General features: G+C 36.0%; 2 protein-coding genes across 2 annotated transcripts; both read right to left on the reverse strand.

The window, feature by feature from the left end:
- Window positions 1–4,923: 4,923 nt before the first annotated feature.
- On the reverse strand, window positions 4,924–10,011 carry LOC137241505 (uncharacterized). Its single transcript, XM_067769107.1, has 9 exons — window positions 9,913–10,011; window positions 9,722–9,845; window positions 9,543–9,644; window positions 9,356–9,483; window positions 9,210–9,299; window positions 8,479–8,688; window positions 8,254–8,413; window positions 7,724–7,785; window positions 4,924–4,983 (listed from the first exon to the last, which is right to left on the reverse strand). Exons 3-9 carry the CDS (start codon window positions 9,607–9,609, stop codon window positions 4,924–4,926), a joined length of 777 nt encoding a protein of 258 aa, XP_067625208.1. The 5' UTR covers window positions 9,610–9,644; window positions 9,722–9,845; window positions 9,913–10,011.
- An 11,049-nt stretch (window positions 10,012–21,060) lies between these two features.
- LOC137239693 (uncharacterized) lies at window positions 21,061–113,392 on the reverse strand. The gene is made up of 5 exons (XM_067765278.1): window positions 112,658–113,392; window positions 24,614–25,108; window positions 24,349–24,549; window positions 23,529–24,273; window positions 21,061–23,468 (listed from the first exon to the last, which is right to left on the reverse strand). Exons 1-5 carry the CDS (start codon window positions 112,694–112,696, stop codon window positions 22,945–22,947), a joined length of 2,004 nt encoding a protein of 667 aa, XP_067621379.1. The 5' UTR covers window positions 112,697–113,392; the 3' UTR covers window positions 21,061–22,944.
- Window positions 113,393–116,541: the final 3,149 nt, after the last annotated feature.

Here is a 116,541-nt window from a genome sequence, read left to right on the forward strand (position 1 = left end):
TTGCCGCGACCGATCACAAATTGTCATCAATATCCTCTAACGGGAGTCCAAGAAAACGTGCCGTTTCAACAGGGGTGGACCATAAGGAAAGGGGTGTTAGAGGCGTTGGTTCCACATTACAATTGAAGAGATGGTTGGTGTCATGTGGGGACACGTTGCAAGCGGGGCATACATTTTGTATGTCGGGGTTGATTCTGGATAGGTAAGAGTTTAACCTGTTACAGTATCCAGAACGAAGTTGAGCAAGAGTGACACGCGTTTCCCTGGGGAGTATGCGTTCCTCTTCCGCAAGTTTTGGATAATTTTCGTTAAGCACTGGATTCACCGGGCAATTCCCGGCATAAAAGTCCGACGCCTGTTTATGGAGTTCACCAAGGACCTGCTTGTGTTTTTTCACTTCATACGGCTGGGTTCTCAGGTGCCGTATTTCCTCAAAATGCTTACGGAGATGACTCCTTAAGCCCCTAGGCGGTGCTGGTTCTTCAATCAGATGTCTGTTGGGATGCCCAGGTTTCTGGGTATTCAACAGGAACTGTTTGGTCAGCATCTCATTTCTCTCCCTGATAGGGAGTATTCTCGCCTCATTATGCAGATGGTGTTCTGTGGACATAAGAAGACAGTCCGTGGCGATTCTAAGAGCAGTATTTTGGCAGGCCTGTAGTTTCTTCCAGTGGGTGATTTTTAGGCTTGGCGACCATATGGGTGACGCGTAGCTCGTAATCGGCTGGCTAATTGCTTTGTATGTAGTCATGAGCGTTTCTTTATCTTTTCCCCAAGTACTGCCAGCGAGGGATTTGAGGATTTTGTTACGGCTCTGAATTCTCGGAACAATTGCGGCTGCGTGCTCACCAAAATTTAGACCCTGATCAAACGTCACGCCCAAGATTTTGGGGTGTAGGACAGTCGGTAGCGTAGTGCCATCGACGTGGATGTTCAAAATGGTCGACATTTGGGGCGTCCATGTTGTAAATAAGGTCGCGGAAGATTTAGTCGGTGATAATGCCAGGTTTCGCGAGGCGAAAAAACTGGAGAGATCAGAGAGGTAGCCGTTTATTTTATTGCACAACGCATCGATCTTTGGGCCTGGGCCTGTGGCCATTATTGTGCAGTCATCGGCGTAGGAAACGATTGTGACTCCTTCCGGTGGTGAAGGTAGCTTAGATATGTAGAAATTAAACAAAAGTGGGGATAGGACACCACCCTGTGGCACCCCTTGTTTAATGGCGTTTTTCGTGACGGATTGTATCTGCTGAGCTCTCATTAGTTCAGAAATCCTGCGCGCTAGTCATTTGAAGATTCGTGGAATTAGAGTTTTGCATTTACGTACGCTGTACAGAAAGCGTATTTGTTTTTTCCTCCTTCAAACAGATATAAGTATATACATACATATTTAATCACCATTTATATAATAACTAAATGCCATAAAAAAAAATTAAAGGTTTTTTCGAAAAAAAAAATAAAATTTTTGTTATAACTTTTTAACAAAAGGTGGACAAACGAAAATTTTCCCTGGACAAACGATTTGGGTGTTTTCGAAAAAAAATGTTTTTGTTATAACTTTTTAACAAAAGGTGGACAAACGAAAATTTTTCCTGGACAAACGTGGACAAACAATGGACAAACGAATGGCATTTGGCTTTTTTAAATATCCGCAAATGGAGGTGCCAACTTCACACAGGATTTTTTTTTTTTGAAATAACTTCTTAACAAAAGGTGAACAAACAAAAATTTTTCCTGAACAAACGCGGACAAACGATGGACAAACGAATGGCATTTAGTTTTTTTAAATACTCGCAAATGGAGGTGCCAACCTCACACACGATTTTTGTTTTTTTGGAATAACTTTTTAAAAAATGGTGGATAAACGAAAATTTTTCCTGGACAAACATGGACAAACGATGGGCAAACGACGGACATTCGATTTAGCACAATAAAGCGAAACAAAAAATTGTTTGGGTGTTTTCGAAAAACAAAATGTTTTTGTTATAACTTTTTAACAAAAGGTGGACAAAGGAAAAATTTTCCTGCAAAAACGTGGACAAACGATGGACAAACGAATGGCATTTATTTTTTTTTAAATACTCGCAAATGGAGGTGCCAACTTCACACACCCTTTTTTTTTTTGAAATAACTTTTTAACAAAAGGTGGACAAACGAAATTTTTCCTGGACAAACATGGACAAACGAATGAGATATGGCTTTTTTAATTATTCGTCCAAGTAGGTGCCAACTTCACAGAGCTTAAAAAAAGAATCTGTCCGATAGTACCCGTTCAGGCATAAACAGATGCAATTGGTGTCTCTATAGGACATACTCAAACAAAAGCGATTACTCTAACCCAACGAACCTCATGGCAGAAATATTTGCCAAACACTGCCGAGGGGCGACCTCCCTTAGAAAAATTTTCTTCTAATTGAAAAAAAAATTGTTTCTAAAATTTTGATGTTGCTTTGACCGGGACGTGAGCCTAGGATCTTCGGTATGGTAGGCGGAGCGCGCAACCATCACATCACGGCGACCGCCACTCCTACACTCAAAAAAAAATTTCCTAAATCTGAGGAAAATAGCTATCAAACTGAGAAAAAACAGGTATGATTTTGCGCCATTGAAAAGTTCTCCTCAATCAAGGTAAGTAATTTTCTTAAAAATGAAGATATTTTTTTTCCACGGTTTTAGGAAAATTATCTAAGAAAAGAAAAAATGTGTTAATAAAATAAGGAAATAACTGTATAGAATTTATGAAAGTATTTTCCTTAAAATTAATAATAAATTGGTTGAAAATAGGAAAGAATTATTTGTTTTATTGAAAAGCATTTCTTCAAAAGGAATAGGGATTATCGTAAGAAAGAGAAGAGGCTTTCTTATAATATGAAAATATTTGTATTGAATTTTTAGAAGATTTTTCTTTAAAATGACTAATATTTTACTCAAGAATACTAAAAATTGCTCAGTTTCGAGAAAAAAAAATCCTAAGGATGAGTTCTATTTCTCCGGTATTTGGAGAAAATATTTTTCAAAATGAGTAATACTCTACTTTAAAGTAGTAAAAATTTCTTACTTTCGAGAAAAAAAATCCTTAAAATTGATTAAATTTTTCCAGCCTTTGGAGAAAATATATCTTTAAATCTGGGGTAGATTAAAAAACAAAATATTTCTTCGGGTTTTCTTTAATTAGTTTTATTATTTTTATTTCAGGAATTAAACAAGACAGTAAAAAATTACATAGCTATGACCATATGGTTTATTTCAATTTTATTCATGAACTAATCATATGTGTGTATATAAGCATGTCCGTTATATAAACACCAAGTTCATTTTTTTTAACGCCTTTTTACATTTAAACCGGAACTGTTTAATATCTTTTGCACTTAATGCTTTTTTAATATAATACTAGGGTGCAATTTACAAAAAAACGGGTTTCCAGGTGAAATCATTATTTAAATTGCCTTGGATATAACGGACAGCCCAAACAATCCATTTACAACCATAATTAATATTATACATAATAATATACATAGTAATAATAACAGAAGTAAAAATTAATTTGTCAATATATGTATATCGATATTAAAAGAACTGCTTTGGCCTCAAAAACATTCGATTTTGAACTGTATAAAGATGAATTGATGGATTTTTAAGTTATCTGCGTTAAAAAGCTTAAATTCTGACGATTTCCCACCAACCTCGTACGATAAAAAATGTGCATTATATGTTAGAATACTAATTTTTTCACAAAACATGAAAGTTTTATTATCCTTTGTGAAAATCTCAAGTATTTGATAAGCGGAAAAATTGGGATCATAAAAAAATATAATAAAATTCCGTTTATACAATGTATTATACCTTTTGAAACTTAAATAACATACACACCCTTCCAGTGTTTCATTATTAAACATACTCTGTAAATGCGTCCAATACAAAGAACATTGTAGCAAACCTATTTTTTTTACAAAGTAAAATTTCAATATTTTCGAAATCAGTTACATTTTCCAAAAATACTATTGCAAACTTAATGGCTAAAGAGAATGTTAAATTTTTTCTTGATGTAATATTTTTAGCATATTCTTTCAACTGTATGCTTTGATTCAAAAGGTAGTGTCCAGAGCAATTTCAAGGGACCCGAATGTTCAAGCACTCTACAGTAGTGGATGAGAAGATGGTGCTTTGGTTTCAAAGTATCATAAAAAATGATTGGGTAATCCCTGTTATGAGTTTGTATATGAGATTTTAAATTTATCATATCTAAGCTCGTGTACTCAGACAATAACAAGTCCAATAGCTCTATAAGATTCAAAACAAATTTCCATACGATATCATCTCTTTCTACTACGACTCCAATAATCAAAGTAAAAAAATGAGCAAATGTTAGCATTTCTCGACCAGAAAGCTTCAAGTTAAATGATTTTATATGATGCAACTGCAGAGAAGGTGATTTGTTCACATTTTCAGTTTCGCCATAGTAAACATTTTGTTTCGGAAGATTAAGAAATTCCAAATCAAAAGTTTTCTGATTGATATAATGAAGGATAATATTACAAAAACCATATTTCAATACGCCCTCTAGGATATCATGTAATATATCAACATAATAGTTTTCAGTAACATGAAAGTTATGTATTTTATTAAAAATAGAATTTTCAGTAATCCCTGTGTTTCCAAAATCATTTTGTACAATATCCTGCTCATAATTAAGTTTATTTCGCAACTTGTCAAATTCTTCTATAAATGCTGACTTAGTTTCTATTTTATTAGCTTTACAAAATCTGCAAAAATAGTTTGAGGAAAATGATCTAGAAAAACCGAGAATATTATTTAATGCTAAGTTGTCTCCTGCTACTAAACCCAAGCAAGGAAAAATTGTCTTAGTCCCATTTGAAGTTTTTATATCTATACCATTTTCTTCCAAGTCATTAAGGACTTCTATTAATTTAAAAAATGTTTTGGCATTACCAAAGCTTTTAACATCTTGCGATTTGAATAGAGCTGCAATAAATATAGAGGCAAGTTTATGCCTAATAATTATTGGGGCTGTGGGGAATGAGTAATAAGTTGCCAAAAGTGATGAGCTATGAGAGCCCAACGGGTTATTAACTTCAAAATCGTCGAAATAGAGCAAATAGGGAATAAGAAATTTTTCTGGATACCTATTTATCTTATTTCGCCATGTTTTTCCGTTAATAAAGTTGTTTAAAGAAGTGTTATCTATTGCTAGGATTTTCATATTTTCCTCAAAACTTTCATATACACCTGGTATTTCAAAGAATTTCTTAATTTGGAATTTTATTGGGAACAATACGCCTTTTGCTACAGTAGCATCAAGCTTGGCGACATGTTTAATTTGCAAAGATCTTACTGAATTATCAATCTGAATAATTTTGGGAGCAGCATAAAGATCCAGCTCTTTTAGAGTTTTAATAAGTTTATACTCAGAATTTATGTCTTTGAAAGGATCGTTACAACAGGAAGCCAAATCCTGTAGGCTAGCTTTTAAATCTGGTAGATTTTTTGAGTCAAAATGATTTATAATATTTATTATTTTAGGTCTTATTTGATTTATACTTAAGCTTGTGACTTCTCTTTGCAATTGTATTGTTTCTCTTCTTGGAATTTTCTTTTTGCAAAAATGGTGTAATGAAAACTTTAAATAACCTTCCTCAATGCTGATATCTGGCACAGAGAAAGTATTATTGTAATCACTTCTAAAGATTTCACAATTTTTTTGAGGGGGAACAATAGCTGCACAAGTATTCGACGATGTTTCATTTGAGTTGCTTATACTAACTGAGTTGTTTTTGGTACAATATCTTTTACTCTCATTTCGCATGTGTTTCTTAAAAGCTTTGAAAGTTGGAAAATTTTGATTACAATTTGAAAATCCGCATTGAAATAAGTCATTTGTTGCTAAAGTATGCACATTTTTTACGTGATAAAACAAGATTTTACATTGTGTAAATATTCTTGAACAAACATAACATTTTAAATTCATTTTGTCTTTTTTTACCAACAGTACTTATTTTTATAAAAAAAGTATACAGACTTGTATATCTTCTTGTATTCTTCATATATGTAACACTTCTACATTGCTTCTTACCTATATTTTCAATGTAAAAAATTCCGAAAACATATCCAAGCAATTTCGATACTAGAGTATGCATGTATTGTATACGTGTAAAATTGATTCAAATTGTTCATGTAAAAAAATATATATGTATATGTGATTACTGTGTGTACTGTTTTCGTACGGTACTAGGCTTTACTGCCTATATAGAAGTATTACATATATGGTTTTCTTATTTAAACAGGAGTTTCCACTGAAATATTTTCTAAGTCGTTTAAAATTCCGCAAAGTGAAGCACACTTATCATTACATTTTAAGTTAATACTATAAAAATATTTCTGTATAAGCAGCCACACTAAATTACACTCAAATGGATACTTTAAATTTAAGACATGAAATATTTTGAAACAACCATCAACACATTTTACAAAGTTCTGGAACTTGTAATATATATCTGCGAAATAAATATAATATTCTCTAAGTTCAAAAACGTCGAGTCCCACAGCACATATAATCGGCTGTACAGTATTTTTGTCTTTGAATTTCTCATCCACCATTAATTTTACTTTTGCTTGCAACTCACTTTGTGTACACGCAAAAAGTAAGAAACTGTTTCGGGAATCGCTGATTGTTGGTTCTATTATAACCTTTTTCCGGCTTTGCGGGCAAATTTTATACTGTCTGCCAGTTGGCACCAAAACGGAATGAAGGAGATGTAATACCACGCAATCTTTTACATCTGGGTATTGCAACTTTGTTAACATTTTAAATTATATTGCAAATAAAAGTAAGTCCGCTTTGCATTATAAAATCCATGAATTCAATACTGCTGCGTCAGATGCAAAGGAAGTGTATGTACTGGGGAAGAGTAAGACTGCGTCCGGACAGTCAAGATGTTTTAATTTTGTCTTGTTATCTCTCCCTCTCTCAATCTCTTTCCTTACAAGAATGTATGACGGTTTTTATTTTCTTTTGGTTTTGTTAATTTTCCGACAGGGTGGATAATCGATGTATGTTGGAACGATTTTCCGTCATCCCTTGTCAAATTTCGTTTGGAGACAAACCGGTTTTGACGTTGTGCCATCATCAGTGTCGAACGAAAATCGATACCGATGATGGCACAACGCCGAAACCGGTTTGTCTCCAAACCAAATTTGACAAAGGATGACGGAAAATTGTTCCAATATACATCAGTTTTTATTTTACATTTGTTGTAACAAACATTTACAAAAGTAAACACTTACAGAAAAGCCAAAAGGCAACATACGCAGAATTTAACTCAAGAATTATATAATGTAAAAGTGGACTAAATCACACCAACCGCTTGCGAAAATTCCTTCTTTGAGTCGCTTCCATATATGTAAACTGTTTGCATCCTTGATATGAGTGTCAAACAAAAATGGTATTGATTGATGAAACCGGCTCCATTTATCAAACAACAAATTAGTCCGTTCTGGATAGAGCTTTTGAAAATCAAGTTCAATCTTCACATAAAAACGTTGTGAGTGTTAATACGTGGTGATATAAATAGATACAGTAATAATATACCAGTGAATATCCAAAGCTTTGTTTATAGAGTGACCACCCTTCTAGAATTGAATTAAAGTTTTCAACGTTCTTCATAAAGCTGTGTCTGACTGCGAATGTTGTCTTCCATTTTTGTACCACTTCGTCGTAAGGTTCAATATTATACTTCAGCCAAACTTGATCGTTACTTTCCTTACCATCTAAAGAATTCAATACATTGTCATTAGAAAAAACAGAGTGGGGGTAGTGAATTAATGCGCAGCTTGTAATAATAGTTGAGTGGTGAGTAAAAAAAATAGCAGCTTCATTCAGTAATAGCTGTAGTGAAGTTAAACAATTTGTCACCCAAATTTAAAAATCTCTTTCCTTTCTCTATCATTCTCCATTTTCTTTCTTTTCCCAATTTCTTCTCTACGCAATCCTTCCCATTCTCTCTATTTCTTTATTTTCCTTTCTCTATATCTCTCTCATTTCCCCTTCTTATTGACCCTGACCACCCCCCTCCCCCTTCATTTGCCCTTCCTTTTCTCAGTACCATTTCCTTTCTATGCATATTTCACTACATTTTTTCCTTGCCTTTCCCCATTTATTTACACTCCTCTTTCTCTTTGTATCCTCTTTCTTTGTCTTTTACCTTCCCCTTTATTTTTAATTTTTCCATAACTTACCCGGCAAAGCATAATTTGGTTTATTCGTTTCAAGGGATTCCTCTAATGCTCTCTTCTTTAAGATGATCCCGTCTGCTCTCAATTTTGATAAGCTACTGTGATATTTTGCATACAAACAGCCACCTGGTTTCTTTCCTTTAACAGCATGATAATAAGTTTCCTGTACCAAATCGTAATCCATTATAAGAGTAAAGACATTTAGAGGAGGTAGTAGCATTATTATACCTGAGTTTCCTTTGTAAAATATTTAACGATTTTACATGATAATAGATCAAAAGTATATGGACGAGCACAGATTTTAGCATCAATCAGATAACTGGTCACAGTTGCAGATAATAATTTACGGTATTTCGGTGTAAGATTTTGTTTGTTTTCGTAAAACTTTAGGATTTGTTTTCCACTAGCTGTTTCATTGAGAATATCTTCTATAGATTTCTGTAACAAGTTTTGAAAATGCTATACAAAACAGTTGTAAATACTGTATAAAAATTAAGTGCGCTGTTTTGGTGATCACCACTGGTGCAGTGAAATAACGCCCGGAGGTTTTATTTTTTTTTATACAATAAAATTAATAGAAAGCAAATGCATTTTGTGATTTCATTTAATTAAAATAATAAATTAATACTGATACTCCCAGCCCTACCACCGACTTCCATTCCTAGTCCTACTCCCAATCCTAGTCCTACTCCAATTCCATTCCCATTCATACTAACACTCCCATCTTGTTCTTACTCTCACTTCCACTTCCATTCCTGCGCCTTCACCTGCTCCCATCCCTTTCTTACTACTAATACTCCAATCCCATTCCTACTCCCACTTCCACTCCCATTCCTCCCCACACTTCCACTCCCATTCCGCCTCACACTTCCACTCCCATTCCGCCTCACACTCCCCCTCCCGCAAAGTCAAGACGAACTAGGCACCGATTTTCATTTCTTAGCAGCCAGTACACTTACATCGTAGAAACTTCTGACACCACTGTTGAAACTTGAGGCTGGTGGCGTGAGTTCCGATAAGCAATATGTCTCTGTAGTACCTCCTTCATCCTGTGAACAAAAATTATTTTAAATATGTTATGATTAAAAATGTTATGTTTTATTACTACTTCCGCTTGCCATTTTAAAAGATTTCTCTCAAATATTACGCGCTGTCCAAACAGAGATTTGTCAATCAGGATATCCAAATGATTTGGTTTCAAATGACGTAAGCTTTCAATTGTAAAGCCATTATCTTTATTTTTGAAGTATTAAATAAGCATAACAACTATAAAATATAAAGCAATAACTTACCTTTAAGAAGTTCAAAAAATACTCCTCCTTGCAGTTTCTCCATTAAATTTTTTAATTCTTCTGCCATTGCGCACACAATCGGATAAATGTTTTGTAAACACCCTAATGAAGAAATTAAACGATGCATCAATATGTAAAAATTTAGCAAAGAACTTATTTATTATGCTTTATTTACTTACAAATGCTTTATTTGCGACGATTTGTACGTGGATTGCAATTTTCACGCTATTTTATCGGCAAAGAAACAGAACATACATTCATACATAAGTATGTATGCACATACAAAGAAGTTCGAAAGTCCGACTAAAAAAATTTAGATGAACGAATATGTAAAAATGTAGCAATAATTAATATATGCATTTATACTTACAAACGATTTATTTATGACAAATTTTACGAGAATTGCAATCTTGAAGGCTTATATATTTTGCCAAAAAAGTGAGGAATATTACAATTTCATTTAATTTCGACACGCCAGGAAATAATGGTGCAGAACTAGTCATGGAAATATCGATAGTACGGGCAGTTTTTTATTACTGTAACAATCGGCTTTCATTCAAAAGCTATCGATGCTATGATTAGAATGAAAATATTTTTTTGACACAATAATAATAATAGTTTGTAGAAGGAATTAAAAGAAGCGTACCAAAACTTGGAGCAGATGCTCTATGTCAATCTCCGCGGAAGTAAATCGTTTCAAATGATTTTTATTTTTAATACATTCAAGCTATTTGCATACAAAAATTGATGACTATTAATATCTGGGCTCGATATGTACATACCTATGTATCGAATCGAAAATAAGGTATGCACATATCGATACTTTGCCGACACTAAAAATCAAAGCCTATTTAGTTGAGGGCACAAGTGTTGTTGAGAACAAGTCGATGTTTGTATATCTGCTTGGCGTTGCGTTATTGCGCTCATACTGAGAGTGATACATAAATTCGGCACATGTCGCAATGGCGCCAGTGATGTCAGTAACACTTTTTACTTGTATTTTTTATTCACAGCTGTACTTGTACACAGGGTATTATAACTTTGATTGGATAACCAATGGTTTTTACAGGTATAAAGAAATCGAGATAGATATAGACTTCCATATATAAAAATCAATGTGTCAAATTTCAGTGTAGTCTCATAAAACGTCAGTACAAAAAATTGAATCAGGAAGTATTCTATGCAAAGACACTATTAAAAAATTCTTTCATGCAATGTTGGCCTCACGATATCAGCGCATGAAGATTGACGCCAATACTTACCCCTACAAGTTTGCAGCAGATGCCACATTGTTATCAATTTAAATTAAGATATATTTTTTTATTATTTTTGGTTATTTACCTACGACCGGAAAATGGCTCATTCGTACTGCATGCATTGCTCCAGCTCTACTACGTCGCAGTATGCACGTGACAACAAGCAATAACATTGCGTTCCTGGTACTTGCACCTGCTATCATACAAGTTTTCATGCCTTTTGCTCAAAAGAGCTTAAGTTGTTCATTTGCAACAAAATAATTTTTTGGTTTTGTTACCTATAATGACCTATCTGAATCAAACATTTTGGAAAAAATAGCCAAACTGGAAAACGCTTCAAAAATGCATTTGGCTCTTATTGCTTGTTGCATCAGATGTACTGCTAAAGGGCTTGTTAATGGTGACTTTACCTTAATCATATAAAACAGCTGATCGAACCAACTTTATGAAACACAAATCACATACCCAGTTTGAGCATTCACGAGTTCAAAATTGCTTCGTTCTGCGCATCTACGTCACAGTTGACTGTTTGAGCGAATAAAAGAAAGAGAGAAAAAAACAAGAGCTAAGGGAAAACAACGTAAGAATTGCCCATAAAAATTAGCTGATCCAATGTTTACGTGCGCAATGCGCAATCTTCTTGTGTGATTTGTGTTTATGAAAATCAATGAAATCGATTAATGGTGACATACCATAACGCTAACGCCTAAACCATACCCTAGCCAACGAATTGGTTTTTGGTTTTCTGCCATATCCATAAACACCTGATTGCCATTTTTGTGTTATTGGAAATTTTTGTGTTATTGAAAATTTTTATGTTTGCTTGTATTTAGTTTTCGAAATTAAAATTATATTTTTCGTGAAAAAGCGGAAAATAAAATATTTATGTCTCTCAAGAGATATTTTCAAAAAACGCGAAATGAGGCGTCGTTTAAGGCGATGTCTAATAAAACTTTTTGTGGCGCGTTGCGTGACATTTAATTTTGGCAGCTATGATAAATGCTGGTAATTAAACGCAACATAAGTGGGCGAAATGCGGTCGTGCTTTTATTACGCGCATATGCGTTTGCGCCTAAATTTTGTATGAAGATATAAGCGCTCGAATCTCTCCATGCGAAATTTAAGCGCAAACGCATATGCGTAAAAAACACGACCAGAGCAGGGATGCACCTTAACGTTAAGCTAATCGTTTATCAAAAAATTTCCACGTTAACAAAAACGTAATACTTTATGTTTGAATTGTGCTGGCAATGCTATAGCCATGGTGAAGCCGTAAGGTGGTAATAGCGAGCGGACATACAAACAAACTCCATGTAATTTGTTTGTGCAATTCGTTGGTGGTAATGTCAAAAATACTCTGAGAAATATTCGTACTGTCAAAATTCATGAGAAAAGTTGCAATCAGCTTGGATAATGCTTTCACCTTTAATGACTCCGCCATCAATCAGCTTTGCCAGCATAGTTTGAAATTAATAATCAACATAAACGATTTGATTTCGTTTTGATATGGCAGAAAACGAAACAAAATCATTTCGTTAATTTGACGTTCTTAACGTTAATAAACGAAACGAAATGACTTTGTTTCGTTTACTAACGTTAATTATCGTAACGAAATGATATCGGTTCGTTGATTAAGCATGCCTGGACCAAAGTTCATTAACATATTTAGAAAGGGTGGCAGCATTATATTCCGGTTTTCAGAAACAAAGATAAATCTCTCCTCAAATTAATGACACTTTTTATACAGAAATAGAAAAATGTTACTCAATTCATAGAATATTTCTTCAATCTATGGAAATTTTTTTTAGGAAGTGATTTCCTCATTTTAGGTAAGTGCTTTTTTCTGAGTGTACCCATATAAAGAGAAGAAAACTGGCTATAGTCGCATATTTCTTAGCGACTTATCTCAGATTCATCCTAGTCTAATCGCTACGAAACAAATAATAATGTCAGTATTTACATATTTATTATGCCACCATGAACGATTTAAATTTTTATGGTATGTATTTGATATATCCTCATAAAAAGATTTCATGCTAAGCTGATATATAAGCAGCAGCAGAGGCAGTGCACGGACTTTACCACTTTATTGGTAGATCTACCAACTTTTTAGCCCATTTTCATTTTCTACAACTTCTACCACAAAGCCCGAAAATCGACCAACATTTCAATATATTCGCATTGAAACTAAATACTGCGATCATTAGGTAAACGTATTTAGTTGCCGAGCACACCCAATTAACATTAAGAGGTGAGACTAGCCAAACTAACCATTTTTGAAAAATTTGTTCACAAATTCAACCAAAAAATAAATTTGTTTATGAAATAAATGTAGTAAATGAGCACGCAAATATTTTCCTGCGCTATTTTCATCAGTTCTTTGTAAATAATTTTGAACGAAAATAAAAAACGTTTTAAGTAAACGATAACATGCCGAAGTCGGTTATTTTGTGGCAGTATTTTTGGTACATTGGAAAATTGTTGTTGTAATTAAACGTTTCGGTAAATTTTCGTCAGTATTTCAAGCTCGAAATGCAGGAAAAAAGCAAATATCATATAGGCATAAGCTATGTATGTATAACTATACAAATTTATATCTATTTTTTATGTTTTGTTTACATGTTTTTTTAAAAGTGTTATTTCCGTGAAATGTGCTAAAATATAGGTATTGTTTTCTTGGAAAAAAATCTACCAACTTCTACCACTATTTTAATTTTTCGTCTACCAACATTCTCTTTTTAAAAGTCCGTGCACTGAGCAGAGGCATAAACGTACGTATACATACATACTGAAATACACACGCCCGCATTATGCTTTCACATTAATACCATTAAGCGGGAGTCATTGGTGCCGTTTGTTCTATCGCTGTAGTCGTATCCCTAACGTAATCAGCTGTTTATCGTTACGACGGTAAACCAAAAACCAATTGGTTGGCCACGATACGGTTACGACCTTAGCGGCACCAATAATCGATTTGCATTGATTCCCATAAGGTTGGTCGAATCAGCTGTTATAAGGTTACCGATACGGTTACCGATAAAGCACCAATGTCTGCAGCTTATGCTTGACTTTTATTTCATTTAATTGGGAACCTCAACGTGAGAATGAAGTTTAAAGTGCGTTATTGTTGTATATGGCCTGTAGGTTAATGTATAGAGTTATAGTTATTGGCTTTACTATGAAAGAAATTTCCCAGCGGGTTAGGGGCTTTGAATATACTGCGGTAGGTATGCCTGTCGTAAGATGCGACTAAAATACCCTATTGGTAAAAGGGGCTGTGTAGCCCCTTTAGAGGGTTGCCAGCGCAATCCATAGCTTGTCCAACCCAATTGACAACCTCACCTACCCGTGGTGAATCCCGTTTCCTTAGCAGCCGAGGATGGCCTAGAAGGTTTCATGTGGTAATATTAAATCGTCCCCGAGATGGTTGCTGCCTGCTACCGAACGTATTTTAAATCTTTATTCCACAAACCATTAACAATTATCGATTTAACAGGGGGCTGGCCACCCTGTGTTGGTGAAAAGAAAAATGTCAAATTAACCTATATATTGCTCTCATCCAGAGAAATGCAACAGTTTCGTACTAACCTGATTTTCTTTAGGGATGCCAACTGGCCCTCCTAAGGTTATTTACTCCAAGTGCATTGATGTATTCAACGCCTCAGTTCAAGTTGTTGTTTAACGTGAAAGCGGGGGTAGATTTCGGTAATCGAAATACAAACTATATTTTCCAAATAAAAAGTACAATTTAAAAGTGTTACATTTAATTTTGCATAAATTCTTTATTAAATCGACGTTTAAAATTGTCATAAATTTTGCATTTAACATTACTTAAGTTTATAGGTTTTATTCTCAATTTTTTTGTTTGTTTATTTGTTAATAATAATACGAATTTACCGTTTTCACACGGGACGTACATACATACAATTATTAAAAGTTATTTTTCAAACTAATATTAATTGTGTGAATTCAAACTTCGTTTTTATTTTAGTTTATTTTGTTTTTCTGTACTTACAATTAATTTTTGCGCTTTTTGTTTAAAATTTGCTTAGTTTAATTAATTTTATGTGTATTCTAATTATTTTTTTATATTTTCAATATCGTTTTGATTGGTTTATTTAACTTAATAATTTCGCTTTGTATTTAAACTTATTTAGTTTATCAAATAATTTCCAAATTTTATGTTGCAAATAAATACTATGTGTTTTTGTGTTTGTGTTTTTTTTATTTATTTAATTCATTCATATAAGTTTTATTTTTACAATACACATTTATGTAATTTTTTTTTGTTCTTAAATTTTTTTATATTTTTTTTTATTGCTTAGCCTAATACACTGTTGGTCTAAGTGTAAAATGTAATAGAATTAGCTTTTAAACAATTTAACAGTAACATTATAAGCATTATTTAATAAAAATAAAAACAGTTGCTATTGAGAATCTTTCTGGAGCTTACAAGTAATAAGAAAAAAAAAAAAAACAAATGCAAAAATTTTAAGGATAAAAATAAGCTTTGTCAAATAATTTTTTTTATGCGAAAAAAACTAAATTATTTCACAAATAAAAACTTAAAAAACGGTTAGAAAATATAGAAACATACATAATAATAATAATAATAACAGCAGCTGTTGACAGAGTACTACGTAGGGTAGTAGCAGCGAAAACTATGCTCTGCTACTGCCGCGGCTCTAAACATGGACAGAGCATAGAGCAGAGCTGTAGCTTACAAAATTAATGGCATCCCTTATGCTCTACTACGAGCTATGTCGTGTTTTAGAGAGGAGCAAATAACAGAACAAAACGAAATGCTATATGTATGTAGTGAAGAGAGAGCCAAAAAACATGTTTTTGCTATTTGCTCTGCTCGGTGTCGTTATGCGGAACATAGCATTTTCTCATATTTGTGTTATTGAAACTGATGCAGCATTGTTGTTCTTAAGGTTTTATTTACCACGTTGCATTCCCAGTTGTTGTAGATGAAAAAAGATAAAGTTCTGCATAAAAATGCGCAAGAGAGCATTTAGAAATATATTTTTTTGTTCTTGCTCCACTTCAGATAGTATTTCGTTTGCAGCTTTTATATTGTTATTTGCTTCGCTCTATGCTATGGCTCTGCTCTATGCTCTGTTTATGTTCAGATACGGATCAATAGCAAAATAAAAAACTACAGAGTAAAATAGCACATTGGTTTGTAGTAACAGTAAAAAAGAGTAAATCGCGACACAATAACATGTCTTTTCTTGTACAAGTGTAACAAGCTTATTTCGTGGGGTAAATAGCAGTGGCAATGTTAATAAAATTTTTTAAATTCAGTTATTCTTTTTTTATTTCCCATATTTTGGAAAAAACTTGTATGATTTTTGTAACTTAAACTTCCATCTAAAACGTTTTTGGAAAAAAATTCGAATATGCGAAAAAATTTTATAAAAGAAAACATTTTTTTATTTGGAATTCTTTGAACGTTTTTGAGTATGCAGTTTTGTGGCCCAAACAATTTTAGTCTAGCAAAGTAAAAAGCAATTTTTTTCCGAAGGGTGCTTCATAATTTCATCCATATAAAAAAAAAAAAACTGTTTCACACTTAGTATAAAGAAAATTCTAAAACAGTCTTCGCAAAAGGATGCTCTAAAATTAATACGAATTTTGAGTGACTCCTTGTACTTTCTTTTTTTAATTGATTAGGTTACAGAACTGCATACTAGAATTAAAAATGTTTTTTTTAAATCGTTTTTGATATTGGTTTGCATACTTTCAGTTACAAAATTCATGTAAGCTTTTTTTATCGAGAAGAAAAAAAAAGAGTTTAACGGACGAAATTTTAAAGGTTAGGTTAGGTTGAAGTGGATGGTCCGTGAGGCCCTCACACAGACTGAATGAGTTTATTGTATTACCAGAAGTTTGACCAACGTCCAAACCGGAAACAACCTCTTAGAAACCAGGACCTATGTTGTATAATGACTCCATCCTCTTGGCAAATACTAGAAGTTGTAGATCGGATAGCTGTGCCACTCCTTATAGCTGGAGATTTAGCCTTGACAGTGCAGGGCAGGAGCCAAAACCGTGATTGATCGTTTTAGCCCTCACGCTAAAATTCCTAAAAAGCACTACAGTAATCTGGAGGTTAGTAGGATTGCTTTATTCCCGGATCTGCACAGTATACTGCAGACTCTATTCATTCCATTATTTTGGAACCATCGTTGTAAACGTTTAACGCCTCGTCTGCCATTAAAGCGTCTTGCGCCAACCTCCCACCTCTATTGTGCGTCTAAAATACCCATCGCTGCGCAAGGTAGTCTGTTCGTCCAATATTTCAGGACGCTGTACTACAATAGCTTTATGGTCTGCGCCCAAACTGCCTGGAAACTGGTATTGTTTCTCGTTGCAATTGTATGTTTTTTGTCACCAGGTCTACAGGTGAAATTTCCAGAATGGCATTCAACGCAGCCGTCGGGGTTGTTTTCAGAGCTCCTATTATGTAAGCATTGATAGCCTGCATAGCCCCTCTAATTTTTTGAGGTACGTTCTTAGGTTGGGTTGAACTGGCCGGTCCATGAGGACCTCACATAGACTGAATGAGCCCGTATTGTTACCAGAAGTTTATTTTAACGACCCAAGTGAAAAAACCCTATCAAAAACTAGGACCTATGTTATAAAATAACTCCGTCCTCTTGGAAAATACTAGAAGATTTCTAGGACTTAAGCCACTTGCTGCTTCTAGACAGTATCACTCTTAATAGCTGAAGTCTTAGCTTGGCAAGCACAGGGCATGAGCACAAAACGTGCTCTATCGTTTCCTCCTCCAACCCGCACTTCCTACATCTGCTATCACTGACCAAGCCTAAACGCCTTTAAAGACATGTGACGACAGAAGGCAGTGCCCAGTCAGATTACCCGTCATGAGTCTACAGTCCTCTCTTTTTAATGATAGAAGCAACTTTGTTAGACTAAGGTTGTAAGACCTACACATAATCTTCGACACTTTACAGCCCAGCGCTTAAACCCACGCCTTTCCCGCTTGGTCGACCATATGCACCTCTCGCCTTCTCTTAATCTCGCCCAATCTAATTGGGACGTCTACGGAGCAAGCTTCAAGGGATGCGTCCTTTTTGGCTAGTTCATCTGATTTTTCATTCCCATCTATTCACATATGCCCTGGGACCCAATATAGATGTATTCTCCCTGTCCCGATTCTTTCCAGAATCTTAAGTATGCATAGGTGAAAACAGTAATTAAGTTTTTTGAAGTAAATACTTCTCTACTTATTACCTAAAAAATTTTTTAATACTAAAACAAAGAAATACAAACTTGAGTCAACATACTTTTCCAAATTTAAAATTTGTCATAAAAGCACAAAAATATCAAAACATATTTAAGTATCAATAAATTAATAATAATACTGACAGTAAAACAAAATTACTTAAATTTTTTTGCTATTAATAACTACTTTTTAAAACCTAATAAAATCTCATTTTTATGTGAGATTTAAGTTTTAATTTTTTGTCTAATATTTTGTTTTAGTATCACCCTGTATATACTTTTGTTTAAATCTCATTTAGCAGTGTTGGCATTTTGTAAAATATTTTTTTTAACTCTTAACTACATAAGAAATAAAATAATGCGGAAATAGATTTAATAAATAATGCAAGTTTATAAAAAGGGGACAATTTTTTTGTATAAGATTTTTAAAAGCTAAAGGAATTTCTTATAAGCTGCTCATTAACTTTTTTGCTTACTCCCTTTAACACATTTTTATTTTTATTTTTATTTACTATAAAAAGTTATGTCAGAGCAACGAGAAATGAAAAAAAAAAAATATAAACTTTTACTTAATTTTTTACTTGATTTTGTGATTAACTATTTTTGGGAGTATCTTCGTATGACTATTGCTATTTTGTTTTGTTTCAAGGGTGAGACTTAAAAACATGAATTATTTATTTTCTATTTAAATGTATATATTATACCTGATCTATGTGAATAAATTAGAGATGGAAAATTGGAAAATGAGGTGAAGATTTAGTTTAACTAGAAAAGATATACTAAGTATTGGAGACAACAAAGACAAACGGGCGAGAAAATTTTCGTCATAGAGTTTGCGCCATCGATGCATTCAACTTGAAGCATAGATGAATGGATTTGCGACCCTTTGTTTCGAGAAAACGCTGTCAAAATGCACATTTTTTAAAACATTTGTCAATGATGCCACTCCAAACAAAAATTAATAGATCTGAATATGGGGATTTTTGACATACAATTCAGCAATTTTATGGTTTCAATCATTTAATAAAATGATTGTCGAAAAATATTAATTTTTTTTTAAGTATAAACAAATCTAAGTAAAATTTACATTTTGATTAAATTAATTAGTCAAATATTGTAACGCATTTAACTCACAGTGAAAACCAATTCTTCATTTGAATTTTGAGTAAATCGAACCTAGGATATAATAGTTAACATTATTTAGTGGATAAGGCTTATCTTACATGTCTGACTGTTCCAGGTTCTGTTATCAAAATGGACTGGTTGCATCGGGACTTCATATTTACAAAACCTGTTTTTAGTGATAACTTTTGAATGGGAAAAAATATTTACTCTCCGCTTTCGAACTAAATATACTTACACTAAAACAAGTATTCTTATATTTTTCCCCATAATTTTTGAACGTATTTCTACAGTTTTAGGTCAAACTAAAGTGTACAGAAATTTTTGGCCCGTTTTTCGTTTTAGCTGGCACATTTTTTGTTCTGGCACCCGCTTCAGCTGGCGCGAGGGATTTATCTGTGATTGTTGCCAGCACAAATTTGAGATAAATCCCTCGTGAGAGCACAAAAAATGAGAGCGTAAACAAATGTTTCGTATCAAGTTATTTTTGACTTGAAGCACAAGCGAAAACTGATTCACTGCTTGCTTTTCTGAAACGCAGTTGCTGCGCTCACACGACATGTAGGTGAATGCCGAACAGTTTTCAGTTGCTTTACGGCGCTCTCAAGTGCACCTATCATAGATTAGATTGATACGAATCTTTTGTTTACGCTCTCATATTTTCGCTCTCACGAAGGATTTATCTTCTAGTTGTTGCTGGCAACAATCACACATAAATCCCTCGCGCCAGCTGAAGCGGGTGCCAGAATAAAAAATGTGCCAGCCAAAACGAAAAACGGGCCAACAATTTCGGTAAACTTTAGTTTGACCTACAACTGTAGAGTAGCGTTCAAAAATTATGGGAAAAAGGATAAAAATACTTTTTTTAGTGTAAATATTATTAGTTCGAAGGCGGAGGGTAAATATTATTTCGCATTTAAAAGTTATCACCAAAAACAGGTTTTGTAAATATGAACTACCAATGCAACCAGTCCATTTTGATCACAGAACCTGGAACGTCAACATGTAGGATAAACCCTATCTATTAAATGATGTTAACTATTATATCATAGGTCCGATTTACTGAAATTTCAAAACAATATATGGTTTTCACTGCGAGTTAAATGCGATACAATATTTGACTAATTAATTTAATCGAAATGCAAATTTTACTTAGATTTGTTTATATTTAACTCTAACTAGTCGTATTTTTGTAAAATAAGTTTAAAGAAATAAATATTTTACGACTATCATTTTATTAAATGATTGAAACTATAATCGCCGAAATGTATGTCAAAAATCCCCATTTTCAGATACATTCATTTTTCTTTGGAGTGGCATCATTGATAAATGTTATAAAAAATGTGCATTTTGACAGCGCTCTCTCGAAACAAAGAGTTGCAAATCTATTCATCTATGGCACCTATGTTCCAAACACAAAATTTGTAGTGAGGCTATCAGCACAAAAAATGGATAGCACTAAACTAAAAAAAATTTGGTATACTGAATTTGCTAGGCTTGCAGATACCCAAAGGTAAGCAACTCCATTTTATTTTGAATGGTCTTAACGAGAGAAAGTAACGAACATACATTAAATGTCTGAAAATCAATGAAAGCCTCTAGCGAGAGGGGTTGCCAGGCAAGGAAAGAGTAGTCGAAATAATCAGGACTACACATAGACTGAATGAGTCCAATGTGTTATCAAAGGAATGCTCAAAGACTAAACTGAAGAAACCTATCAAAAAACACAAAAAAAAAAAAACGTATTAAAATAACTCTGTCCGCTTGCCAAATACTAGCAGCTTTCTAGAACCTATGCCACTTGCTGCCTCCAGATCTGATAGCAGTATCACTCGCAGTTCTATGTAGTCTGACGAGCGCAATAACTAGCACAGTATATGCTCGAATGTTTCCTTTTCCGGGGCCTAATTTAAAGGCGTGTGACACATGTCACGAGTAGCATATAATCCTCCCTCTTTAGTGATAAGAATAAATTTTTTTAGTCTAAAGTCGTAAGACCTGTACACGGTCTTCGAAACTTTGCAGCCCCACGCCTAGTTCCACGTCATTCCTGATTGGCATGTGTACTGCTTGAGGGATGCGCCCTTTTTAGCTACTCAACCACTTTTTCATTTGCATCTAACTTTATATGTTCGCGGAACCAATTCAGATGTATATTTCCACTTATACCTATTCTTTCTAGGGATTTCTTACACTCCAACACTCTTAAAGATGTTGTGTTTTGAGAGAGTATTGCCTTAATTTATGCTTAGCTGTCATCGTAAAAACTGACGCGGCTGCAGTTTAAACTATTTTCATCCAGTGTTTCTACTGCTTCGGTTACGGCTTCTGGCATCATGTAAATTGTATCGCCTAGTCCGCCATTTGAGTCCCCTTGCGCTAGCCTTCCATGTCTTTTGTGGCTTTAAGAGCCCCATCAAAGCGCAGGTGGGGAACCATGATGACGCTATGTCCGAGGCATTGAGTCGCGTTGTAGTTGTTGAAACTATGTTATTCACCACCATATCTATAGGTGGAATGCGCAGAATGGTATACAGAGCTACTTTCATCGTTGTTTTCAAGGCCCCCGTTATGCTTAGCATTGACAGCCTGCATACCCTCGCTCAATTTTTTGAGGTAGCTTCTTTTTTGTGTATAATGTCTACTAAACAGCGACTTCATAGCTCATACCTCCATCAGCTCTGCTCAGTCAGAATTTTCTTAAAATTCGCTGTAAATACCCAATGAGTGAAAGAGGTTGACAGACTCCATTCACACCTTAGCATTATTTTACTCTCTCTTCCTGATTGAGCTTCCACGACAACTTACGAATAGCGGCTCTCGCAAATAAAATACATGAAAATAAATGTCAAATTCGGATTCGGATTGGGATATAAAATTTTCTAACAAAATTAGGTAGGCTCGAAATTCATTTCAGACCTATGGTCCCATGGAAAATATTACTCAGTATGACCCATAGATTCAGAAACTGGATGTGCACCTGGAGTTTTTTTTGCCCATACAATATGACCCACCCCAACATACATACACCAAAAAAACAAATCGGAAAAACGAATCGTTGCAGACGAAAAGTCACAGTGTACTTGGGTAGAAAAACTCAATAAACAATTAAAGATTTCGACTGAAACAAAATTAACTAAATTCTTTAGAAAATTCCGAGGAAGGCCGTAGTCTTGCCTTCTTTGGTGTGGTCCGTTGTCCCCTTTACAATTGCTAGATAAAGTCAGAAAAAGGCGCTTTTGCATTTGCATAACTCAGATTGTTATTCACACAAATCAGGCTTATTCTATTTGTTTTTGTTGCTATTGTATGTAGTTCAAGAAAAAGAATATTGTTAAGTAGAACATTTATTGTATTTAATACATTTGCTTTTAAACATTTGGCTTTGGCTATTTACTTTATGACATACTTAATTGTTATATTGACTTGACTATTGTTTTTTGTTTGTTGTAGTGGTTAATACTATTTATGTTTCTTTTTTATAATATTATTTTCATTTTGAATGTATTCTATGAAGTAAAATAGGAACAACCCGCTAGTCTTAAAACGGATCTATGGTGAGATTATGTTGCTAAAGAAAACAATGCTTCACTGCTTTAAACTGTTTCCTAAAATTTATAAATTATTGAAAAAAAAACTTTTCTCCCGCCAATACAAAAAAAAAAACAACATTACAAATCCTATAATTTTAACTCCTTACACCTCAAACAGACATTCGACATTACACAACAAAATCACCACAACAAGCGCGCAATTAACAAACAGTTGATTTACTGTTGCTGTAAGATCAGCTGCTCCACTTGATCGGCGGTACGTAAAAGAAAAGCTGCGCTCTCCCGATACGCCGAGATTACCTGACGCGCTGCCGTTATTTCGTTTTGAGTGAGCTTATGCGCCAATATTGGTGGACGCAAGGCAGCAGCAGCGGCCACATTGGGATCGCTTAAACCGGCGCCGATCATAGGACCCGAATTTAGGCTTGTTGTCATAATCGTTTGTTGTTGTTGCTGCTGTTGTTGTTGCTGCTGCTGTTGTTGCTGCTGCTGTTGTTGTTGTTGCTGTTGCTGCTGTTGTTGTTGCTGTTGTAGCTGTTGTAGTTGCTGTGTGGCAGTAACGAGCGCATTATTGTTATTGATGGAGAGACCGCCAGTGCCGACAAGACTGTTAAGATTCTGCCCACCAACACCCATCACGCTCATATTATTATTATTAGTATTGACGGTAGTGGCGGCGGTGGTGAGTGTGACTGATGTGCTGTTAGCCGATGGCTTCATAGAGAGATCTGTGGGAGTGACTATGAGAAAGATGTACTTATAAGATTTTTAGCTGCAATATACTTAAACTACTAACTTACCATTACCGATTCCGGCCACACCTGGAAAGTAACCGGGATAAGTTGGCGTACGTCCAGCGGCTACTGCTGCTGCAGCAGCAGCTACAAATGGCGATGCAGCTGAAGGTGAAGCAAAATCTGATGGTCGATATAAAGGACTCGTAGCAGGTAATCCTGCTAGTCCACCGCTCATTGTGCCATTTGTCGGCGTATTGCCATTTGAAAGTGCGGCAATTGAGGGTTTTATGTCCAGTCCACTAGTGCTGCCACTGACGCTTGTGTTCGAGCTTAACGCCAACGGTGAACTACGCGCCGAATTAATACCACAACTGCCGCCGCCACCAGCACCAGCCACAGCAGCAGCAGCAGCTGCGGCCACAGCAGCGGCTGGTGTCAACGAAAGTGGTTCGGTTCCATCGGAATTGGGTGTTGAGCGTGCAAAGCTACCACCACCAGCGCCAACAAATGGCAGCGTAGATGTTGTAACAGTTAATAGCGCATCACCTGCAGAAACCGATGTGAGTGTAGAATTACCAGTAACGCCACCTACAGAAGTGGCCGAACTGGTGGCAGCCACTGCGGCAGCGGCAGCGGCGGCCGCTGCTGCGGCAGCTGCAGCAACAGCTGAACCAGGCGCCGGTATAGCATGTGTGATTGGCTCCAGACCGATGCGCATACGTTTGGCATTCATGGATTCATTCTCGCAAGCAATCGCAAGTATTTGCTCTGCCTGCACGGATGTCAAGTGAGCGGGTGTGGGACGGGTCTGTTGAGAAAATGATTATACGTATATAATTAGGACACAAATACTGTCAATAACTCATTGTGTTGCTTGACTTACAGTATTATCCCAACCGTCGCGTGTTTTCTTATTACGTCGGCACGACTTCAGATACGTTCGTATGCGTTTGCGTGAGCGATCGCTAAATTCGGGAAATTGTCTTGCGCACGAATCAATGATTGCTTGTATCTTCTCTTTTGGTTGCTTCGAGATTGGCACAATACGATCGAGATTTTCATCAACAAACAAGCGCACGAACATCTAAAAAATAACAAAAATAGCTACACAACTTCCAATTTAATTTTTCACAGCACTTGCTACTCACATTGAACGCCTTCAATCGCTCTGGATCATGTGTGGCCAATTTCTCATCCAACTTATCATCTGAATCATCCTCCGAACCCTCATCTTCTTCCTTCTGTCCCGATGAGTTTGTCTCATCCTGCGCTTCCATTGGTGAGGGTGCATCTGCGCGCGGCACTGGTGACAAAGATGTATCCATTTTATTGTTAGCTGCTGCACTTTGTGCCAATGCATTTTGGTATTGTGCCCACAAACCACCAACTACACCCAAATCGGGTCCCTCCGTACCGTTGCGTACCGCATTCGAATTCTGATAATTCCATGCTAGCAACATGAGTTTCAACTTGTCTGCATCCTTCATGAGGCCGGCATAAGGATCCGATTCGGAATTATTATCGCCGCCGATATTGCCACCCAAAATGCCAGGTGTGCCACCAAGACCCACGATACCACCGCCGCCGCTGCCATTGCCAGTTACGTCCGTTGTGGTTGTGGTTGCTGCAGCTGGAATGGTCTCCTGGAAAATAAAGAAACAAAGGAATGAAAAAAAGTAGTTAGTTGGATTGTGAGGAAATGGTAAACAAAAAAGAAACTTCAAAAAGTTTGTATGGTTGTTCTTAAAAAATGCCAAGTGTAATTCCACAGAAATGACACTTAAACGTGAAGCGCTGGAAAAAATCGAAAACTATTCGAGATATTTTTATTTATTTATTCGAGATATTGGATAAAACTTACTACAAGGAATATTATTGAAGTGGAATGAATGTGCACCGAATATTATGTTATGCTATGTAATTTTTGTAATGCTATATTATGTTTTATTATATTAAGCTATTCATATTCCTCAAACAATTTTATTATTAATTTGTTATGCTAAGATTTTTCAAAATTTGCTCATGCTTATCGAGTTGTGTTATTTTGAGTTATGCTTTGCTGTGCTATGCTATGTTAGGTTTTATTATGGTATGTTTTATTATAAAACTTTATTTAAAGTTCTGCGATATCATGCTATTTTTACTCATTATAAACAACAATATGTTATGTTACGTTATGCCTTTGTGTTATGTTAAGCAAATTTTTGGGACCTAAAGTGGCGATGTGTCAACAAAGGCAGATAACGCTAAGACTCCGGCTTTCTCGGAGCTGCTAAATGGAGGCCACGCTAAGACTCCGCATTTGCACGAGAAGATGAGTGATGTGACAAAGCAGTCACTGACTGTTGCGCTGATTGATCGCAGAAATCCTTTTGAATAAAAGACTACTGAAACTTGGAGATCTGTATAAAGAGAGGTTATTAGCTTTATGCTTAAGATGATACGGAAAGACCAAGTAAGTCCCTTCCAAGCTTTGATTTGGGGGAGGTGAAACAATAGTGTGAAGATGATTGCGTGCAACAACATTGTGGGCTTGCGGTGGCTGGATGAATTTGTCCAACAGCTCCAAAGGCATCATACGAACGCGCTGCTTGAGGAGATGGATAAAGCGCAGATCCCCACGGCACCAAAAGTTAAAGTATGGATACCATTCGTAATGAAGTTGAAGGATACGCCGCGACTTCTGCAGAGTCCGAACCCGAATATACCGACACAGGATTGGAAGGTACTTACTGCATCTCGCCCTACGGAGAAGCGTCAGTAGTACATTTTCCAAATAAACAAGCACGCGGGGGATATATTGTGCACGCAGCTTGGCAAAAAGTATAAAAATCCTAGCACGCTAGAAGTGGGCGAAGTCGTAAAGGACCTCGAAAGCCTTAAAGCAAGGGGCAGGTGGAGGACGCAGACGTGACGACGAAGGTCTTAGTGGAAGACAAACAGCCAAATGGTGCTGCAAGTCGCGCAGAGGAAGATCCAATACAGCATTTACGCCTCGAGAAAAGAAGTTCCGCGGATAACAATCATAATATGCAAGTACCGGAGAATGCTGAATAGGACTTCGAAAGCCTTCAACAAAAAGGGCAAGATGAGGACGTAAACGTGACGACGAATGTTTTGTAGGGGGAATAAAACTGACCAATGTGCTTCAGTTACCCGTGGAATGCCACAAACAAAGTTTTTGCCAAGAAATTGTTGGCATGGCTGCGCAGATGTTTTTGTTTTAGCAAGTTGGCGTTCAAGTACACAGCAACAACACACTTTCTTTGGCAATGCCACTCCAGCACAGATTTCTGTCCAGATTTTGTTGAGTAAAATATGCCTGCTTCCCATTTGCTTTCAGTCTTCTTATTCCTTTTGACCATCACTTCGCTTTAATTCAAAACGCTTTTTATGTCTGAAGCATTTCTTTGAAGCGAAGAAAAGGCCTAAAAATTTTACTTTGATTTTCAAACTCAAACTATTTTTACACACAAAAATTTCTTCGCCGCGCCTTTTTGGTAGGAGATTTGGAGGGCAAGCGTGTTGCATTGGGCACTGACCGCTTGCTTTTGAGTGACAACCAATCACACAATTGGAGACTTGACCCATTTCATGCCGTCACGACTCATCTATTGCTGTTACAGAAATCTTCGTTAGTCGCAAGTTTTTATTCTAACCCTTGGCTGAACTTTTCTACAAACTTTTATTATAAAGAAAGATTGTAACTGCAAGTTTACAACAAACCTCCTGAACTCATATATACATACGCAAAACTATTGTGCTGATTTTATATTTATCGTAGATGGATTCTACAAACGCAAACATATTTTTTTAATTCATGCAAGGAATTTGCGGCATCTAAGACTTGGCTCGAAGAACCACATAAACTTTTTGTGCATTTTCTATATCGAGAAAAGGGCTTAAGGCGTTGTGGAGACCATACAAACGTACATACATATGTATGTATCGTACTCCATACTCTTCACTTAATGTGTAAATGGGAGCAACTTGTTAACATACATTTCTTCTATATAAGAATATGTATGTATGTATGAATATGTCAATTTGTATATGCCCTTTGGGCAACAATTGATATAGTAAAATTTATTAGAAAGCTGGTAGATCAGCTCTGTAGCAAAGTTTCTTATATCTCTTACGGTTTACTGATTTCAAATGACCAAAATTTGAATTGTATGTGTATGTGTGTGTGTAAGTGGAAACTTCACTCGACTTTTGTATTGTGAAAGTCACTTAACCCCTACCCAACACTTGCTAACTTATCGATGACTTCTTACATATCGCATACATTGTCAAAGGAAGACACGATATGAAGACAAGCAGTTGATTTAATAGAAAGCTTTTGGTCAATATATTTAGATTTTTTCTATAATTGTGGTTTTGCTAACCTTATACTGCTGGATCTAATTTGATGTAATCAATTTTACTCTATTTTAAAACGTATGTAATGAAATCAAGCTACATAAGTAGAAAAAGACTGATGTTTATTGGAACGATTTTCCGTTATACCTTGTCAATTTCATTTCAGTGACACTGAAGATGGCACAACGGTTTGTCTCCAAACTAAATTTGACAAAGCATGACGGAAAATCATTCCAATATACATACTGTATCTGCCAAAAATATAATCTAATTTCATTATTAAAAAAAAAAGCGGATGAAACCATAAATCACTTCATTTGAGCTTATTTAAGATATCAGATTATAGTAATTTCCGGAAATCAATGGAATGCAATTAGTATTGAGTATTCAGTATTTAAATTCCATTAATAAATAGTCAGCAATTGAAAATCATTAATCAGTAAAGTGTGATTAATGATTAATGTGTGCTTGGTAATCATAAAAAGCATATAATCATCAGAAAAACCTCAAAATTCATTAGTTACCAACATTAAAAATAGACTATCTATTAAGAAGACTCTTATAATAGTCTGATAATCACTGAACAGCAAATAAGGAAACAAGCCACAAATAAGCAAACACCGATCATACAGTCAATATTATTACACTGAAAAATGTCATCAACAATAAATGCGCAGCAAGCAGTAATCACTAATGTATGATTAGGTTAACTGGCCTTTTAATAAAGACCTCCATAGACTAAATGAGTCTGTATTGTTAATAAATGTGATTAGTCGTCATACAATCTCAGCAGTCGATAATAACTAATAGTTAGTGAGCATAATACTATAAAAGTAACTATGAGAAGGTATTCAGTGATGCTCACGCTAATTCAGTATTTATGTAACAATCAGTAATCTGTAGTCACTAATCAGCAATCAATCATTAGCGACTAGTCACTGGTAGTCAATAAAATCATTAAGTAACAAGTAACAATAGCCAGTGGAAATCAAAAAAAAAATAATAATAAAAAAAATTATTTATTGAAATATATGTTTTTAATAACAATTATTGCTGTAAAGTCAGTTTATTTGTTGGTAATCAATAGAAAATGCATAGATTGCAAATATATAAAAACCATCTATCAATTATTGATAAAAATTAAAACTGTGCGATTAATTAAAACAAACAGCTCAGTAAATCGAAGAGTCAGTTTTTTTTAATCTCGAAGGAACTTTACGCAAATAAATACTTTATGTTGAACCGTGAGGCCATAAAGGATTGCGTGAATAATTAGAATTAAGTTTAATCACATTTCATTAACTCAATTACCCATTTAGTTATGGTGCTTTGTTAATCGCAAAGCAACTATACTCGGAAAATCGGTTTTCAAAATAATCATATGGCAAATGGGGCTCGATGACTAACTAGAATTTTGAATAATAACATTTCAAATAACTCAATTCATTGATTAATTATAATTAACTAATATTTTGTTTAATCACATTTCATATAGTTAAATAAGATGATTAATTCTTTTTTTTTTTTGTTTATCAAAAAACAAAATCCACTCCAATAATCTCTTAAAGAGTAATAATAAGCAAAAAGGGCCTGTTCAATTAATTAAATTTTTTGCAATTATATTTCAGATAACTGAATTAAATGATTAATTATAATTTTTTTACTAGCAAAAATAAATTTTACTCGAATAATCTTTATAATTAATCGTAACGCAAATAAGGGATGTATGATTCACTAAAATGTTGACTAATCATATTTCAAATAATGCAACTAATTGACTAATAATAGTTTTGAGTAACTAAGCAAGAAATTTAGATGAATAACTGGCTTAATGCATAATGATTAAGCGAATTGGGGCAGTGTGATGAATTTAAATTTTTTTTAATCACATTTCAAATAACTCATTTATCGATTAAATTGGGGCTGAGAGATAAAATACAGCTTTGTTTAATAACATTTAAACTAATTTAATTAACCGACTAATTATAATTTTTTGTTAATCGAAAACGAACGCTACTTTAGTAATCAGGTTTTTTTTTATTAATAATAAGGTAAATGAGGGCTGTGTGTTTAAAGTTCTATTTAATTACATTTAAAATAATAAATATATTGTTCTGTTAATCAAAGAGGAATTTTTCTCTAATAATCAGTTTTGTACGGTACACTAGGGCTGTGTGACTAGTCAAAATTTTCATTAATCACATTGCAAATAATACAACTAATCGAATAATTATAATTTTTTTTTTAATTAAAAATGTGTTTTACTGGAATTATCAGGTTAATGATTAACATAGGCAAAATAATTGATTAGTCGTCGCTTTGAATAATCATGGTTTGAATAAAGTGATTAACCGCCTTTATTGCACCTTCCCATATTTCATATTTTTCCCAATTGCCGTCGCCGATTAGTGTTAAAAATATATATAATTATTATGTTTTAAATTTGCTCAAGTAAAGTTCGATGCTGATTAATAAAAATTTGTTTAATCAAATAATCAGGCGTTTGTTAATATAGCCTACTTTTTTAATTGAAAAAAAAGCACAGCTCAGACCTAAATAAAGTTTGTGCGAAAAAACCCCAAAAGTTTTAGTTTACTGAAAGAGCAAGCGAAAACTAGCATACAAAATCCAATAAACTAATTTATATCCTTTGGCTAAACTTGATTTATAATAACTATTGCGGAAAAGTTTTTTTTTTACATACATACATGCATACTAGAGGTTTACGCCGATCACTTTATCGGCGGCGTGGGCGGCGCGCCGGTTTACGCCGGTGTTCTTACTTTAAAAAGCTTCATTTTTCTATTTAAATAATAATACTTAGGAAAGGTTTTATTTTTATGTATTTAAGGAAATTAACGTTTCGGCCATTTCGGAAAGATCCGGGATTTTTGCTTCAAAAAACCCCCAGTTCGTTCAATAATTTTCAGGAGTGGCTCTTTGCGGAGGGATTGTCCCTCGTTCACTTACTCCAGGGAGGCTTTGAACTTAACCCCGGAAGGTACTGCTACGTCTCTGCTGAAAAGAAATAGAGATACGCAAAATGGTCACACTTTTGTCTGTATATCTCGTGCAAAGCGTAGTTTCACCTGGGATTAACTCCTAATAATCGTGGCGAACACAATTTCTTTAAATCATTTGTGGCTCCTTGTAGGTCACGCACAAAGGCGACTGACGGTTGCTACTAATGGTCTATTAATACGCATGACCCTCGTGGCACAGACCGCATCCAGTTTTTTCGAGCTACAATTCCCGAACAGTAGCAATCCCAACCACCAGTCGCTACCACGCCTCCTGACCCCCACACCATATGCCAGCAAAGAAGCTATAGGACTGCGACTTCTAACTCATATGTACGTCGTCGACGCCACTTTCCTAGAAGCTCTAGGTGTAGTTCCGAAGACTTTCTAACTGATGTTTTTGTCGCGCTATGCTGCCGAGCTACACCAGAGAAACACCTTGAAACGTTAGGGAGTGACTATTCGGCTAAGGATGCCGCCCTCGAAATCATAAGCAGTCTAAGTGAATGTCATTGCGTAACTCATGGGTGAAAATCGTATAATCCTCGGCGCATCTACATAATTAAAATTTTACAAGGACCATGGATACAATTTTTAAAATGTAGACCAAAGTATGCAGACGTTTGTGTTCACAACATTGATTTCAATAGTCTTCGTTAAATCAAAACCATATTTTAGAAAGGATGACCGCGTAGCTTCAGTTTTAAGACTAGTTCGACTGTCCACTACGTTAGGGTAGTAGCACACACGGTCATTAGCTCGACTGTCTTGGAAAAGCTTTTGCTTCACCACTTTGGGTGTTTTTGCGAAGGACAAAGCATCACCTGGTAAATATATGTACCTATATATTCACATTTGTAAAAGGAGCCGTAACGCGTAGGTTATATTTAAACTTGGTTGGTATGCTATAAACAATGTGATTCACTCCAAGGGACTAGTTTGGATAGGGCCGCCAACCGTAGGAAATGTCAAATCGGGAGACTTGGGTGTTGAAGGATGAAGTGTGAAAATCAAAATTAACATTTCAGACGCTTTGTATAGTTTCGCAAATAAACCACAAGTGTTTAAGTGTAAGCCCGAGTGATTTTTCAAACCCTTCTCATACGTAAGTATGAGGTAAGAATCATTTCAAAGGAGTGTTTATGGCCCTAGAAGCTACTAAAGGATTTTGCATCACTGATTTCGCTTATTCGTTCAGCCAATCGCAGTGTAAATGTTTTTTTTTAAATCGGCACCTTTTTTGGGTAATTTGCTTTTTTTAACAACTTTATTATAAAACTTTTCTTTTAGTGTTTTGTTTTAATAACTTGGTGAATTGGGTGATGCAAAGTCCGTGTTAAGCTGACATCGAAGTAGCAGTGAAGCGCATCCGTTGATACCACTTTCGACCATATCCGACCAATTTTCGACATGGACAATAAATGGCCTAAACAGTCTTAAACGAGTAGAAAATATAGTAACGATCCGGACGCCGCCGCCGCCGCCGCCGCGCCGATATTTTTGACATTCGGCGGTGGCGTGCGAAAAACGACTAAAATCGGCGGCGTCGGCGGCGTATATCTCTAATGCATACATATGTGAAAAAAATTTTTACTTCTTTTGAAGTTCTATGCACATATATGTATATGTTTATATAGAGTGGGTAAACATGCGTGAATTACAAATTGGAGATACAGAAAATTAAGACATAAGGAAGGTCTGTCTTAAGCAAAATTTTTTGGCCACAAAACATCCCCAAAATTTTAATTTCTTTTCAAAAGTTTAAGTCCTTTTATGTTCTTAAAAGCATACAAAAAAGCGCTGTGCATGTCTGTGGTTAGTTGACTCTTTTACTACCACTTGCATGAATGCTTCACACGTTTACGTATGCACACAATTTACATATATACAAGGGTACAATGCGTTTCTAAACTTTCTTAGAAATCAGCGTCTTCGCCAATCTAAAAACTACCACCCACCCAACTCACAGCACAAACATTTTTGTAAATTAGTTAACCCTTATACATATGCTCTTAATATATATTTCAAAACATTTTCAACTTCACAACAAACAGACCGCAAATAGTTTCTACTAACAGTTTGCTGGTAATTGCGCCCGAAAGTAGACTTTACTTATTTTACTATACACAGCGAAAGGGTTGCTGCAAAGTAATGTGCGCCAAGTTCTACAGTAAAGAAGCTGTAGCAATAAAATTAAAAAAAATATATTCTTGATTTCTTCTGCGTTCTCTTCTCCACATCTTCGTCTTCTGCAAATTCTTGAAAGCTATTTTAATGAATTGCTTGAGTGTAGGTGTGTGTAATAGTGGGAAGTGAATATGTACTATTTCAAGATTGTAAGTAGATAATATTATTGCTCTTACTAATTCGTAATCGTAATACTATGCGTTAGTGTTCATCAGTATTATATGTAGTATTCTTGAGTATTTGAACTTGCCATCCCGTTTAGCGTTCAGACGCAGACAGAAAAAAAACCATGTGAAGTGTAAAGGAGCGACACTTAAAAACACGCGGTTACGAAACTATAAAAAGCGAAAGGGTACTAAAGCGTTTCAAATATTAAGAGAAAGCATAAAAAAAACATTATATTGGAAAATATCAAATAAAATTATGTATTCAGTAAAATATAGTGAAAACAGGTTTTAAGAAGACTTCGAATAACTGCCTTTGCGTTATGTAATATTCCCTTCAAAGAAAATTACATTGTTGCAAAATTCAGTATTTTCAAAATGAACGAAACTCTTTGAAACTGTGGGAAACTTTTTGGAAACATAACGAACTTGTTTGTAAACCTAACAAAACGTTTTGAAAACTTAACGAAACCTTTTAAAAAGCGAACGAATCCTTTTGAAAAAGTAACAAAACTTTACTTTTTATGAAAACTTAACGAAACTATTTGGAAGCCCAACAACCTTTTTTGAAAACTTAACGCAACTTTTTTAAAGGAAATTAACAATTTTTTTCGACTACGTGATCCATGCGGATTAAAAGAATTAATCCCAATAAAGTTTATGCAAAGTGAACTACTAATCGACATACATCATTTGAAAGCGTGACCATTTCCAGTACAAACTTCGTTTAATTTATCCCATTTTCTTTTGACATTTAATAAATACGTTATTGACTGCTGTAAACAAAGGCTGTACTTGTAGCATACTTTCAGGCAGATTTGCAGATATTATATAACGAAAGTGCCTAAAAATACACTTCAAGTTTGTAGAAAAAATTAGAATGAAATATCACTTTAAATAGGTATGTCTAAAGTCTTAAAGGAGGCCTGAAAAAAGTAAACAGTGATTTGTAGGGAAAAGGTTGCACTTTTAAAAAGTAAATGTTGTTTATTTAAAGACATGTACGTGCCTGAAGTTTGATTGGTGCAATTTTTACAGCAAAATATATAATCGGCTCAGCCAGGAAATGGGTTCGCTCTTATTTAAATTTGAATTTCTCATCAAGCTAAATGTAACAAATATATTTACACTTTTTTTAGAAACCGCACGCTTTGCTGCGCCTAAATGTAGACAACAGTTGAAACGAATTGAAGCACCCATACCTAGTAAGCTACAATACATATGCATGCGCATGTATGCGTGTGTGTTTTTTTCGAAGTACATATTACGCTGTCCACTCTTATTCAACTTTACTGACAGGTTTTTATTTGAAATTAATTTTATTTTGTATAAAATAAAATATCTATGTATCAATGGTATGCAATGCAGCGCGGTAATGCTATAAAATATGCAAAATAATATAAAGCGGCGTATGTGTGTGTGTACGAGTGTGCGCATGCATGTGTATGTGTGCTTGAGTGCACGGTTGCGTGTCGAAAGCGAAGCAAACTAAAATTTAGTTCCATGGCTGAATGAAACAATAACAAAACAAAGCACATACACACAGCAAAAAATTGATAACAGTAACAGCAAACCACTTGATATGCGCCTAAATGCATGCCAGCAAATTTAATGTAGAAAAAATTGTTAAATGCAACTATGTATCAGTATCCTGTTTCATGCAACAGTGCTGGTTGCATGCTTCCCCTTGAATATGTAGGTAGGTGAAATGGCTGCGACCCTGGTCGCCCAAGTAGCTATTTAAAGCCGTTTTGATGCCATATAACTCGTCAAAAACGTACGGAATGTTACGGTCAATGTATTACAACCAGCCAGAGTTGTTGATAACATAAAGAATATTCGGGATTGCTATCACAGATAGACCTCTGAGGTCTTCTAGAAACGGGTTTCCAAGGAACCTTAGTTGGGCTCTAGCTAGAGCCGGACATTTACACATAAAGTGTTCTACTGTCTCCCTGGCATTTGGATCTTTGCAGCTTCTGCAGTAGTCGTTATACGGAATGCCCATTTTTTCCGCATGCGTACCTACTGCCCAATGACCGGTGCAGACTGCTATCAGTTTGCGTGTGTTGGCCCTGGATTTGTTCAGAAGACTTCTCGTCCTCCTTCCATCATAGTTTGGACAAATGGATTTTGATATTGCACTGGTGGTGACGTTATTCCACTTTGTTTGTACTTTCTTCAAGTAGAAGCTTTGGATATTCCCCTTGGCTACTGCTAAGGGTATGTCTGCTTCGACACTCCCGATTCCATCTTGGAGCCGTCAGTGTAGATTTGGATGTCGTCGATCCTTATGCCCGGGTTTCTCTTCCACTCTTTCCTGCTTGGAAAGGCGGTATTACAACCGTACTCAAACTTCCGTTTTGCGAGGGTAGTAATCTGTCGCGGTACTACATGTACCATCCGGAAGTTTATTTACGATACTACTATGCCCTTGCTGAGTATCCTTCCAACACTCAGACTCCCTGAGTCTCAGTGCGGTTTGTGACGATGTACAAAGTATATGCAAGTCGATAGGAAGCAGTTGCAAATATGTATGTGTGTGCAATTTTTTTAGGCTTAGCATTTCATTTATTTACTAAAAACGTAAAATTTTTTTTGTTTTATTTTATTTTAATAAAAACAAAACACGTTTCAAACTCATACGAACAACAACACAGCGTTAGATGAACTCTAAAAAGCAAAAAAATAAAAACAAAATATTTTAAAAATGAAACAAAATTAATTCAATTAAAATGAATTGAATGTCTAGGCAATGAAATAAAATAAATTACATTTAAAATACAAACATTTAGCGTTCAGCGAAAAATGTTGCAAACTACAAACAAAGATGCTGAATACAGCAAAGCATAGAAAAAGCGTAGTGAAGTAGTGCAATACACAAAAAATAAATGCAATAAATTTGCTAACAACAAAACCTTGCAAAAAAAGTTGCACGCATGTACACATTTTTGTACAGAGAAACCCCTTCTAACGAACACCCCTACTAGGTGGATACCACCCTTGGTCGGAAAGTTTTTATGCAGCAAGTTTTATGTAAATTTTTTTGAACAAATTTCCCTCCGTTGGCCGTACTTCCCGTTGTTGTTGTAGTAAAAAAGCTTCGCTTCATTCAATGGGTGTGACCACTCACAAATTGTCAACACAGTCCTCTAAGTGGAGTCCAAAGAAACTAGCAGTTTCAACACTGTTAAACTATCAGGATGTTGCTGTAACAGTCGCAGGTTCAACAATACAAATGAAAAGTTGATTGGTGTATACATACTGATAACGGGATTCACCGATTCTGTGAGGATTATGCCAAGGACCTCCTTATGCTTTTCTGGATCAAATGACTGTGTAGGCTGGTGCCGAATCTTATCATAGTGCTAACGGAGATATTTAATTATCCATCTCGGCGGCATGGCAAGATCAAGCAGTTGTTTGCTAGAGTGTACAGGTTTGTGACAATTTAGAAAAACTGTCTTTCGTTATGTTCTTCAATGATGAGCCCTTTTCTCGCACTCTTTTGGGGCACGCGGCAGTTTTTTTGCTATAAAATGAGAAAACTCTAAGAACCGGAAACTAACCTCTTTTCGGCGGACACTGAGACCATACAGATTGCCTGCAGTTAGATTAGGTTGAACTGGTTGGTCTTTAAGAACTTCACATAAACTGACTGTGTTCATAGAGTAACCAGAGGCTTATGCGACGACCAAACTGAAAAACCCGCTCAAGAATCATAGCTTATTTAATAAATAGCTACGCCCTCTTTGAAAATGCTAAAAGTTATCTAAGGTCTTCACTGAAAGATATGGTGCTAGTAAAATCAACAAATCGGTTCTGTTGTTTTTGACTTAACGGAGATTCGGTGAAATTGATCGAATTATAATTAATTCGACCGAGTTCTTTGCCAAACGAACAAATTAGTTTAGTCATTTCAACAGAAGAGAAATTTTCGCTCTTAAGTTAACAAAATTATGTAAAATTTACAGATTCCTGGTCAATCTAACTGATTTTTCTGTTAACACAACTGATCTTAGAGGGCATTTCAACGGCGATCAACTGTCAATACATGAGCAAATTTCAAAGAGAATTTTACGCTCACTGCGCTCTCTACTTTGTACTTATGACGATGGTGCCACTTGTTAAAAAAAAACACCAAAATAAGAAAACCATCAAATCGAAAAAACACACAAAATGGGAAAACGACAAAAAACTAGTTTTTCAGTTATCAATACAAAACAAAAAAACGCTTTTTTGAATTTACTGTGCAAAAATTATGAGATACCGGGACACCTATCTATCGGGTACAATTTTGCAACTGCTCGTCCAAGCGAAATGCAAAATTGCGCGCTCTTGTTGCAAAAGTTTCGTTTGAACGAACAGGATTTTTCCAAAATTAGTAACATTTTGTTCAAGTTTTTACGAATTTTCACCCACGCGAACGAATTTAACAAGATAATAAAAAACATCCTTTTTTTTCAACTTAAAGAGTTTCGAAAATTAAACTTGCCGAATTACATGTAAAGTTACTCCAGTGGTGAATTACCTTCCTGCGATTTTATTCTTTACTTTTCTATAACTTACAAGTTCTATTTTTAAAATGTTACGTCAAACATTTATACTACAAGTTTTGTTCGAAACAATCAAGTGTGGCAACTACATGCGAGAGAAGAAATTGAGAATGAACTGAGCTGCAACTGAAAGAATTGAGAATCAGTTTTGTGACTACTATTTTCATTTCTATTTGCAAAGCGAAGTTCAAAACTATAAATTAAATAAATTATAAAATATAAAATTTGGTGAAAGTGCGTTTAATAAAACAAAATAATAAACTGTATAATGTTTAATATGTGCCAGCATATTTGATGTAGCTCAATTGACGTTTGGTTAGTAAATGCCACTGTGGTATGATGGTAGCTTGCTCCGCCTGCCACACCGTATGCCCTGGGTTCGCACCCCAGGCAAAGCAACATCAAAATTTTTTAAATAAGGTTTTTCAATTAGAAGAAAATTTTTTAAGCGGAATCGCCCCTCGGAAGTGTTTGGCATGCGCTACGAGTGTACTTCTGCCATGAAAAGATATCAGTGAAGACTCAACTCATCTGCCTTGCAGATGCCGTTCGGAGTCGGCCTAAAATCTTTCCGGAGGTTATCGCGCCTTACATTTATATATAACTTTTTTTGTTCATTTGACTACTAAAACGGTCAATTACGAATTAACGATTTGTGCGCAGTTGATTCAACATCTTGTTGCGATGGATAAAAATTGACAGAAATTTCGGTTGAATTGACCCGTATTTCGGTTGATTTGACCAGTCTTTTTCTTTCAGTTTACCATATTAACGCTCTAGACCTGAAAATTTGATTAGATGCGACCTTTGACAACAGCGCTACGCCTGGTTTCACAAATTTCCTACTTGGTTGATTATGTGCAGCTACTGTCTCCTTTCCCAGTCTACTCCCTTTTTTGATGTTTCGCTATGCGGGATTATCGGCTTAATGATCGCCTGGTTGTCAATATAAAAATCAATGCGACTGTAGTTTGTCCAATTATTTTACCATATCACTGCTGCTTTGACCACGGCAGCCGCTTCCACCTGAATGTTGTGTGATCTCTCAGCTTGTATGATCTACTTATCGCTGGATCGACATAGTAAACCATACATCCTCCCTTGAGCGAACACCTCCATTGGGCGGACAAAAGTTGACTGACGGTTAGTGTGCATCCAAGGGATGTTTCACTGTAAATAGTTGCTCGCTCATGTGTGTGTGTATCGCATGCACCTACACACGTATGTATGCACTCTTTGCCTTTGCTCATTCGCGCACATTATTTGTTTGCACTTTGTTTTTTAGCCTTAACTTAGTTTATTTAAATTCTATTGTTGGCATGTAAAAGTGCGCCAAAAACTAATTTGATGTGACCACTTCATAAGTGCACTTTCCATATATACAATTGCATACATATACACATACGTATATAAGGCTGTATCAATCGGCATGTTCATATATATGTACATATAAAGTTAGTAACTAGAAATGGTAAGCAGTTTGTATGTCAAATACTAAAATTGTATTTACTGTGACTCTCTACCAATCTCGCGCCTTCTACGAGTATTAACTCAAAATTGTGTAGTTGTGCTTAATCAAAGTATGTATGTGAGCTGATCTGTGAAATGTTTGCACAGTGTTTTGCAGATACCTTAAAACGGGTTAAAATTTGAATGCGATAGTATTTTTAATACTAAGTAGATCCTAAAGGCTGCCAGATCACTGCCGGCTCTTTCTGGGGGAAATTGTGGTTGTGAAGGAAGCAGCAGAGAGTCTGAAGGAAGCGTGCTTAAGCTGCAGTCGCGTCAATATATATATTGATAGTCAGGTGGTGATCAAGGCAATAGACTCAAACAGTACTTCATCAGGAAGTGTCCTGGAATGCGAATAAGCATTGGAGACACTTCGCGCAGGCCGGACCATGCATCTATAGTGGGTTCCCATTCATAAAGGGAAAGAAGATAACGAAAAGGCCGATGAGGCAAAAGAGGATGCAGCAATCGATGAATCGATCCCAATCCGTTTGGTAGAAATCAAAGGAGCCAGTAGTTGGAAATGATCCATCAATCAGGAAAGACGTGAACAGAAACGCTGGGCTGCAAAATTTCTAAGATGATGGGAAAGTCGTACGATGTTAGACTCACAAAGTTTCTCCTTTGCCTTAAGCGGTAAGACTTCAAGCTCACGATGAAACAATAAGTATGAGAAGTAGTAACTTAAGACAACCTTCACGTGCTAGGCCAACACAGATCGGTAAAATTTAGAAAAATTGTAGACCCAGAAATGAGCTAATACTTTTCGAAAGATCTTTGGTTCGCTGAATCTGAATTCCGTACAAGATTTTAAATTTCGGTTTTTGTTTTCGGGATACTCTAATCAGAGATTCTTAATCACGAAACTAACATTTTCGGCTGCATTTAATACGTCATCATACCGTTTGAAAACGCAATCATTTCTCAGTTTTTAGATTTTTCCAGAAATTTACTTGTGATATATTGATACATACACGGTTTTGTACTTTACGTCCTTGATCGCTGCGAACAAAAGCAAAATATGTAGCATACTTTCAGGCAGACTTTCTTAAATTGGCTTTAGGGTTTTGTAACAGATGGAGTTGGCGTATATACTAGTTCCTTTTGTTTTAAATGTTTTACTTTATTAGTTGAATATAATTTCTTTTCGAAATTACATAATTTACATACTACTATATGTAGTTATTGAGTAACGAATGCGCCTAAAAGTAGACTACAAATTTATGAAAAAATTTTGTATGCAGAAAATATTGCAAGCCTTATCCACTTGAAAGCACAATAGCGCAAATCGCACAAGGAGCTTTTTAAAATGCAGTTGAGTGACAAATGTGCCTAAAAGTAGACTGCAAATTTTTGAAGTAATTTTATTTTTGGTCTTTTTTGACTAAAAATATCTAAATATTTCACACTGTGCGCTGAATAAATTCACAACAGTGGGAAGTAACGCTGACCATTGTTTTGGTTGTATTTTTGGGCTGAACGCATCGGCAATTGACTTTATTTGCCTGTGGCATGGGACATATGCAAACAAAGCCAGCAGTGAAACATGAAACTGGTCAGAATTGCAAAGTAGTGCAAAACTAGAATTTTATGGCTGATACCAAAATAGGTCGATAATAAAAACAACAGTCTTGTGGATTAGAATACGGCGGCTACGCTCGTTAGCCTTGTTATGCGAATGAAAGATGGTTTAGAAAGTATTTTTATTGGAACCCGCCTACGGAAGCAAAGTAAGAGGGCGTCCTCCACTCCGCTGGAAGGACCAGATGGAAAACGATTTAAATTCTCTTGGTGTTACTAATTGGCACTAGCTAACTCAACGAAGAAGCGACTGGCTCCACTCTATGTTGTATAATGAAGAAACCACTTGAGATTGTCTAGCTGGGTTTGAGGTTCATACTAGTATAAACAAGCACATATGTACATGCCTATATATCAACGGATCTGTATGCATATTTCTACGCAATTATGCCTTTGTGCATTGGTAATTTGACAAGCTCATACGGGTAGCCAAATCTGCTGTAAGTGTATTTGTTTGAGCGTTTGCATGCAAGTGGATGCAACAAATCATCAAACATTCAAAGTTTGAGTTACATAACGCCACAATAAGCGACAGTTGATGGGTGTAAAAAAAAGTATAGAAATATATCTGGCATATGCAGGACAGACAAAAAAATCTACAAAATTAAATAGAAATACTAAAATGCAAAGCAACAACAATGTTGTTATCAAATCAGCCAACAAATAAGCATAGAAAAAAGCGAAATCATCAAAACCAATAGCAATTTTGTGCTTTTGTGTGCATGTAAGTGTGTATTATGTGTATATATGTATGAATGGGGTATTCCGTCCCATTTCGACCAATTTTGAACCCGAGAATTGGCTGAAAGTTTTTCTTCTTTTTCTAGCTTACGAAAGACGTTTTTCAGAAATTTTTCAAATTTTTTCATCCAACTCAAAAAAAGTTATGAATTTTTAAAAAACGCCGTTTTTGTTTTCAAAATGCTAGAACTTTTTCAAAATTTGACCGTTATACTTTTCGGAAAAAATTCAAAAAAATTTTAAAGTTTTTGTTTTTGTAATTTTTCAGTTTTGCGACATTTTTCGAATTTCGCCGTTTTTTTTTTCTCATAAAAAACTTCAATCAATTCTGCAATCATCCCCACTAATCCCGGAGTGGGCCGAAAATTTTTTTTATTTAATTGAAAAAAAAACTTAAAATTTTTTTTTGTATTTTTTCCGAAAAGTACATTTAAAAACATATTAAAAAAAAAAAAAATGATCCCAAACGGTCAATTTTTGAAAAAGTTATAGCATTTAAAAAAAAACACCGTTTTTTTCAAAATATTTAAAACTTATTTTGAGTTGGAAAACGGTGTTTTTTCAAAATGGAATAACTTTTTCAAAAATTGGCCGTTCTTTGGGATCATTTTTTTTTTGTAAATATGTTTTTAAATGTACTTTTCGAAAAAATACAAAAAAAAATTTTAAGTTTTTTTTTTTTCAATTAAATAAAAAAAATTCTCAGCCCACTCCGGGATTAGTGGGGATGATTGCAGAATTGATTGAAGTTTTTATGAGAAAAAAAAAACGGCGAAATTCGAAAAATCTCGAAAAACTGAAAAATTACAAAAACAAAAACTTTAAAATTTTTTTGAATTTTTTCCGAAAAGTACATTTAAAAAAAATTTTAAAAAAAGACCCCAAACGGTCAATTTTTGAAAAAGTTATAGCATTTTGAAAACAAAAAAGGGTGTTTTTTTTTTAAATTCATAACTTTTTTTGAGTTGCATGAAAAAATTTGAAACACTTCTGAAAAACGTCTTTCGTAAGCTAGAAAAAGAAGAAAAACTTTCAGCCAATTCTAAAGGGGTCGGGTTCAAAATTGGTCGAAATGGGATGGAATGCCCCTATATAAATTTATATATTGGTCAATTTATTTTTTTAACTAACAACGTAAACTATGTGCTGCAGTTTTTTTTAGAGCCTAAGCAAATATGTATGTGTGTACGACGACACACGACTCTCTGCTTTCCCCGCTAACACAATGCAGCTATGTAATTACATATACTGGCTAGATCTAGGCTTATTTACTGTATATCAGGCTTTTCGCATATCAAATATATTTTCTGTATTAGTGTGTGAGTGTCTGAGAGATGGGCAAGCTTTAGCGGTGCACCTATGTGCGGTCCTATGTGCATACGTATGTACATATCTAATTAAAAATGGCCCTTGAAAAAAAGATGTGATAATGCAAAAAAATATATTTAATACATACAAAGTATATATACATATATATGTACATACCTTAAGCATATAAATTAGTATGCTAGGTTCGTTCAAATCGCTACTATCACGTATAGTTGTGCGAAAGATTTTTTGAAAAAGATATTAGAGAAAATAAACAAAAATTTGCACACGGCGAATGTTACTAGGACATGTTTCTGATTTTCACTTCTTCAGGAGCTAGCTTTTCGAGGTTTTGAACTCCAAACCACCTGCATTTATACTAGTGTTATATCAGATGCCGTTTTAACCGCAAATTGTGTGGAATATTTTTAGGTACGTTCAACAGAACTGGATCAGTGACATTGGGCTTTATAGCACTGCATTATTAGCAATGCTTACGCTGTTCAGCATTATATCAATATTATTTATTCATATTTGTTTAGCCAGACAGGCTGATATTCCTATGCACAATTTTTATTTTTCTTATTGATATTAGAGATAAATAATAAAATTTGCACACGGGGAAGGTTGCAGGGACATTTTTCTGAATTTCGCTTCTTCACCACCTACGTTTCAAGTGCTGAGTTTTGAACTCAAAATCACCTGCATTCATACTGGTGTTATGGCAGAAGTCTCTATCCACTCAGCCATACGAATTCCCTGATTTTGTTTAACCCATTTATACGCAATCAGAAACATATATACTCTACGTTTTTTTAAATAAAAATTGCGTGGAATATTTTTAGGTTCGTTCAGCGGAACTATCGATGACACTAGTTCCGTTGAACGCGCCTAAAATTACTCCACACAATTTTGACTAAGCCCGCGAATGTATGTACCTAATTGAGAATTAAAGGAAAAGCAAGATACGAATTACAAGGCGTGCAGCGGGGCATTCAAATGGTTGAGGGGATAGTGTGCAACATTTTATAACTTTTCTCTAATATCAAAATTAAAATCTTTATTTGAAATCACAGATTTGATAAGAACTCGAAATTCTCACACCCAACTTGCTCTCTGAATACCTCTAGATGGAAAATAATATAAAGCAGAAAACATTTTGAAAAACAAGATATGTGTACGACTCTGTGAGGAATGCCCAGACACATTTATTGAAAGCTCAATAACTTTCCGAATTCCTCCTTTGCATCATATATAAACATCTTTGCTCACGGAGTTGGGAAATAGCAAACGTAAGCGTAGTGTGGGATTGGTATGCTATATGGGGAAATACAGAATGTAAGCGCAAGTGTAGTGACCACACTGTAACGTAATAGGGGAACAGTGTACCGTGGTAGAGTTGAAAGAAATAGAGGTACATGTAAAGAAGATGAAACAAAAGGGGGCTAAAAGTAAATAATAGTATAACAACAATGATGCTTATGGCTATTTTATTCTTATCGTCACGCTTGCGACGAAAAAGAGAGGAAGGGAAAATTAAAAGGAGCGGTAGGGGAGAGGAAAGGAAAGTCATAACCGAAATCGAAACCGGACGGCGTGTTATCAATTTATTATGGAAGTGTTAACGGTTTAATTTCGTAGAGTTATCGGTTTGTTATGTGTGTTTTATCGATAGGGTATAGACGAGTTATGAATATATTATCGAAGTATCATAAATTTGGTATCGTTTATCGGGTTGTTATCGAAATTTAATTGATTATATAATGTTTTTGAAAAGTTAACGAATTGTTATCAAAAATTTATCGATTTGTCATGGGTTTGTTATCAATTATTTATCGAAAAAGTTACCGGTAAATTATAAAAAAAGTCATCGATTTTAATCGAAGAGTTATCGATTGGCTGTGGTAGTGTTTTAACAAAAGTATTTGATTTGCAGATACCGATTAAACTTCATTATAACATCGATGACGCATCTGCAACTTGGCTATAACAAACAAACAAGAAACCAATATGAAGCCTTTGAATCAGCGATAACAAGCCGATAACAAACCAATTATCCGACAAAAATCAGTCACTTATCGGCTTATTATTGTCGGTATCTGTTGGTACATATAAAAAGCCGTCGAAACTCTTCTCAAAAAGTTTGAAATTATTTGTCTCTGATAAAGTTGCCCATGTTTTGGTCAAACCGCCAGCCCTGTGCGAGTTCTATATGTTTACACATCAACCTTTATGAGTACTTGGTACTCACGTGTTTTTTTACTTAAAATTTGTTTATCATCCTGAACCAGTAGCTCCTTCCAGAAGGGCTGTATGGAATTTTCTTTAATAGTTCAAAGAAATTGAGGTTTTAGCTTTCAGGCAAAGTCTATGTACAGAATATTCCGAAGGACACAGGGACTTAAAGAGAACAATTTAATGCGTAGATGCAAAAAAACTCTTACGCGTCGACTCTATCGTGTAGCAGTACTCTTCCTTACTTAGTCAGGATATCCTCTGATGGATGTGTTGTGGGGGATTGAATAGCCTTTGGTCCGGAAAATCCGTTTGAGAAAACTAGCAGTGGTGAGATACAGTAAATATATGTCCACTCAGGCACGAGTTTGAGTTGTAATTAAGTTAGTAAAAGAGCGAAACTCTAGTAAACCACCGAAAAACCAGAGCTTAAGGTAAGCTGAGGTATCTCAGTATAGGTATGGGAGCCTAACAGGGCGTTGATGTTGCAACATAGTTGCTAGTGCTGTCCACGACATTAATTGGAAGCTGACATAATTCCATCAAAATGAATAGTTTCCGGGCTACCCTTCAGAACTTTCGAAGCTCCCCTCAAACAAGAGCGTACTTGTATTAAAGCGTGTTCAAGAAAAACTGCGTCACACAAATAGTTATAAAATGCTGCTTCCATTAAGCGAAGCAAAGAACGCTACTTAAACCGCAAGACATTTATTGAGAATGTTTGAATCAAGCTAAGCTTGATAAGAGCTTTAAGTTTCGAAATATTGACAGTTCAGTTATGGCATGCGGAGAAACGTTGAAGATATGGCATTTCATAGCAAGGATAAAAGCCCGCCTCAGTAAACGAATTTCTTTCTCTCCTCTCAAGGTCAAGTATTAGGTGCAGCAATCTAGGAGTTCACGGGAACTATATCGCGAACGACCTAAGATTTGTAAAGTGAACGCTAAAAGATTTTGTCTCGATTAATACCACAATCATTCACTGTAAATGACGTTGGCTGCTTTAGATTTTTTGTTTGAATTTTCTGGAAGGAGTAAATTTTCTATGTCCTGACCAGGATATTGTAAGCCTCACTGTGAGGCTCTCCCAGAAAAAGGCTCACTTCATCACATCTATCTATGCTACAAATCGCCATTATGTCCTCAACTCAATTTGTTTTATCATACTTAATTTTCGTCCCGGACAAAGTATTCGAGGAGATATGCATAAAAATGGAAATCATTTAATATAGAAAATATTTTACACAAATGCGTATGCCAATTTAATTGCACAAGTGTGCTTGTGTCTGTGTAAGTGTGCGCTTGGCAATATGGAAATGCAATTTTTTTGTAAACTGACATCCCTTAGACTTTTTTTCAATGCATTTGGATCAAACGGCTTAATGAAAGGATATAAATATATGATCGTATATAATTATATGTAAATATGTTTATATGTACATAAATACTTACAATTTAATATATAAGCAATACTACACACCATCCACTCCACCCTTGCAAATGTACAGCTTGAATAGTGAACGCTTCACTCTTATGCTAGACAACGCCTATAAGTAGGCAATGTATTACACATAGCCGTGGTAATAAAAGTGCGCGCACGTTACGAACGGGAAAGCGATGCACAAAAAAGAAAGGAAAGAAAGTTTGGTTGGTCGCTGGTCAACTTTTTTCGTGGTCACATATGTGCTGGTGGTCGTTTTTTATTTATTCGACGTTGCGTTGAAGTGTGGACAGCAAGTTTGTAGCGCACAACAAAGTTGGATGGAGTGAGTTTAAGGAGAGGAGCATACTTGCGTTAAGATACTGTACAGCGCGGCAGGGGAGTAAAGAGATTATAGGAAACTTAACGTGCGCTGAGACAACATTACACCTATATTGCAAGCATGTAGCTGCAACAGCACTGCATACATTTAGGCGCGCTGGTTATGATGGTAGGAACCTCTTTCGGAAATCACGTTTTATATGTAAGCATACAAAAAAAAAAAAAAATAAAATTATATTACTCTAAAAGTAAATGAGTAAAAAACAGATACACACGTGATCCTGATGCACGAATGCAAATGCCATATGCGTTGTGCGTGCAACAAATGTACACACAAGTGCGTGTATATGTGGCATGTGGGCAGCAAGTTGACGCACGTCTCTGGCATACGCATGGAAAAAAGAGAAAAACAGATAACCAGCATTGGTGCAAACATTTTTAAAGGCGGAGCTTTTTTGGCCTTTTTTTGTATGTGCAACACAGAGCTACGCAGCAGCGTATGAGGCTGTGTAGAGCGGCGGCGGGTCATTGCAATGCTTGCAACACCGTCAATACTCACTCACACCTTGGTTAGTGCTGCAGACGCACATGCGACCAGGCAAGCTATTTTTTATTTCATTTTATTTATGTTGGTAAATGACGGCGAAAATGTTGTGGCACGGCAGCTGAAGTGTTGTTATTACATTTTTTTTTTAATTTTTGTTGTAAATATATATGTGCATATAGTGTTGTTGTTTACTGCTTAACTCTATTTGTGTTGATATTTTAATTTATAAATTTTTTTTCTGGCCGCTTCAAAGGCACAGCCTCATTGAATTTGCAACGTTATGGTTGCTCTAAGCATGTGTGTTTTGTAGTTGCAAAAAAAAGTTCATGAGTGTGTGTGCTGCACACATTTACACATTTTTGCGCGTACACACAATCACTCGTCCTCATAACGCATATAAAGCGTATGCTATAATGACGTGGAGGTGACACTCATTTGTTGCTATCGAACTCCATCCATACACAACACCTAACTATTTAGACTACAAATTAAAAACAACAACGCGTTAGTGCACGCATTTTTAAATGGTTTGTGTAGTTGCTGTTTGCACTTGCATGCATTTCAAAATATATCCTTCCCTATAGACAATGCCACTTTCTGTGAACAACTGAACGAGATATACAAATAAGTTAATCAAGCAGTTCGTTTTTTTGCTTTGCGAGATTTCAAAGCTACCAATTACAGTGAAATAGTCCGGGACGAAGGTTGGACTAGGTTCTGCTGGCAGCTACGCGAAGAACTCACATAGACTAAATGAGTCGATAGGGTTAGCAGCGGGTTAGGGGGCTTAGATAATACCCGCGGTAGGTATACCTGTCGTAAGAGGTGACTAAAATACCAAATTGATTCAAGGAGTTGCCAGCGTAATATATAGACTCTCAAAGGCCTTCGGGGAGTGTCCTTATCTCTAGCAAAAACCAAACCCTTTTTTTATAAAATAAATACGCCTCGTTCTCTATGTAAATTCTAGAAGCTTTCTAAGTTCTATGCCATTTGCTGCAAAAGATCAGAGGAATGAGATCAAATCAGATTACGCGTAAAAGGTGTATTCTTAGCCTGGCGAATGCAGGGCACGAGCACAAACCGTACACCATCATTTCCTCCTCCAACTCGCATTTCCTATATCTGCTATGACTGACAAGGCCTAATTGAATAACATATGACACCAAGTTTGACGCTACGGTTTAAGGCCCTGATTGATTATCTACCGAAAAGTTATCGATATGTTATGAAAAAGTTTTTATTTGTTATCGAAAAGTTATGGAAAAGTAATCGATTTGTTATCAAAAAATTTTCTATATGTTATCGAAAAGTTGTCTATCTATTATCGAAAAGTTGTTTATTATTTATCAAAAATTTGTCGTCATGTTATTACAAAGTTATGGATTTGTTATCGAAAAGTTATCGATTTCTTAACAAAAAGTTTTCTATATATAATTAATTTACAATCAAAAAATATCTTTTACTTATCGAAAATTTATCGATTTTCACCGATTTGATATTAGTAAATTATGGATTTGATATCGAAAAGCTATCGGTTTTTTACCGTAGCGTTACCAGTTTGTTATCGGCGTGGTTTCGATTTGTTATCGAAAAGTTATGGAAAGGTTATCGATTTGTTATCCAAAAATTTTCCATATGTTATCGAAAATTTGTCTATCTATTATCGAAAAGCTGGCTATTATTTATCAAAAAGTTCTCGACTTGTTATCACAAAGTTATGGATTTGTTATCGCATAGTTATCGATTTCTTAACAAAAAGTTTTCTATATATAATTAATTTACAATCAAAAAATATCTTTTAATTATCGAAAATTTTTCGATTTTCAGCGATTTGATATTAGTAAATTATGGATTTTATATCGAGAAGCCATTGATTATTTACCGTAGAGTTACCAGTTTGTTATCGACGACTAATCGAAAATCGTTGATACATTTGTAACCCGCATATAACAAGGTGGTTAGACACCAATAAAAAAGCGATGATACGGCGATCAGAACCCGATATTAAACCGATAACTGAACGATAATAATGCGCTTTAGTTAATAAGCCGTTAATAGAACAGTAACTGGCGTCCTCTGTGGTGTCGGTTCAAGTCCCTGGCAAAGCAACATAAAAAGTTTCGAAAATAATTTTCTAAGCGGGGTCGCCCCTCGGCTGTTGTTTGGCAAAGACACCTAGTGTATTGCTGCCATGAAAAGCATCTCAGTGAAAATTCATTTGTCTTGAAGCTGTCGTTAGGTACCCGCCATTTTTAGGAAAAATGTAAGGGAGCACGACGGAAACTGGAAGAGAAGCTCGGCTCAAACCTCGGAGATATACCGCGTCAAGTATATATGGTATTTTAAACAATAATTTGTCGGTATCGTTTCTTGCGAATAACGAACTGACCTCTGTTTTAGTTTAACTTTAACCCCTTGGCCATGATCTAGTTAACTTGAGGGGGTAAGTATATGGTACTCACGCCATTTGTTTTTCTTCGCTTCAGTTTAAGCTACCACTTCATGCTAAAGTCAGACAATTTGTTAGCCTCACTACTACCACAAACCGATATGTTGATTAAGAAAGAAGTAAGCAAGTAATTCACTGACGTCTTACCCGGTTAGGGTCTAGAGCATAAAGTATTCTCAATTTCTGACGATTCAGGACTGAGCTTTTGGAAATTAGTGTGTTGTGTCATAATTTATAAGCAGCTCAGGACCACAGAGTTTCCATCAGGGCTGGCTCTTGCTAAATACATATTTCCATTAAAGTTCAATGCTGATGGGTACCTATTTGGGAAAAGTTGTGGCCAAAAGCAGCATATAACAGAGTTTCCATCAGGGCTGGCTCTTGCTAAATACATATTTGCATTAAAGTTCAATGCTGATGGGTACCTATTTGGGAAAAGTTGTGACCAAAAGCAGCATATAACATATATGTACGCATATCACTTATACATATTCAACTATACCAATATTTTTGTACGTCTGTATGTGTATGTAAAAAGTGTGAATTCAATGCTCGCGGCCGATTAGTTTAGTACCGGCATCGCCTGTTGGCCAACAATGCGTTCGAATGCTTATGTTGTATGAACTGAATGCTTGATTTTTTTTAGGTACCTGAATTCCTAAGGGGTTTCCGCCCATAAATCCGCGTCTGACAACAAATTTTTTAGTCATAGCATAGTTTTAGGGGCATAATTTTTGTCGACTTCAAAGTAGCTTTTGACAGCGCGAAAAGATGTGAGTCATATAGTAAATGAGAACATGATAAAGTACTTTCTGTCATCCAAGAAATGATCGGCACATTCGCGCACTTGGCAGCCTCTTCACTGTTGACGGATTTATGTTCCAGACTATGAAGGATTTCGCCTATTTGGGAACCGGCGTTAACGGCAAAAACATTGTCAATTTTGTAATCAAACGGAGAACAACTTTTGCTAACAAGTGCCACTTTGGACTCAGTAGACAATTAAAAAGTAAAGTCCTCCCTCGACTAACAAAAACCACGCTCCACAAGTCGCTTATCATACCTGTCCTCATGTATAACCCGGAATCATGGACGGTGTCGATACAAGATGAGATGCTTTTGGAGTGTTTGAGAGAAGAGTTCTCCGGAAGATTCATGATCCTGTCCATGATGCCGATGGCGAGTATCGAAGAAGGTATAATGATGAGCTGTATGAACTTTACGCTGATATGAAGCTTCGCTGGCTTGGTCAGGTTATGCGAGTCGAGAAAAACGGTCCGGCCATGAAAGTATTTCAGTAGACACCGCATTTTTGCAGCAGAGGAGGAGGAGGCAGGTACAGGAATTGGGGGCCTTGGTGCAGCCTATTGGCATCAGTTATCGCGAAACAGGGATAGTGGGTGTGGCTTGTTACGAAACGGCCAAAATCGATTAGATTTTTAAGCGCCAATTAATTATAACGATGCATTTGAAAAATGTTTAAAATGTTTGCATACACATAACAGGCGTTCAAATTTGCTATAGTATTTCATAATTTTCGGGGCATACATATAAAAATGTAAATAAATCGTTGCATACTTAAGGGCGCACATAGTTAAATAATTACATTTTTATAAAAACTGCTGCCTAATATTGTCCGCATTGTTTTTACTCTGTAGCTACTAAAGACAATTATTTGAAAATGATTTGCTTATGAAGTCGAAGTCGATTCCTAGCCTTAAGCTAGAGTAGTTTCGTCCACGAAATATATTTAAACTTCTTTTGGAATGTTTGTGATGCACTATACTTTTTAAGGAAAGGCATTTTTCACAAATAATATATATTGTAAATTCAATTGACTTACGATTAACTATATCTATTTGAAGCTTTTCTATGATGCTAATCCCTTTGCGCCAAAAAGTATGCAAAAATTTATACGCGAACTGTTCTGTAATCATTACAAGCAATGTTATAATGCGTTCTCACTTTCAAACCTTTTATTTGCTTTCATTACTTAGCTCCTCCGCAAATACAATATACAACTAGGTTAGAAGGTGTTACCCGCCTGGCAACACACATACGAGCACACTTGAGAGTTAAGACAAATGCAATACTTCAATTTGTTATTGAATACTAGCCTGCGCGGCTGCTTAGTTCAATACTCAAGGCGCTTCATCAATTCAATTTGTTGGTACTAAAAGCGATTATGACTCGCTAATAAATGTATGTGAGTACTAAGATACTTGCATAATTGTATGATTTACATATACACTCTTCTTTCACGTACCACATACATTACTTCAACGCCATTATAATAGGCAAATAGACGTTATAATTTTTCCGATTGTCTCATCCGTTGCTGCTGCTAAAGGCGCGCGCTTTTTCATTTGCATTTTCATTTTATACTTTCCGTTTTTGTTTTTTTTTTTTTTGCATAATTTTCATAAACATGTGCGTACTATAAATGTACGTATGCAAAACTTAACTATAGGCACATTCAAACATATTTGTTGCATATTTGCAGGCGCCTCAGCATAGGCAAACTAACTGCTGCCTAACGTAGTGTCTAGCTCGCTATACATGTAAATGGTTAGATATTTTAATGTACTCCATACATGTATGTACATACATATACGCCATCACATTACATTTGTATATGCTAGTAATTGTGTGTTTTGAAGTGAGCAGCGCAAAAGAAGAATACAATAAAACAAATAAAAGCAGAAGAAAAGGAAAGCGGATACCCTGCATTTGCAAATTTTCCATATAAAAATTATGACAACGCATTTGAAAAAAAAAAAAATACAACAACATAAAATTAGATTAGAACAATAGATGTGGGTGGATGGGAGCAGCAGCAACAACAATAATAACTGTAACGTCTAACGCACAATGCGTTTTGCAGCAACAAAGCGATCATTATTTATTATTTACACCAACATTGCAATCCACCATTCATTCAATCATTCATTCATTAACTCATTGGCTCATTTCAGTAGTCACTGGCTCTAGCTGACGTTGCTGCTGTTGGTAGCAAAATTAGATAGGATTGCATGTGGAATATAAATACAAACCTAAAAATAAGTACATGTGTGTGTGTGTGTTTTTATGCGCATCAGTTTGTCTTTTAATGTTTGAAATGCGCGGAAATTACCAACAACAATAACAACAGCAACAACAACAACAAACAGCAAAGTCTGGAAAGCAAATATAAAAATTGCCACATCGTTGTGTATGCATGTATGTGTGTGTTGCCCTTAAAAGTAGGCAACGTCACGATTTAATATTAGCACAATCAAACAGCTTAACGTTGCGAAACGAAATGAGACGTTATGCTCTACGTTAGCTCAATGCCATTTAAGTATTGTTTTATATTTTTGTAATTAAGGTATTTTTACAATTTTTTTCTTGCACTGTCGTACAGTAGCGTTTAGAGCAGTGTTGCCAGCTAAAGAAAAAAATTACCCAAAAAAGAATCAATTTTTTCGTCCATAAATTTGAAATCTTCAGAAGCAGAGGAACTTTTAGAAATTTGCTATCTTTTTCAAAGTTAAAAAATTTCGCTAAAACCAAGTTTTCTGTATTTTTTTTTTAAATTTTCATACACTATTTCATGTTTTTTGAAAAAAGCTACGTCGGCTTCGGTACCGACAAGTTATTGTTTTACTATCGGCTTATTATTGATAGCGAATAATTATCATCAAGTTACCAGTTTGTTAGCGACGTGTAACCGTTGAGTCGTCACAGACAAATCGATAATGTACCGATAACGCATCGGTAACACTTCGATAAAAAATCGATGGATTTTCGATAAGAAATCGGTAGATTTGCGGTAAGCAATCGATAACATTACGTTGAGTAACTGATAAATTTTTGTTAGCATATCGATAACTTTTCGAAAACATATCGATATATTTAAAATAAACAATCGATAACATTTCGTTAACAAACCGATTAACTCTTGATGAAAAACCGTTGATTCTTTGATAACAAATCTATAATATTTCATTGAATATTCGATAACAAGGACTAATTGGCAAAACTTCGATAAAAAATCGATATCTCCTCGATAAAAAATCGGTTACTTTATTGTAATAAATCGATAACAACGGTTACTATTTGATAAAAAAGGCGATAGCAATTTAATAAGATTTTGAAAGCGTACAGATAAATTTTTGTTAACATATCGATAACCAATCGATAAGAAACCGATATCTCTTCGATTTCTTTTCCTATCCTTTCTCTTCCTTTGCTTTTCTGTCTTTACATTCCGCTGCTTTGTTCTCCTTTCATTTGCTTTTCTTTCTCTTGCTTTCTTTTCTATTTCTCTGCTTTTCTCTTCATAACATTCCTTTCTGTTCCACTCCTTTTCTTTTCTTAACTTTCTTCTATTTTTCTTTGTTTTTCTTTCCTTACCGTATCTTTTCTTTCCCTTCCGTAACAAAACACAATATTAACCTTCGTGGGGCCTATGTATTAAATGTGACCCCGATATTATACTTCATATATTTAAAAATGAATGTCCTTTCCAAATGGTTTATCAATATACCTATTTGCTTCTATTTTTTAAAATTGTTGTTTTTTTTGTTATTTTTTTATATTTGAAATTGCTAAAGCCAAGTCTAACACACGCGCTTCTATTGATAAAATGCAAGTTGCACGAGACTAGGGCTACAAAAAATACACAATAAAATTGCAGAAAAACAACACATACATATATTTGCCACATAGATTCATAATCATGTACAAACTAATGGACATAAAAACTCGCACACATTATACGATACGCATTATGTTAATAATTGCAAAATAGAGCATACAAATACAAAAGCCTATACGCCAACACACACACACTCACACAACAAGAATAGCACAACGCTAAATTGGAGCGAAATGCCAGATCGACGACTAAACATTGAATCAAAAAGCGTCTGCGAATCAGCCAGCATGCGGCTACAGCAGTGGTGCACTCGAGAGCTTCATAGAGCTTCAAAAAACTGTTCGGCGTTCTCGTACATTTCGTGTGAGCATAGCGACCGAGATTAAGTAAAGCAAGCAGTCAATCTGTTTTAGCTTGAACTTCAAGCAGTAAACATCTATCTCATGCATGAATTCCATGTCGAAACATTCTCCATGTTAAAGCATACTACTACAACAAAAGTAGCGTTTGTATTCGAATCTCTGCCGCCGTTGTGCACCACTGGACTACAGCACCGACTTCAAGAAAAATATATCATTGGCGACTAGAAGTAAAAAAACGTGGAAGTCCCAGTACATAAGTGCGTATGTAAGCATATGCAATAAATAGGATTGGAAAGTGAATTCATATTTCAAAGCAACTAAAAGCCTGATGTAAACAAAAAAAAAAAAAAACATATTTCTTTAGAGGTATATGTTAGGTGAGCATATCTGTCTGTGTACTTAATAGTTATAGTAGGCCACACGATTTTAATTGTTGCAATTAAATTATATTCCCGCGGTTGTTAGCATGAAGGAAAAAGCAATTGAAAACAAAATTCCAGCAAAGGTATAAAGACATAGAGCAAGCACTAAAACTATAATTAGAAATGACAAATATTTATATGACAAAAATGAAGAGTAAATTACGCAACGTTTTTATAAATTCATAACAAATAAAAACGTGGGTTATTTTTATTCACTTAATTTTTTTTTTATTTTATTATATCTACTATATATTATTTAGTTATATTTTATTTTACTTTAGTTTATTTTTTATTATTTTATATTATATTATATTATTTTATTTTTATTTTTTTTAGTTTTATTTTATTTTAATTTATTTTGTTTTGTTTTGTTGTATTTTATTTTATTTTTATTTTATTTTATTATATTTTTATTTTTTTTTTATTTTCTTTATTTTAATTTTATTTTATATTATTTTGTTGGCTTCTTTTTCCATTCATTTGACTATATTTTATTTGCTTTATTTTGATTTATTTTATTTCTTATTTTAATTGTTTTCTATTATCTCATTTTAATTCATTTTATTTTAACAAATTTTGTTTATTTTGTTTTGTTCTATTTGTTTTTTTTTATTTTAATTTATTTTATAATTTGTTTTTTAATTTTATTTAATTCTATTTCATTTTATTTAATAAAATTAATTTGATTGAATTTAAGTTTATTTATTTTTACTTATTTTATTTTATTTAATTTTAATTTCAATTTCTTTTATGTTATTTTATTTTATTTTATTTTATTTTATTTTATTTTATTAAATTTTTTCACTTAATTTTATTTTATCCTATTTTATTTTCATTTTTTTAAATTAATTTTATTTTCTTTTAATATATTTTATTTTTTTCTTTTATTTTGTATATATTTTTTCTTAAATATTATTTAATCAAAATTTTGTAAATCTAGTTAAATTTAATAAAATTTTACTTTGATTTAATTTAATTTAATTTTGTTAATTTTTTTGTTATATCGGCCTACTGATTTGTAAGATCGCGGGTTTGAATCGAGTTTAAGGCCTAACAATAATTATTTATACTATGGCATCATTGCCATGAAACAAGTCCAATTTTCACATCCATTCTGCAACAGATGTCGCAGTGCTGTGAATATCAATTGGCAAGAGCCGGAATAGAAGTTGAAATAATGAAGACAAACAAGCAACCGCTGTGATAACTGAATGGTTATAGCAGCGGCACCTAAACGTTGCCGATGAAGGAATTTAGCAGTTCCCGAACCTATACAACGAGCTTTGCCAGTTGTCTAAATTTTTTCTTTCTTCTATTCTAATTAAAAAAAATTTTTTTCAATTAAGAAAAATGTATCATAACGATAATAATGATAAAATAATTATTGTTAGACCTTGAGCTCGAAAACCCGCGATCTTAATTTCATTTTATTTTATTTAGTTTTAGTTTATTTTATTTTATTTTTTTATTCTATATTATTTTCTTTTGTTTTTTTATTTTATTTTATTCTATTTTATTTTTTTTACTAAATTTATTTTGATTGACTTAAAGTTTACTTCATTTACTTTTATCCTATGATATTTATTTTCTTTCATTAAATTTTTTTATTTTGTTTTATGCTATTTTATTTAATTAAATTAAATTTATTTACTTAATGTACTTTTATCCTATTTTATTTTATTTCATTTTACTTTATTTTATTTTATTTCATTTTATTTTACTTTATTCTATTTTATTTTATTTAAATTTTTTTTTTAACTTAATTTAAGTTTCTTATATTTTATTTTTTATTTTATATTATTTCATTTTAATTTCTTTTATTTTATTTTATTTTATTTCATAATTTTTTTTTATTTAATTTAATTTATTTACTTAATTTACTTTTATCCTATTTTATTTTATTTTTTAGTTCAATATTTTTTATTTTATTTTATTTAATATTTGTAAATCTAATTTAATTTAAGTTTAGCTTGAATTAATTTAATTTTATGAAATTTATTTTATTTTATTTTTTTCTATTTTATTTTATTTTACTTCAGTTTATTATATTTTTATTTTATTTATTTTATTTTATTCTAGTTTCTTTTTATCGTAATTATATCATATTTTCCTCTCTCATTCCACTGTGCCGCCCTGAAGTCAAGCTAAGCAACCGACTGTTGCACATAGCTTTCGTGGCATTGCCGAAGTCGGTTGTTTATGATGACACTTGCCGAGTGCAAACATAAGGCCAAGCCGACGCACTTCAAGAGCAATACTATCGTGGAACAACACTTGCATATACCGGGTACAGCCACATTTGTGTGTGTGTTTCACTTAACTGTCGAGGGACGCCACACAGTGAATGCCAGTTGCCACCGCCACCACACATTGTGGCTACTACAAAACACGTGTAGACAAATAGCCCAACGAACACACATAGACCATACACCACAACCAAGCCCACGCATGCAAATAGCGCTACATCAACAATGTTGTGTACATGTTGAATTGCCTTTTGTTAGTAAGACTCATCGTTTGGCTGACTGTCTGTAAGTAAGCGAATATGCTCTATTAAGTGTGTATGTGCAAGCATTTATAGGCAGTGTAAGTGTCGACAAATATCTCCGATGTCATGATGAAAATTCAAATGCAAATCTAGTCAAATCAGCATTAGTGCATTGATGTAACTGCAACGCGGCCAAAGAGGTGATCAGCCAAGAGGTGATAGCGTGTGATATTTTGTTGATGTTGTTGTTGTTATTGTTGTTGAGAAAATCAAATCGCATTCATATATGTGACAAGTATCTGGGAATATACAGGCACAACAGATGGCATTGTCAGGCTGCAGGTGTTAGCAGCAAACGAAAGTGATGAGGCTTAACAAAGACAATAACAATGTGAAGACAATCGAATTGATGCCAAATGCTTGATAGTCAATATTAGCAGCTTTTACTTTAATACATATTTCTATGCAATAAAAAAAGTTAACTTACACACTATAACGAGCGTTATAGTAACTAAAATTAAAGTAGAACTAGCAGCAATAATTAATGAGAAGTCCATTGAGCATGCAAGGGAGGGGCCTATGTAAGAGATGAAGATGAGATGATAAGAACAGCGGGCTCTGAATTGGCCTACCAAGTGTCGTGCTATTATGATTATGATTATGATTACAACTACAGTAGTGATATAAATATATACAGTTATCTGTATCGCGATGCCAACGTAGGGTTTGCAAGAAATGCATGCCAAGCTATTCATCAAAACGTACAGTTAGTCTCAACCGAAATGGTACGGAGTTTTTTTTAAGAAACATGACAACATAATAATTTCTTTTCTCGGATCATTAACTCTAAATATTTTTTACACGGGATTCAATTAGAACAAAAAAGAATTAAACACAGAGTATAATAAGAAAACTACCAATAAATTTTAAATTAAATTAAAAAAAATACTACGAAAAGAATTGAAAAAAAAAGGAAATTTTTCTATGAAAAAAAAATGCAAATTAAAAAATATACTACGAAAAGAATTGAAAAAAAAGGAAATTTTTCTATGAAAAAAAAAATGCAGACATTTTTTTAATTTAAAAACAAAATATATTAAAGCTGGTTAATTGGAACATTTTGCGAGAAAAAACGAAAAAGAATTTTGAGATATTCAAAAACATTTTAATTAGAAATCACCTTGATCAAACATTTTATTGGTGTTGGATTAAGAAGCTACATATAAGCCAAAATATTAAAATTCAAACAATTTATTTTTAAATATCAAAACTCAAAATAATATTTTTAGTATTCCTAAATATTATATAACTGAAAGCGCAAACATATTTTTGAACGAACAAATCATAAATTTTTGTCAAGTTATTTTTTTGGTGTAAGAATACTTATATTATATTAAATATTAAATTTTTTTAATTTTGCGAGATTCTAATTTTTAGTTTTATACAAACTTTACAGTAGTTTTCGGAATTTATTTTTGTAAAATATTAAAATTTTTATTTTATTTCTTACATTCAGAAAATATTTGAAATTTTGTTTCCATAAAATACTTGCATTGCTTTTTTTTTTTTTGAAAAATCTTGTATTTAAAATTTTTGTTACATTGCAGTTTTTTTTAAATTTTTTTGTAAAATATTTTAAATTTTTAAATTTGTAAAATTCTTATTATAAAATTTTTCTGAAAACATTAATTACTAAAATCAAAATTACAAAAGTAAAATGTTTTAATTTTTTTGTAAAATATTTAAATTTCTTTAATTCGTAAAATTCTAATTATAAACTTTTGCTAAAAACTTTAAGATACCAGAGTTAAAACATTTTAATTTACGAAACTAAATTTATTTGTGTTACATTACAAAAATATGCATTTTTTTTTGCAAAATATTAGTTTTTTTAATTTGTAAAATTTTTATTATAATTTTTTTTATTAAAATTAATTTTTGTTACTTTACAAAAATATTTGAAATATTTTTTTTTTATTTTTTCAATTCAAGTTATAAATTTTTTCTGAAAACTTTAGAATAGTAGAATAAAAATTTTTTATACATATTAAAAATTAAAATTTTGATTTTTTTTGGTGAAATATTTAAATTAATTTAATTTGCAAATTCGAATTCTTCATTTTTTTCTGAAAACTGTAAAAATACGACACTTAAAATTATTTATTTTACGAAATTTAAATTAATTCGTGTTACATTACGAAAATATAAAATTTTTTTTAAATATTTGATTTTTTTAATTTGTAAAATTTTAATTATAAATTTTTTATTAAAATTAAATTGTGTTAGTTTACAAAAAATGTTTGAGATATCTTTTTATACATTTTTTTTAATTCAGATTATACATTTTTTCTGAAAACTTTAAAATTGTAGAATACAAATTTCTTTATACATATTTAAAATTAAAAGTTAAATTTTTTTTGGTGAAATATTTGAATTATTTAATTTGTAAAATCTGATTCTACATTTTTTTCTGAAAACTGTAAAAATACGAGTTAAAATTTTTTATTTTACGAAATTTAAATTAATTTGTGTTACATTACAAAAATATAAACGTTTGTTTTGCAAAATATTTGTTTTTTTTTTATTTGTAAAATTTTAAGTATACATTTTTTTATATTTCAAAATTAAAATTAATTGGTGTTACTTTAAAAAAATTTTTGAAATATTTTTTTATAATTTTTTTTCAACTTTTTTCTCTTTTTTGAAAACTCTTTTTCTCTTTTGAAAACTCTAATTTTTAAATTCTTGTTGAAAACTGAAACCGCTCAAAAACGATTTTTTTTTCTTTTTTATAAAATTTTAACTTTTTTATTTGTTTTGCTTTCATAAAATATTTGTAGCGTTTTATTTGGAAAATTCTCATATTTAAAATCTTTTGTACTATAAAATAATAAAATTTTTTTTTCTATATTGAAAATTTTAAGTTTGATATTATTGTTGAAAACTGAAAACAGTGATTAACGAATATGAGTTTATCTACAATTGAATTGATATAAAACCAAAACATTTGAGAAATTCTCTGATACTTCGAGAGACTTTTTTTAAAATGTTCTAAAATAACACTCTGCTATTTTGGACTTTCAGCAACAATACATTTCAAAACATGCTTAGCTGTCATTTTGTAATTGTTACTGTAATGTCAATGTGCTACATATGTATATGTATGTATGTCCATCCAAACGCCAAAACACTTGGCGTGGCATGCCACAATTTGTGGCACGCAATGAATTGGAATGCATTGAGTGAAAAGTGTAAAGCCTAGCGGCTATACGCACACATGTAAACATTAATGTACACCAACCCACATACGGACATGTATAAATGATAATATAGCACGCGAGTTAAGCCTAATCATACGCACACACACACGCAAACACACATTGAAGAATGCTAACACTCTTGTTTATTGCCATATTTGCTCATATGTATGTATGCATGATGTTTGTATGTATGCATGCTTATTAACTGACTCATTTTGTGCAAGTTAATGCGTTCAAGCAGCATCAGCTCCTAATAAGGATGCATGTTTTTGTTGCAAGTCAAATGTGGCATGCATCGTTGTGGTCGCTTTTCCTTTTGCCACTACTTTGCTACATTGCAATCAATAAACAAAGCGATGAATTATATCTACCAACTATATAGACCAAATGCATATCACATATACTTTTACACACATATGTACATACGTATGTTAATGTTTATATTTATGTTTAGAATATGCCTGTGTGTAGCTATGTTTAAACGTTTATAACATTATTGTGTTTAATCTGTTGAAATATTGAATATTTGGGTAATAATTAAACGATTTCAAATAGTTATTGTGGTTAGTGTTGTTGTTGTTGCTTTGCAAGGTGTTTAACTTAATTAAATGGCTAATAAGTCATAAAGAGACGGCGTGACAGTAATGATTTCAAAGGAAAGATTGAGCAATTATCTATATGAAATGTGAATATATTATTATAAATACATATATACAAATATAAAATAAGCATTTCATTGATTTTTGCTAGCAAACTCTAATCTACGAAATATATTCAAGGTCGTTTTAAATACATAATGTCTTCTAAGTTCATTAGTTGTAAGTTAACAAACTTTTAAGTAGGTCAAATTTTGGCGGAAAACTTTTCATTTCTATAGATTTGCATAGCTACAGTAGCGAACACAAAAACAGTAGCACAATCTTTAAGTGTTAGAGTGTTAGCAATCCCTGAAAAGGAGAGGGATTCGGAGAAGCACACATACATACAACTACACTGGGTCACTTGGCATATGGCAATATTGGCATTGGGAAATTGGAATGAAAAGTGGATAAGCTAGATAAAACTGGTGCATACCTCAAAGCTTGCTACGTAAATGCCCCAATCAGATTGGGCGAGCTTAAGAGAAAGCAAGGTGTGCACATGATCGACCAAGTGGGAGAGGCGGGGACTAAAGCGCGAGGCTGTAAAGTGTCGAAGATAATGTGTAGATCTTACAACCTTGGACAAACAAAGTTACTCCTATCATTAAAAAGAGAGCACTGTACACTCATGACGGGTATACTGACTGGTCACTGCCTGCTGACGTCACATGCTTCTAAATAAGGCCCAGTCGGTGATAGCTCATGAAGGAAGTGCGGGTTGGAGGAGAAATGATCGAGAACGTTTTGTGATCATGCACTGCGCTCGCGACACTTAGACTTCAGCCATAAGAAGTGATACAGTTTACAAATCTAGAAGAGCAAGTGGCATAGATAATAGAAAGCTTCTAGTACTTGCCAAAGGGACGAAGTTATTTCACAATATATGTCCTGGTTTTTGATAGCTCTTTTCTGTTTGGTTGTTAAACAAACTTCTGTAAGCAATATGGAGTTATTTAGTCTATTTGAGGTCCTCACGGACTTTACAGTTCAACCTAAAAGAATTTGGAAATTTTCAAAAAATACATAGGCTCCCTGAAGAAGACAGTAATGTGCCGAAACGCGTCGAAGAAAAACTTGCCTGACTAAAAAGATCTAACAAATAAGTATACTTTTTTATTCTTGATAATTTGGAAAAAAAAAATAAATTTCCTCAAATTACGTAACTGAAAGTAAACAATTCAGTCTCAAAAAGGTTTCGGAAATCTCAAAAAATTAAAGAAATTTTCAAAATGTTTACAAAGTTTCAAAATTTGTATGTCGTGTTTTCTCAATTAATTTTAGTATGTAGCCCAATCAAGGGTCTCCCAAAACTCGCATTGATTTTTCCAATTTATGTTTCTTTCGTACAATTGTTTTTTAACTTTCTATGGAGGAAAATTCAAAATACTTTTCGAGAAAAAATTGCCAAAAATTAATACGAATTTTTGGAGACTTATAACTTGAGGTGGAGCTATGTGTAGAAGCCTGGTAAGGGGGTAAGCTTCTGATCGTCATTCAAATTTGTGATTCTTTTGTCAATTCAGTCAAGCCTCGCATAAAGAGAAACCCCTTTTTGATGAAGACTTCCATAAAAGTTCAAAGGCTTAAGATTTAAGAGCATGCACATGAAATGTCATTTCCCTTAATGGGATTGGTGCCGATGCCCTCGTTGCCCTGCCTGATGTCCTCGTGAAGGCGAAAGCCAACATCAGCGCCAATCAAGAAATGCAATGGACAAAGCAAGGAGGAGAGACAATTAAAGATTTTGAAATTTAGTATCTATAGTGTCCATACAAATAAACACAGTTTCGGTGTGGATTTGTGGACATAGGTCTCGCCGCTATCCGCATAAAATAAATTGTTTGAGTATCTTATTTATCTGCGTCCATGCACCGATGGACGAAAAGAACGATGAGATGAAGGACGCATTCTACGAGCGCTGGCCCCGCTATGATATAAAAGTCGTGTTTGGCGACTTTTTAGTTTAGTTTTAGCAAAATTTACTTTTAAATTATATTAAGCTTTAATAAAAAAATTACATTTCAAAAGCTCTCAAAAGCTTTGTTATTTTTCTGAGAAATAACTTTGCGCCACTCAAGAATTAAATATGTAGATAGTTTGGGCTCTCTCGCCAAGTCTGTCAATTTACTGAAATTTGTAAAGTAAAGCTCTTCAATTTCATTCAACAAATCAACTATAAAGCCCACCTGTGAATTTAAACAAAAATAAAAATAGCTGCGTTTGGATTGCGGGCATATTTGGCATGTCAAAAATTTGTGATTCTATACAGAAAACTGGCACATTTGAACGGCCAAATGTTTATTAATATACAAATGAATACCTGAGAAAGGGCGGCAGCGCTAACAAAAACCAAAAATGTAACGGTATATTGTTGCTAAGGGCAGAGAACATGGGAAATACTGAGCCGAAATGCAGAGAGCTTTATGATGTAAAGCTTTTTTTCTTTTTTTTTGATGTCGCAGCATTTGCAATAAAATTTAGTTTTATAGATTTGATGCGTTAAGTATTTATATAGAAATGCAGTTGGTATACGTTGAAGTATGCTTCTGTGTGTGTATATGTTTTGACGGTTCATTGCGAGGTCTAACAAAAGTTCGGGTGCTTGATCAAAAATGTTAAAGTTTGTAACTTGTTTATGCTTAAAACTTATATTACAATAATCGCTTGATTTTGGTATATTCTGAAGTTTAGATCCATATCTTCAACAGTCTTCAAAATAATGTATTTTTTATTCACGAAGTCCAACCTTAGCCAGATCAATTACCACCGCCGTGCTGTTGGTATATTTTTAAATTTTGGGCAAAAGTCCTACACTTTTAGAAGAAGGTACAGATGTCCGGCTGTTTTGGTTGGTTCATGTCCTTGTCAAGGCAAAAGTCGATATAACCGCCAGAAGAATGATAGGATTTTACGACTTTTACTACAATGTCCATATGACCAAATGTAAAACTTGCAGCCAAGGGGTTGGTTTTGTTGTGGGAAAGTAAGTTCGCCGCCAAGTACTATCTTTCACGGCTATGAACGAGCGTCTCTCCGCGATCCGCATCAAGGATCGCATCAATATCTCTTTTATATCGAACGAAATGGATTAGGACTTCTTTAATTGGAATCTAGAGAGGACATACAATGGATGCCCGCCGCTATGATATTAAAATCATGCTAGGCGACTTTAACACCAGGGTAAGCAAGGAATTAGTCAACGGGTTCATGATGGTTAACTTCTCCGTGGCTCGAAACATGGTGAAGTGTAGTACCAAGCTCCAGCATAAAAAGATGTACCAAGTTACTTGGCTGCCTCCTTGTCGAAGAACATGAAACTAAATCGATCACGTCGTGATCGACGGAAGACAAAGCTGCAGTGTCCTGGATGTGCTCACTCTACGAAGTCTAAGAGACGAAGGACGAAGAGACACGTCCTCTTCTGTGCCGCAAAGAAAATGTGTGCAGTGGCACAAACAAAAATCAGATGATCACTGAGAGCGTTGTGGCCGAGCAGTGGGAGCATATTTCTATCTCGTAAGGTTCCAGGGAGTCCGCAAAACCAAATGGTAAGACGAGGAATATCGCGCTGACTCGGAAAAGAAGGACGCTGTCTAAAGGACCACACTGCGTGGGGACGTGACAACGCACAGTAAATTGGAGCATTATCGTGAGATGCAAAAGGAAGACGCATATTGAGAAGGAAAGAACATGAGATAGAACGGAGTGAGTACGAAGAGCTTCAAATGCTAGCTGATAGGAATAATGTGCGAAAATTCTTCCAAAAAGATCTGGCGACCTGGTAACTGATATACAGAGTGTGCTTAAATTGTGGAGTGAACGTTTCTTCTCATATCTAGGTAGCGAGGGAGAAGACGAACCTAACACCCCAGTCGTCGATGATGGAAACACGTTCCGCAGTATCCCGGACAAAGAATAACAAGGCATCGGGTAATGACGGAGTACCCGAGGACATGCATCAACTTCTGTGCAAAATATGGTAAGATTAGCGTATGCCTTTAGCAAGGCTCTGCCATATGACGTTAAGCAACACCACGACCTTCGTAAGGATTGGAAAGCACCTCTCAGGGCGATTCAAAAACCAAGCGGGGCTTCAGGTAAGGCGAGTTCTTTCCTGCGATTTATTTAATTTGATGCTGGAGAAAATAATACTAGCAACATACATGAATCGTACAATGTTTTATAAAACCGTACAATAACTGGCGTATGCTGATGAATTTATATGATTGCCCTTAGCAAACGCGCTGTGAGTTCTGCCTCCCCTGGGTTATATAAAGAAGCATAAAAAGTGGGTCTTGGGGAAAATGAGGACAAGACGAAGTCCTTGCTGTCAGCCAAAAAATAATCGGCGCATATTGGTAGCCAGATCACTGTTGACGGATAAAAATTCGAGACTTTTAAACGGAGAATAACTATTGACAATAAATGCTACTTTTAACTGTGAAGGCAATTGAAAGGCAAAGTCCTTTCTCGACGAACACAAGTCACGGTCTACAAGGTATGATGTGTCCTGATGTACAGCTAGGAATCATGGAATCGAAGAAGTTATAATGATGAGCTCTATGAGCTTTACCCAGATATAAAAATAGTGCGGCGAATAAAAGCCCAAATGATTCGTTTGCTAGACTTCACCTCCCTTGGTGCTTCCAATCGGTGTCAGTTACCGCTTAACAGAGATAGCTGTCCTGAGTTGTCATGAAACAGCCAAAATCGCGTGGTTGGTTTAGCGCGAAGTTATGATAATAATTATCAATTCACCTATTCTGATAATGTGACGTCACGCGTAATAAGAAGCTTCGTTGAAAGTAGTACCAAATGAAAGTTCCAAATAACTTTAGTTTTTCACAAAATCGGTGGTCAACTTAGCGAACTTTTATACATTACCCACACATAGATTTTTTTAATTTATTTGCATATTTTATAATTTTTTTCCCATGCATCGCATCTCGCATTTTTTAAAACCAATTGCTTTGAAAAAATTTGCAAAAAAATTAAATAATAAAATTAAATCTAGTATGTATTGGCAGTACTTGTATAGAAAAAAATTACCAGTGCTGTATTTTGCTATTACTGATGCATCAAGAATTTTACACTCAAAGAAAAAAAAACTGGTAAAATCAACCGAATCAGGGGTCAGTTCAACCTAAGTTTCTGTCAATTCTTATTTAACGAAAATAGCTGTTGAAACAACTTCGCACAAATTGTTGATTTTGTGTGGACTGTTTCAACAGTCAAATCAACAAAAGATAAAAAACTGTTTCCTAAAGATTTTTAAGTTTGTTCTATCCAGGCCTTGAAAGCACAGGACCTTCGGTGTGGTAGGCGTAGCATGAACGCACGGCGTCCGCCTTGCTCAGTTGATTTAAGCACAATTAACCTCATTTGTTGAATATACTGGCTTCATTTCTTTCGGTGTACCCTCTGTGTTTTACGAAAAATCAATGAATATGAAAACGTTGATGGATTTACATTTGTCCCAACAATATTTTTGTTACATATTTTGTTTATTTTGCCAAAGTACAAAAAATTTAGCTATTTGTGCAAAACTCTTTTTCATCTGTCTTTTATTGATTTTATATCAGCAAATACATTTGAAGCTCTTATGCATATAACCGTAAAATCATACAAATGTACAGCGAACACAAAAAAGGCGCGTAAAACTTTAGCTTTTTTTCCCAAAGCACGTTGCACGTAAAAAGTGGCAAAAATTGCAGGTAAAGGCATTATTTTAATAATGGCGCTAGTTTTGAACAAAATAAAATACAAAATTAAAACAAAAATAAAAAGATGACAAAAAAATTTTAAGGACTACCTTTATATAAATGGACCAAAAAATAGAAGGCAAGTTTTCCTTTAATACAGACATTGTCTTGTTGAATTATGACTAAAAAACTTTAACAATAGCAAAAATTCAACAAGACTATGTCTGTATTAAAGGAAAAATTGCCTTCTATTTTTTGGTCCATTTATATAAAGGTAGTCCTTAAAATTTTTTTATCATCTTTTTATTTTCACTTTTTTAGTACTGCCTACAAAAAGGCAATTGCAACTTTGATTAGTAATTTAAGTAATTCCTAAGTGAAAATTCTTATCTTTATTAATTTGTTGAATTTGTGTTTAATAGAATTAGTGAAATTTTCTTTGACAACACTGGCGAAAACAACAGAATTCCACCTCGCATCATAACAAGAGAATTCCACCTCGTTTCAGCTACTTAATTTGCACAGCTGAAAATCGTGGTGAGATTCGCATACGCCTGAAAGTCTAAAAGAATCGTGGTGAAAGTCGCGTACGCCTAAAAGTATGCAGGGACGTGCATTGAGTTGGGCCTTCAACGACGTGGAATTCTATAAGGCCTGCAACACTCAGGAGGCTAGCCATGAAGGTATGGCCTAATATTCTAAATAGTTCGACTTGTGCGTTACGTAGCTGAAATTTTTTGATCAAACATTGCACTGTCACCGAGTTTTAAACTATATTTCAGGTTTCAAGTCTCTAGATAACCAGGAAGTTAGTTAAAAATCGATTGCAAGATTCCCAATTTAAAACTAGTTTTCTAAATATCTCATAATTCCATGCGCCACCTAGCGGAATGTTTTAAATAAAATATTGCATTGTCACCGGGTTCTGATCCACGGCCCATGTTTCAAGTCTCTAGCTCATCGGAAAGTTACTCGAAAATCGATCGCAAGATTCCCCTCGTTTTTCAGGGATTTGTAGTTGTCTCAATTAGAACGCCACCTAGCGGAACTTTGTTTTCTATAAATTGTATCGTCACCGGGTCTCGAACTATGTGCTAAGTTACAAGTCTCTAGGTAACCGGGAAGTTAGTTAAAAATGGAGTGAAAGATTCCCAAATTAAAATTAATTTTCCTAATATCTCGATCCATGCACAACCTAGAGGAATTTTTTTTATAAAATATTGCATTTTCACCGGGTTCTGACTTACGGCTCAAATTTCATATCTCCAGCTCACCGGGAAGTTACTCAAAAATCGATTGCAAGATTCCCTGCGTTTTTTCAGGGATTTTCGTTTATCTCGATTCGTCTGCCACCTGGCGGCATTTTCTTTTCCACGAATTGTAGTGCCATCGACTCGCAAACTATGTGCTAAGTTTCAAGTCTCTGGATCACCGAGAAGTTAGTTAAAAGTCGATCGCAAAATTTCCATTTTAAAATTAATTTTCTGTATATCTCGATCCGTGCGCCACCTAGCAGAATTTTTTTTCATTCGCATTGTAATGTCTCTCAGATCTGACCTATGCTCTAAGTATCAAGTGTCTAGCTCAACGGGAAGTTACCGAAAAAGACTTTTCCGTAGGTCAAAAATTCGTATGGAAAAGAGGGGACAAACATGAAAGCGACTTAATATAAAGGTAAAAAAAAAATTTAAAAAAAACCAAATAGGAACCTTATATAGTGTGTATTTATGTGTTTTTAGTTGTATTTATATATATAATAATTTTTTTGACTGTAAATATGTATATTGAATATTTTATCATTTTTATATTAAAAGCATGTGGCGTGCATATGTTTTTGGCACTTTATGAATATTTTATTTTAGATGTAAAAAAAATTTTAAAAATTTTGCTTTATTTTGTGTATGCAAAATATTGCGAAATTTATTAAAAATGCAAAATATAGAATTTTTTTTGGTGTTACTAAAGCTCATTTTCAGTTGCGCAAAGTTTTAGAGTGTTTTTTTAAGCTTTCACGTAGTCTATGGAAATTATACTTGAAATTTTGGTGGTCGTTATAAATTCTGTTTGTTAGAATATTCTATTTTTTATTAATCATTTTTTTTTTATAAAGGATTGTTCAACCTTTCGTCTAAATAACCATTCCCTTGTTCTTTCCATTAGGCGTCAGGTAGCGCAGCGAATCGCTGATGTTATTTCGACTGCTGAGTGGAATATCAACCTATCTGGGCTGCTGTTTGAAAAACGTCCTGTCTCAGAACTTGGTTAACGAACGTCCTATTTTAAAATTTGTTTCAAAAACGCCCTATCTCAGCTAAATTCAATACATTTTGACATAAGCAAATTCTGAGATAGGGCGTTTTTCAACCGAACTTTGAGATAGGGCATTTTCGAAACAGTTTCTGAAATAGGGTGTTTATGAAAAATATTCTCAGATAGGGCGCTTTCGGACTGGCAGCTGAGATAGGGTAATATTCCGCTCAGCCGTTGTTGTTGTTCTTGTAGCGATAAAGACACGACCGAAGGTTTTGGGAATTATTATTGATGTTGATGGTCCTTTTCCGGATATAGAAGCGGTAGGTTCCGGTAACAAGCATGATTGAGGTACAAGCACGACCATCTCGGGAACGATTTCATATGACCACATTCTATGCCACCTATTTCTGATATACAATTGAGCTTTCTTAAAGTAATGAGCTTTTCTGAAATGAAAAATGAGCTTTTCTTTTATACAATAGAGCTTTCTTCGAAAATGAGATCTCCTGAGACACAATTGAACTTTCCTTAAAAAAAGAGCCCTTCTGTTATACTATTGAGCTTTTCTGAAAGACATACGCATTTCTGAAATAATAGCTCAAAATCTTTTTTATGCTTAGGTATAGTCGATTCATACTATCACTACAAAAAAACCTTCTAATTTGATAAATATAGTAAAGTAGAGCGAACTTTTTTTTCGAAATTTGTATACAATTTTGAAAAAAGTTAAAATCCACTTCAAAAAACCGAAAAACTTTAAAAGGAACTACACTAACCTATTTATGAATTACAAGTGAGCTTTTCTGATGTACAATTGAGCTTTCTTCATGTAATGAGCTTTTCTTAAGCTCTTCTTAAAATAAAAGCTCAAAATTGTTTCAAAAAAAGGATAAATATACTGCCGAAAAACTTTAAAAAGGAACTACACTATCGCTTTTTATGAATTACAAATGAGCTTTTATGAATTGCAATGTGAGTTTTTCTAATTTATTATTGAGCTTTCTTCAAGTAATGAGTTTTTCTGAAACGCAATTGGGCTTTCCTGAAAAAAATAAGAATTTTAACTGCAACACCTAATTTCGGGCATTGTGAGAAGAGCTTAATTGGCTTCTTAACGGCAATTACCGACACCGGCTTATTATCGATACCGAATTATTTTTGTGCAGTTACGGGTTTTGATATCGGCTTTTAATCGACGGTTGACAAATGCATCATCGATTTTATGGCGAAGTTGTATCGATATATGTTTCATAACAAATTATTATTATTATTATTATGATTAGTCGTCGATAACAAATTGTTAACACGCCGATACCGAGTTGGCAACAAAAAACAAACCGTTAACTATTCGGTACAAATCGATAACTTTTTAATAATTAATTATTATTGGAAAAATCGAAATTTTTTCGATAACCCATCAACAACTTTTCGGAAACATATCGTAAACACGCCATTTGATAACATATCGCTTACTTTTCAACATTAAATCGATCTACCTTACGATAACATATTGATTACTCTTTTATATATATTTGTTTGTGGAATTTTTGATTGCTTTCGTGAAAATCGAAAACATCCCGCTTACAAATTGATAGCTTCTCGAAAAAACCCGATAACTTTCGATAACACCGAAAACTTTTTAGTATATATGCGATACATTTTCAATAACGATACGAAAACTTTTTATAACAAATCGATAAACTCTTGATAACAAATCGATAACTTTTTAATAAAAAATAGAGAAATTTTTGCATAACTTTTTGAAAACAAATCGATAGTTCTTGTATAAAAAATTGATAAATGGACGGTAAGAAATTCTTAACATGCCGATAACAAATTGCTGACTGTTTGATAACAGCGATAACTTTTTAGTATGCATTCGATAACTTTTCGATAACGTGCCGACAATTTTTATAACAAATCGATAAAATTTCACTAACAAATCGAAAACTTTTTGATTGCTTGCCGATAATAAATCGATATTATTTTGATAAAATTTCGAAAACTTTTCGATCGATAATCGATAACTTGTCTACATTTCGGCGATAACACACAATTGGTGCCAGTTGGCGGAGCGAAAAAGCCTTGTTGGACGGCCATAAACGTTTAAAAGCTTAAGCGCCAATTAAGTGAGTAAGTAACAAACGGATAAAACGTCGATAAAACCGTTAACACATCGATAACAAATTGATGACACGCCGTCCGGCTTTGGTTTCGCTTCTGGTTTCATTATTGTTTTCAGTGTTGTCTTCTTATTATCCAAAAGTAGAAACTATGGCCAAATTAATTGATTTTTTTTAATGTATCAGCTAGTGCTAATGGAGCACATTCCCCGCCAAGCCGACGAAAGATGGCCACAAGCACCTGAGTGTGGAACAACGAAGGAAATCTGACCAAAATGCGATGCTAAAAGATCCCATCACGCTTACACGCTAAGTAGGGACAAAATTTCCACTGGAGGTACCAACTGGGCACTACTACACTTAAAGGTAGGTATGCTAAAAGGTTCGAAGTGCGTTAGGGTCGTAGCAGCAGTTTCAAAGAGGACGAAGAGGAGAAAACGGTGGTGCAATTCATCTGCAACTGCAAAGTGCTACGTGGCGCAAGGCGGCGCATTTTGAGAGCTACATTACTGAATAATTTGTTGCAGGTCGTGGAGTATGACTTCAAGGACTTGGTATCCTTTATAAGGTCCTCCAAATGGTACGAAGTGGAAATAAAATGGTGTCTTTTCTATTGTTCACAGACCTAAACTCATTTTCGTCATTTAGTTTAACAACGATTTCGAATGACTGGCTATTTCTACTGCCTTACAATAAAGTTGCTTATAAATGTAGCTTGCAAGCACAGCAATGAGCATAAAAGAATTGAAGAAAATCTTTGGCGAAGACGTCCTAAATGAAAAATGATGAATTACATCGGCACGAGGAAACGACAAAAAACAAACAAAATCAAAAAAGTTGAACCCTTACACTCTTTCAAACACACCATCAAGCTTTCCAGCGCTATGCTTATACCACCTACTAAAAATTCTTATAACTTCTGTCTACTTCCTTGCCAGTTCGCCAAGTTTGCTTCAATATCAGCGCCCTTTTATCAATGTCGCATTTAGGCGTAAAACTTTTTTCTGTGCAGAGATACACCCCTTTAGGCAAGTGCTTACGTAGGGTGAGGACGCACTTAGATGGATGGGGGAGGCGTTTATATATGCCCGATACAAATTATTAGTTGGCTTTTGCTGTTGCAGCGCCACTTTTTACTTTACAAAGAACGCGACTTCCTGCTATCGCTTACTTTCACAATTTTTTGTGCCTCACTCTTGTCCGCTTCATTGTTACTCGTCACTGGAATTGTTCAATATTTAAGGACATACGAGTGCGAGTACAAAGGAGGGTAGTGAGCAGCATGCTAACCATTGCCTCTGAATGTTTGCATTCTAGCTGACTAGAGTTCAGTAATATAAAACAACAACGTCGATTGTTGTGGGCATTGGCGCACCCACGAACTCCTTCTAGACAATTAGCAGAGTATTTTGTGTCCGCTGGTTTGGGCACGCGTCAATTTTTAAGCGAGTGAAGTGTGTAAGTGTTGCTGCTGCTGCTGCTTTTTTTATTTGTTTTCAGCTTATTTTCTATTTCGTGCAACAACTGGAACTGCCCAACGAACTGAGGGATCTTTTTCGAATTTCTATTTTTATTTTGTTTGCGTTTTTTTTATCCATTCCCATTTGTTTCTTCATTTAGGTTATCAACGCGCTTTCATACTCCAATGGGTTTGCAGTGTGGAGTAAGGCGATCCCCTAAAGATTTTATGGCGCAGTTGTTAACTTTACAGTTTGCAGCTTTTTAATGGAGAAAATTAATGTTTTGGCGTAATTGCGCTTTTATGCGGCCTAGTAGGAAATTGATTGAGTTCGTAAGAAGAATCGCTGTGAGTTTCTAACAGCTGTGCAACGAACGGTAGCTCTGCGAGCGGCCTCCGCTTAACGCACTGTAGCAGGACCAGTCGTACATGTGATTAGCGAAACAATCCCCATCGACCTATTAGCGCTGGAAAGAAGAAGGTTAGGAGAAACACAAAAGCAGACGGTTCAAGAACGCATAAAAGTTGTTAGGAAAGAAAGCGGGAAAGAAACGTTTGGGTTGTAGCAAGAGCGGTAGGAAAATGAACATGGAGGCAGATAAGCAGCGAGACTAATAACAAATGTTGAAGGATTGAGCACCAGAAGCTTTGGCGAGGTTAAATTCTACATTACTCAAATGTTCTCCGGACAAATATTATATTCAGAAAATATTTGCACAGGATAAAAAAGGCAGAGGACCGGCAGCGCTTTTACGACGATGCAGGCTAGCACGATGCTGAGCACACATTCTTCAAATGCGCGCGATGCAGCCAGATCCTCCAGGAAAGAGTCGGGCAAAGCACTGCCTATAAGGGAATCTATATACTGACTCAGAAGTTTCGTTTACGGAAGGATCAAAATTTGATGGCGGGAAAAACGGGAGCTGGTTCCTATTGGCCGAACTTCAAGAAATCGATACCAATGCCTACGGAAAGCCTTATCCTCAAGAGCCGTATAAGTTTATACAACAACTTCAAAGCTAGTGAAAGAATGCATTGGAGTCTCAAATGATCTGAGCGCCAAAAACAAGGTTTTGTTGGGATAAAGGACATGAAGATAAAGAACAGGTAGACTGCCTAGCCAAGCATGGTGCTAAAGCAGCATTGTATGAACCAGCGCCCTTCTGCGGACTCACAAAGGCATACACTTGGGGAAGCTATAAGTGACTAGTAGACAAAGCAGTTCAGACAACAGCGGATTGAGTACCCCGAACAACGAAAGCATGAGCCAAACTCATTAATCTAAGTAAAGAGGATCTTTGAACTCTCACTGGATATTATACGGTATACTGTTTCTGCGATATCACGTAAGTAGGTTAAATCCATGGGATATACAAATCTGTCGCCTTCTGAGCTGAAAAATGAAACGTCGGCTCCCAATCTCTGCGAATGCGTCGCTCTGGCAAGGCAGGGACTCTCAAATCTAGGTGGTGTGACCAGTATTTAACGGGAAGCTACACAATGATTGAAACACGTTTTTGTTGCTATTGTTGTTGTAGCGATAAATACACTCTATGTTGTTGTTCTTGTACCAATAAAGGCACTCCCTAAAGGTTTTGGGGAGTGTTATCAATGTTGTTGGTCCTTTGCCATATATAGAACCCGTACGTTCCCGTAACAGGCATCACTTAGGGAACAAGCCGGACCATCTCGTTAACGAGTTTTAATAGGTCAATCCGCCCCCACCCCCTAATTCCACGGTGAACTTACTGTACTCGTTTTAGCTAGATAGTAAAGCGCAAATAAAGCAGCAATATGATATTTAATGAAGACCTCCTGCACCACACGACCTGCGCTAGATTAAGAAAACTTCTATCCCATCACAGTTTTCTGTTCAAATTTCTCTAATTGCAAGTAAAACAAGTAAGCCATTCCATGTCCTCGCGCTCAAATTTTATAGCCCCCTCATACGAAAGCAAGTTTATGGAATCAAACAAAGGCATACAAATACATAAGAAGCAACATCAAACACATGATGCGAAGCAAGAAGGATCGCAAGTAGAAAAATAAAAAAGGGAACACATAGTGCCCTCCATTTTTTATATAAATTTTTTTGGCTGGGGTTCATTTCAAATGCCGTACCCCATTTTCGTTTGACGAGTAGGGTATATGCATGTGTGAGTGTATTCCATTTGCGCGCTTACATTGTTGCTGTCGATGATATAGAATACATGATGATGAGTGTAACGAAGGTGGCCGATATGGTGGCAAAAAAAAGGAGGAGTAGAGCAAGCGGGTGTGTGTGTAAAGATGATTTCAAAAATCGCTAACGTTTTGTCCTTGTTGTAGATGCCATCTCACTTCGCTGATCACGGCAGCAGTCAAAAGTTTGTCTTGCGTTTTTATTATTTCGTTCCTGCAACACATCATTTCATTCGCCTTCGACTGTGGTTGTGGCTGATGTTTCCCTTGCTGTTTTTATTTTTGCTTGCCGAATGACTTCTAACTGAGGTTTTTTTTCCTGCTGCAATATTTGAAAATGTGGGGTTTTTGAATTATTTTTTTCCCCCATCATCATTGTCGAGTTTTGCGACTGAGACTTTTGTGGCGAGTGTTGTTGTAGCTCTTTATGCTAGCAAAAATTGTAACACGCACACAATGTTGCAAGTTGCAAGTATGTGAAAATTTATATGTGCTGAAATGGGAAGGAAAATACAGAAAAGGGTGCTTCGTTTAGTGATTGATTTTCCGAATGGATATGCTTTGGATACGACTTTCAGCATGTGACAGTAATGAGCTTTCATGAAGTGGTTTTTTGTTCTGTGTCGAATTTTGAATAACTCTCACGGGATTGTTTAAGTCGAATCCTGAGTCGAGTTAGGAAGTCGTGTAGAGATCACACAAACCCGCATGCATCATTTGAATATTTAAATCGAATGTAGACATTCAGTGGGTACCGGAAAATAGCAGTGTTAGGGGGGGGGGGGGGTGGGGGTGAGTATTACTAACTAAATTAATAAACTTTGGACGGAATGGTCAAGAACGGACCGCATTGATGAGGTTAGCTCTACTCATCAGTGCTGCTGCATGCTTTTTTCATAGTCACCTACTGAAGCAGATTACTGCTCGGGCGCTATAAGGTGAATTTTGCCAAAGAATGACTTACTACGCAAACAATCCAGGTAGACTTAGTAATATAAGTCCACACATTTAAAGGGTTGCTCTTAACTGGTGGAAGTGTGCTCGATTGCCACACCCAAGCTCGAGGTTCTTATACCGAGTAAGTTACTTGAAAAGGGAAAATTGTTCAGAAAAGATTTAAAAATGGCTGTGGCTTGGCAACTCTCCGACCTAGTTGCTCATACATCTGGCTATAAGTCAGTGCTCAGTAACAAAAGGTATCTTAGCACAAAGATGGTGCTATGGCTGTAGAAGGTAGCGGTGAGATCAGTGATAAAGTATCACTCTATAGTGCGGTGAGGAGCTCTGAGTAAAACTACTTTGAACGGAGTGTTTTAGAACGGACTGTATTGTAGAGGTTAGGTGATCTTGTTCGTGTTGGTGTTTTATTTTTTCACACAGTCACCTACGGAAGCAGATCCTGCTCGGGAGCCACGTGGTGAATTCTACCTAAGGATGAGTTACTACTCAAACAAACAAGGGAGACTTAGTAATTTCAGGTCACACCCAGAGGCTGCTATTATATGATGGAAGTATGCTCAAAAACCATAGCCAACCCCTAGATTCTTATGCCGAGTTAGTTACTTGAAAGGCGGAAATTCTTGAGAAAAGCTTTTCGAGATGGCTGTGTCTTGGCAGCTCTCCGATTTTATTACTCATATATATGTTTGTAAGTCAATGTTCGGTCAGCAATGGTGTCTTGGCCCACAGATGGTGGTATAGCTGTATGAGGCAGTGGTGCTATTAGTGCCGACGTATGACTCTATAGTGTGGTGGAAAGCTCTACGTACCACCGTTGCAGCTTCCTGGACCTCCTGTATGCCGCCGTGATGAGTTCCCTTGAGGTGTGACACTTCAACTTGAAGAATTTGAAAAAGTCGCAGCTAGCAATATCGGTACTAAAGGGTAGGTGAGGCAACGTTGGAATACTTAAGTTTTTGCCAAAAGCTGTTGCATAACGAGGAATGGGCCGGTGCATTGTCGTGATGCAAGATCCAGCCATCCTTGGGGAGTTCGGGACGCACACGAAACACACTTGCCCGCAGCCTCTCCAAAGCGGCAACATAGAAATTTTCAGTCACTGTCTGCCTAGAAATCGAAAAAAAAAACAATCAACATCGCCTTCAGATGTGACTTTGACATCCTCGCCCCCATTGATCGCTCCCCAACCTTTTCCACGCACTGTTGACTTTGTTCACGCATCTAACGGTCATACTCAAGCATCCAAGTATCATCTCCAGTGGCTACCTGTTTGGGGTTTTTTTTTAACCAAATTTCACTAAATATTGAAGCACAAAACGTTCCTTGTAATGTAGGTCACACACCTACTCTAAACCGCTAAAAAGTTACTTGCAAAAAGGGCGCATAAAACATAAATCAAACATGCTATCTACTTCACTTTTGAAAAAAGATGATCGCACCTCTTACACAGATGATGGCGAATGAGAAAGTGGTGTCAGCTTTAAAATTGAATTCCACACCTAGTACGTTTATATATTATATTCATTCATTCCAAATAACGTGGAATATTTTCAGGCGCGTTCAACAGAACTTGATTAGTAGAATACTTTATAAGGCAATATGATGAGCCTGTCTCAAAGGAATTGTGTCTTGCGCAGTAGTTATAACGTGCTGTCTCGGGAATGCAGGTCTATATTAAATGAATAGTCAATACCATATGGAACACCGTGTATTTACTACAGCATAATTACTAAAGCCATCACTCTGCCCCTACATATTTTTTATAAAAACTTTCAAGCGACGCCTTACAATACACCAATTCGTTGCTATCCGGTTTGTGAATGCACTTGCCGTTGTCCGCTTGTATTCGTGGTATATTTTGCTACACAGTTTTCACATATGCACATAGAAACATACGTTGATGTATGTACATATGTGCAGTAAGTCCTTCCAGCTTAGATATACAGGTACGTAAATTCATATGTTGGTTAGATGTTTGCATACTTTTTATGTGATTTTGTTTTCTTCCTTTTAAAAGCATTTGTTCTTTGTTGGCGCCTTGCAAGCATCACGCTAACTTTGCACACACACACACACACTCATCCACGCTCACTGCCACCATTCATGTGAATCCTTATCGGCCATTTTTCCATTATTAGACACCCCCTTTGGTTTGAGTATCTCCTACTTGCGCTCATCACTCAATGTCGATTTCTATCCATTTTCACATTTTGTGTGCCAAAGTAAGAAAGTTTTATATGCTTTTTTTATGTGATTACAAAAACCAAGCATCTCCTTGCCTTAACTGTCCCTTTATTTTTTTAAGCTTCCTTCCGTCCTTCCTGCTTGCCTTCTTCTTTCATTTTACCGACATCGCATAAATGCCAAAAAAAAAATTGTTATGCATTAGTACGCGTTCTAACTGCGGCATGGCATGACCCCATCTGACCAAGAGCCAACATAGTCGCTACTGTCGTCAACATCGTCCCTGAAAGGGATAGCGAGCAACGGTTGCTTAGTACGATAAAATGTAACAAACACCGCCCTCTTAACGCTGTACAATTGTTTCTACATTGCAGACATCCTAAAACGCCCACATTTGCTCATCAGAGTGCCCACACACACACTCATACACACAGAAGCACCAACATACCCACATGGCAACAATTCAGACGGCACATGATAATTTGGTTGAGCGTAAAAAGTTTTCTGTTCCTCTGGAAGATAAGCATTCTAGCAGACACATAGATGACTTGTAGCAAAATGGAAAAGGGATTTAAATCGAAAAAAAAAAATTATAAAAAAGGTATTTTTAAATAGAAGTTTAAATGAGAGGGAACTGTGTAAGGAGGTGAAAGTAATGAAAGAGGATTGCATAGAGGCGCTTATAAGGCAGATGGAGCTCAGCAAAAAAGCTGTAACATTTGTGTCCTTGCAGAGCTAAAACTTTTACTTGAAAATGAAGATAAACAGAGCCTTTTAAACTGATGATCGAAACAAAGAAACTTGAAGGAATTTGATCCCGGGGACCAAAACTCAAACTGAAATCCTAATTGAAAATGTATTTAAATTGAAGGCCAAACTTTAACTTAAATTGAAACCGAAAGCGGCATTAAATTGGAAACGAAGCGAAAGCAAAAGTTTAATCATAATCGTAACTAAAATTGGCGCCCAAACCGGACGCACCCGAAATTGAAAACGAAGTCTCAGCGGAAGCTGGAACAGGAGCAGAAACTCGAGCCGAAATCATAACTGAAACAAGAACTAAATGCTGCAATTGAACTGAAATAGAAACCGAAGCCGAAATCGCAACCGAAATTGAAACTGAAATCAGAACAGGAACTGAAGGTGGAACCGAAGACTGAACGGAAGCTGGAGCAAGAATAGAAACTCGAGCGCAAATCAGAACTGAAGTGGAAATCGTTACCGAAATTTAAACTAAAATCGGAGCAAGAATCGAAGTCTGAATGGAAACTGGAACAGAGACAAGATAATGGAACACCAACCAGGGCTGAAACAGAATCTCAGTTAGGCAATAAACTTAAAACTTAAACTGAAGACGAAGTCGCAACCGAAATTAAAACTGAAACCAGAGCGGGAATTGAAAACGGAAACAAAGCCTGAACGAATACTGGAACAGGGACAGATACTGGAACACCAACCAGGGCTGAAACAGAATCTCAGTTAGTCAATAAACCTAAAACTTAAACTGAAGTCGAAGTCGCAACCGAAATTAAAACTGAAACCAGAGCGGGAACTGAAAACGGAAACAAAGCCTGAACGCAAGCTGGAACAGGAGACGCAACTGGAACATGAAGCAGAACTGAAATGGAAACTGAAGCTGAAACTGAAACCCAAGTTGAAATCACAAGCGAAATTGAAACTGAAATCGGAGAGGGAACTGAAGGGAGAACCGAAGCCTGAACGGAAGCTGGACTAGGAACACAAAATGGAACACAAATCAGGGGTGAAACAGAATCTCAGTTGGGCAATAAACCTAAAACTGAAACTGAAGTCAAAGTTGCAACAAAGTTAAAATTGAAACCAGAGCGGGAACTGAAAACGGAACCGAAGCCGGAACGCAAGCTGGAATAGAAGGAGCAACTGGAACATGAAGCAAAACTGAAATGGAAACTGAGTTCGGCAACTAACGTAAAACTGAAACCGAAGTCGAATTCGCAACCGAAATTGATATTAAAATCAGAGCTGCCATCCAACATCCAATGAGGGTATTCGCTAAGGACAAATATGCCAACGTGTAGAAGTATGGGAAATTTCCACGCATGCCTCGCTAACCTAACGCAAACCTTACAGATCTAGTGGATGGCAACCCTTGTAACACCGACCAACATATTTTTGATTATATTTTGTTTGTTACTAATTTTCGGTTTTTAATTTTCTCCGCCTTGCACCTTCATTATAATCCTTAGTTGTTGCCAACAAATTCGTACAACAAACAGGGGTGCATTAAATGCAATCAACTAACACTGGCGCTTAAAGATTGAAATAAAGAGCGAGGGGTCGTTTACAGTCTTTTGCCAAGAAACTGTGCGCCCCATTCAGCGCAGAGAGGTTAGTGCAGTCAGTTATTTTCTTTTACAGAAATTAGGGGTTCACTGACCAGTGGCAGACATTTGGCTTGGAGAACGCGACTTGCATGCTCCAAAGGCGCCGATAAGGAAAGAAAGAAGGAAAGAGTAAAAAAAAATATATATATATTTATATAAAAAGGGGAAAAAGGTTACCAAACATGCCAACTGCACAAATTTCAAGCAACCAACAATGCGCTTCACTCCACCATTAACTGTCTGACGGCCACATGTACGAGTACAACTCACGTACTTCAATACTCGTAACTCGCGTACTACAAGTACTTGGCTTTCGCGTGTTTGCTAGCGTCTGCGGTGAGGGTGAGGTTGTACCAACTAGCAATTACGAAGGCTGGGCAACCAAACATTAAGCATGCCACAAGCGCACATCCACTACTTGGAGCAAAGGACGTGGTGGTCAATGTATAAAATCAAGCACGGGACAAAACGTTGGCAAACGACGACGGGCGGACAGCGCATCAAAGACAAGAACTTGCAACAACGCTATGGTTGTGGTGTATATAATCTAACGATGGCAGGATGTCTAGAGAAAGCAAAGCAAAGCGTTTAGCATTTTAGTAGGGGAAAGAAGTGCAAGAGTATTTTGGTGGACATTAAAAAAAAAAAAAAAAATATGGTAGATATCGCATTGCCTTGACGTTAGTTCTTGTATTGGTTGTTGTTGTTGCTTTTCATTTCATTAATACACTGTTAGTTTTTTATGTTGCACTGTGAAGCTAAGCGCAAATGTAGCACAGTCAACAGTTCATTGCAGTTATAGCTGAAACTTGGCGGTGCAGCTATGCCATAAGGTTGAGCAATAAATGGGTACGTTAGTTATGGCCACCCACCCACTGTCATACAAGTGTTTGTTGTTGTTAGCATTCGTAAATAGTAACTGCCGTCTACACTTAAATTTTTTATTATTATTACATTTTTCTGCTCATGTTTCCTTTAAGCCACAAAACTAGTTGTTAGAGGGGGCAGGGTTGTATGGGGCGGTGGAAAATCGCAACGCGAACTCGTGCTTGTTTGTATATATATTTTTTTTTGCTGGGGTTAGTGCTTATGAGTCTAGCGTTTGATGAGTTGAACTTCAATGTGAAAATGCGCGAATGGGGTGAGTGTTTCTGAAAAAGATTGCGATTGCGCCCGTGATAAGGAGGTATGAAGAAATATGCTTAGGAGGTGTAGAAGTTTTTAAAAGCAAGTATGCAGTCTCGAGTTGGAGGTACGAAATTGCAATGCTTTTATAAAATACCGTAGAATAACATGTGTTTCCCATTTAATTGAATGAGGGAGTATCTAGTGTGAATGAAGAAATAGAGCTTTTACTTAAGGGGGCAAGTTTCCTCAAATGCAGGTAGCACTGCGAAAGATTTCCCTACGAGCTTCCCGATGCATGCTCAGCGTGGACGCTCAGCTTGTCTTTTATAACAAACGATACAATTTGCCACCATAAAACTCATCAGAACTAAATGGTGGGCGCCTAAACCTGACAGTTAAAGCCTTATACCTAGGCGTAGTTCTGGACAAAAAACTGAATTGGAAGGACAACGTCATACAGCGCCAAAAGAAAGCGTACATTACATTATATGCATGTAAAAGAGCTATTAGCAACAAATGGGGACTCCACCCTAAGGTATGCAGGTGGATTTATAGCGCGATTATCCGTGCCATACTGCTGTATGGGATAACTAGTCGTATGGCGACCAGCTTTGAGTAAGGCGTCAAACCTAAACTTGTTGCGTAAAGTCCACAGATCTAGTATGATTAGTTTAAGTGGTGCTCTGAGAACAATGCCTAGTGAAGCTCTACAGATAATTCTTGACATCCTATCCTTAGATCTTACTGATTACTGAGCAGTGGCAACGTCAGCTCTGCGTTTAAGAGAGTGGTACAAATGGAACAATAAAATCTTAGAACACTCTAGGATACTAAACAAATACAGTCTTTTCTGTCACCTGGCACTAATCGCTCTGCGACTGCAAACTTGCGGAAAGCAACTTTATGGTAAACATTCCCAGCAGTGATAAAAGGCGAGAGTCGGATAGGTGCCTTGCTGTGGACGGCAGCATTCCCATATACATACCGACGGTTCCAAGCTAAACAGCAGAGTATGAGGTGGAGTCTTTTCAAGGGACCTAGACCTTCAACTATCCTTTAGACTACACAGTCGCTGCAGTGTCTTCCAGGCAGAAGTATTTGCCTTCATGAAAACCGCAGTTAGGATAGGGATACACAATATCATTAATGAAATCTTAATTTTCAGTAATAACCAGGCTGCTATAAAATCTTTTGGCTCTAACACGTTCAATTTTGAACTTACACTCAACTGCCGGCAATCTCTTCAAAAGATGGCCCGACAATGCTGTGTACATTCAAGTGGGTCCCGCGGTACAGGGACATCGAGAAAAGCTACAAAATCGCCTGGCAATTCACGACCAGGCAGATTCTTCCCGACATAGAACCCTTAGACATACCCCTCGCCACACGCAAGCTAATGCTAAATGAGCACATCCACCGTCAAGACGACGAAAGTTGGCTATATACACCGAAGTGTCGAACATCGAAGGAAACCTGGCCAAAATGGAATTCTTAGAGAACACGTCACGTCCTAAGTAGGGATACAATTTCAACAGTGGCAATGGCTACTGCGTTATAAGTAGGTATGCAGAAATGTTAGGGGCACCTTATCGTCGTTGCTGCAGGTGTTGTAAAGTGGACGAAGAGAAGGAAACGGTGGTTCACCTCATCTGCAACTGCCCGTCGCTAAGTTGCACAGTGTACTGATTTCTGGGCGCCCCTCCCTGGATAATCTGCGACAGATCGTGGAGTATGACATTGAGGACTTGGAATTAAAATAAGAAAAAAAAATTTTTTGTTTGTTTTACCACTTAGGTCCTGGTTTTTGAGGGTCTTTTTCATATTGGTCGTTAAACAAATTTCTACACTATGTGTGAGGTCCTCGCGGACCTGCCAGTTCAACCTAACCAAACCCTCCTCCTCCCCTTGATTCTTGTGTGAGTGTTGCAAGGTCATTACGGCGCTTCTTTGGGATCACTTTATGGGATAATTTGAATACCACTTTATTTATTAATTTAGAATTGTTTTCGGCTCTGATCCGGAATTATTTCGTTATTATTCCGGGATCAATTCGGTTATATCTCCTGATCATTTCAGGTATACTTCAGTATAGTTTTGGCACAATTTTGGGATATATTCGCATCATTTTGGTCAATTTAGTACAGTTTCGTGATAATTTAGAAACCATCGACGCTTATTTTTGAAACAGTTTATCAATCAATTTATTGGACTTCCTGTATTTTCCCTCTCCATTTGCCTCATGTTAAGAGATATGATGTTGTACTAGCATACTGAAGCTTCTACTCGTATATTTCAAAAACTGTCTTACTAGTAAATATACATATTTCAACAGCTTTGTACCCCATTTTAATTAACCGCTCAGCTATTGCCCGATACTTTTCTTTTACTTCTTTTTACTTTTTTTTAATTTCCACTTTCCTCTAAACTCCCAGCTTGTCGACCATTTTTATTCTTTCTTTTTTTTGCATTTTGTTTTGATGTGTTTTCTTATAGCCATTTTTAGTTTTGCTTTTTTTGCCTCTTTTGCTGTCGGTCGAATGCTGGGATTATAACAGTCACTCAACCATCTTCTAACCATCACTTGGCAACTCTTTTGAAGCACTCATACCTGTAAAAGTGCTAAGTTCATATGTTTGTTTCTTTCGTTTCATATTCTTTTTGGTAATTATCCTTTTTCATTACATCTTAGCTTGTTAACTGGATATTGTTCTTATTGGCCTTATGACTCATGCTCTTCTTGTTGCTCTTTGTTTGTGTTTAAGTTTGTCTTTGGCCCATACGCCATTTGCCAATTTTTTTTTCCTTTATTGAAGTTTTTGTCAATTAAAATAAAATTTTGGGTTCTTTTGCAAATTTTTTCATTGTAGCAGCTAGAGCTTTCAAAGCTTAACGTAGCTACATATCTTGTGATGCAATTGAGTTCATTTATTCGCCGTAGTTTTGTTGTTGTGATAGTAGGGAAGTTGCCGTAAGATGAGTTTTTGAATTAGAACATTATTAATTTGTGCTCTCTCATTCTTGATTTTTATACTCAGCTGAGCACAGCTCACAGAGTACATTAATTTTGTTCGCATAACGGTACCCGGTAACGGCATAAACTAATCGAGATAGATATAGACTTCTATATATCAAAATGATCGGCGCGAAAAAAGAAATTAATTTAGCCATGTCCGTCCGTCCGACCGTCTGTCCGTAAAAACGATAACTTGAGTAAATTTTGAGGTATCTCAATGAAATTTGGTTGGTAAACTCCTGGGCACTCATCTCAGATCGCTATTTAAAATGAACGAAATCGGGCTATAACCACGCCCACTTTTTCGATATCGAAAATTTCGAAAAACAGAAAAAGTGCGATAATTCATTACCAAAGACGGATAAAGCGATGAAACTTGGTAGGTGGGTTGAATTTATGACGCAGAATAGAAAATTAGTAAAATTTGGGACAACGGGCATGGCACTGCCCACTTTTAAAAGAAGGTGATTTAAAAGTTTGGCAAGCTGTAATTTGGTAGCTGAGTATGTAATGTTCGGTTACACCCGAACTTAGCCTTCCCTACTTGTTGTTCTTGTGTTAGCGTAGCTTTCTGACCTAGCCGCTTCATAGCCTATTGGGTTCTGGATTTCTACACTGAAAGAAATAAGCTAGTAAAATCAACCGAATTCCGGCTATGCAAGGGCGGTCAAGTGATTTGACTAACGGAGTCAAAGGATCACAATCTCAGTAAATATTAAAACAGCTTCCCTCGCGGTATAACAACAAATAACTCGTACAAAATTCGTGCCGTTCGTTTGATTGTGTAAAATGCATGCAGTGGTAATTTATTTGTGTTATTCTACCGAAACGTATTTGGCTGTCGTTGGGAGCTAGCTGGAGCCAAAGTGATGTTGCAGCGATCCATTTTGAGCCAAACTGATGTTGTTGTGAGCTATACGGAGCAAAAAGAGCCATTGCATGGGCACCCTTGGTCCTTATAATAAACCTTTTTTTTAAAATCTTTGTGCATTCATTTTTGTGCCAGGTCGTTGAGCCATTTTACAGTGGTACATAAGTCCTATGTATTTAACATCTGAAAGCTTTTTAAGCATCAGCATATTTTGGGTATCCATGCATCTTCTTTTTGTTACATATCCAAGCGAGCAAAGGGTTTATAATTGTATAAAATGTGCCCGCTCCCCTCCTTCATTGCTATGCATTTTATTATTCCATGTTAAAGCCATAGTTACCGTTTCTTTTATTAGTACCACGTTCCGAGGGTTTTCATTGCTTGCCAGCTGCTAGCAAACTGATTTCCTAATTTTTTCTACAATTCGCTACACTCATTCTTCCTACCGCGCGTACTTCAATTCTTATCAATATGCTTACGCGCTACAAATACTTCAATATACTTTTCGTCAAATGGTTAATACGACTGTCCGGTCATAACGCTGGCGCCGTTTCTAACAAAGTAATGAAATTGACAAGGGGCAGATTATATATGAGTTGGCGTGCATTGTAAGGAGTGAGGGGAGAAAGCAGAAGAAGAAGAAGAAAAAATTAAATCTTCTAACGTACCAAAAGAAATCATTTTTATCCTCACGTTTTCCATGCGACTACTACAAACTCAAAGCTTTGTCTCAAACAACAACAATAACAAAAACGCATACATAACGTTATAGAAAAAGTAAAAATATAAAGATACATTTGCGAAGAGCATACTTATAGACGTTAGATGGTAGGAGTATGAGTGTTTGTGAGTATTGTAAATGAGTTGGCAGTTGGACATCGTTTAAGGAGCGCCCAAGTAACGGTCGAGTTAGAAACTGTCAGTTGGGTGCGCATTATAGACAATTGGATAAAAGGACGACGATTGCCCTTGCTTTGTATGAACTCAGACTGATTACAAACTGTGTAGGGTTTGAGTTTGTGATGTGCACGTAAGCTACCACATAGTGCCCACACCGCTCTAACCGCCCAGACCGACGCCCATACCGCAGCAGGCAGCATAAGAACTTTTTGCTTTGTGCGTTTTTCTATGACTTTTTTGTGTGTTGACGGTTTTTTCGTGCTTACTACCTCACTAAGTACACAAGCAAAGACAATAAGATGCCTCCAACCCGAAAAAAAAAAAACAAAATTGACAAATCCAATGTAGTAGCAGCGAACGAAGTCTAACAGTGTTTTTGTATTAAAGAAACTTGACTAAATTTGTTTGTTGAAGGGAGCGGGATATATGTATATAGAGAAATGGTTATGGGCAGTATAAAGAAATGGAATTTGGCTTGATTGGTTGGTTGTATGAGATGCTTACTAGGCTGTCATGTTAAGACGTTTCACGTTTGAAGACTGCTGGTGTGCGAGATTGCCTGTTAGTGAAATCAGTACAATGTCGGCAATTCTACGTACTACTCAGCACTCACACTCCAATGGCTGCGGCTTTGCGGACGAAGCACAAGCTAAGGCACATTAATAATCGTGTTGTTGTGCTTTTGGTTGAAGTCCTTCTGCGTGGATGATGGTGTGGCGTCAACTTTGTTACAATCTTACGAAACTAAGTACGTAGGACTTTTGGTGTGTGGTAAGAGCTTTAAGCCTGCTTCGCTTCGTTTGTATGCTGTTTGTTGTTGCTCGTATTTCGTTAGCCGGCTTGTGAGTCTTTCACAACTTCTGCTTACTCGCGCGACACCCAACAGGCGTATGTATCTTGTGTGCTTTCTTAGCAAGTGGTGCTCACAAGCTCTGACCGAAGGTTTTCTTGTTGCTCAGCAGCACTGAATGTGTGTGCTTATACCAAGTACTTTCGGCATTTCGGAACGACAACAGTTGCTTGGTGTGCTGAAAGTCTGGGGGTGTGTGGGGTGGTCAGAAGAAAAACAAAAATAATAATGACTCTAACTTGATGGGTAACAACAAGGTTGGTAGTTTTTATATTCACTTCCCTCTTGTTGCGAGTCAAAACAACAAAAACAAACAAACTATGGACACCCAGTTTATGCTTAGAAGCAAGCATGCGGCAGGGGAGTAGAGTGTGTGCGCTGTAGCTCGCATTTAGATGACTGTCAGAGCATAAATTTCTTTGTAGAAACGTTAATACTAACAAAAGTCTGAGTAGAAAAGAAGAATTCGAAAAAACCGAAATAAAAGCAAGAAAAAAAGTTCATGAGCAATATTTTAAATGAATAACGGGCGGGTTATAAGAAGCTGGAGGCAAGTGAAAGCAAAAACAAAAAAAAAAAAACAAAACAAGTAAGGACGGGACTGTCTTCGGTTGTGCCGAAGACTTCATACCTTTCATGAATGGGGCTGAACAATAATCGTATCCCGTTCATAATATCCAATTTTTAAGATAAATATAAAATAAAAAATGGCAAAAAACCCCCTTATCTGAACGATCGCTTGTATGGGATATATATTATATATAGCTCCGATCATAATGATTTTTACAGGAAATCTTCTATGGTATATTAAAATATATATCACTAAGTTTCACGTTTTTATATTGGAAGTTAAGTGAGAAATTGCCAAAAATCTTTCTATCTGAACGATCGGTTGTATGGGATATACACTATATATAGCTCCGATCAAAGTGATTTTTCCAGAATATCTTCTATGATATATTAAAATATATATCACCGAGTTTCACGTTTATACTTTCTAAATTGCGGCAGGAATGACCAAAATCGTCTTATCTGAACGATCGGTTGTATGGGAGATATATGTTATAGTGGTCCGATCCTACCGTATCCGACAAATGTCTAATATAATACAAAACAAGTAAGGAAGGCTAAGTTCGGGTGTAACCGAACATTACATACTCAGTTGAGAGCTGTGGAGACAAAGTAAGGGAAAATCACCATGTTGTAAAAAGAACCTAGGGTAACCCTGGAATGTGTTTGTGTGACATGTGTATCAAATGGAAGGTATTAAAGAGTATTTTAAGAGGAAGTGGGCCATAGTTCTATAGATGGACGCCATTTAGGGATATCGCCATAAAGGTGGACGAGGCCTGACTCTAGAATTTGTTTGTACGATATGGGTATCAAATGAAAGGTATTAATGAGTATTTTGAGAGGGCGTGGGCATTAGTTCTATATGTGGACGCCTTTTCGAGATATCGCCATAAAGGTGGACCAGGGGTGACTCTAGAATTTTTTTGTACGATATGGGTATCAAATTAAAGGTATTAATGAGTGTTTTAAAAGGGAGTGGCCCTTAGTTGTATATGTGAAGGCGTTTCCGAGATAAAGACCAAAATGTGGACCAGGGTGACCCAGAACATCATCTGTCGGGTACCGCTAATTTATTTATATATGTAATACCACGAACAGTATTCCTTCCAATATTCCAAGGGCTGTTGATTTCGCCTTGTAGAACTTTTTCATTTTCTTCTACTTAATATGGTAGGTGTCATACCCATTTTACCAAGTTTTTTTCTAAAGTTATATTTTTCGTCAATAGACCAATACAATTACCATGTTTCATCCCTTTTTTCGTATTTGGTATATAATTATGGCATTTTTTTCATTTTTCGTAATATTCGATATCGAAAAAGTGGGCGTGGTCATAGTCGGATTTCGGCCATTTTTTACACCAATACAAAGAGATTTCAGATAAGTACGTGAACTGAGTTTAGTAAAGATATATGGATTTTTGCTCAAGTTATCGTGTTAACGGCAGAGCGGAAGGACAGACGGTCGACTGTGTATAAAAACTGGGCGTGGCTTCAACCGATTTCGCCCTTTTTCACAGAAAACAGTTATCGTCCTAGATTCTAAGCCTCTACCGAATTTCACAAGGATTGGTAAATTTTTGTTCGACTTATGGCATTAAAAGTATCCTAGACAAATTAAATGAAAAAGGGCGGAGCCACGCCCATTTTGAAATTTTCTTTTATTTATGTATTTTGTTGCACCATATCATTACTGGAGTTGAATGTTGACATAATTTACTTATATACTGTAAAGATATTAACTTTTCTTTTAAAATTTGATTTAAAAAAAAAATTTTTTTTAAAAAGTGGGCGTGTTCGTTCTCCGATTTTGCTGATTTTTTTTAAGCAGACATATAGTAATAAGAGTAACGTTTCTGCCAAATTTCATCATGATATCTTCAACGACTGCCAAATTACAGCTTGCAAAACTTCTAAATTACCTTCTTTTAAAAGTGGGCGGTGCCACGCCCATTGTCCAAAATTTTACTAGTTTTCTATTCTGCGTCATAAGTTCAACTCACCTACCGAGTTCCGTCGCTTAATTCGTATTTGGTAATGAATTATCGCACTTTTTCGATTTTTCGAAATTTTCGATATCGAAAAAGTGGGCGTGGTTATTGTCCGATATCGTTCATTTTAAATAGCGATCTGAGATGAGTGCCCAGGAACCTACATACCAAATTTCATTAAGATACCTCAAAATTTACTCAAGTTATCGTGTTAACGGGCAGACGGACGGATGGACGGACGTGGCTCAATCGAATTTTTTTTCGATACTGATGATTTTGATATATGGAAGTCTATATCTATCTCGATTCCTTTATACCTGTACAACCAACCATTATCCAATCAAAGTTAATATACTCTGTGAGCTCTGCTCAACTGAGTATAAATACATCCTTGTGCCAAATTACATTGAGATATCTCAAAATTTGAGGGACTAGTTTGCGTTCAAACAGACAGACGGACAGACGGACGGACGAACGGGCAGACGGACATGGCTATATCAACTCGGTTCATCGCCCTGATCAATTCCGTATACTTAATGGTGAGTCTATCTTCTATATTTCTCAACGTTACAAACATCGGACCAAAGTTAATATACCATTTCATGTTCATAAAAGGTATAAAAAACACGAGCTCAATATACCCGCCTTTGGATGAGGAAAAAAACATAGAAAATACTGAGGCAATCTTATGCGAGCACATCGCCGTCTTCTTAATTATTTTGTGATGAATCTTTTTTGGCGCAAATGGAACATGACATATTCGCATACACACACATGCACACTCGTTTTAGCATGAGCACACACAAGTATTTACATAGGTTGAGTTGATATCTATGTGTTTTCTTAGAATTTTTGGGTTCTATTTTCTAAGTAAAAAGCATGTGTGGCAATAGTACATTGGACGTAGGGGTGAAAGGTGACACATTGATCGAAAAGTTGAACAACCAAAAAAAGTGGGAGATCTAAATCTATAGCTTAAAAGTATCTCAACGTTTGGTTATATACAAATACACATATATGTATGTGAATGAGTGTATGTAAGGACCGATCCATGTATATGGGTTTACCAAAGTTGAATGTACAAAATGGTAGAGTCGGTTGTAATCCTTCTTCGAAGCGCAGCAGAATAATAAGCATAGTGTGAGTAAAGGTAATTAAGTTTCAAGAAAAGAGTCTCCTTCTATTTGCTATGAGCTTATACCGAAAATGTGGTGGGTTTCAAACAAAAGTGCTTAAGGATAACCAAAGCTTGGCATGCGGCATACTTGCATGAGTCATGAGTCATGTCATCTTGAGTATCGAGTAAATAGTATAAAATTCAACGCATTGCCTCAGATTGAAAATATTGTGGGTGCTGCTAAGAGGATAGATGTGTAAGGCCTTTCACGTCTTCGCCACAGAGGTTGAGTGTAATTTCTTTCAAGTAGAAAATAATAAAAAAAAAATTCTAACATAATTAAGCTTAAAACTGGTAAACCCGATCGCTCTTATGCGACCCGGTAAGAGCTTGTAATTTTTTGAACTTTAACTACAAAGTTTCGAACTTTATTTGAATTTTCTGAATTCGAATTGGTTTTTCTGAGTTTGAATTGTAAATTTCTGAATTCTAATTGGAATTTCCGAAATTTTTCTAAATTTGTACTAAAAGTTCTAAATTCGAGTTATAATTTTCTGAATTTGCACTTAAATTTTCTGAACTCAAATTTAAAATTCTGAGCATGAATTGTAATTCCCTGAACATGAATTGTCATTTCCTGACTCACATCAGAAACTCTGAACTTGAGTTGTAATTCTCTGAACTAAAACTGCAATTTTCTAAACTTAAATTGTAATTTTCAGAATTTCAATAGTAATTTTATGAATTTCCAATGAAAACTAAGAAGTTCAGTTGTCTGAATTTTTCTGAAATTTTAATTGAGTTTCTGAGCTTGAAATACAATTTTTTAAACTCATGTTGGATATTCTGAACTTAAATTGTAATTTTCTGGAATTGAATTGTAATTATCGGAATTTGAAATAAAAATTCTGAATTTCAGTTGCAATTTTCTGAGTTAAATTTCTTGAATTTTAAATTTCTTAAAACTGTGAACTTAAATTGTAATTTTCTGAATTTGCAATGAAAATTATGAATTTCAGTTGTAATTTTCTGAATTTAAAATTGAGTTTCTGAGCTTGAAATATAATTTTATAAACTCATATTGGAAATTCTGAATTTGATTTGTAATTTTCTGAACTTCAGTTGTTATTTCTGAATTTAAATTGGACTTCTGAACTGGAATTTTAATTCTCTGAACTTAAACTGCAACTTTATGAGCTTAAATTGTACATCTCTGAACTTGAACTGTAATCTTCTGAATTTGAAGTGTAACTTTCTCAATTTGAATTCGAAATTCTATATTCTTTGGAAAAATCTTTGATATTATCTTAAGGTAAACTGTTTCCGTGTTTGTATGGAAAGATGGTTCTATGCTTCTGGAAAAATATGCTGTTGAGAAAAGGTGTTTCTGTGTTATCAAAAAATTATTTTTATAACTGTAAAAAAAAAGTAGTTTCTGTATTTTTAACGAAAACTGTTTTTATAATCTTCCTAGAGACAGACCGCCCATGTTCTTAAGACAGTTTGTTTTTTAATTCGTTAGAAAGGGTATGTTTGTTCTATTGAAGGGGTTTCCTATGTTTTTCTGGAAAGGTCTAGTTCGTTCTTCAGTAAAAGTGCTTCTTTCTGTATTCTCAAATAAATTTGTTTCTACCTTTTTAAGAAAAGGTGTTTATGTATTCTGAGGAATTAGGAAAAATGCTTTTTATGGTCTTAATTTAAGTTTTCTTCGTTATTTTAAATGGCAGTTCTCTAGAAAAGCTTCGTCATGTGTTTATATAAATATGTTTATATGCTTTTAAGGAAAGATATTTATATTTTATTTAAAAATATATATCATTGAGGATAAAACAAATTTGCTATCTTATCCGTCAACTACCTGACAGGAGGTTCAATATAGCGGCGTATAAGGCCGGCTATCTTCAGCGGGTGATGGAAAGAGATACAGGATGAGACAGCGATAGTCAATAAAAAATCAGGTGATCCATTTTAATTGTAATTTTGACGTCTATTCAGAGGTTATCACACTTGTCTTATCCACAATGATATATATTTTAATATACTTTAGGAAAGGTAACTCTACATATATTTTTTAGAAAATATGTTTTCATATTCTTCAAAAATATATGTTCCTATATTCTAAAGGAGAAGCATTGACATGTTCCTAAAGAGATACGTTTCTATATTTCACATAAGATGTGTTGCCATGTTCTTAAAAAGGGCGTTCTTGGGTTTTTAAGGAAACTTGTCTAGGTTCATATGTGATTCTTCTTGGTCTGTTGCTCCTTCTCGGTCGTACATAGCTTCATATTAAAAGCTGTGCACCCCATAAACAGTTTTTTAATCAGTTTATCGAACACAATGTTTGCTGCAGGATTTAAAACAGGTCGATTTAGACTAAAAACTTATGCCAAGAAATTGGTATTAGAGAATAATTACAAAACTTGCAGACGGCGATAGTTACTAGGCCATGTTTCTGAGTTTCACTTCAACATCAGCTGGCTTTTCGGGAGCTGAATTTTAAACTTGAAATGTCCTGCATTCATAGTTTCGTCTCAGCCATATGAATTCTCTGCTGCACGCTTTGTAATTTGCCTCCTAATTGTATGGAATATTTTTAGGTGCGTTCAACAGAACTTGGTTAGTAACATTAGATTTTAAACAATGCTTCCGTTGTTCACTTTTATATCAATAAAAGAAACAAAAATAAATTCTGAATACTATTTTCCTAGAAGTATGAAACTTTTTATTAAGTCTTATTCGGTTTTAACCCTTCATAAGGAGACGAGAAATTAAAACAAAAAAATCAAATATTCTTCAAGATACTTCACCCCCACACTAAATATTTATATTTCAAGTAAATCCTTTGTAAGTCATGCTTCCTGTCAACACAAAAGTGCGTAACAAAAAAACTAAAAAAAAAAAACAAAGAATAAAACTTGCTTTAAAACCAAATAATGCAAATATGTAACAAACAAGATGACATTGAAGCAGCAAAACTGCCAACGCACTGCGTTAAATGAAAAGTTGATGAGTTGAGAAGGCAATAGCAACAGCACGAGCAACAACAAATGTAAAAGGAGAAGCAACCACAAGGAGCAACAACGTGACAACTTTGCTTGCTTTAGTCAGGCCATAGTAGGCATAAAAACCAAAAACCAGCCGAAATATAAAGCAAGTATTGTCAAGGACTTGTAGACTTAGACTTCTTTCTTTCTATGTCATGTTGTAAAAGGGGCACATTAATAAGCATGTGATGTGGAGAAAAAGCGAATGCTAGAGGCACAGAAAATACTGGAAACGGAGTAGAAATGGAGAAAATTACCCCAAAATGCCAAAATTTGAAAGAGATACATACATACATACTTACATACACATTAAAAACAGAACTTCATACTCGTCCTTTTATTATTCTTAGTCACCGCTCATCCAACTTCACTTATTTACAAAATTACTGCTATAGCAGTATTTCCTTTCAAAGATTGTTGTTGTTGCTACAACTCACACTTCTAATTGTATGGCGTTTCTTGACGTATTCAATGTCGTGGTCGTTGTCGTCGTCGTTCTCACTGTTGTCACAGTTGTCGATCTCACTTTGCGCCGTCGTCTTCTTCATCTTCATCTTTGTCTTTGAGTTTCAATGTTCTTAAAATCTACGCCTCTTCTACGCATACAATTTTGCCTTGAATTTTCTTGTATTTTGTCAAGACCTCCCACAAACCTACACACACACATAACCACCCAGCATATCTGCTGTTTCGATACTTGAGTTGGCATTGTTTTTGTTTGTTTTCGACACCGTGTCGGCTTGTAATGCCTTTGGGTAAGCTTGGGCCTATATGTATATGTATGTGTGCCTTTGGGTTAAGACGGGTACGCGTATGTATGGAAGTTTCGTTTAAGATATGGGTGCATGAATAGTTGGGTTGCTATGTGATTGTGAATTGTGTAGTTTTCGTTTTTAAAGGAAGCTAGCTAAATAAGTTTTGTTAAGTAGGATGTGTGTTAGCTCTCCGTTCCTACAGAATTGTTTTGAGAAATGGCAGAGATAATAGAACAAACCTTTTTTCGGTATGGGCGGTAAAGTGTGATATCGGAGAGGTCAAATATCTATTCTGTGCAAAGCGGAATGCGGCTTTTAGATTGAAAAAAAAGATCAGTCACGGAGACATTTTAGGTATCTCTTCCAACAAAGGATCTATATTTTTTCGGATGGATCATTAACTATCGAGTTTCACATCCCTTCGCTCACTTAGTCGTCGCGTGATAATATTCTTGACTTTCGTAGTTTTTTTTGTTAACTTGTCGAAATATAACTGACCTAAAATTCAATACATTATCTAGACAATAATGTATGCGTTAAGAAAACTATTAGTTGAAAGCAGGGACTTGATAAGCGCAACGCAGAGTTCCTGCAACGCAATTATCAACCTCGCCTACTCGAGGCGAATTCTGTTACAAATATGAATGTATCATACACATATTAAGCAGGAGAGGCTTTGGCGACCCCAAGTTCCTCAAGGAACTAGCAGACGGCAAGTTTATTTATTGCTACAACAACAACAATAAGGAGGGACCGTTGCTATAACCCTCAATTAACTCACAATTCGAGCTGTTGTGAGTGGTCCTCCTAACGCTACCTTTCCACGCTTAACCTGAACTTCATACAAGCTTATAATCCCATTCTTATGCTGTCTTCTCGCATAAATTCACAGTCGCATAAAACGAAATCCTAAACTTTCTTTATAATAGTTTAGAAAAGCTCTTGCTAATTTAAGCCAAAGGTTCGCATAAAGATCCATTAGTTTACTTGTAGCCGTATTAAGAAATTTGGCGAAGGCAGTGTGAAACTCACTCATCATTCAATTAGTCCGGTTTTTAATTGAAGAAAAGAAACCGGTTTTTTTAGTCTCTCCAAGGCTTGTGTAGAACTAATGGAGTCATCATATGGTTCAAGAGGGGAAAAAAGAAATCGATTAAAACTCAGGCTTTTATGATTTGAATAACCATAATTGAGCTGTGACCTTAACACATATACATACGTCACTAGAAACATTTATTAAAAGCAGTACATAGATAACATAACATAAAATGGCATGACATAACATGAGATATCATAACAAAAAATAATATCACATTACATAAGATTACATAACATAACATAAAATAACAAAATATAATATAATTAACATAACATATTATAACATCGCACAACATAAGATAACATAACAATTAATAACATAACATGACACTACATAAGATAACATAACACAACATAAGATAACATATTATAACAAAACATAGCACACATAACATAATGTAACATAAAATAAGAAAGCTCAACATAATATTAGATAAAATAATATGAAGTAGCACCAGATAAATCAGCATAACATGACATAACATAGCAAACACAACATAACATACAATTACATAACATAACATAATAAAATATGACACAGCTAAGCGTTCATTATAAAAACATTTTCTCTATCAAAAAATGTCTGGTACGCCGTACAAAAAAGTTTCTCTCACCGCATACATAACAACTTTAGTAGGTATAAATATTTCTGTATGGCCCTTTCCTCAACCTTATTTTTTCCACTTTATCTCAGACGGTCCTTTTGAGACTGTCCGTATGTACTTTGCGCACTTGCTTATTGAACTTGGTTTTGAACGAAAAGCTTTATATCTACATATACATATATATTTAGACGAAGGATCTTCTATGCCGTTCAACATTGGTGATTGCTTAGTTCATTTGGTTGGCAAGGATGTACTCTTACTTTAGTAAATCCGTATGTATGTATATAAAAAGAATCCAAAATAAGGGTAAAGGACTAATGCACCCCTCTGTATGCATGCCGTTTTGATAGCACCATCGTCTAAGGAGGTGCGCGGTTGAAGAAGTGTTTTATTAAGGATTTTCTTATAACGAAACTTCGCTTTGATTAGAAGGAACATAGCCAACAAAATGTAGGTGAGTAAAAAGCAATTTATGTTAGATACCCACACTGGAATGATTATAAATACATATATACTAGGATTCATGCATACAAACTGAAATGTGTCCGTAGGGTATGAGAAAGAACATTGACTGGGTGGCCTTAATATCGTTGTTGTGGCAAGCACAGTGAATGTTGATGACGATGACGACGACGACGACGACTGTGTTGCAAGGTTTTTTGTTGTTGTTTGTATGTAAAGATGTATAGAAATTTGTAAGTATATGTATGTGTTAGCGTATATTTGACAAGAAGACGTTTGTTGGGTGGCAAGTTGACGATGGCGCCCATATAGGAGCCTGTGGTAGGGAGTTTCATTTTATTGGCTTTCAAAATGTAGATTACGAAAGCACTATAGAGGTTGCCACATGAGACACATACTCACTTATGTATGCAGTTAGTCATGTGTGTGGTAGCATCTTTTATATGCATGCGTATATTCTACTTTATTGTAGCATTTTGCATGTATATGTGTACATGTATGCTTGTGTGTGTGTGTGTTTAATGAAGAAAAGTTGAAAAATGTCTTACAAGGACGTACCTCGTTCAAATCTGTGTACTAGACAGACAGACATGTTTGGCGTCCAGACGCCGCATAAGCTTAGATGAATGTTAGCATGTGCCAACATTGCAGTCAGTTGTATCCATGGGCGCGTGTAGGGGGTTTAATGGTTTCATATATAGAGAAAAGTGTTACACTACGGCCCAACTCAACTAACCTTTTACTTGAATTGACAATAATAATAACATTTATTTGAATTATCATAACATAACATAACAAAATATAACATATATCATAACATAAAATAATATAACCGAACATAACATGACACATAAAATAACATAAAATAAGGAAAAAAAGATAAAATGGCATAGCAAAACATAATATAACATAACATAAGATAACACAACATAACATAACATAAACTAAAATAGCATAAACAATTCCTTGCACCATTCTTCCTTACTGCAATGTCTCTAGGAGCGAGTTCCGGATGTCATCATATCATATTTATGATTGAAGATTTCTAGATGGGTTGTAACAGAAAACGATTATTTAAATTGGACGGGATTAAACATCTTGGACCAAGGAAAGTTTTTGGAAGTTGAATGCTTGATGTCAGCTAGAAAGGCATCGGTTGACACCAGTTCCAATACATTTCCTCCGCCAGTGCACAAAGCTGCACTCTTAAAATATTAACGGATCTCTTCAACGTCTGTAGCGTCTTCCCCCTCTCATGGAAACGTCAAAGTTTGGCACTTTTGCGGAAACCTGGTAAGATGTGCGACTATCCATTCTTATACAGGCCACTTTGTATGTTGGACTCGATAGATTCTCGCGCGTTTTATTGGCGAACGTCTATTGCAGACCTTTGAGAGCACAGAAGTTTTGTAAAATAACCAGTTTCAAAAATCAAGATCCACAATAGATGCAATACAAACAGTTGTCAATATAGCCCGTGAAGCGTTAATCGGAGTTCAATCTAAATGGAAGCTCTGTGCACTGATTACTTTGGATCATAGAAATACTATTTACACTGCGAACTCGATGCAGATAATGACAGCGCTAACTTTGGCACACCTTCTTACCTGTGCAGAGTAATTGGTAGCTATTTTAAAGACAGAGTGACAAAGCACGATATCAGCGGCGTCATCTGTCTGGCATCGATGTATGACGGTGTGCTACGAATTGACATCCCCGGAGGTACGCACATTGCAGTGTACGCAGATGATATTGTCATGGTAGCTATGCCTAAGAAACTGGATCTACTCCAAGCGTTATGTTATGAGGCCATAGGAGGAATAAAGCAATGGCTGACGCATATGGGGCTGAAGATGGTCAGAAATAATACTGAATTGGTCTTGGTGAGCGGCATGTGGATGAGCTAGTCTTAACCATAGGAGACTATCAAATAAATACAAAGTCGTACTTGAAATATTTAAGAGTAAACATTGGCTGAAAATTTAATTATAAGCAGCACTTGAGGTCGGTGGGAGAAAAAGCGGCCCATGTAAAGCTTTCCCCAGCTATTGTACAACTCAACCAACTCGATAGTGTTAAACGCAGCACCAATTTGGTACGGATTTGAAATGACGCTCCATATATACTAGAAGCTTGCCGAATTACTTACTACTATAAGAATAGCAAGTACTTATCGAGCGGCGCGATCCTTGTTTTATCACGAAGAATCCCAGTTGATCGGCTGTCAAGTGAAATAGGCGATCCGTATGGCATTGGAAAATGCCAAGACAAGCGCAAGATCACGAAAAATAGTGAGGTGGCAAGGCCATAGGGAAGAATCGCGAAAAGCGCGCTGGACCTTCACGTTATTACAAGAGGAAGCAAGGCGAACTAAACTACCAACTCACGCAGATATTGAATGGGCATGTCTGTTTCAAGGAGTATCTACATAAGCGTAGGATAGAAGAGGATCCTTTCTGTCTATAGTGTCCCACCGAATTGGAAAACGCAGAACACGCAATGATTCATTGGCCACGTTTTCTCGCCGAAAGACAATCTTTACACAGAGGTTTTGGACAGGAATGTTCCATAAAGGAATTTATTGCCTCACATGAACAGGATTCGCTTAGTTTCGTTGGGCAACTTGAGGTCAGTGCTCCGCCCCAATGTTCAACCAAAAAAAAAAAAAAAAGCTCTTACATTGAGATATCTATAGCTTATATCTATTTCAAGGACAAATCTTTTGCCCATCTATTGGATGTAACCCTCTCTGTAGCTACACCCCTGTCGTCATGGTATACTCGTATGCAGTAATTATATGCAGCTGATTTAAACTTCTATTCTCTAAGTGTATGTGCCTTTTTCCATTTTCATAGCCAGGCAAGAATTTTGGCAGTCTGTGAGGGCGCACTTTGGCACAGCCTGCAGGCGACTTTCTTACAAATGAAAAAAGAAAAAACTACATATGCCCTTCACCAGCAAGGAGTGGTGAGTCTTCCAATTCCTTTTCTGTTGTCATATGAGCACACATAAACATGCATGAAAACCCACATTCTTACTTAGTCACATATGAATGCATTCATGCTTTGATACATACTTACATACATGCACACACACATAAATACATTGCTCACATTTTCCTAGCATAGCCAAAGGCAGTAAGGGTACGTCTGTCTGTACGTTACTCAAACCTCCGCACATCATCTTATTGCACATCAAATTTAGCTGCCATTGCTTTCACCTTCCATTTCCATTAATTTTTGGTACTTTCTAAGCTTTTACGATAGTGAACAAGTAGTTTTTTTGTTGTTGTTGTACACTCATCTGCCATACAATTTTCTAAACATCGTTTCTTATACACGAACAAACATGCATACATAGATGCTTTTATATCCGCAGTCTCTGTAAGACTTCTCAAGTCACTAATATTGAGTCAAGTAAAATTCTTGGCAATTTCTGGTAATTTTCGCTACCGAAAGGAGTAAAACGAAAATTTACATTATCGTTAGTGAATCCATAATGTACATATGTGTGTGTATGTTATATGTGCATGTGTTTGTTAAGTGTGTGAGTTTGATATGCTCCTTCGTTTAGCTAAACCGTTGTCAAAGTTGCGTTTAAAATGTGTCTTAGTTGCTTGAAGTCTTGAAGCAACCCAGTCCTTGTTAATTTGACTCAGCATTTTGCTAAAGTTATTGAAGAATACTTTTCTGTTCAGTGTGTGAATGAATTTGAATAGTTGAAAAATTAGAAAATTCACATGTGTTTAGGGTGTACAATTTCCATAAAAATTAAAATGAAATTTGTATATGTTACAGTGGCGTATTCAGATTGTGTGAAAGGTTGGGCAAATGGTGTTGTTATCGTGGAATGTAAAGGAAAGGAATGGAAAGGTGAGGAGAGGAGAGAGAAGGAAAGGAAAAGAAATGAAAGGTAAGGAATAGAAAGGAAAGGATGTATATTAAAGGAAAGGAAATGAAAGGAAAGGAAAGGAAAAGAAAGGAAAGATAAGGAATAGAAGGGAAGGAAAGGAAAAGCAACGAAAGGAAAGGAAAAGAAAGAAAAACAAAGGAAAGGAATTGAAAGGAAAGAAAAGACAAGGATAGGAAAGGTAAAGAAGACAAGTAAGGAATGATAAGTTCGGGTGTAACCGAACATTACATACTCATCTGCCAAATTACAGCTTGCAAAACTTTTAAATTACCTTCTTTTAAAAGTGGGAGGTGCCACGCCCATTGTCCAAAATTTTACTAATTTTCTATTCTGCGTCATAAGCTCAACTCACTTACCAAGTTTCATCGCTTCATCCGTCTTTGGTAATGAATTATCGCACTTTTTCGCTTTTTCGAAATTTTCTATATCGAAAAAGTGGGCGTGGTTTTAGCCGATTTAGCTCATTTTAAATAGGGATCTGATATGAGTGCCTAGGAACTTACATACCAAATTTCATTAAGATACCTCAAAATTTACTCAAGTTATCGGACAGACGGACGGACGGACATGGCTAAATGAGTTTCTTTTTTCGCCCAGATCATTTTGATATATAGAAGTCTTAATCTCTCTCGATTAGTGTATGCCGTTACGGGGTACCGTTATGCGAACAAAATTTATATACTCTGTGAGCTCTGCTCAGCTGAGTATAAAAAGGAAGGGAAAGAAAAGGAGAAAAGGAAAGGAAAGGATAAGAAAGGAAATGAAAGGAAAGAAAGGGAAAGGAAAGGATAGGAAAGGAAAGAAAAAGAAAGGAAAGGAAAGGAAAGGAAAGGAAAGGAAAGGAATAGAATGGACAGGTAAGGAGAGCGAAGGAATGCAAAAGAAAGAAAAGGTAAGGAATAGAAAGAAAAGGAAAGGAAAGAGAAGAAACCGAAAGGAAAAGAAGAGAAGAAAGGAATAGGAAGGAAAGGACAGAAAAGGAAAGGAAAGGAAAGGAAAGGAAAGGAAAGGAAAGAAAAGGAAGAAAAATAAAAGGAGGAAAGGAAAGCAAAGAAAAGGAAGGGAAAGAAAAAGAAAAGGAAGGGAAGGAAAGGAAAGGAAAAGAAAAGAAAGGAAATGAATAGGAAGGAAAGGAAATGGAAACGTTAAGGGTTTGTTATCGACGGGTTATTGGCGTGTTGTCAATTCCTTATCGACGAGTTATCGAATTACTATTGGAAAGTTATGGTTTTTCTATCAAAGAGTTATCGATTATTAATCGATATGTTATTTAAGAGTTATCGATTTGATATCGAAAAGCTGCGATTTAAGCAAGGAAAGGTAAAGGGTGGGTTATCAATTCCTAAAAGACGAGTTACCGATTGGTTATCAAATCAACGTGTTACCGATTTAATATCGGAGCAATACCAATTTGTTTTCGGCATGTTATCCATTTGTTATGCGAAAATAATTGAATTTTTATCGAAAAGTCGATAATTGTCGCTTTATTATCAAAAAGCTGTCGCTTATTTATCGAAATGTTTTGAAAAAAGTTATCGATTTGATATCGAAAAGCTATCGCCAGGTTATGGGCGTGTCTTTGATTTGTAATCAAAAAACGATGGAGTTCTTGTCGAAAAATATAAGGTTATTATTGGAAAAACTATCAACGTAGTATCGGAGCAATACTACTTTGTTATCGGCATGTTACCCATTTGTTATCCGACGATAATTCAATTTTAATCGAAAAGTTGTTTATTATTTATCGATATGTTATCAAAAAATTATCGATATGTTTTGAAAAATGTAATCAATTTGGTATAGAAAATATACCGGTGTTATTAGTGGTTATAGATTTGTTATCTAAAAGTTATGAAATTTGTATCAAGGAACTTTGGGTCGCCAGAGCCTCGCCTGCTATAGAAACAGGATTCACCACGGGTAGGTGAGGTAGACAATTGGTTGAATATAGGATAAGCTATAAACTGCGCTGGCAACCCCTTGCAAGGGTTGGCCAACACAACTCCTTGTATCATTTGGGTATGTTAGTCGCCTCCTACGACAGGCATACCTGTTAGTTCGAAGAAGTTGAAGACACAGTTGTAGGAGTGAACCTCTTCCCATCATTTTGCAATATATTTTAAAACATCGGAAAGATCTGGTTTACAGAAACTTTTAAGCTGCCTTAGCATTTCAGACTGACTTGCATACGCATTTTTTGTAACGACAAGCTCTACATATTTGTAGCAAATCATTCCCAAGCTGGTTTTCCTACTGTTAATGACGAGTCTTCACAAACTCTAGTTTTGTTTTCTGAGAAGCTCCGCATGGCTGGTGTCGAGCACTATCAAATAAATTGTTTTAAAGGAAGCTTCCGTCGTCTTCGCCATTGTGCTGTGCAATTGCCCAGTTTCACAGTACCTAAAGCTTGCAGCTGTGAAGTACTGCACCGATAACTACCAACACTCAAACGTTCGATACAAGTTTTAGCGTAACTAAAATTATGTCCACACTTTGTAAGCTTCTTACAGCAATGCCAAGAAGCTCCCAATAAAACCGCGCGGCAGAAGAACTTGTTCCGATCCGGCAAATAAAGGGGCTAGCTACCTTTATCGTGTGCACTGTATCTACCACCTCATCGGCTCAGTCCAAGCACTCATTCTCGGGTTCTGTTGGGTCGATTACTGATTCCAAGCGTTGGATAATGTTTGGTGCTGCAATGTACTACGGCAAAGCTCTTTTACTCCATCTGCTTCCTACTCTTCTCCACTTTACTTATACGTTTGGATTCTCCTTCCCTTCCATTGCGTAGCTCGTTGACTCACCACCGCTTAGGCGCTTTTGTCTTCCTCAGCTTGTGACTACGTTTTTCCTCTCACATTCTCTTTATTACCGTAAAATCTTGAGTTGTTCATCTTGGTCGTACCACCACATGCTCGAAAAGAGGGATCAGCGTTCTAATATTAAAAATGGGGAAAAGTCGTCCGCCACAACAGCGCCCCTTACTCTGGTAAGGCCACATAGTCAGGCGCTATGGAGTTCGGCCAAGCCTCCATCGACAAGGTGCCTACCCAGGTAAGTCCGAGAGAGAGTAGAGGCATCAAAAGAAATATATTTCAAAGTATTTTGTAAGTGCTCAATTTTTAAATTTAGATAAATAATAATTTTCTGTTGTTCTATTAAAAATATTAAAGTAGATTTTGTAACAATAGTATACACGCCTACATAAATTATAGAAACAAACTGATTCAGGCAGGATTGCATTAAGCACTTTTGAACCGAACATTAATACCTGCCTTCTACGGTACTAAAGAAGGACACCTACATTAGGGTGGGTCGATTTGTATGGACGAAAGTTAACCGATATCGCGCCATCAATTTTTCGATAGGATTTGGGCTCGGGAAAAAAATAATTTTCGAGCCTGCGAAATTACATCGATTTTTTCGATTTTTTATGCATTTTTTTTTAATTTTCAAGGCTCCAAATCATTTTTTTTATATTTTTTTTTTCGTGTCAATTGGCGTAGTCCCAAGTGAATTCATGCGCTAACGACGATGGTAAATGCAGTTTTTTAAAACATTTCTTTTATGGATATTTAGAAGAATTTTTAAAATTATATTGATGGCGCGATATCGGTTAATAAATCGACCCACCCTAACCTACATAGGTCGGCATAGGCCTTTACATATAATTATATACGTTCAATATATCTGCTATACTCTTAGTAGTATGCACTTATTTTTGGACACAAAGCCCATCGAACCCCATTGCTCATTACTCGATAAGAAATAGACATGCAGCGAAATATATCGCACCACCGCCTTATGCGCGTATACTTCAGTACATAAACTACATATGTATTGTATATATTGTATATGAAATGTTCTCCTATATATATATTGTTGCATATGTGTATGTACGTGTTTATATGTCGTTCCAAATGTCCAAGCATTCAATGAATGCGCGACCAGCATCGAAGGAACTTTAACTTTGTACGCTCTTACCCGCACCTAACAAAAATCGATCAATAAATACCCTTTTTGACTGTCTTCTTGGAGAAGAGTGTGTGTGTAGGGGGTGGTGGTAGGCGCACAGCACCTCTTATGTTATATTCTTAGCCATTAATGCCACCCAAGAAGCTGCTGCTGCAGGCGGCTTAACTTCTTCTCCAATCACAAGCAACTTTTCTGTCTGAAACTTCACTTTGATGAATTACTAAAGGGGCGCTAAAAGCTAAAAGTTGCACAGTGGGGTGTAGGTGGTGAAATTTTTCAAGATTAGAAAAAAGAAAATTGAATATTTTTTTATAAATACTAAAAGCCTTCTGCTCTTTCACCATGTGAAATAACGATGGCATTACCGCAGCAAAGGACTCTGCTGCCACAAAGTGATTGCTAAAATAGAGTGAGCTTACAAAGAGACTCCAGTTGACTCATAGATTCTGAAAGAAGCAAACGCTTGCTGGTTGCTTGTCAGCAAGAACGAAGCGACAAAGATGTTCCTTAGTTCCTAACTGTGGGGGCGAAACTTGGTGGTCTCTTTAGTCAGAATATTGAGGAACGAAGTTTGATAAGGCTGAGTAAAGTTGATAAAGCTGAGCAATATTTACATCCTGGAATAGTTAAAGGGTGTTTTTGCAGGCTTCCAAAGTCATAGTCTGCATCTCCTTTGTGGTATTCATGTGGGAGAATATATAAAGCAATTGATAAGGTAGAATAAAAAAGTCTAGCAAGCTCAGCAGACGTTGTTCTGTCCTACATTTAGTTTTTAGCTCTTACCCTTTTTATCTCACTAAATTTCTCTCTTTGCGTCTCTTTCTCCCATTCCGTTCTTTTACTTCCTTCTTCGCTCTTTCTCTGTCTCTATCTTTCCTATCTTTCTCGCTTCTCCGGTTGATCTAACTCTATCTTTCATCTTCGTCCAACTCTAACTGTATTTCTTTCTCAGACTCTTTCCTCTTCTCTCGTTTGCCTTTCTCTCGTTTCGTCTATTGAAATCTCTAGCACCCGCTTCTTGAAAAAAAGTATGCAAAATACTTATTAATGTAAGCGAATTACAAAAAATCGACCCATAAGTTAGACGTTTTCGCAGTGATCGGTCCCGTGTCCACTACCAAGAAAAAAATTTCCTAAGTACTTCACAATCTAGGCTAGCAAAGTCTCCAGTCGCTTCCTAAATATTTTTTCTTAAAATTAATCGGTCTCTGGTCTTGTTGCCGAACAAAAACTGAACAGGTGCACTCTCTGCATGTCCACGCAGCCAACTTTGAAATTTTAACATAAACAGCTGAGTTTAGTTGGAGGATATGTATCTAATTCTGTCTTTAACAATATTTAAAAGTAAATGCTTTCACTTGCTGTCCTTTTTCACCATTTAATCTAATTGATGTGATGGAAAGCTCTAAAAAAACGCATGTTTTTAATGTTTGGTTGATAGCGAACAAACACACAAACTACTTTCATTAAGAAAATTCTGTTCTTGTCAAAGCAAAACCAACAAGAAGACTTTGTTTGCTGCAACGCGTTTATTTTTATAAAAGTGTTTCTATAGAAAGTTTTTATCAGATTCTACTAATTTTGCTTGTTCGCCTCTTTGTCCAATTGCTCCAAAGTAGAAGTAACAGAAGGGGGAAAGCAAAGAAATGAATAGCGGTCAGCTAGAGTTCCATAGCCACAATAATAAGAAACAAGGTAGCAACAACAACAACAGTAATCACATACTACACATGCAAGCAACATAAAGTTCGTTCGCCTGTCCAGTTTTGGTTGCGTTCTTGTTGTTGTTATTATTATTATTATTATTGCTTTGGGTTTCTCCAAAGCGCCCACACACACACACACTAGCACTATTAGCAACAAAAACCTAATCAGCACGGCAACCCCATTATACAAAAGCGCGCAGTAAAAGCAGGGCGTGTAGCTCCTAAAAGTGAGCTTAACTTAATGTGTGCTTATGTGAGTGTGTGTTGCTTGTTTATAAGTAGGTGAGTACATATTCCGGCACCAAGGCGGGTCGGACAATTGTATGCTGGTATCATAAGTTTTCTTGCCTCCATGGCATTTCTAAATATTGGGTGAGTGGGGGTGCGCATATTGGTGGGTGCTGATGGCCGCCATGACGTTGACGTTTGGGGGCGCATACTTTACCAAGTTTAATAGTCTTTTCCCACATCATGCCTACTTTCATGCTCATACCGCACAAGCGTGTTTATGTATCTACATACATACATTCGCATATATCAAACTTCTCGTTTGTTCGTCCAACCAACCATCTTGTAGGGTCATCTATCCATCCATTATATTTGGTACATTGGGATTTATTACACACAAGGCATGATTAACTTTCTTCCCTTCTTCTATTACTCTATAACCAATGGTTCTTTTTCTTCTACTTCTACACTTTTCCATTTCATCGTTCACCACCTTCACTTGGGTACATTCATTTTTCTTATTTCTAACTTTTTTGATTTAGTTTCTGCAGCATTTTCATATCTCTTCGGTAGTGTTTTTCCTTTGTATGCTTGTGTTTGTGTAGCACTTTTTTACTTCTACTTGGAGTCTTGAGTAGTGCACAAAATATTCCATTAAAGAAGTTGTGTGTGCGTTAGCAAAGCCTTTTTTGTGTGCAGCTTTTCGTTCATCTCTTTTTCATTGGGAATTAGTAAGTTTTTCGTTTGTCCAAGACTCTGCCGCAGCTCTGCATCTTTTACTTCAAATCATGGTTAGATGTGCAAAAAAAAAAGTTTATTTTTGTGGAACAATAAACCAACCAACATTTCTTGCTAACTGGGGTGCGTCCCTTCAATAATTTGTCTTTGAGTTTGTTGTTGTTTTATTTTGTTTGAGTTGAAGTGTTGTGTTCAAAATTGATTAGGCATTAGTTTTGATGAGAATTGCCCGAAGTGCTTGCTGAGTGTGAATGGGGTTGAGAGATGGGAATGTAACTCGAAGAAGAAGAAGAAGATAAGCGTAAATAGTTGTTTGAAGAATTGTTTGAATTAACTTTTTCAACCTTTCGAACGCATTGGCCCATATTGAATGGGCGGCATGATTGTTAGACAAAATTAGGCCACATTAGAAGTGAGGAAAGTTAGCTAACTCACCCTCGTAAAGGAAAATCAAAGTGGTCTTCATATCAAAGACGGAAAGAAGCTGAGCACGAGCTGGCCAAAGATTTCACGCCAATAATTCTTACATATATTGTCCTAAAAATTTTTTAGAGATTGCTTGTTATACACACAAGGGAACTAACTTATGAAATTTCTCTTTCCACGGCATTATATGCTTGCCTGAGGGGGAAACCCACAGCGTTACATAAGTTGGTGCGAACAGTGGACAATCTCTTATGCATACACAATTTAGTCAGACCGCGTTTGTTGATCCAAGGATCACCAAAATTAAAGCTGTGACTATGTTAGTGAGACTATTACCACCGTAGTGATGGTGGTTTAGTCGTTGATTGACGAGCAACAAGGCATGAAATATCCACGCATATTTGTCAACTCTCAACGCGAATACATAGTAGTCTCCTCCGATATTTATACGACGCTTGTTCAGCGACTACTAAACGAAAGAGAATAATAAAATATGTGAAGTGAACGCGAGTAATTACTTATTTCAATAGCTTCCGACCTCTGATGTAGTAGAAGTTGCTTGACTTGATGGAATCAGCCGTCGGTAGGGCCGGAAAGAAGAAACCAGTAAGGAACTGGAACTCGTTTTTTTCTTCTCAAATATCAACTGAGCTTGGAGGGGAGCGAGAAAAAGTAAACAGGTATGTAGAGACACACCACAAGGTTGTTTAGCGGTCACCTCTGTTATGGCTCTTTGCTATAAACGACATTGCAGCAAAACTCGACACAATGGTATGTAGATTGTGGCTGTGTACGCTGACGATGTGGCCATCCTGATTTTCATTGGTACATTCCTTTTAGTGATGAGTGAAATCATGGAAAGAATGTTTAGAAAACTAAATAGGTGGACACAGGGATGTTGCCTTAGACTAAATCCGGAGAAGACGGATCTACAACTCTTCACGAGGAAGTACAAGCCAGCCGCCTTTGAATTACCAAGGCTAAATATTTGGTAGTAATAATCGCGTGGAAAGGGTGCGTCGAGAAATGGGTATGGAAGGACTGCATCGTTTTCTACGCCTGTAAAGTGATGTTCGATAAGAAATAGGGTGTCGGGCTAAAGAAAGTCTTAGTAAGACTACTAACCAGCCTACAGAAAGTTAAGCGCACTGCTTGAGTTGGAGCCACCCAAGTCTGCCCCACCTGCCCCACGACGGCTTTAGTACCCATCTTAAACTTGCTTTGGAAGAACATGCACTTGGTATGTACGTCGGTCAAACCGCACTAAGACTCAGTGAAACTGGGGGATGGAGACACACTCAGAAAGGCATAGCAGTAGCCTTACTTTACTTCCGCCAAGAACTTTTGATTCCTAGATTATTGAATGATTCCTTAAATTATTATTTGATTATTATTCCCGCAAACTACAGTTAGAGCGCGATGTTAACCATATCATTCCAAATAGGAATGTTGGGAAGAGGGGCACGGCTCCAGCTAATAACGGCATACTTATCCACACCGATGGCTGCAAAATGAGCTCAGGTATGGGGCTGGAATCTATTCGCAATCACTGCCGTCATATTGTAGCGTATTTTAAGCAGAAGTCGTCGTGATTTGGCAGGCCTGCTAATCATTCGAGGTTGAGAACATATCTAGCACCATACCTAAGCTCAAAGCTAGTAAAGGTATGTAAACACTTTATGGCTGCGTTAACCGACGCTGTGGAAATATCCATTGTCTGATTTCCAGGGCATATGGGAATCGAAATGGGATGGCTGATAAACTGGCTTGTCGTTTTTTATATTGTCAGTAAGCGAAAGGATACCATTAAGCTTTGGGATATCTTTAGGATGCACAACACTGGTAATAATAGTTAACACATACGACCAGACCTCAGTCCTTAGCATAAGCATGGACATACTGTTACACAAAGAACAAATCATTTACCAACAGACCGAACAGAAGAGGACCAAGTACAGCAGAGCCTTGCGGTACCCCAAAGGAAACAATACATGATCTGGATGCAGAACCTTTGCATACGACTTTATGAGTTCTACCAGCAAGGCAGCTGGCAATAAGCTTAACTGAACTAGCACTGAATCCGAAATAACACTTGAACTTTTCACGTAGAAAATGATCAAAATAAATCAAAACTTAAGTCACCGTTATCAAAGTTTATTCTAATATCATCAAGTATTTTTATTACGACTGTGGAACCGCTGTACTTAGGGCAATATCCTGATTGCAATGGCCTCATCAGCCTATTTCGTTGTATTCGTAAAGAGATCTGAGGACACAAGTACTTAAGCAAAGTGTGGAATAATGCTGATTGGTCTGTAATCACATTGTTCTAAGCCTCTTTTTGGCCACTGAAACAATCACTGCCTTTCTTCACTCAGTTGGAAAACACGAAGTTGTGCGGCAGTCGTTTATGAGTCTGAGTGTAAGGGTTTCTAGAATAAATTACAGCACTAGGTATAAACCGTACTCTCCAATAGCGTGGGACTTAATACTCCTAAGAGATGCGAAGACATCTTTCTGATCAGCAGCGCTAAATTGAAACTCATTTTCAGTGAATAATTTTGGCTTAATCAGAGCTTCTAAAAAATCACTCAGAGTATTGGGGTGAAGCTGATACTCAGTCTTCTGCTTAGCTTGAATGTTTAGGTGCTTCAAGTTCTTGTAAGTCTGATTTAACTGTACGACGTTCAATTTTCCAAAAAGTCGCTTCAGAAGTACTTCATTCACACCTGATGCAGAAATACCAATCTGAGACTATTTATCAGCCATTGTCATACAAAAGTAGTTAGCTTAGACACCATTACCTTTACTCTTCTAGCCATTTTGAGGACCTGATAAAGAATACCAAGTCCTTCATGAATACTCCACCATCAGGCGCAGATTATTATACAGAAAGGGAAATCCCGGAAAGCGCTGCCTTGTGCTACTTAGCACCGGGCAGTATTAAAAGAGGTAAACCACAGTTTCCTCCTGTTCATCCTTCTTACAATTTATGCAGCAATGACGGTAAGCCTATCCTAATCTATCTGCATGCCTACTTTGAAGGCAGTGTCCAGTTAGTACTCCTACAACTGTGGAAATTTTATCCCTGCTTAGGATGTAAACGTGACGACATCTTTTAGGATTCCATTTCGGGCAGGTCTGCTTTGATTTCTGACACTACGGTATTTTAATCATATTTCGTGGGCTTGACGGTGGATGTGCTCCTTTAGCATTAGCTTACACGCAGCAAAGACCATAGTTACCTAAGCGTTATTAGTCAGGGTCGTACCCTGCCTGGCGATTTAGTTGGAAACGCAGTTTCCATCGTTGTCGCTGCGCACCTCGTTTGTTTAGTAGTATCCCCCTCGAAAGAAAACTCATACATTTTCTGCTACCTTTTGCTAAAGTTTTTTGCTAATATGTTTAAGGGAGTACGGGTTTTACCAAGAAATGTATGTGCGTCCCAATTCGCGTATTTTCAATTCAAATATGTTAGTTTTAACAAATTTTCTTCTGATGCATTGCTGAATCAGTTTTTTGTGTCTTGCAGGAAAGTAAATTTGCTACTACTATTTTTCGCACAAGAAATATAAACGACACTTTTCTTATGATGTAGGTCAATATCTTAAGACAATGATGGGAATGAAAAAACGGACGAGCTACTTAAAAAGGGCGCAATCGTCGCAGCTTTCTCCGTAGGCGTCCAAATCAGATTGAGTGATATTAAGAAGGCTAAAATTGCACATCATCGACCAAGCGGGAAAGGCGTGGAGTCAAGCGCGCATCTCTAAGGTGTCGAAGGTCATGTGCAGATCTTACAACCTTAGACTAACAAAGTTATTCTTACCATTATCTAGCATTTTGACTGGTCAATGCATTCTGTAGTCACATGCTTTTCAAATTGTACTTGTTAGTGATAGCAGATTGTGAGTTGGAGGAGTAAATGATCGAGCACGTTTTATGCTCATGCCCTGCGCTCGCCAGGCTAAAACTCCAGCTATAAAGAGTGATACAGCTTTCAAAGTGCAGAAGTAGCAAGTGGTATAGTTCCTAGAAAACTTCTAGTATCTGCGAAGAGGATGTAGTTATTTTATATAATCGGCGTTGGTTTTTGATAGAGTTTTTTGTTTGGTCGTTAAACAAACCTCTGGTAAGATTATGGCCTCATTCGGTTTATGTGAGGTTCTCACACACCGGTCAGTTCAACCTAACCTAACCGAATCTTCTTCAAATGTTTAAAACAAGTTTTTTTTTTCTTTGATTTTGCAAGTAACTCTTGATTTTCCAAATCTTTCGAAAACAGAATTTATTCGAACAAACTTTTGTTATGCAACTTTAGGGTAAAGACCTACCTTATGCAGCAGCACCGATGCTTTTCGTTTCGATGCCATTTTAGTGATGCCACCACCCGCGGTGCCACCCGTGCCGGCTGACGACGCTGTACGTGTCGACTGTTTTGGTGTTTTTTTCGGATTTCTCGGAATTTTGGATATTTTTAAAGCGTCAAACGCCGCGCTATGAACTTTACGAAATTCCGTTAAATGAAAATTAAAATGCAACGATGCAGCGGTGCTTTGTTGGCGCGTTGCGTTAGTGGCAAAAAACAAATGCAACACTACTACTTATATTTGAAGTAGTTTTTCTAGCAGGTTATTCTAATAGCTTGTTTTTGAACAATTTTTTAAACAAATTTTGAGTTTCAAAACTGCTAAAAGATTTAAGCGCGTTTTAGCACACAGTCTTCATCAAAACTCTAGCGTCTGCAAACACTTTGCACTGTAAATATATTGCTACGAAACACTGGGCTCTTGAGCTCTAGGCTGGTACTTTTGCACTACACTTTGATTTGATCAAAAATAAGTTTTGGGTTTTGTTGTTTATTTTTGGGGATTTTTCCTTTTATAATGTGTCCAACCCTGTTTTCGATTCTTTTATTGAACTGTTGTTTTTAATTCTATTTTCGCAGAGTCCTTTTTCCTTATTTTCTTCTTCTTCTTTTAATAATTTTTTTAAATTTGTATTCAACGTATCATTAACCGCTTATCCACGTTTTCTATGCGTTTCGCAAACGACTTCTCTAGCTTCAGATAGACCCAACGCCACGGATGACAACTGCTAACTGACCAAAACAGAAACATGCAACTGAGTTTTAACTTTTGATAAAACGGTATGTCCCGCTGACGCAGCTGCCGCACCATGTCCCTTTAACTATCCACTTGGGCTAACCACACAACCGTGACGTAGTGAGAGATAGCAACTCAGAGCATAAGACAGCTGTGATGGGGTTTTTTTGGCATCCCCTCCACATAGGAAAAAGAAACAAGTGAAAGGTTATAGCAGAAAGAGACGACCAGACGTAGTAGGCATGCGCACAGAGTGGGCGAGCGCCAGAATGTGAGTCGCTTATGGTAGAGAGAGGGAATGTCGCACCACATACACCGTACCATGTACTGATATGAAAATACGTGCATATGATAATTGCTCATATTTACAGGCAGTTGTATATGTTTATCTGTTTTGAAGATAACAAAAGAGAATGAGCGATAAGGCGGCGTGCTGTGTGACGTTGTCAACATGTCGAAGAATGAGAAACACACAAGACAAATCAAAAAAATGTGCAACAATGAATGAAGTAGGCTGGTCGAGTGCGCGCCAACTGGTTGTAAACATTAAGCTTTGGGCCGGTGCAGAGTTTGCGGCATGCAGGATGCATATCCTGGACAAAGCATGGCGCAAGCAGTGGCGTACAGCAGCTAAGTATAACGTGATAAAAACACAGAAATGCCGATAAGAGGCAAAATGGCAAAGTGACGGGAAAAAGTAAAAGCAAACACAGTTAAATGTGATTTGCGTAACGTAGCAACGGATGGCGGAAAAGACAGAGTGCATGCGAAAGCAACACAATGACGGTGCGTGCGACGTTAGTGCATAGATTTTGGAATAAGCAAGCAGACAAACGATATACCAACGTAGGTCGCGCCGTCTGAGGTTGTGTGTGTGGCGGGTTGGGATAGCGACAACTGACATTTACATGGCTTAGGGTAGGCATGTGCGGTAAGCGCGACGTGCCAAAGCCTATATGATGCTATTATTTTTGTTTGTGAGGGTTGTTGTTTGTTGGTTGGAGTTGCTACGATTCGGACAGTATGCGTTAGTTAGCGCAAACGATGTGGCGCGTCAATGCCAGCACCGCACTGCCGTTACGGACAAGCATATAACAGTGTATTGGGGGGCGATGACTGAATGACTGCCGATGGCAATGCGAAACAGCTGAGTTTAGTGTGCGCATACTTTTTTGGATGATGAGGTTTGGCGCGCCTTTAGACTTTTAGTGGTGGGCTATTATTTTTGAAGGTAGCGTAGTGGAGTGGTGGGCGCTGGTGTGTGATGAATGAAGTAAAAATGAAAATGGGAAATGAGGAATTGGCAGAAGCGTTGGTTCCCGATGCCTTGTTAGGCAACGATAAAACATTTTTTCCTTATTTTGTGGATCGGGCAGGAGGCGAGTGTAGGTGAGTGCGAATGGCATTACCGAACGAAGCAGCAACAAAACGGTGGGTGCGTGCGTGCGCGTTTGGGCAATAGACGACGCGAGTGTTTTGATCATAGTAAAGGGGGAAATTAGCAAGGGTTGGCTTAAGCGAAGTTTTTTGGTAATGGTTAAAGGCACAAAAGCGGCGGACAATGCCGACGCGTTAGGCAACACTCATAAACACATGCACAAATGCCGCAGAAATAGGCAGCAACAACAACAACAGTGAAATTGTGCGTTACAGCGCGACATATGCGTGCGGAGCGAGCATAAAATTATACAGTTGAATTTGAAAAAAAAGTGGGAAAAATGGGTATAAAAATAAAAGTAAATAACTAGCGGCTGGGGCTGGTGTCGTCATTTCGGATATGAAAAAAAAAGTACACGAAAAAGTACTTTTTTTAAATGCTGTTTGGACGGGAGGTATTTGGTGGATGGCGCGAGTGTGCCAAGTGTGTGTGTGTGTGTGTGTGTGTGTGTGTGTGTGTGCGGGGTAGCATTGTTTGTGAACTAAAGGTTGTGTGGGTGTTCACTTATTTTTCTTTTTTTTTCATTTCAAAGCTGTGCGCATTGTGGAAAACGAGCGCCTGTGCGGCTGATGAGTAAAGGATTGTGAAGTAGCGCTATAAGCGCCGAATAGCGTATAGAAAGCAAATGAGTTGAGTTTTTTTTAGGAAGGTGGTTAAAGATTTTTTGAAATTAAAATAAAATTTGAAATTCAACATGGGTAAAAAAATGAATTCGAATTTGCGTGGTTGTGTGACGTCACGGTGTAAGTGTGTAGTTAGGTGTAGCAAGGTGGTGTTCAGCAAGCTTTGATGATGTTAGGCTAAGTGTGATTTTGCTGATTGGATTGGGTTGTGTAGTACTATGATTCTGTATATTAGTTATCAACTAGTGGTGTACCGATGGCTGGCGGTAGATGTATGAAGTGCACATTGTATGCTGCCTGTAAACGGAGTGCAGGCATCAAATGATGTAAACGAAATTGGCTTCATTCTTGCAGTCCATCATGCCTATAGAGATGATGATGATGCGTGTAAACTAGAATGATGCACGTGCTGCCTTCCCTTACTGACATGTATAAATATTGTTGTTGCAATGGCTAACTCTCTTGCTAATACTAATTTTTTTAGACGCACCAATTTGGCGCACATCCCCAACACATACGATGTTTTGAAAAATTCTGGTTTTTGTTGTAATTTTTTATGCATCATTTATTTATTGTTGTTAAAGGTACCGCCATTCGGATTTACCATAGCCACGCAATCTTATTTGCTTTGCTCCGAAGCGCGCCAATTTGGCATTGGTATGCATTTTGTGGTGGCTGCTGAATAGACAGGGAGCATTGGTGTTGCACATGCAACATTACGCCATACGCCTTGCAAAGCGTTTATTGGCGTATCATACATACAAGAACTGTCGCTTAATCTATTTTTTTAAGGTTGTTTGCCTAACAAATGCGTGCATATTTTTGTGCAAGTGTGTTTTAGCTTTTGTTGTTTTACGTGAGTTTCTAAATTTGATGCATCCTCTTCAGCGCAAAATTATTTAGCCTTTGTCCTTCTTTTTCGGTTTTTCTCTTTCACAGAAGAAGAAAGTGTCCATAACCTAAGCCGTCGGCAAAGCAATACATTTTCTTAGAAAAAAAGTATATAAATTATTTTACTATAAAATGGGAGAACTCGTTGACAGCAGGACTAG

This window comes from Eurosta solidaginis, chromosome 2 (assembly GCF_040869045.1).
Source record: "Eurosta solidaginis isolate ZX-2024a chromosome 2, ASM4086904v1, whole genome shotgun sequence".
NCBI classification, from domain to species: Eukaryota; Metazoa; Arthropoda; class Insecta; order Diptera; family Tephritidae; genus Eurosta; species Eurosta solidaginis.

What these genes read in the sequence shown, in the direction of transcription:
- LOC137239693 (XM_067765278.1), bottom strand. Translation starts at nt 112,696, where the DNA reads ATGGCATCGAAACGAAAAGCATCGGTGCTGCTGCATAAG. An exon ending in AGCGATTGAAGGCGTTCAAT is followed by an intron (nt 24,550 to 24,613) that starts GTGAGTAGCAAG and finishes GTTATTTTTTAG; the next exon opens with ATGTTCGTGCGCTTGTTTGT. An exon ending in GCGACGGTTGGGATAATACT is followed by an intron (nt 24,274 to 24,348) that starts GTAAGTCAAGCA and finishes TTTTCTCAACAG; the next exon opens with ACCCGTCCCACACCCGCTCA.
- LOC137241505 (XM_067769107.1), bottom strand. Translation starts at nt 9,609, where the DNA reads ATGGCAGAAGAATTAAAAAATTTAATGGAGAAACTGCAAGGAGGAGTA. An exon ending in TAAAATGGCAAGCGGAAGTA is followed by an intron (nt 9,300 to 9,355) that starts GTAATAAAACAT and finishes TTTTGTTCACAG; the next exon opens with GATGAAGGAGGTACTACAGA. An exon ending in ATTTTACAAAGGAAACTCAG is followed by an intron (nt 8,414 to 8,478) that starts GTATAATAATGC and finishes GATTTGGTACAG; the next exon opens with GAAACTTATTATCATGCTGT.